Source organism: Pelophylax lessonae (genome assembly GCF_965119305.1).
Source record: "Pelophylax lessonae genome assembly, chromosome: 9".
Lineage (NCBI taxonomy): Eukaryota > Metazoa > Chordata > Amphibia > Anura > Ranidae > Pelophylax > Pelophylax lessonae.
The window spans coordinates 135,618,057-135,755,727 of NC_138776.1; the positions used below are offsets into that span (position 1 = coordinate 135,618,057).

The window sequence follows — 137,671 nt, forward strand, 5'->3', positions numbered from 1 at the left end:
ACAGTAATAATTCCTAGTATTAGTGCCAGTTTACACAGTAATAAAGCCTAGTATTGGTGCCAGTTTACGCAGTAATAGCCCCTAGTATTGGTGCCACTTTACACAGTAAAAACTCCTAGTTTTGGTGCCAGTTTACGCAGTAATAACCCCTAGTATTGGTGCCAATTTACGTAGTCATAAAGCCTAGTATTGGTGGCAGTTTACGCAGTAATAACCCCTAGTAGTGGTGCCAGTTTAAACAGTAATAGCCCGTAGTATTGTGCCAGTTTAGGCAGTAATAGCCCCTAGTATTGGAGCTACTCTATGCAGAAATAGCCCCTAGTATTGGTGCCAGTTTACGCAGAAATAGCCCCTAGTATTGGTGCCAGTTTACGCAGTAATAGCCCCTAGTATTGGTGCCAGTTTACACAGTAATAGACCCTAGTATTGGTGCCAGATTACGAAGTAAAAACACATAGTATTGGTGCCAGTTTACACAGTAATAGCCCCTAGTATTGGTGCCAGTTTACACATTAATAGCCTTAGTATTGGTGCCAGTTTATGAAGTAAAAACCCCTAGTATTGGTGCCAGTTTATGCAGTTATAGCCTCTAGTATTGGTGCCAGTTTACACAGTAATAGCCCCTAGTATTGGTGCCAGTTTACACAGTAATAATGCCTAGTAGTGGTGCCATTTTATGCAGTAATAGCCCCTAGTATTGGTGCCAGTTCACACAGTAATAACCCCTAGTATTGGTGCCAGTTTACGCAGTAATAGCCCCTAGTATTAGTGCAAGTCTATGCGGTAATAGCCCCTAGTATTGGTGCCAGTTTACGCAGTAATAAAGCCTAGTCCTGGTTCCAGTTTAGGTATTAAAGAGGTTGTAAACCTCCCCAAAAAAATTAAAAATAAAAACCTGAAACGCAAAGGCATAATGAGCTAGCATGCATCGCTAGCTTGCATGCATAGCTTATCATTAAATACAGTGCCTTGCGAAAGTATTCAGCCCCTTGAACTTTTCAACCTTTTGCCACATTTCAGGCTTCAAACATAAAGATATAAAACTGTAATGTTTTGTGAAGAATCAACAAGTGGGACACAATCATGAAGTGGAACGAAATTTATTGGATATTTCAAACTTTTTTAACAAATAAAAAACTGAAAAATTGGTTGTGCAAAATTATTCAGCCCCCTTAAGTTAATACTTTGTAGCGCCACCTTTTGCTGCGATTACAGCTGTAAGTCGCTTGGGGTATGTCTCTATCAGTTTTGCACATTGAGAGACTGAAATTTTTGCCCATTCCTCCTTGCAAAACAGCTCGAGCTCAGTGAGGTTGGATAAAGAGCGTTTATGAACAGCAGTTTTCAGTTCTTTCCACAGATTCTCGATTGGATTCAGGTCTGGACTTTGACTTGGCCATTCTAACACCTGGATATGTTTATTTGTGAACCATTCCATTGTAGATTTTGCTTTATGTTTTGGATCATTCAAATAAAGTGAATATCACCTCAACAGTTGTCAAGAACCATATACACAAGCAGCGCTAAAACACATGACATATTCATTATCATGGCATGCAAGTCCAGATAAAGTTCATAGGAAAAGTGGTAGAAAAGTCTCTATGGAATCCACAAGGGGATCAGTCACAAGTGCTGGTGCCGGAAAATAATGCTCAATCCCTTCACCTCACCGTGTGCATCACTCCCTAAAGAAACACACTTACCAGATACTGGCAAGACAATAGCCCAAAATCCAGTCATGTATCCAGACCGGAATCTCTCAAGGATCCACTTGTAGAAAGATATACCACTGATCACTTGGATGCGCAGCGCTCCAGCATAGTGCATAGGAGAAAATACAAGGGGCACATAGAGCAGTATTGCCAGTAAAGGTTTATTAATGCCCAAAAACCCCCCTCCACAAATGCACTTACAAACACACTAGGTAAAAAACAGCATAAAATGTCATAAAAGCAAAGCAGCATAGGACACCGTTGGGAGCCTACCGGTCTTCCGTGTTGCTCGTCAGCGTTCATGAAGTCCGCAAGTACTATTGAGTCCCCGCCTGGTGTCCTGCTGCTATGGTAACCGCGTTGCTCACGCCCTGACCGGTTTCGTCATTCCAAGACTTCTGCTGAGGGCGTGACCACACGGCTGCGTTACCCCTACTTAACTCAGACCTCAGCCGATTAGTGATTAACCCCTTGCTGCAATCTCTGCAACTAGAGGAGAGCGGCCTCATAGGTAATCATTGATGTCAGATCTATTAACCTAGATCCATAGTCGATCACCCCTCCAGGCAATCAGCATCATCAAACCTTTACTGGCAATACTGCTCTATGTGCCCCTTGTATTTTCTCCTATGCACTATGCTGGATCCTTGAGAGATTCCGGTCTGGATACATGAGTGGATTTTGGGCTATTGTCTTGCCAGTATCTGGTAAGTGTGTTTCCTTAGGGAGTGATGCACACGGTGAGGTGAAGAGATTGAGCATTCTTTTCCAGCTCGAGCACTGGTGACTGATCCCCTGGTGGATTCCATAGAGACTTTTCTACCACTTTTCCTATGAACTTTATCTGGACTTGCATGCCATGATAATGAATATGTCATGTGTTTTAGCGCTGCTTGTGTATATGGTTCTTGACAACTGTTGAGGTGATATGCACTTTATTTGAATTTATGTTTTATGTTTAGGTAGCAGCTCTTCTATATCAACAATATAATTTGTCTTTATATATGTATATTGCACAATAAGACCACTTAAGCGCTGGGTGATTGAGATAGGTGATTTGTCACTTGTAATTCAGTCCATTTTCTATGTTTTGGATCATTGTCTTGTTGGAAGACAAATCTCTGTCCCAGTCTCAGGTCTTTTGCAGACTCCATCAGGTTTTCTTCCAGAATGGTCCTGTATTTGGCTCCATCCATCTTCCCATCAATTGTAACCATCTTCCCTGTCCCTGCTGAAGAAAAGCAAGCCCAAACCATGATGCTGCCACCACCATGTTTGACAGTGGGGATGGTGTGTTCAGGGTGAGGAGCTGTGTTGCTTTTACGCCAAACATAACGTTTTGCATTGTTGCCAAAAAGTTTGATTTTGGTTTCATCTGACCAGAGCACCTTCTTCCACATGTTTGGTGTGTCTCCCAGGTGGCTTGTGGCAAACTTTAAACGACACTTTTTATGGATATCTTTAAGAAATGGCTTTCTTCTTGCCACTATGGACAGAGTCTCCCACCTCAGCTGTAGCTCTCTGCAGTTCATCCAGAGTGATCATGGGCCTCTTGGCTGCATCTCTGATCAGTCTTCTCCTTGTATCAGCTGAAAGTTTAGAGGGACGGCCAGGTCTTCGTAGATTTGCAGTGGTCTGATACTCCTTCCATTTCAATATTATCGCTTGCACAGTGCTCCTTGGGATGTTTAAAGCTTGGGAAATCTCTTTGTATCCAAATCCGACTTTAAACTTCTCCACAACAGTATCTCGAACCTGCTCTGTGTTTTCCTTGTTCTTCATGATGCTCTCTGCGCTTTAAACGGACCTCTGAGACTATCACAGTGCAGGTGCATTTATACGTAGACTTGATTACACACAGGTGGATTCTATTTATCATCATTAGTCATTTAGGTCAACATTGGATCATTCAGAGATCCTCACTGAACTTCTGGAGAGAGTTTGCTGCACTGAAAGTAAAGGGGCTGAATAATTTTGCACGCCCAATTTTTCAGTTTTTATTTGTTAACAAAGTTTGAAATATCCAATAAATTTCGTTCCACTTCATGATTGTGTCCCACTTGTTGTTGATTCTTCACAAAAAATTACAGTTTTATATCTTTATGTTTGAAGCCTGAAATGTGGCAAAAGGTCGAAAAGTTCAAGGGGGCCGAATACTTTCGCAAGGCACTGTACTTACCTTAAAACGAAGCCCCCGCAGTGCTGCCCGCACAATACTTACTTAGCCGGCATGTTAACCCGTCTTCCTTCCGGGTTCGCTTCCCCTGGCCATCTGATTGACCAGAGCTGCGATGATGTCACTCCCACGCATGCGTATGGGAGCTGCCTTTCACGGCACAGGGCTCTAAAGGAATGGCACGGGCAGCCGTTCCTTCAGAGCGCATACGCCCAGTGATGTCACCGGCTGCATGCAAAGTAAATATATCCTAAACAATGCATGTTTAGAAGATATTTACAGTACCTATAGGTAAGCCTTATCATAGGCCTACCTATAGGTACAAATTACAGAGGAAACTTTACTTTCTCTTTAATACCCCTAGTAATGGTGCCAGTTTATGCAGTAATAGCCCCTAGTATTGGTTCCAGTTTGCGCAGTAACAACCCATAGTATTGGTGCCAGTTTACGCTGTAAAAACCTGTAGTATTGGTGCCAGTTTACGCAGTAAAACCCTGTAGTATTGGTGCAAGTTTACACATTAATAACCCCTAGTATTGGTGCCAGTTTACACAGTAATAATTCCTAGTATAAGTGCCAGTTTACACAGTAATAAAGCCTAGCATTAGTGCCAGTTTACACAGTAATAGCCCCTAGTATTGGTGCCAGTTTACGCAGTAAAATCCCCAAGTATTGGTGCCAGTTTAGGCAGTAAAAACCCCTAGTATTGGTGCCAGTTTATGCAGTAATAACCCCTAGGATTGGTGCCAGTTTACACAGTAATAAAGCCTAGTATTGGTGCCAGTTTACGCACCAACAACCCATAGTATTGGTGCCAGTTTCTGCAGTAATAACCCCTAGTATTTGTGCCAGTTTACGCAGTATTAAAGCCCAGTATTGGTGGCAGTTTACGCAGTAATACCACCTAGTATTTGTGCCAGTTTATGCAGTAATAGCCCCTAGTATTGGTGCCAGTTTATGCCGTAGTAGCCCCTAGTATTGGTGCCAGTTTACACAGTAATAGTCTCTAGTATTGGTGTCAGTTTACGTAGTAATAGCCCCTAGTATTGGTGCCAGTTTATGCAGTAGTAGCCAATAGTATTGGTGCCAGTTTACACAGTAAAAATCCCTTGTATTGGTGCCAGTTTATGCAGTAAGACCCCTAGTATTGGTGCCAGTTTATGCAGTTATAAAGCCTAGTTTTGGTGCCAGTTTACACAGTAATAACCCCTAGTATTGGTGCTAGTTTATGCAGTAATAACCTCTAGTATTTGTGCCTGTTTACGCAGTAATAAAGCCTAGTATTGGTGCCAGTTGACACAGTAATAACCCCTGGTACTGATGTCAGTTTACGCAGGAATAACCCCTAGTATTAGTGGCAGTTTAAGCCATAGTAGCCCATAGTATTGGTGCCAGTTTTTGCAGTAATAGCCCCTAGAATTGGTACCAATTTACACAGTAATAGCCCCTAGTATTGGTGCCAGTTTACGCAGTAAAAACCCTTAGTATTGGTGCAAGTTACGCAGTAAGACCTCTAGTATTGGTGCCGGTTTACGCAGTAAAAAACCCTAGTATTGGTGCCAGCTTATGCAGTAATAAAGCCTAGTATTAGTATCAGTTTACGCAGTAATAACCTCTAGTATTGGTGCCAATTTACGCAGAAATAACCTCTAGTATATGTGCCAGTTTACGTAGTAATAAAGCCTAGTATTGATGTCAGTTTATGCAGTAATAAATTCCAGTATTGGGGCCAGTTCACGCAGTAATAACCCCCAGTATTGGTGCCAGTTTACGTAGTAATAACCCTAGTAATGGTGCCAGTTTACACAGTAACAAAGCATAGTATTGGTGCCAGTTTACGCAGTCATAAAGCCTAGTTTTTATGCCAGTTTGTGCAGTAATAAAGCCTAGTAATTGTGCCAGTTTACGTAGTGATAACCCCTAGTATTGGTGCCAGTTTATGCAGTAATAACCCTTAAAATTGGTGCCAGTTTATGCCGTAATAACCCCTATTATTAGTGCCAGTTTACGCAGTAATAACCCCTAGTATTGGTGACAGTTTACGCATTAATAAAGCCTAGTGTTGGTGCCAGCTTACGCATTAATAAAGGCTAGTAATGGTGCAGTTAACGCAGTAATAAAGCCTAGTATTGATGCCATGCTCTCAGTGCAGAGGTGGTAGGGAAGAATAGTGAGACCTGTCATCCAGAGTGAGGAAAGTGTTAAGGCCAGCTGCCACTTCATGGGAGATCTTATTGATTTTCTTGCGGGTCTCCTGATGCGCTCCAGTACAGCGCACCTCTCCATCCGGGACTCCTTCCCTCTGCCACACACCGTGGCGAAACTAAGGGGGAAGGCTGCTACAGCGCACCTCTCCATCCGGGATTCATGCCCCTTCATCAGGGGTGCCCAGCCTTTTGAGGAGTGAGGGCCACTTTAGAGACATGGTAACCCGTCACGGGCCACAATGAGCAGAGCGGGCACATAACAGGTCCGTGTCCACTCAGCATATGCAGAGCAGACACAGCCCGCTCCACTCTATGGGCTCTCTGATCCATCCAGACAGGAGACCGATCCCCTTCTGTTTTTTTTAAGTGGATCAGATTGGAGATAGGCGTCTGTAAACGGACACAAGTCCGTTTACATCTGCCGCTCTAGAGGTAAATAGAGGGTCCGATGGGATTCACCTGAAAAACAAACAGGCGGACCCGATCGTTTGAAAGGGGCCTAAGGCTGCTTTCACAACTGCGGTTTACCTGCACATCAACTGACATCAATTTTCACTGCTTCCTCAGGATTCCTGCAGGTATCTCGGACTGCTGCTGTCCCCCAGGTGGGTATGGCTGGTGGCTGCTGCTGGCTGTACTCCAGGGCTGGTACTGCTGGCTGAGACTGCTGGCTGGTACAGTTGGCGGGTACTGCTGGCTGTTACTGCTGGCTGTTACTATTGGTTGGTACTGCTGGGGGGTACTGCTGGTGGGTTTCTCTGCTGGGTACTACTGGCGGGTACTGCTGGCTGGTTCCTGACCCATCACTCCCGAGCATCAGTGTGACAGGAGCCGGCACTAGAGGAAGCATGCGGCTGCAGTAGAGAGCAGAGCAGATGCTTCCTGTATCGCACCTGTCACATGTGGAGAGCATTTGATATCACTCCGCCTGTGACGAGAGCTGGAGCTATACAGGCAGCATTGGCTCTGCTTCCTCTAGTTCCGGCTTCGTTCTTCACACTGATCCTGGGGTATGGCAGGTCAGGAACCCGCAATCTGGGCTTACCATCCCACCCACCATCCCAGAGCAGGAGGTCGGGCTGTGATCCTGTTGGGGGGGGGCACAGTATAATGTTGGGGTGCCATGGCCCCCTCTGTCCCCCCTTGACGCCATTGGTCCCCGGGTTGATTTACTAAAACTGGAGAGTGCAATATCTGCTGCAGCTGTGCATTGAATCCAATTACCTTCCAAGGTTTTTGGCAAAGCTTAAGGCCCCTTTCACACTGTCTGTCCGTCAGACGGACTCCGTTTATGTCAGCGGGGGATCGATCCGCCGATCCCCCGCTGAGCAGGAGAATGACAGCTGTGTCTCTGCGCTGTGTGCAGAGACACAGCTGTCAATTTCCCATGCATCTCTATGGGGGAATCGGATGGGAATGGACCGTCGGTCCGCTCCCATCCGATCCGATCCGCTGGACGGATGGAAAATAGAGTTTCCATCCGTCCAGATTTGACGGATCGGATGTCCCATAGGGATGCATGGGGGGACCATTCAGATCCGCTAAAAAAACATACAAGCGGATCTGAACGGTCCGCCTGTGTGAAAGAGCCCTAATTGAACAAAGTGAAGTTAGAAGCTGATTGGCTATCATGCACAGCTGCACCAGATTTTTCACCCTCCACTTTTAGTAAATCAACCCCAGTGGGGTATTAGCCTCAACTCTCAAAAATATAACAGAACATATATTTTCATTCCTGTTTGTTATATGTTAATCTTAATTTTTTTTTATTCAATTCACTGTTTAATACATGGATCTGCTGAATTTAATGTGTGAAGTATTAAAATGTATGTACATGTATAATGTATTGCACAGACTGTGCTAACAAAAATAGCACTACCTTCTGAATGGTGTTCACAGTGACTTTCTATAATGCGTATTGTGGAGAGAAGAAATAGGGGCCATTCAAGGCAAAGATAAAATAATGGTCATTTAAAGTGTATCTATTAACTCACCTTTTTTATTGAAGATAGTATAGGGAAGATTGAATTGAAAACTCCTATTAGTTTTTTTTTGTGCAGCCTATGTCCTGCTTTGTAGAATTCAATGCAATTCTTATCCTGGAGACACAGGAAATCTTTCCAAAAAGAATACAATTTCCATGTTCTTAGGAACTTGCCATAGAAACAGGTGTCTCTAATGGAGGATTTACTCTCACTTTTTGCTTAAATTAAAAAGGTCTGTCCTGATTGCTACTGACCCTAAGCTAGAAAGTGAGGGGAATCTAAACAGAGAGGGTGAATCCCCCTAGCAGGAGCACAGAGAGCAATAAATAAAATGACAAAGAGTCTAACTCTTCTATACGCTATTCAAGTAAAAAAAAAAAAAGATTGCCTTCACATACATCTTACCCTTTCTAATGACAAGGAATGAAAACACCAGTGTATAGATGCATCATTCCAGGTAAGTGCTCAACACCCAATGTACAGACCCAAAACCAGGTGCAGCCCCAGCTCGCAACCAAGGGAACTCTACAGAACAAATGGGATGGATGCACACAGGGGATTCAAGTAGAAGTCTTTATTGCAATAAAATCCTCCTTACACAGTCACAGGAGATGGGAACAAATGTTAACGCGTTTCACGCTGAGCTGCACTTAATCATATGATTAACATTTGTTCCCAGCTCCTGTGACTGTGTATGGTGGATTTTTTTGCAATAAAGACTTCTACTTGGATTTCCAATCCCAGTGAGTGGCCATCCCATTTGTTCTAAAGCACGAAAGCACAATACCTTCATAATCTGCTCCATCAGCTGTTTCAAACACATTTTTTGTATATATGTACTTGAATCCTGGTGTCCTTTGACTATTTCTAGATCTTTGCAGTAATCCACCATAAAACAACTACCGTATATTCCGGCGTATAAGACGACCCCCCTAATTTTCAAGTTAAAATATAGATTTTGGGCTATACTCGCCGTATAAGACTACCCCCCATCCGAAGTACTGTAAATATAATCTCTCATATATCTCCAAGGTACCGTAAGTACTGTAAATGTAATCTCTCACATATCTCCGAGGTACCGTAAGTATTACCGGTAGATGTAATCTCTCAAGTCGCTGGCCGTGAGGGAATCCTGTACCGGTATACTGTATGTACCGTAGCTTCGGCTACATACAGTATACCGCGCTGAGCCAATCACAGTGAGCGATGTATTCTATTATTGAATGCAAAGCCTGCTCGGATTGGCGGAATCAGAGAGGCGGGCTGATGATACTCTCTCTGACTCTGCCAATCCGAGCAGGCTTTGCATTCAATAATAGAATACATCGCTCACCGTGATTGGCTTGGCGCGGGATACTGTATGTAGCCGAAGCTATGGTACATACAGTACACAGGTACAGGATTCCCGCACAACCAGCACCTTGAGAGATTACATCTACCGGTAGTACTTACTTACGGTACCTTGGAGATATATGAGAGATTGCATTTACGGTACTTACGGTTCCTTGGAGATTAATAGGGCACAGACAGCCAGCACTTTGAGAGATTACACTTACTTACCTTGGAGATTTTTATACTCGGCGTATAAGATGACCCCCCCCTATTTTTGGGGGATTTTTTTTAGGTTAAAAAGGCATCTTATACGCTGGAAAATACGGTACTGTGTCTGGGCAGGAATAGACTGGCCACTGCTGCCCTCCCTTCTTGTGCAGGGTGACTAGTCTTCTATCTGCCCCTTCCTTTAGATTTCTATGGGCAGTCTGTAGTAGGAGGCCCTGCTAAGAACCATCAACAGCTCTTCTCTCTGCATAAGGGAAGCATGGTACACTGCTGATATCGCCACTACTATTACAAGGTAATATCTACACTTTATTAAGGCATCTGGTGAACAAAAAGTGAGTTTATGGCTATTGAGGGATCTATCTAAATAAGTGTTTTAGTTCCAAAAGTAATGCTTTCCTTTATTTTACAAAAGGTCAGAAATTAACGTGTTTTCTCTTATATATGCCCAGAAGACAATTAGCACACTGGCATCCTCCTCTATTGTTACAGTCATTCCAAAGGCTCATCCCATTCATTCAGCTATAAACTTCTGGAATTTGCCTTTTTTTTTTTTTTTTTTTAGAAATTTCTCATCATACATAAACATGATCAACACACTAAACCAAGGGACACACATTGGAAAAGTTTAATAAGTTGATAAATAACATTAGTGACTCTAGTGTGGCATAATATGGTTCTCTGGGCTAAACTGATTCTGCAAGTATTTTTTTTTTGTTTCATACAGAGACATTTAAAACAGAAATTCACACTTTTCTCAACACATCCAATCACAGTGCAACAAAATATTCATATAAAAGTGTACAACCTCTTTGATTTTGGGGTCATGGGGGGCCATTAAGCATAGCAGCTACAAAAAAAAAATAATAATTGAACCCTCCCATGAACAGATGTAGGTTGATTCTTGTCTGACATTAAAAACAAAACACACATGTGGAATTGATGCATACTAGTAACACAACACTATTCATACAAGCAATGAGAAATGCCACTGACACCAGAATTACCAGATGTCTACTGTGCCCTATGCAGATTTTTTTCTATAAGCTCTGTGTTGTCTAAATCAGTACTGTGCCCCAAGCCCCAGTACTACATCAAACCGTAAGATGCTTTTTACAATGGTTTGCAGTACTTAAAGTCAACCTGTTATTAAAAAAAAAAAAAAAAAAAACCCCTTCCCAACCTAATGCTAGATACCCTCCATATCCTATAACTACCTTTACTGCTTCTCCCCAGCATCCTCAATCTGTTGCACTGTAAAAATCGCAGTGCTTTTAGATATGGAGTGTGAGACAAGCCACCTGCCACCCACAGAACAGCACTTGGCAACTAAATGGTCAATCGCCGACATGGGTAGGGAGCCTGTGCATTTACTTTTAACACTAGGTATTGTTGACAACTGCTGGTGACCTTGCAGGGATGGTGAAGGGGGTGTGTATAGGTAAGTAAAGCAAAATCAGGGTGTCTGCAGGGTATGGAGTTTTATTTTCCCAACAGGTTTAGTTTTATTAAGAAATAAAGCATAATACATGTAGATACTGAGGTTGATTTGCTAATAGAGGAGAAGGTTCACTCGGCAAATATTAACTATGTGTGCTGTGAAATTTACCAAAATGCACACAATTGGAGGACTAAATACAGATTCACTTTATTACTAAGCTAAGTGAAAATTGACTTTGCAAGTGAACATTCTGTTTTGTAAATCAACCCCTATGTACTGTGTAGACTTGCTTTTTACTACATGGTTGGTAAAATCCAGTCTCAGAGTTAGTAAAGCTAGTGGAATAAAAAAATTCTAAGGATGTCTCTACAAACTGATAAATAATGTATAAAACAACAGAATAAATTATAAACATATTCCAATGGCATACAGTATGTGTTATTAGATGGAGATTGATGCAGAGAGAAGTCCAGAAGCAGCCAAGGCTGCAGGTAACACTCTTTCCTATCGTGGTCTCCTATCTCCCCATGGTTAGAATCCAATGGACAGTGCGGCTGGAAGGACCCAGCTTCGTTACAGTTACTGCTTGAAATGAAAGTGCTGAAAGGCAGGAAAACACAAGCAAGGTGATTTGATCTTTAATTCTGCTCAGTTTCACGAAGTCTGCATCCTACAGCAGTGATAAGAGCTGCTCCTTTCCCGCTGCCGTCCTCTGAGAGAAGGAAGGAGACGTTGCACTTGGGAGCGAGTTCTGTCACTGTCTGATGCATGATTCTGGAGAAACTGTAAAAGAGAAATATATAGGTAAGAAATGGGAGTGTACAGGAAGCCTCAGCTATGGAAGTCCACAAAATTTTGTCCTGACAGGTTCTTTTTAATGTTCCCTTAAAGTGGATCCTGACTGCATCTGAGCACCACAAACCAAAAACAATATTTAATTTGTTTTTAATATTAAAAGCGAACTCCCCCAACCATCCACGTCTCCAGGCTTTATTTTGCTGAGACATCACTTTGAAAAACAACCCCCTAGCCTAGCATTTCTAGCCGTGGCCATTTTGAGTAAGGGCAAATGATTCAAGTAGCATTTACTTCCTGAAATCCATCTGCCCTTAGCTTAAGCATGCATGCAGGAGAGTGTGCTTAGCTGAGAAAAACCCTCCTCTTTCCCTCCCCTCCTAAAAACTTGGATGTATTACACCATTACCCTAGGCAAGAAACAAGGAACTAACCTTCGAAATGTAAAAAAAAAAAGCTTAAAACAAGTAAAAGATATACTTTCATATCTATTTACTAATGCTAGCAGCATGATGATTAAAAATAATCATTGTTGATTTGGAGAGTTGGGTTCCAGTTTATCAACAAGAAAACGAGCAAGGGAAAAGATTTACTCGTGTAACAACTTACAGTAAAAGTCAGGTACTGGAACTCTAGAGAACAAAACTGAACACTCATTCCTTTATCTAGATTTCAGACAGTGAGATTTTAGTGTTTAAACCCAGCTTCAGGAAATTTTCTAATTATCCCTTGCAGTGGGACTGTGCCTGCTCATTTAGTCTAAGAGAGAGGAGAAGAATTTACCTGACCCCCCTGCTACCCCAGTAGATGGTGCTTCTCCATGTGTTGGCGGTGGACTGTCCATCGCATCCATCGCACAGAGCTATGAACAGTCTTGATTAGTCTTGATGACATCAGGATCTTAGACCACTGGAGCGTAGGGGAGAAGTCACTGAGGGGACAGGTCTAGCAGCACAGGGGATTGGGTAAATAAATCTACTTGACAAGTTCCCTAGACCTAAATGAGCAATTCATTCTTGTAGTGCGATGCAGCCCTTCTGCAAGGGATAATTTGTACATTTCCCGGAGTTGGGCTTTAGCTTGAACACTACTTCTATTACTGAAAAACATAAGGTCATATTTAGACTGAGCTGATGCATTGAGGTGAAATACTGCAAGCATTTTAACATGCATTGCAGTAAGCTAGGCCAATAATTTTGAATGGGCAGCCCAAGCACCACAACACATATTTTAACGGATAGGCAATTTTTTTTTTTTTTTACACAGTGGTTCACATCTGTGTGTTGCAGTGTGCTGTGATTGTGCATTGGGGTAGCACAGACAGTCATGCATTAATGCGGTAAAGCATGGGTTTTACAATGCTTCAGTCCGGGTTCACATATGTGCGATGACAGACATCACATGTGATTCAGAACGCACTGCTCTACAAATCACATGTGATATCTGTGCGATGCGAATTCAGCCATACAGAATTTGCATCACATTCAGACACAGCTTGCACAGGACCCTTTTTTGGGTCCGCACCAGAATCGGATAGCATGGGTGTTCACACCTATGCAATCTGATTCATGTCCGAACTCACAGTTCGCACTGCTATATGCGAACTGATCTAGGGGTGTCGTTAACTTTCTATTGACACCCCCAGCGATTTGCATATGGCAGTGTGAACTGCCTGCGAGTTGAATGCGATGCGGGAACCTGCAGTGGATTCGCAGGGTTCCCGCATCGCGTATATGTGAACCCGTACTCACTGATTAGGGACTAGATCCATGTCACTATGCACCAATATTGTATCAATACTAGTGTATACACAAGTAAAATGTTTGAAATTATTAGCACTTACTGTGGATGAAGTTTATAGAGTGTTCCATCAACGCCAACTGTAACCTCAAGATGCTCCAGGCCTCTGTTTTCCCTTATCTTATCCACTACAGCTGCCATCCCAGCACCACATAGCTGTGCTGCCCTTTTCGACACCACGCCACACACCTCTTTAACAATTATACTGTCATCACAGGTGCTGTTCAGACCCAGCCCCTGAAGGATAGCTCGCACTTGCAGCAGGGCTAGTCTGTCACTGAAAGAAGGAAGACATGTTAGGTCAACATCTCTTAAATCGGATCTTTACTGCATCTGAGCATCACAAACCAAAAACAATATTTAATTAATTTGTAATATTCAAAGCAAACTCCCCCATCCATCCATGTCTTCCAAATTTATTTTGTTGGGAAAAGATCCCCCCTAGCATTTCTGGCCGTGGCCATCTTGAGTTCACTTGTAGTGAACAAGGACGTAAATTTGTGTGAAATGCATCTACCATATCTATTCTGCTGTACCTTGTACCTGTATATGCACAAATAAAATAACTTCTTCATCGAATTCCTGGTGGTGTGCGACCAATGCCTTCCCACCATGGATCGTGGACACAGAACCACCTGAGCAGTGTTGTTCTCCATTGCCTTCTTTCATTCATTGTCACAATACTGTATATTTTATGTATTTTTTGTCTCCTCTTCCCTGCCCTCAGCACATTTGTATATGTCTCTAAGACACTTCATCAGAAGAATATTAAATGCGGAATAAGTAAGCCTACTGGCACTGAACCTTTTTAGGTAAAAATTTCATATCTTATCAAATCCCAGGTAAAGTGGTAGCAAAGTCATTCTGTTTATCTTTTACCTACATGTAATGCTTACATGTAGGTGATGCGAATATCTCCTAAATGAGCACCGTTTAGGAGAGATTCACTTCTGTAGGAGTCGGTGATGTTACTGGCGCATGCATCCTGAAGAAACAGCATACCCGTGCTGTTCCTTCAGAGCTCCCTGCCTGGACGGAGTCCACGAGCCTAGAAGGAAGACCGGGTGAAGATGGAAGCCTTGTCTGCAGTAACAGCATGCCGCTGGAGAGCTTCGTTTTAAAGTATTTCATATCGTGCTGGTATGCCATGCATACTAGCACATTAGAGCATTGCCTTGCAGGGGAAAAGGTTTTCTTTTTTTTTTTTTACCACTTTTTTTACCCACTTCAGCTCCAAAAGATTAGCCCCCCCCCCCCCCATGACCAGGCCATCTTTTGCTATATGGCACTGCGTTATTTTAACTGACAACTGCGTGGTCGTGCGACGCTGTACCCAAATACAATTTATGTCCTTTTTTCCCCCACAAATAGAGCTTTCTTTTGGTGGTATTTAATCACCTTTGTAGTTTTATTTTTTGTGCTATAAACAAAAAAAGACCAACAATTTTGAATAAAAAAAAAACAATATTTTTCTACTTTCTGCTATAAAATATATCCAGTAAAAAAAGGAAAAAATGTCTTCATCAATTTAGGCCAATATGTATTCTGCTACATATTTTTGGTGAAAAAAAAAATCCCAATAAGCGATACGCTGGGGGTGTCAATGAAATGTTAGCGACACCCCCAGTTTGATCGCATATCGCAGTGCGATCTGACAGTTCGCACAGGATCGGATCGCACAAGTGTGAACCACTGTGCGATCCGATCCTGATGCGGCTGAAAAATGCCTCATGTGCGACTTTTGTGTGGGTGCAGTGCGAATTTAGCCATACAAAGTGTATGGCTGAATTCGCACTACACATCCAATCGCATGTAATGAAGGAGCAATGCGCTCTGATATTACATGCGATCGCCGCACCCGCTATAGTGTGAACCGGCACTAAAGGAACTTCAGAATTCTATCTCAGCTGTGGAGTGCGACCGTATCCTTTTCTGGTATCTTTTATTTTTTATTAGTTATGATGGCAATCAGTGGCTTATAGCAGGACTGCAATATTGTGGTGGACAAATCGGACACTTACACTTTTGACATTTTTTGGAGACCACTGACACGAATACAGTGATCAGTGCTAAAAAATAAGCACTGTTACTGTACTAATACCACTGGCTGGGAAGGCGTTAACATCAGGGGCAATCAAAGGGTTAACTGTGTGCCTAGCCAGTGCTTGGTTACTGTGTGGGAGGTGCTTTTACTATGGGAAGGCATTGATCCATGTTCTTGCTTTAAAGGAACACAGGATCAATGCCTTCCCTACTGACAGAATGGCTACCTGCCTTGTTTACGTAGGCAGATCGCTGTTCTACCTCTGTGGTGAACAATCAGCTGGTGCTGGTGGACATCGAGTTTGCGGTACCCGCCCCTGGGCTCTTGCTGTGTGTGATCACAGCAGGAGCAGGTCGCTGGTGGTGTGCCCCAGACCGGCAAGTGTCAGCTCATGTACTAGGTACGTGATCTGGTGCAGAGCGGCCACCCTGTCTCAGCCTATCAACAGCGGGCGGTCATAAAGTGGTTAAGATGGGTAATATCACAGGAAGTATGGAGTCTGCCACTGCTGACCTCTACTTCTGAATATACTAGTTCCCTTGCTGCCATGCTGATATTCAGTCAGAGACAGCCAAGCAACTAATATTTTTAGAAGCTCAGCAATCACAGCTTCTCTTCAGTGGAGTTTTCCTTAAACTCTCACCAACCACCACTAAAACATGTGAAAAATGCCTCTACATGAAAACGTTAACCTTGAAAATGTATACAATAGTTTATGTATGTCAAAAAGGATCAACAAAAGTAATTTACAAAATAACAGGTGATTTGAATATAATGTATGGTTATATTTGTTACTTACCTCTCAATCTGTGAAAGAAATTTGGTTTCAAAGATGCTCCTTGTTTTCAGTGCCTCCGAAACCTGACCTCTAAATAGGAATCCTCTTTTTGTAAAGTCCATTAAAATATTACGTACAATTTCTCCTAAATACATTCCACTGATCATCTTCTCATACCTAAAATCATAACAGAAGAAATAAAAGGTATTTAAGTACTGTATATAACAGCTGTCTTGATAAAGGGATCCTTAGATGGCTCCAAAACATTGAGGCTGGGTTCACACTGTGTGCGGAGCGGCTCATAGCAGGGGTCCGGTGTGTCCTTCCCTATTCACCATTTCAGGTCCGAATTCGGTCCAAGTTTTTGGCTGAATTTGGGCCTGAAACGGACCAGAAGACGCGCAGGACCCTTCTGCAAACCGCTCCGCAGTTGTTCTGGGGCTGTGTAAGCCGGCTCCAATGAAAGCCGGTCACAGTCTACTGACATGTGAATTGGATGCGTGGAAACCCACATCCAGTTTTCACCAGTATGAACCTGGCCTGAATGTGTTTATTGTGACTGAAATGTTTAATTTGTCATTCTGCTGCCACATGTCGTAAATTACCTAGCATTATTCAAGGACCACAGCTGATTACAGTTGAAAGTCAAATGGCTTTGTTTGCCATTGAGAAGGTGATTAGCTACACCTGATTGAGTTTACAGAACATTTTTAGGAGGGGGGTGACCCTTTTTTTTTGACATGTTGGTGTTATATCTTCCACTTGGATTTTATAAGTTGCAGTGAGTAAATACGGCTGGATAAAACAAAAACTGTGTCTGTCTTCATTTCAGGCTGCAAAGCAACACAATGTGATTATTTTAAAGGCGGGGGGGGGGGGGGGGGGGTGTGATACTTTTCTATACTCACTGTCAGGGCTTTTTTTTCTCAGAAAATAGGTAGAGGAACTCAACCACGACCCCCCAAAACCACTCCCCCCCCACACACACTCCAAACCGCATCAAATATTGGGCGTGGACTAACAGTGGCAAGGTTTTAAAGAGGCATTAAATGCCAGGAGTGCATTACATACAGAGTGCAGAGTTGGGGGGGAGGGTTTACAAATAGTGTGCAGAGTTCAGGGGTGCGCTGACACCCGCTGCTTTCCGATCCTGTCCGTGAAATCCAGGCGGTTGGAAACCCTATATTCCATCCATCTGGAGGATCGGATAAGATCTCCCATAGAGGAGAGTGGGGATCTGACAGCTCTGTCTCTGCAAAGTAAGCGGAGACAGGGCTGTCATCCGCCTGCTCAGTCGGGATCGGTGGATCGATCCCCGCTGAGAAAACGGAGTCCATTGGGCGCATCGCCCGTGTAAAAGGGGCCTAAGTCTGTCCTTCTAATAACTGTATGACGCACCTTTGTTTTCCTGAGTTTAGTGAAAGTTCATCAACAGCTTTGTCATATTTTGTTCTAATGTCATCCAGGCACCCATTATCACCGAAAGCTCCCCATTCCATATTGACACACATTCTGCCTACTTCTCCATCCACCATTTCTACGTTTTTCGTCTCTTCCATGTAGCATGCATTGCTGCCGGTACCTGGAATGTATTAAGACATGCACATTTTAGGTAAACCTACATTAGGGTGATTCGTAGTATACAGCTATCAATAACTGCCTTGTGATCAAAAGCATATGCCAAAGAGCTCCTCATATGATCAGAGGGCACAATTTTTTTTTTTAAATCTGAACCAGAAAAAGTAAAAGTCCTTCCTTGCAGTGGGGCTGTACCTTCACTGCAAGGCTTTACTCCTCTTTATGTGTAGGAGACTAGGTACTTCAAATTAAGCATATGCTTATTATAAAAGTGTTACTCCAGTCAAAACTTTTTGCAAGCTTCGCATAGCATTAAAAGGAGTTAGAAGCTCAGCTTTTTTTTTTTTTTTTTGCTATGCTACCATTGGAGAGATTTACTTTAAAAAAATCACAATGTATATACAGTAAGCCACTTAGCAAACCACAATGGAAGCATATCTAAAACCAAAATCAAATATTTAATAGATTGCAACTTACTAATCCTTAGATGTAGTGACTAGGGATGATCGAACTTTTCAAAAGCTCGGTTCGGCCAGAACATCCGAACTTCCCGAAATTCGGCCCGGATTTCAGAACCCCATGGGACCCAAACTTCGGTAATCAAAAAACACAATTTTGAAGCCCTAAAACCCAAAAAATGCCCCTAAAAAGTGCCAAGGGTTCTGGGTCATGCCACAGGGACTATTAATCACACAAAAAAAAGTTCTTGAAAATTGTCATTTTTGATAGAGAGCCAATTATTGAAAAAATGAAAAAAAAAAAAAAAAATTCTTTGGATTTAGTGTCTGGGGGGTCTAAAAAGTGTACCTGTGAAGTTTCAGCTCTGTAGCATGTCCAGAACCAGAAAAAAAAAAGATTGTTTGTATTAGGTCACTTATAGAACAGGGATATGGCTCCGCTATTTTCACACCTTGCCGGTTTAGTAGCAAGTGTTTTTTTGGGCATTTTTTGGGGGACTTTGGAGGCAGGCAAAACATCTGAACTTCTGTGTAGGGGTATATATACATTCACCCATGTCTGTATATATATACACATACACATATATAGGTGTGAAAATAGCAGAAATCTATGCTTGCGCTAATTACACCAATATAGCTTCTCTCCTATAACACCTATATATGTGTATGTGTATAAATACATATAAGTGTGTGTATATATAACCCTATACAGAAGTTCAGATGTTTTGCCTGCCTCCTAAGACCCCAAAAAATGCCCAAAAAAACACCTGCAAGAACACACCTGGGCATTTTTTTTTTGGCGCAGGCATTTTTTTGGGCATTTTTTGGGTGTCTTTGGAGGCAGGCAAAACATCTGAACTTCTGTGTAGGGGTATATATACATACACCCATGTCTGTATATATACACATACACATATATAGGTGTGCAAATAGCAGAAATCTATGCTTGCGCTAATTACACCAATATAGCTTCTCTCCTATAACACCTATATATGTGTATGTGTATAAATACATATAAGTGTGTGTATATATAACCCTATACAGAAGTTCAGATGTTTTGCCTGCCTCCAAAGACCCCAAAAAAATGCCCAAAAAAAACGCCTGCAAGAACACACCTGGGCATTTTTTTTTGGCATTTTTTTGGGGTTTTTGGAGGCAGGCCAAACATCTTAACTTCTGTATAGGGTTATATATACACACACACTTATATGTATTTATACACATACACATATATATGTGTTATAGGAGAGAAGCTATATTGGTGTTAATTAGCGCAAGCATAGATTTCTGCTATTTTTATATATGTGTATGTGTATATATACAGACATGGGTGTATGTATATATACCCCTACACAGAAGTTCAGATGTTATGCCTGCCTCCAAAGACGCCCAAAAAATGCCCAAAAAAATGCCAGCTACAAAAACGCCCAGGTGTGTTTTTGCAGCTGGCGTTTTTTTTGGGCATTTTTTTGGGGTCTTTGGAGGCAGGCAAAACATCTGAACTTCTGTATAGGGGTATATATACACACACACTTGTATGTATTTATACACATACATACATATATTGGTGTTATAGGAGCGGAGACATATGCCTGTTAATTATTTAATTAGCGCAAGCATATGTTTCAGCTACTTTCACACCTATATATGTGTATGTGCATATATACAGACATGGGTGTATGTATATATACTCCTACACAAATGGTCAGATGTCATGCCTGACTCCAAACATCTCCTCAAAAAAGCCCTATAAACGCCTGCAGCAAAAAGCATGCTCACAGGCGAGAAGCCATATCAGTGCACTGAATGTGACCTAAGAGAAACAATCTTTTCTCTATAGCGGTCACCCTGATATGGAAGGGTTTTGTCACCCTGCCATAGTAGTCAGAGTCAGTTAACCCAACACTTTACTACGGTCCCCTTACACTTAACACTTTCCCTACAGAAACTAAATTATTAAAGCTAACTATAGTGGAAAATAGCACCCTAACTACACTAGATATCCCTTTCCTCACTAAAAATTGCTAAATGACACTTTGTAGCAGAAGTAACAGAACTGCTTCCACTCTCTTCCATGTCTCTGTATAACAATGCTAGGAATTTGGCGGGGGCTATCTTATATACTGGGGGGCGTATTCAGTAATGATTGGCCTATGGACCCCCTAGTCACTCCAATCACATTCCTAGCATTCTCCTGCCCCCTCAATTGGCTTTTACTGATGGTTCTGGTCCAATCACGGGCTTTTAAAGCCCATTTCCTGTCCCATTGCATTTTGGTCGGTTCTGGTTGCCGAATTCCGAACTTTTTCAGCAAAAAGTTCGGAATTCGGCCGAACCTCGAACAGCCAATGTTCGGGTCGAACCGATGGTCGACCCGAACAGTTCAATCATCCCTAGTAGTGACTGCATTTATTTTCTTTTTCCGTTTTTTTTTTTAAATTTTTTTTTAAGGTTTTTCATTTTTTTTCTTCTGCAACAAACACGCTTTCTGTTCCTATGTGTCTACACTGATTTCTCCATGGTAGATGGTTAGGGCAGTGATGTCGAACCTTGGCACCCCAGATGTTTTGGAACTACATTTCCCATGATGCTCAAGTACACTGCAGGTTTGCTATCACTGGGTTAGGGTTTTGATTTTTGTGTACAGATAATTTCCATATGGTAATACACCTTTTGATATACAGTGTATATATATATATATATATATATATATATATGTATATGTGTACTGTATGTGTATATATATATATATATATATATATATATATATATATATATATATATATATATATATGTGTGTATATATGTGTGTGCATATATATATATATATATATATATATATACATACACACACACACACACATATATATACATATACTGTATATATATACATACACTGTATACTGTGGCCACCAGCCAGTGGTGCAGTTCTGGTGAAGAATTTGTATTTTTCTTTTCTTGAAAGGAAGTAAAGGGAAATCAGACAGCAGTGAAAACATGTCAGATATTTTAACCTTTCTATACCTATATCCAAAAGCAAAATTTGGAGTTACACTTTAAACTATAACTGATTTCCCCTTATGATTACTAAAAAATGATAGCAATGATGAGAGTCATTTTATGCTATGTAAAATACATACTTTTATTCTTTTGCAAACTTACCCACAATAAGACCGATTTCACAGTTAGGATCTTCATAAGCACAAGTCATCATTGTTCCAACTGTATCATTTACTATGGCAACTACATCTAAGTCAAATTCCTTAAAGAGAGGAGTAATTTCATTAATCATTTTTCAATGAAGACAGCATGCATCTGCAGTTTACATTGTACATTGAATATGACACATTATTATGAAATGACTGCTTTGCAGTTAATTGATGTACAATGCCCATCTAACCTGTTTACATAGAGCACTAAATGGTGGACCAAATCTTGGTCACTCTTATACCCTCATTGCAGCAATTGCCTCTGAAGATCACTGTTTCTTCTGACTAAACAGCCCAGTCTGTACAGGTATATACTGTACACTGCTGGGTTTTTTAAAGAACCAAACTGCTGCCCACGTGCCATTGTGCAAGTACTGACAGCCTGTCATCACATTGATGTATGCTGACCCAAGTAATGCTGTGTTGGCAGTATGATCCTATAATGAAGGTGATGCACTGGTATTATATTCAGTGTTTCCATTTGATCAGGCTGGTGCTGTGATCTGGAAGAGAAATCTAAGGGGTATGAGATCCCTTTCCTTTGTTTATTGACTCCACTGTAAGTAAGCTGCCTCAGAACACTGAAATCTTGCTTACCGGTGAGACGGCTTAGCAATGATCTTGATCAAAACTTACTGCCTTCCCAAAAAGTGTAGCATGCTCCCAAAATACAATACTTCAGTATACACTACTGTATATTATCAAAAGTATTGGGTTGCCTGCCTTTACACGCACATGAACTTTAATGGCATCCCAGTCTTAGTTCGTAGGGTTCAATATTAAGTCGGCCCACCCTTTGCAGCTATAACAGCTTCAACTCTTCTGGGAAGGCTGTCCACAAGGTTTAGGACTGAGTCTATGGGAATGTTTGGTCAATCTTCCAGAAGCGCATTTGTGAGGTCAGGCACTGATGTGGATGAGAAGGCCTGGCTTGCAGTCTCCGTTCTAATTAAGCCAAAAGGTGTTCTATTGTGTTGAGGTCAGGACTCTGTGCAGGTCAGTCAAGTTCCTCCACCCCAAACTCGCTTATCCATGTCCTTATGGACCTTGCTTTGTGCACTGGTGCGCAGTCATGTTGGATCTGGAAGGGGCCATTCTCAAAGTGTTTCCACAAAGTTGGGAGCCTGAAAGTACCCAAAATGTTTTGGTATGCTGATGCCTTTAAGAGTTCCTTTCACTGGAACTAAGGGGCCAAGCCCAACCCCTGAAAAACAACCCCACACCATAATCCCCCCTCTATCAAATGATTTGGACCAGTGCATGAAGGAAGGTCCATAAAGATATGGATAAGCATCTTTATGATGAATTGGAGCGCAGACTGCGAGCCAGGCCTTCTTGTCCACATCAGTGCCTGACCTCACAAATGCGCTTCTGGTAGAATTGTCAAACATTCCCATAGGCACACTCATAAATGTTATAGGACAGCCTTCCCAGAAGAGTTGAAGCTAGTACAGCTGCAAAGGGTGGGCCAACTCAATATTGAACCCTATGGATTAAGACTGGGATGCAATTAAAGTTCAGGTGCGTGTAAAGGCAGGCGTTACAATACTTTTGGTAATACAGTGTATATTGCATTATATATATTTATTTACAGCACTTCAGTATTATATTGCATTATATATATTTATTATACACCATGTTTGTAAGAATTGACCACAGTGGAAAATAAAGCTTAGTTGGCAACTGAACCATAATGATAACTGAGGCTATTAAAGGCACTATGATAGATGCACCATTACAAGGTAAGTACGGCTAGTGTGTAGTAATGTGGAAACACTGAAAAGACTGAAAAGCCTTTTTCAGGTACTCAGACCTGGGTATAAACATACACGCTTACACATACATCTCATAGATGATTAATAGTAGTATGATTTTAAAGTCTAACTCCAGACAAATTTTTTTTTTTAGTAGAGTCAGAACTGTCAGGTTTTTATTGTTGTCTGCAATAAAGGGTGAACTGGTGTCACCAGGTTAGGAAGACGCAAAAGAAAAAAAACAACAAATCTGACAGATGTTGTAACCCTTCACACTCATCTGGGTGATATCTCGTCACTCCCTGCCCAGGTGACACCTTGTCACCTGGAAAGGAAGTGAGAGTAAATCTCCCCTATGGAAACAGAGAGCAAACACAAAAAAAAACCACAAAGGTTCTAACCCTTACCTACTTTGTTTTTACTTAAAAAAGATTTTGGCTATGCAAAAAGTCTCTTGACAGGACTTTTTCTCTTCTCTACGGATCTGCCTGCTGGGTTTGGTTGAGGAGTTGGCCCCTACGGTGGCAGAACGGACGTTGCTGGGACTTCTATAATACGCCAGGAAAGCAATAACTCATGCATGGAAAAAGCCCACTCCTCCAATGGTCTTAGCCTGGATGAAGCTGGTCAACTTTGCCTTACCCTTCTATAAGGACACTTACTATAAAAGAGGAGGTCCAAAGAAATTTAACAAAGTCTGGGATAAATAGCTTAATGATGACTCTAAGGCACTTTCACACTATCCGTCCGTTGGACGGATTCCGTTTTTCTCAGCGGGGGATCGATCCGCCGATCCCCCGCTGAGCAGCAGGAAGACAGCTGTGTCTCCACGCTGTGTGTGTGCATCTCTATGGGGGAAATCGGATGGGAACGGACCGTCGGTCCGTTCTCATCCGATGCCATCCGATCCGCTGGACGGATGGAAAATAGGGTTTCCATCCGTCCAGATTTGACGGATCGGGTCGGATGTCAGTGGACATGTCTCCGCTGCCATCCGATGCCCCATAGGAATGCATGGGGGGACCGTTCAGATCTGCCAAAAAAACGGACAGGCGGATCTGAACGGTCCACCTGTGTGAAAGGGGCCTAAGGCACACATGTCGGATGTTTCTCATTAAGGGATAATTTTTCATGTCTTTGATCAGCCTTTCTCAACCTTTTCAACACAGAGGAACCCTTGAAATAAATGTCTGGTCTCGGGGAACCCCTGCTAACAATTAAAAATCTACAACTCATGACACATTCGTGTGACAGTCAGTGGGAAGAATGGTCCTTACTCTTGTCATCATTGGGAAGAATTACCCCCTTTAAGATAGCTAAAAGGAACAATGGTGTCATTGGAAACTTATCTGAGAGGCAGAAATTGCCCATTGCTCAAGGAACCCCTAGCAACCTCAGGAGGAACCCTAGGGTTCCATGGAACCCTGGTTGAGAGATCCTGCCTGTGATATCTTGGTCTATTGGGGAGGTGGACAAGGTCGTGTCGGCCTACTGGGGATGTTTTTTCTGTTTGTTCTACAATTTAGTATGAGGGTGAGCCACCCAAACTTGAGTTGTAATTTTTTACTGTACTTCAGTTTTTGGTGGCTGTAAGGCGGTGGCGGCGGTCTGCAAAGGTTTGCCCCCTGCGTGGGTTGCTTTTGTTTCTCAAAAAAAAAAGATCTTTTTAAAAAAGGTTTGGGCTCCAGTTGGGCTTTACAATTAGTGCAATCCTTTGTCTCATTTTATACATAACTTTGCTAATTTTTCTGAGTAAAAACGAGAAGTCACATAACTTCACATTATAATGGTTAGTATTTACTCATCATTAAGTCCACTTATGCTGTAATTACAGTAAACTGTAGAAAACACTGCAAAGAATCAGGCTGTTATTACTTGGGCTCTGGCTGTATTGATGTGACAGATGAGATATAGTCCCACATACCTCTCTCCTCTTGATCCCTTCTCTTAGTAAGCCCACCACATCCTCACCCTCACAGTCAGTTGCCTTGAAGCCTTTGGTCCAGGTTAGCAGGATACCCTGTGGAGTTATGAATCAAATCCCAAGACATTATTAAATTCAGGTTAAGGACATATTACGTGTATTTTATAAAATATATAGATAAGGAGAGGTATCAAACAGAACAGTCAGTTGGTTTATTGCCATTGAAAATAAGCCCTTTTGCTCTGGAAATATGGACACTATACATTTGCTCCAATAAATTCAATTACAGACTAGTGCAAATGTAAACTGATTTAGAGCTTTTAATGACTATATAATCAGACAAAATGGAGGGCTTTATTACCTGTCTGTGCTCCACATGTATGCATTGTGTGTTACCACAATACATGCGTTAGTGCAGGGGTGCTCAAGCTTTTGAAGAGCAAGGACCATTTAACTGATTTGGTAACCAATCGTGGGCCACAATGAAAGGAAATGGTTCAGAATTAAATTTTTTTTTTATTTTGAATAGCATAATGAACATTTTTCTCCTGCAGCCGCTAAATGCCAGTGGGATGGAGAGGGGGGGCAGCCGGCTTTCAGCAGTTGCAAGAGGAAAATGGAGAGGATTGGTTCCTGTATATGTCACCTCCCCATCCAAGTGTAAAACAGAATGTGACTACAATAGAAGAAAAAAGGGTCACACCGACCTAGTGCATTACCACTAAAAATGTATTAAAAATGTTAAAAAGCATACATTATACTCACAAAGCAGGTGTGTATGGACACACTTCAACATAATACACATACGCGTTTCAGGGGCGAACCCCCTTCCTCAGAGCCAAAAAGAGTTGCTGTCTGCAGCAACTCTTTTTGGCTCTGAGGAAGGCGGTTTGCCCCTGAAATGCGTCGGCCTAGACACAGCAGCCTCATGCGGCACACTGCATACCATTCAACACAGTGCGGTTCCTTGGCTACCTTGGAGACTTTATGTGTATTATGTTGAAGTGTGTCCATACACACCTGCTTTGTGAGTATAATGTATACTTTTAACATTTTAAATACATTTTTAGTGGTAATGCACTAGGTCGGTGCGCCCCTTTTTTCTTCTTTTGTTGTTCCAGAGTTGGTTTCGGATACCCTTGATCCTGAAGAGGCAGCAAGACCGCAAGCTTTGTCCACTCAAGTCTGACGTATTCCTCTCCCTCCGGCCTATTTTTCACTTGAGCGCAGAGAATTGTTCTACTACCTAAAACAGATTGTGACAGGAAGGCTGCACGGGCCCCCTGGAGAATGGGGTGGAGTTGCCACTGTGACCCCTGATGCTACACCAGTGGCTGGGATGTGTGATAAAAAACACATCTCAACTATGGGGTTTTACCGCCCCCCCCCCCCCCCCCAAACCACAAATGTAAACAAGCTACTAGCTAATGAGTCATTGAGTAGCAAAAAAAGAGTACAAATAACAGCCCTGGAGATTTTTTCTTGTAAACTAAGTAAGCAATAGCAGCTCCACTATTGGTATGGTGTATTTTAATTCATAATAGTAAAGTGAACAAGTAAAAGCAAAACACATGATTTCAGAGGTAGAAACTTCCACATCATCCTAGGGGACTTACAGCATCTAAGCTGGTCTGCTTGCAGGGGAAGGAGAAGGTGAATCCCAAGGGAAGCCGGGCTCCTTTAATCCCCATGTAGTCAAGGAAATCTGAGATGCAGTGAACAATGTGATCGAAGAGCTGGAAAACAAGTGAAACATTATTTAGGATTTGTAAGCTCACTGAAACAGTTTCAATGACATATTTTTCCATATCGAGACACTATCAAAACAGCAGGCTGTGCAGCTTTGTATGAGCAGAAAAAATATTTCACATATGTTTTTGAAACCAGTGAACTGCCAGCTCCAAGATAGCTGCCTCTGGTACGTATATTGCTTTCCCTTGATTGTCATTTATTTCACATGTGTAAAAAAAATCATAATCCAACCAAACCAACTGTCAGGGAGACACAGTTCCCTGTGTCTCCCTGACTATGATAATCATGGCTGCTGAGCCCTGATTACCGCAATTAGTTTACGTGCCTCTGTCATCCGCAGCTCTCCTCTCTCCCCCCTCCCTGCCTATCAGCTCCTGTGTGTCTGTGCACCCCCCCCCCCCACCCCCGCCGCTCTTAGTAGAAAAGAAAATTTTGCAAATTGTCACTGGCAGCCCCTCTATTTTATCAGGCATAACACACTCCGCCAGTGTTTTTTTTTAAAAAGAAGCCTTTGACCTCTTCTGGACCCGAAGGTTTTCCCCCTTAATATCCAGGCCATTTTTTGCAATACAGCACTGTGTTATTTTAACTGACCAATCACTGGATGTGCAACGATATACCCAAAAACAATTGATGTATTTTTTTCCCCCACAAATAGAGCTTTCCTTTGGTGGTATTTGATAACCTCTGCGGTTTTTATTTTTTGTGCTATTAACAAAAAAATAGGGACAATTCTGGAAAAAAAGAAAAAACACAATATTTTTTACTTTCTGGTATAAAACGCAGGCAATAAAAAAAAATTAAAAAATCAAATTTTTTCATCATTTTTCGGCCAATATATATTCTGCTACATATTTTTTGTAAAAAAAAATCCCAATAAATGTATATTGATTGGTTTGCGCAAAATTATCTAAAAAAATAGGGGATAGATTTACGGCATTTTTTATTTATTTTTACAAGTAGTGCCAGCGATCAGCGATTTTTAGTGGGACTGCGACATTGTGGCAGACAGATCGGACACCCAACTGACACTTTTGAGGGGACCAGTGACAATACTACAGCAATCAGTGCTAAAAATATACACTGTTACTGTACTAATGACACTAGCGGGGAAGGGGTTAACACCAGGGGCGATCAAAGGGTTAAATGAGTGCCTAGGGGATGCTTTCTAACTGTCAGAGGGATGGAATCACTAGAGAGAGATCCTTGTTCCTAAATAGCAGGGACACAAGATCCTTGTGTTCATCTGTGACAGAACGGCGGTCTGCCTTGTTTGCATAGGCAGACTGCCATTCTGTCCCTCTGGGGAGTGATCGCGGGTGGCTGGCGGACATCGCATTCGCTGGACCCGCTGATTGGCTCCCCCTCTGGCTATTGCACAGGTACATGATTTTGCACAATACAGCCGACCTGCCGCAGTATATGTGGTTAAATACCCTTTTTTTCAGATATATTCAGGCCGATCATGTGATTCCCGGCTGGTCTCCTACTCTGATCCAGGGCTACAGCGGAAGGGGCTGAGCGACCACGTGATGTCAGAGGGAGATCTCGGCTTCTCCCGCCTTAGAGTAGGAGATTGGCTGGGATTCGAAGGGGCCGAGCGGCCACCTGATGTCAGAGGGAGATCTCGGCCTCTTCCGCCTTAGCCCTAGATCAGAGTAGGAGATTGGCTGGGATTCACAGGACCGCCCTGAATATATCTGAAGAAAGGGTATTTACAGGCTTCGTTTAAAACACTTACAGAGTGTGTTAGGTAAAATAAAGGGGCTGCTAGTGAAATTATTTTGAAAGGTAACAACCACTTTAAAATGGATAAGCTTAAGGCAGAAGGAAAATGATTTATAAATAATGTATGTGACATACCTCTTCTCCAGTGCCTTGCATGACATCTATAGGAATGGCATAAATTTTATTATGCATTTCCACAGTTCTTCTTTTACCACTTCTTATCTTTACAAGTAATACTCTAAAGTTTGTTCCTCCAAGGTCCAGGGCCAGAAAATCACCATTTTCTAAAACAAAAAATAAACAAAATGATGAAAATTGCGATTAGCAACTCTTTAAAGTGTTTCTAACGTCAGAAGGTTTTTTATCTTAACGCATTCTATGTATTAAGATAAAACACCTTCTGTATGCAGCAACCCCCCCTCAGTCCCCCTAATACTTACCTGAGCCCATCTTGATCCAGCAATGTTGCACAAGAGTCTCAGCTGGTCGGGACTCTCTCTCCTCATTAGCTGGGACAGCAGCCGGGCGGAAACGGCTCCTGCTGCAGTCAATCAAAGTCAGTGAGCCAATGAGGAAAGAGGGGGTGGGGCAAAGCCACAGCTCCTTGTCTGAATGGACACACAGAGCAGCGGCTCGGCTTTGGTGCCCCCATGGCAAGCTGCTTGGGATGGGGGCACTCAGAAGGAGGAAGGGGCCAGGAGTGCTGGCGAGGGCCCCAAGAAGAGGAGGATCGGGGGTGGCTGTGTGCTAAACCACTGCACAGTGCAGGTATAGTGCCACATACCCCTTGAAATTTTTCACATTTTGTCATGTTACAACCAAAAACGTAAATGGATTTTATTTAGATTTTGTGTGATAGACCAAGGGCTCTTTCACACGGGCGGTCCGATCAGATCCGCCTGTCAGTTTTTTAGGCGGATCTGATCGGATCCTCCATGCAGCTCTATGGGGCAGCGGGTGTCAGCGGAGGTCAACTCCGCTGACACCCGCTGCCATCCGCATCCGATCCTGTGCTGAAATCTGGACGGATGGAAACCCTATTTTTCCATCAGTTCAGTAATCGGAGCGGAGAGGATCTGATGAGAGCGGACAAGCGGTCCGCTCTCCTCCGATCCCCCATAGAGGGCAGCGGGTGCTGAGACACCTCCCTCTCCGCTCTGCAAGCGGAGACGGAGCTGTCATCCGCCCGGCTCAGCGGGGATCGCGGATCGATCTCCGCTGAGCAACACGGATCCGCCTGCGGAGGCGGACCGTGTGAAAGAAGCCCAACACAAAGTGGCACACAATTGTGAAGTGGAAAGAAAATAATAAATGGTTTTCAAATTTTTTTACAGATAAATATGTGAAAAGTGTGATGTGCATTTGTGTTTAGCCCCCCTGAGCCAATACTTTGTAGAACCATCTTTCACTGCAATTACAGCTGCAAGTCTTTTTGGGGATGTCTCTACCAGCTTTGCACATCTAGAGAGTGAACTTTTTGCCCATTCTTCTATGTAAAATAGCGCAAGCTCTGTCAGATTTGATGGAGAGCATCTATGAACAGCAATATTCAAATCTTGCCACAGATTCTCTATTGGATATAGGTCTGGACTTTGCCTGGGCTATTCTAACACATGAATATGCTTTGATCTAAACCATTCCATTGTAGCTCTGGCTGTATGTTTAGGGTTGTTGTCCTGCTGGAAGGTGAACCTTAGCCCCAGTCTCAAGTCTTTTGCAGACTCTAACAGGTTTTCTTCTAAGATTGCCCTGTATTTGGCTCCATCCATCTTCCCATCAACTCTGACCAGCTTCCCTGTCCCTGTTGAAGAAAAGCATCCCCGCAACATGATGCTGTCACCACCATGTTTCACGGTGGGGATGGTGTGTTCAGGGTGATGTGTGGTGTTCGCTTTCTGCCACACATAGCATTTTGATTTTAGACCAAAAAGTTCAATTTTGGTCTCATCTGACCAGAGCACCTTCTTCCACATTTGCTGTGTCCCCCACATGGTTGTCGCAAACTGCAAATGGGACTTCCTATGGCTTTCTTTCAACATTGGCTTTCTTCTTGCCACTCTTCCATAAAGGACAGATTTGTGGAGTGCACGACCAATAGTTGCCCTGTGGACAGATTCTCCTGCCTGGGCTGTGGATCTCTGCAGCTCCTCCAGAGTTGCCATGGGCCTCTTGGCTGCTTCTCTGATTAATGCTCTCCTTGCCCGGCCTGTCAGTTTAGGTGGACGGCCATGTCTTGGTTATATTTGCAGTTGTGCCATACTCTTTCCATTTTCGGATGATGGATTGAACAGTGTTCTGTGAGATTTTCAAAGCTTAGGATATTTTTTTATAACCTAACCCTGCATTAAACTTCTTCACAACTTTATCCCTGATCTGTCTGGTGTGTTCCTTGGCCTTCGTGATACTGTTCGTTCACTAAGGTTCTCTAACAAACCTCTAAGGGCTTCACAGAACAGCTGTGTTTACACTGAGATTAAATTACACACAGGTGGACTCTAGTTACTAATTAGGTGACTTCTGAAGGCAATTGGTTCCACTAGATTTTAGTTAGGGGTATCAGAGTAAAGGGGGTTGAATACAAATGCACACCACACTTTTCAGATATTTGTAAAAAATTTTGAAAACCATTTATCATTTTCCTTCCACGTCACAATTCTGTGCCACTTCTGTGTGTTGGTCTTTCACATAAAATCCCACTAAAATACATTTACATTTTTGATTTTAACACAACAAAATGTGGACAATTTTTTACGTATAACATGTTTGTTATTTTTAAAACAAAAAACCCAAGACTTTAATATCACTTTAACCACTTGCCGACCGCCCACAGTATATTTACTGCGGCAGTCAGCCCCGTACAGGCAAAGTGACGTAGTACTACGTCGCTAGCCTGAGAGCCTCTAGGGGGAGAGCGCGCGCCACCGGAGGTGTGCTCCCGCCCCCGCTCGTTCCCGAACATGTCCGCCGGTCACTCGCGATCTCCCAGTGGAGAGGGAGAAAGGCAGGCGCTAATGTAAACAAAGCCGCCTGTCATTCTCCCTGATTTAACTGCAGAGATCATACGATCCTGCTATGTAGGATCGTATGTCTCTGTGGTTACATCACTAGCCACACCCCTTTACAGTTAGAAGCACGCCCCTAGGGACACACCAATCACCAATAAAGTTAACCCCTTCCCTGCCAGTGTCATTTTCACAGTAACAGTGCATATGTATAGCACTGATTACTGTAGTAATGTCACTGGTACCCCCAAAAGTGTCAAAAATGTCAGTCAAGGGTCCGATCTGTCCGCCGCAATGTCGCAGTCCCGCAAAAAAAAATCGCAGATAACCGCCATTACTCGTTATTGCGATTTTTTTTACCAAACATATGAAGCAGAAAACAAATTGGCCTAAAATGTTAAAAAATTTTGATTTTCACTTTTTTTGGGAATTTCATATAAAAAATGTGAAAAATATTGTTATTTTTTTTAAATTGTTGCTCTTTTTTTGTTTATAGCGCAAAAAGTAAAAATCACACAGGTGATCAAATACCACCAAAAGAAAGCTCTGTTTATGGGAAAAAAAGGACGTCAATTTCATTTGGGTACATCGTTGCACGACCGCGCAATTGTCCATTAAAGTCACACAGTGCCGAATCGCAAAATAGGGCCTGGTCAGGAAGGTAAAATCTTCCGGGGCTTAAGTGGTTAAATATCAGATATACGGTACTCACTTATAGAAAGAGGTTAAGAGTTCCTATTTTTGCTAAATTGAGCTTCCCATTGAATAAGTTCCACTAAAATGTAACATTACAAGTATAAACTTGTTGTTTCTGTATGCTGAACCAAATCATTGGCTCAGACACTCTACAAATGGTTGTGGAATGACACCACAAGAGGGCGCCAGAGAAAGCAATGGTTAACTGTAATGTACTACACTGGAATCCTCTGCCTGTTTCAAACATCACAACTGCAGACACAGCTACCTGTTTATGAAAAAAACTTCCATTAGTGGTGGATGTTTCTCTTCAGGTTTGATAGAGCTTTGAGAACTTTCTCTGCATTTCTCTTCCTCTATGTTTCCTAGGCATTTAATTATTAACAAGTACCTGAGCCATCTGGTGTACTGCGAACAAATGTTGGCAGCATTTTCACTTTTGCAGTTTCGTGAGTTTTTTTCTTCAATCCACATTCCATCTCGATTCGCATCCTCCTCTTCACCTCCTGCAACTGCTCTTTAGTAAGGCTGAATTCCTCAAGTGTCTCATCAATCTGTCGCCTCTGCTCTGAAAGCCGATAAGCCACTGCAGTCACCATAGCAGCACCCTTACCACTGCCACTTTCTGACAGCAAAAACCTCACGTCGCAGTCAGGGACCAAGCGTCTCACTGTTTTATGCAGACGTCGGGAATACCTTGAGAGAACATATGAAACATTAAAGAATATTAAACAAAAATAAGAGGATAAATCCAGTTGGCTGCTATGGGTAATGCAGTCACCTTTTTAGGCATGCTTGGTACAAAAAAAAGCATATGGGACCAAGAGAAATTTGGCTAATTTATATAGAAACTGAAGGTAAAAAAATGAAAACTGTATCAAATTCTTACTATAATTTTTAATCTCTGGTGCCTATCAATGGCAGCTCTGTTTGTAACCCCTCCCTCATGATCAGTGAATAGGTATGCCATTCTACTGTAAAGATTCAGACCAAGGCCAGTTACATATGCTGCCATGGATAGGCACCAGGAAACAAAAATTAGGGTAAGTATTTTATACAATTTTCCTGGTGCCTACATGGCAAATAACTATCTGACAGTGTGGGATAAATGCAAAATACTTGATGTTAGTTGCCTTGCTTCTGAACTCCACTGCCGTCAATACGCAAGGATCAGTTCTATAATGTCTGAGTGATTCAATGAGCAACCTGTCACTCTACATATCTTATCCATGGAAACTCAAGATGTCACAATAGCCCTCATAGAATGTTCCTTGTCATAGAGGGGGAATCCTGCCTGACTGCCCTGTATATACTATAGATCAGTTTTACTATCCAAGACGCCAAGGTTCTTGAAATGGCCTCCTTTTCCCTATATTTTCCTGCCAGCAAAACAAAATGTCTGTTTATTTTATTTATTTATTTTATTTCAGGTACTTATATAGCGCTGTCAATTTACGCAGCGCTTTACATATACATTACACATCAGTCCCTGCCCTCAAGGAGCGTACAATCTAAGGTCCCTAACTCACATTCATACATACATAGTAGGGACAATTTTATACAGGATCCAATTAACCTACCAGCATGCCTTTGGAGTGTGGGAGGAAACCCACGCAGGCACAGGGAGAACATGCAAACTCCAGGCAGGTAGTGTCGTGGTTGGGATTCGAACCAGCGACCCTCTTGCTGCTAGGTGAAAGTGCTAACCACTACACCACTGTGCCGTTTAAAAGTCTTAAAGGGGCTACAGCAGAGAGGTATGTTTGCAGAATTCTAGAAACAATAAAGCTCATGCAGGGCCTTGGCCCGTGAGTCCTAGATTGTAGGCAGAAGCCAACTCTATGCTAGATGAAATGATGATGCTACTTTGGGGATAAAATTCCTGGGGCTCTTAGGCTGGCTATACACTATTGTTTTTTTTTTTTCATTCAACCTAAAAATGTAGTTGATTTCCCCATCCACAAATCAAGGTGGATGGGGGAATCCTTTCCGCTGTGGTATTGTATTCTGATAGCGAGGAACCTTCCCCACCTGTCAGAATACAATGATCAGTATTGCCGTCTATAGCTAAGGGCACTGATCATTTGAGAAAAACCCTACAGGCTGGTTGTACTCAAGTGGATTGACAGCTAGCCTATACATTCCAAAATCGGAATGGCCCCCCAATGAAACTGACAAGTTTTGATCCATGTATGGCTGTATTTACTCTTTCACTATGATAGATATATATATATTGTGACAGGAAGTCAGGTAAATCTGTGGATGTAGTCACAGACAGGAGATACATTTCCACCTGGTTTAGAAAATTCACCAATTACTATAGGGTGTCGGCTGCAAAGGCAGCAGGAAGGTGTAAAGAAGTTGAAAACCATTCAGCTGTTCGGAATGAGGAAGTTAAGGCCTCTATAATTTGTCCAAAGGAAGTCTAAGGATTGCTGCCTCCTGATGCTGTGTGGGCATGGGGAGAGGAGGACAGTCAGATGTGTGCCTCCCGTCGCTGTGTGGGCATGGGAGAAGGACTGCTGCCTCCTGACGCCGTGTGGGTAGAGGAGGACAGTCAGATGTGTGCCCCCTGAAAGCTGTGTGAGCATGGGGAAGACCTCCTGAAGCGATGTGCGCTGAGGAGGGTAACAAGTGTGAAGACTACTCAAGGTGAGGTCTTGGATCGTTTCTATGTGAAAAGAAACCAATGGACATTTCCTGTGTGAAGGGGAAATTAATTAAGACTGAAGACTACTCAAGGTGAGGTCTTGGACTATTTCTATGTGGAAAGAAATAAATGCACTGTTTGCTATGTGAAGAGACAAGCAAAGGGACATGTTCAATGTGAAGAGGAAAAGGGACATGTTCAATGGACATTTGTTGTGTGAAGAAAAAACATGGACTATTGAGTGTCTGCTGTAGGATCAGCAAAGTTTTCCCAACAGTAGGTTGGAGACAGACTCCGTAGGTAGGTTCCTGTATGTGAGAAGGTAGCCGCCCACAGTGGCAAGGATTTATTTTATTTATGTTTATTTTGAATTATGCTGTTTTTGAAGCTTGCACTTGTGTGAAGAAAATTGCAAGAATAAAACCTTACACTGTTGTTTTCAACCACTTCTCGGCTATCTCCCTGTGTAACGAACCCCCCCCCCCCCAAGGGGTCATCCACGCCCGCCACCGAGCTAATCTCCCACAATATATATATATATATATATATACACACACACACACTGTATACTGGTCCTGAGAAAGGAGTTAGAGGCAGAGCTCTATCACTAATATGTTGCCATGTAGGAACTGGGAAAGTACTGTATCTTTACAATTACGTAAAAAAAAAAACAGATGTCTGTTTTAATGCCATTTATAAATACAATGGATATATTGAATATGTGGTTTCTATAGGAAATACAACATAATACAACATTTAAATTCTATATTGAAGAACTCAGATACTCTAAATCAACATTCCTCTCTCTATATCTCCTCCACAGCAGAGAAGGCATGCAAAGAGGCAATCTAATAGTGCATTAACATTTTATCACATACACAGTTCTACAGCATGCAACCAAGAAAAAAGCAAAAAAGGGGCACTGGGACTTTTATCTCATATACGTAGTAAGAAAAAAAAACATTCAGAGAGCTCAGTATCTAAGGTTAGGTAACAGACAGTGGGTACATAGCAGCTTACAAGAAAAAAACATATACCAATAAAAGGTGCAACAGATCAAATGAAAGATAAGTCCAAACTGATCCACTGGTTAGTACTAAAAGCCGTCCAACATGTTTGAAAGGCCAGCTCCCCCCCTCCCCCCTTCATTTCATCAGGGCTTCAGTTAAAGTCAGAAACTTAGAGAAACTCAAAATAAGGTCTTCTTGTGTAAGTATATGTAAGGGAGCTGATTGCTAGACCAGGAGAGTTACTAGCCAGAAGCACCTAAGCACCCGTGTGAACAGCAGTAAAGATAGGACACAGCACTATGGTAAACAGCGCTGCGTGTGTATTTACTAGGATAAAAAACACATCTCTCTTTGTTTACCAGAAAGCAACTCCAGAACAGTTGCGGCGTGCATGGGATGTCACATTGCTACATGCTGACATCACCTGCCTAGTCCCACCAGCAATGGAGTGTGCCTCCAGCACAAACACAGAAGAGCATATATGCAGTGCCATGGAAGAAGGCCTACCTCTGTGACTCTGCATATATGTGTGTTGCTGGCAGAAACCAGTTAAGGAATCACTTTGCTAGAAAACAAACTGGGTACATCAGTAGGTGACAATAATACTTCAATAATAACCATAGCACTTACTGTGGATGCATCTTGTAAAGTGACCCATCAATGCCTACTGTAGTTCGCAACCTGGGGACTCCTTTATTGTCCCGGAGACGAGCTAAGATACCACCCAGTGTAGATGCTATCAGGTTGGCAGAACGGAAGGTGACGATTGTGCACACATGTTGTACGGCAATACAGTCTTCATGGGAAGGTTCCACACCTAACCTTGTCAGTATATCTTTGGCTTTGCTTAATCCTTCTTTACTCCTGAGAACAATAAGACACAATTATTTTTATGCAGCACTGTTAGAGAACACAACCATAAATCCTGAATTTGATATCATCATAATTCTCTTCTGCAGGGGGCCAGGACAAGGGGGTGGGCAAAAGTAGCAGCTGCCCTGGGCACTGTGATAACATGTGAGATTGGGGGGGGGGGTGCCACAAGGAGATGGGGGGGGGATTTGTGCTGGAAGGAGGAATTTGGTGGGTGGCAGGGGATAAGAATTGTTCTAGGAGGGGGAATGTGGGGGTGGGATACTAAAAGTGATAATTTAGGGGTGTTTGTGTTGGGAGGGGGGATGTGGGAAGAAAATTTGTGCTGGGAGTAGGGATTTGGGGAGAATTAGTGCAGGGAGGGGGGATTTGAAGTTGGAGGGGGATGTGGAGGGGAAATTTTAGGGGTAGAGGATTTGTGCTAGGAGGAGTGTTTTTTTTTTTTTAGGGGGGGGGGCAAAGATTCGTGCTAAGAGGGGGGATTTTAGCATGGGGGTGGATTTGTACTGAAAGAAGGAGGAATTTATGCTTGGGGGTAAGCATACAGATTAGTGCTCAGTGTTTTTGTGGGGGGATTTTTGCTGACACATACTGCTCATACATCTTGGAAGGAGGGCAGTGGTGGTGTGTAGTTTGGTATGTTGGCCCTGGGTGCTAGATGACCTTGTCCTGGGACTGCTCTTTTGCAGTTTGGCTTAAAATTGTGAAACAACGTATTCTTTGTATTTCTGTTTTGCTTGATGTGTGTGATTTACTGAATGTACAACAAATAGCATCTTTGAACAAAGAAAGCAATGTAAAATTTAAATAATTATTTTACATACAAAGAAAAAAAAAAGCAATAAAGTACTTTGCTAAAAGATGACTTCACCTTTTGTAACATGTTTCTAATGAGCAACTGCCGGCACCCCCGATCCCCCCACCCTTTGACAGTGGGCAGGGGATCTTCTCCCTAAACCCGCTGTCAAAATTTAAAAACAGCAGAGCCCTCACAGGTATATATTTCATTCACAGGGATCTATGAATGAATAAACTACAAGTTCCATCTGCCACTGTGACTTGTAGTTCCAAATTAACTGTGGGGGCGCTGGTGAGCACTCTCATTGTTCATGCAGGGTGCAATGCACTGCAGGCTCCTGAAAAAAAATAATAAATGCACATTTTTTTACCTGCAAAAATATGTGCATTTATTTATTTATTTATTTTAAAGGTGAACTTTGCCCTTAAATCATTATATTCTTCCTGTGTGATTTTTATTATGCTATGAGGAAGCTTCTCCTGAACCTGCAGCATTTCTATACCATGTAAAAGAACTTCAGTTGCTGATAGAGAGCAGTTCTAAAATCATGTAAGAAAAATGGTGGCAGGAAAACTACATGTTGGTATTTGCAGTTTAAAGGGCTGATTTATTAATGGAGTAGAGAACGTTCACTTTAATGTTCAGTTTAATAAATGGATGAGCATAATACAATTACCAATCCATTTAACAATAAAAACTTTACAAAGATTCTAATCCTTCCCAGAGGAAAAACATTTCAAATAAAAAAGGGATAGATAGATAGATAGATAGATAGATAGATAGATAGATAGATAGATAGATAGATAGATAGATAGATAGATAGATAGATAGATAGATAGATAGATAGATAGATAGATAGATAGATAGATTTATATAAAACAGTGCACTTACTTCTCAATGGCAGACACATGCTTAGTCTCAAGCTTCCCTCTAGTTAAGAGTTCTGGAGTGATTCTTCCTTCAAACAGAAGACCTTCTTTGGCCATCTTTACCAATATAAGTCTGACCAATTCTCCCATATACATGCCACTCACCATCTTTTCAAATCTGAAAAGAAAAAGTACATCATCAACTACAATCCCAAGTTGATTACAAAATGCTCTATCATCCCTGGTTATCCTTACCATCAAATGTCATAATTGTGATAACAGCAGCCACATTATATATATAGGCAATCATGGAAGCTAAAAAAGTAATTTGATGGCTGCTAGAATTATCAAGAGTATTAATTAGCGTAGTGGCAGTAATCTGCTGCCATAGCAGCATATCCACAAAGTCTAAAATTACAGAAATCAGTCAGCTTTTCGAGGTACTACTTCTAGACACAAAGTTTTTATTTATTGTAAAAGCAATATAATTGTATTGTACATAGATTCATAAAAATCCTACAACAGGACTATTTAAAAAAGTGAATGGACAATCATAAATGCATATTATATTCGTATAAAATTATATTTATAAGTTTAAAAAATATACCCTCCACCGTCTTCTATCTTGCTCTACATACCCATATATTGTATCAAGTTCACCCACTACAATGTTTTTGTTATATCCTTTGGCATACCTAGCATATCATGTCAAAAGCTGGGTGTGCTAACCAGAGCCATCCCAATCACAGTGATTGAACCAAGCATTCTGTGTTCATCAGCAGCACTGGAAGCACTGAGTTCAAGTAGTATCTTCTAATATAACATCAACCAAAGCTTGATGAACCTTTTCCACATACATAAAAGGTAATAATGTATTAGTTAAAAAAAAAAAGTGGAATGGAAGCCTTTCCAAATGCCTGTAAATGCTTAGTTTTCCTCTATCCAAATAATATGCAGAGTCATCATTATATGCCTGCTGGGCACCTAACACAGACACCTAGTGGGCTCACTTATAAAAAGAAAGAACAATTCAGTTGTTCGTAATACCCAAGTAGTTTTACATTTTTATTTAGAAACTGAAGTAGAACAATACCAATTAAACAGTCACTCTAATGGCTAACTTGGCTATGAATGTGGCAAAACATATTCAGCATCCTAAAATGATGCCCTAGATTCCTAGAATATAACGAAAGTGAATGAAAACAGGACAAAGGTTGATTAACCTGAATCATAGACCAAGAAAATAATTAGGCTGTCATTCCAGAGCTCTCCATTTAAAGATGCTAGCTGCGTGGCTTCAATACTTTCGGAATCCCAAACCCAAGCTCAGGAGTTCTGACTCCTCTGACTTTTCAGTTGTATGCTTGTTCCAGGTAAATGAATCAGAAAATAATGAGGCCAGAGACAAGCAGGTATCTTTGCAGAAGGTACACATGGAAGGAGCACTGTAAAGGTCCCTCACTCTGGACCTTCCTCCTTCACAGTGCTCCATGTCTCTCCTTCCATCTCCATACGCTGCTGAAAGGCTTCTAAGGAAAGGGAGCCAACAGGGAGCCTATGGAACTTACCTCTGTGATGTCCCCATATGCCTGGTCTTCACAAATTTTCATGTAAGTATTTTCGTATTGTGTGTCATTAAATGGTTTTACACTGCACTTAGGGGCGCCTTCCTTTTCTCCTTCCATGTTTACCTTTGGAGCCTGCTTCTGCTCCCTGGAAGAGCGGCCCTAGGGACAGCTAAGAAACCGCTCACCCACCCACCCAGGAGGCCTACATCGAGTGTGGTAAGACAGATCGCTCCCACAGAAGCGCCCTACGGTCCTTGTATCTTTGCAGAAGGTTGTCAGCAATGACAACCTCAGTATTGGCTTCATCTCACCTCTGCTTACTGTCTGTGTTGAAAAGCCTCAATGTCATAGTAATTATAACTGGTCAAATGCATTTTTACCCTAAACAATAGGGTGTAAAATGATCTATATAGGGGTAAATACTTACAATTGTTTTCCTGGATTCATAGAGCCTCTGTCAATCTCTCGATCAAACTCTGTCCTAATGTCCTCCAAAGAGCCATCATCTCCAAATGCTCCCCATTCAGTGTTAATACACATCCTGCCCTCGTCTCCTTCCACTAAATCAATGTGCCTCAGCTCCTCCATGTAACAGGCGTTTGTTCCGGTACCTGAGAAGACAAATCATGAGTGCTTTTTGCGTGACACACACAGCACTGTTTATACAAATGGTTTTGTCTCCTTACCAATGATTATACCAACTTCACATCTCTGGTCATCAAACCCACAGGTCATCATGGTGCCAACGGTGTCATTTACTACAGCCATTATATCTGCATCATAGTCCTGGAGAATAAGAACACAAGATTTTTGGCATGTACATAGTTGGGATATACGTAAATAAGGCCCAATTACACACATTGCAGGGGACGTTTTTGTGCGCTGAGACGCACTGTGTTCAGCAGCTCATTCATCTTAAATGGAGTGTGAACGTACCCCAAGGCACAGAAAAATAGGCCCAGTACTATTTTTATAAATGAGAGCATTTGCATCGGAGCACTGTGGTGCGTTAAAGTGCAGAAGCACTGCAATGTACTGTATATGTGTGCACTAATGTGCAATTAGTCAAGGAATATAATAGCATTGCTACACACACAGTGTGTTATGTCAATGTGAATATCATAACATATAATATACGTATGTTGTGATAAGAACAAGCCCTAAAGCACTTGATGTATAAACAGGAATGACAGGAGTCAAGCCAATAAAATGGATGGCCAGTTTGCTACTCCACGCTTTTACAAAGCACTGACCGTTTATGAGTTCTACACACACTGACAGCAGTAAGCACTGACACAGACTGGTTCTGTAGTTCTGTCTTTGCTTAAGCTGGCCATACATACCGCAATCGTCAGTAAATTTCTATTTTTTTTTGACAGACCACCAGAATGTAATCGGTTATGAAGTGGAAACTGTGCATTATATTGATAGCTTCAGTACAAAATATTGAAAGATCATACTGAAGTGGAATTGAAATGGGGAAGAACTATGAACATTTTTTTAGGGTAGTTTTCTGTGCTGCATTTAATCACAGCACTTTTGAACCTATCACCCCGATTTTCTGTCTTCAGTTGCTTTGCAATTTTAGCAAAAAATGAATTTAAAGTTTGGTCATGTGATCAAATTGCCATGTGTATATCTAGCTTCAGGGATGTTCTTTGTGAGCAAGAAATACTGCACTTCAACCATCTAATAACTACAAGAATATCTAAAGATATCAAGGCAAATTTCCATCAAAACTTAAGATCATTTCAGAATGTTGGTGGAAGTTGTTGGTGATAAATTCCAATAACTGATATGGTGTCTTTTAAGATCAAATAAAATGAATGCAATGGCCTGAACATTGCCTAATGTTGCCAAATAAAAGAGACCGTTTTCATTTTTATCAACTTTCATACATTAATATGTAGAGGTTTAAAGTTTCCAGATGATAAAAACTGTAATGAAGATTAATTTAAAGTATTACTAAACCCAGGACCGTGCATTCACTATATCTGGTCTCCCACAGTACACAGAACATGGAAATGCAATAGTTTTAGTAAATATAAACTGCTAAAAACCTTTTCTCGTCAGCAGTAATTAGCAGTCTTGTGACTTCTATCAGTGTCTTGTTAAAGCTTGTAGGAGGAGTTTTCATACTGCTCTCACTGTCCTATAAGACTGCAGGACCCGGATATTGCATATCTGTCTACATACTTTCTTTAAGAGAAAACCTATTTTACTTACTCCTCGCTTCTTGATTGCCTTGTTTAACAATTTGACGACGTCCATCCCTTCCACCCCACTAGCCTTGAATCTTTTAGTCCAGGTCAGCAATATGCCCTGTAAAGGAAAAAAAACGTAGAAAGTCAGCATGAGATCATAGAGCTTCATTCAATAAAGCAGAAAATAGAAAATTAATGGAAAATACAATTTTTACACTCTGAACATAATTTAAAAAAATCTGCCTTGATAAAGTTGACAGTTTATAAAGACTTTCCATTTTTTATTGAACCTGATGCTTAAAGTTTGAGTTTTAGCTTTAAAATATTGTAAACAGAAAGGTTTTTTTTTTTTTATTGTGCAAAAAATATACTTTGTCTTGTATCTTTTTTTTGTGTACCAACCCAGCATCTGCCAGGATAAATGAACTTTGTGCAAATGCATGTAGGTTATGTCAGACTGGGTGGTCAATTCTGAAAAACGCCAGCTAGACAATGTTGACACCAGCCAGGGAGCTTATGGACGTTGCATTCTTTACTGGGGACACAGGCCACAATAAAAAAATTGACAGAGATTTTAATTTTTCGTAAAACAAACAAAAAATATCTTTTGCCTTGCGTTCATGTCAGTGACTTCCTAAATAAATTACCAACTTGTGATTGCTTAAAGCAGCGTTCCAGTCATTTTCATGTTTATTAAAAGTCAGCAGCTACAAACAGTGTAGCTGCTGATTTTTAATAAACAGCCAACCACCTGTCCTACAATCCAGCGGTGTGCTCACCCCAGCCGTTTTTACCCTGTGTCCTCTCTCGGCGGCGCCAGCATGTTTTCTGTGGGCACCCAGCTGTGCCAGATTGTGGCTTTACAGCCGGGTGCTCACTGCGCATGCGATGCTGCGCTCTGTGACTAGTCCTGAAGTCTTCTAGGACTTGTCATGTGTCTCAGAAGACTTCGGGATGGAGGGGGGAATGGAAGTGGGAGCGGGTACCTGTCAAAATTGGATACCTACCCCCCCCCCCCAAAAGCTCAGTTTCAGAAACAGGAGCCAGGGAGGAGGTCTTAAAGCGGAACTTCTCCTTTTGGGTGGAGCTCAAATTTAAAGCCTTTTACACACTAGTACAGGGGTGTCAAACTCTTATTTAATTGCCAGCCACATCGGCATTATTGTTGCCCTCAAAGGGCCGGTTGTATCTATAAGACTAGTTGTCCATAGCACCCCCCCTTATTACAATGGATTTCAAGAATCCTTCACCCTGCCTTACATCACAGTGCCCTCCTCCATCCTTACCATGTGCTGCTTCAGGGAAGAAGATGGGAGGGGGGACTGGGTAGCAGAGAGTGCAGGGTCTGGAGAAGGACCTGAGGAGAGCTCTCCACTCTGATGCCAACTGCTGAGACAAGGTAAAGGACAGAGACAAGGGGGGTGCCGCAACTCCAGAAGAGGTGTGAGGGCACACAAAATGGCCTGGCGGGCTAGATTCGGCTCACGGGCCTTGTGTTTGACACTTGTGCACTAGTAGTTTTTTTTAGTTAAACCCAGCAGGACTGAATGAAAAAAAATGGATAGCTCAGAAGGAGCCACTGTACTAACCATCCAACCTTAGTACAGCGATCCCCCCTGCTTAGCTATTGTGCTCTGACAGGGGGACGGCCCCCCACAAGAACACTCCAGTCAGCGCTCTCAGCCATTGGCAGACCGATCGGCAGACCTTTTTCGGTCATGTCCCTTCTGGCTGGCTTCTGCCGGTCCGACTCCAGTACACACGTGCCTAATGTCGGCCGGTTTTTATTGAACTGGCTAATGCCATCCGGCATTTGGCCCGTGTGTACTAGGCTCAACACATATAACAATGTAAACAGATCAGCCCATTTTTTTTTTTTTAATGATACCATAGGGTAGCTGGATTTTTAGATGTATAGCCTTTCAATTAGGCTTCAGTTTCTATGAATAATATTCAAGGCAAATCTTACCTCATCTAATTTAGATTGTGCACATGGGAAGGAAAAGGTGAATCCGACAGGCAGTTTCTTGTCTTTGATCTGTTTCTTCTCCATGAAATCCCCCAGGCATTCAGCAACATGGTCAAAGAGCTTTTGAAAGACAACAATGTTCTTCTATGAGTCACACAAATCATGGTGCTACATAAAAGGCAGTTTACATAGTTCGAAAACTTCTATTATACTCCACCTTCCAGTGCTGGTATGAATGGGCACCCTGTGCCACTATGGGCCTTGTGTATAAATTTTGTGGGAAAGGAATAAAGAAGACATACAATTCTCTAAAGAAAGGAAACACTTATCAGATATTTCTTAAGACACTCCACACTAGAAACGTGCCACAGGTTGCTGTTCTTTATCTCAATAGTCCAAGTTCAAGTAAAACAAGCTAAATGGAACAGCCAATGTTTCACTTTTCAGAACCTCTGTAATATAAAGCAGTATTTCTCAACCAGGGTGTGTCTGGGTTCACTCGGGGGGACCATGAGCACAGGACCCAGTTTGCCCTGGATCAATGTCATGAATTGGTCTGGTGTGAGCAGGCCGCACCCCCAATAGTGTAACAATCAATAACACTCTAGATTTAGGACACAAGGTGGCTTTTAGTGCTATGGTGATGGTGGCCATCTCACCTGCACCATGGCAAAGCATGACTCTGATTCAGGGCAGGTGACGTGTAAGGCTTCCGCCAACATTCAGGAGAAGGGTGAAGTCCTCCAGACTTCCTCTACCCCCTGCTCTCTGCTGCACTGCTGGAGCCAAAGTGTAGGCCTCTGATCTGAAGAGAGGACTATGTAATTGGGAGATTTAGTGATAGAGGGACTCTGAGGTCATGGGAGAAATAATGTATAGGGCGTCTCAGATATATAGGGGCGACTCATGTAAAAGGGGGACCTTAGACAGAAAAGTGAATCTCTGATGAGGCGTTTGTGTACAGTGTCATATGTAAATGCTGATTTACAGTGCTTTATCTGCCATACAAAGCCTAGGCCAATGTTTTTCACCCAGAGAACACTTTTGACAGGCTCAGATAGTAATGCAGTTAATAGACTAACGCTTTAGCACACCACAAAAAAAAAAAAATATATATATATATATATATTTATGTATATATATATATATATATATATATATATTAGTATATATAGTATCTCACAAAACACAAAAGTGAGTACACCCCTCACATTCTTGTAAATATTTTATTATATCTTTTCATGTGACAACACTGAAGAAATGACACTTTGCTACAATGTAAAGTAGTGAGTGTACAGCTTGTATAACAGTGTAAATTTGCTGTCCCCTCAAAAAAACTCAACACACAGCAATTAATGTATAAACTGCTGGCAACAAAAGTGAGTACACTCCTAAGTGAACATGTCCAAATTGGGCTCAAAGTGTCAATCTTTTATGTAGACTACCCTTATTTTCCAGCACTGCCTTAATCCTCTTGGTTATGGAGTTCACCAGAGCTTCTCAGGTTGCCACTGAAGTCCTCTTCCACTCCTCCATGCCGACATCACGGAGCTGGTGGATGTTAGAGACCTTTTGCTCCTCCACTTTGTGTTTGAGGATGCCCCACAGATGCTCAATAGGGTTTAGGTCTGGAGACATGCTTGCCCAGTCTATTACCTTTACCCCCAGCTTCTTTAGCAAGGCAGTGGTCACCTTGGAGGTGTGTTTGGGGTCGTTATCATATTTGAATACTGCCCTGCGGCCCAGTCTCTGAAGGGAGGGGATCATGCTCTGCTTCAGTATGTCACAGTACATGTTGGCATTCATGGTTCCCTCCATGAACTGTAGCTCCCCAGTGCCGGCAGCACTCATGCAGCCCCAGAGCATGGCACTCCCACCACCATGCTTGACTGTAGGCAAGACACACTTGTCTTTGTACTCCTCACCTGGTTGCCGCTACCCATGCTTGACACCATCTGAACCAAATACGTTTATCTTGGTCTCATCAGACCACAGGACATGGTTCCAGTAATCCATGTCCTTAGTCTGCTTGTCTTCAGCAAACTGTTTGCGGGCTTTCTTGTGCATCATCTTTAGAAGAGGCTTCCTTTTGGGATGACTGTGGCTAGAGCACCTATGTTAGAGACCAATGTGTCCAGAAGGTATATACAACCGGACACCAACCATCCAAAAGACCCATTAGGAAATTCCTAATGGTCTTATACTTAAGCAGGGAGCCACCGCAACCCAGGCAGTGTAATGGAAAAATATGTAAGGAAGGAACTAGAAATTACCTCCTAAGAATGGTTGCAATAAGAGATGCTCACACCTGCTGATTTCAAAATTGCAAAAAACTTTATTGAAAAACACGGAGTATAAAATACCCCCTATGTGAGGGGAAATTCAAAAATGATTGAACATACACAAAATGGATACAATTGTGGTGTCAATGAACATGCACAACATAAAAACAATTACAAAAACAATGACTCACACACACATGGCCAGCCACACACACACACCAGAAGAGAGGATACACTGATACAGTTACCAGCAGCATACAGCTCAAATGGAGCTTTGTTAATGCTACCTAGGTGTCTGACCGTGTTTCAGCATGCCACATATTCAAAGATGACGAGAGATATGCTGACCTTATTTTTCACCCACATGGGATAATGACAGGCTTAACAAATTAGTAATTGAAATTCAACAATCCTAACCCTCATATAACAAATCAAGTGTATATGGACCAAGAGAAATGTCTGCGCCTAGCTTAGTACCAGTCTGGTATATACCCTGGTCTGTAATTGGTCAGACCAATGCAGTGATTTATCAATATTTAGGCTTTAGACAAATCATGGCATCCTCTCATGTTAATGAACTGCAAATTCATAGAGTCAACTGTGATTGTATTGACTCAAAGCATAGATGGAATGTCTACAAGGAAGAGGAATGTGGAATAAATGAACGCTGTTAGTCCTTAATTAAGGAATAGTAATTTGATCCTCAATGCAGTGAAATCAAATGGCAATGTGATGGCCACCTTAAGAATTAGTGGACAATTTTGGACCAATTTGGTCATCCAGGGACAGATTGGTGCAGACCCTCCAGATGAACCCGATTTGGGATGGGAGCTTGGGAGAGACGCAGGTAAACTCAACCTCTGCGCAGGCTCACACCGGTGTCAGGTACTAATGGAAGTTGATATTAATTTGTTATGCAGGGTATTACTGATAAGGATATATCATCCGTGTGACCCTCTGCTATATGGAACAGTTCATCCTGATGTACTGACCACCAAGTGCTCACAGCCCTTTCTCAATCCCCATATGTAGCTAAAGGCTCACCATACATCCAGGTGTAAATGGCTGGCTTCGGGTAATGTGCACTCTGGTCGGCTCCTGGAATAATGGTCACTGGTCACAAGCAGCTTCTCCAGCACGCCAAGTATAGGCAGCGTCTACCGCGCATGGCGGTTTGATGGACACAAACGGCTGGATCAAGTTGTGAGTGACTCCTCCGGTGGGTGTGCAGCCGGCGTGTGACGTCAACGCGTTTCGCATGCGTGACGCACGCTTCGTCAGGACGTGACAGCCATGCAGACCAATTTGATTCAGTGTGCGGCATATGGTCTTAGCACTGACAGGCTGAACCCCCACCCTTTAACCTCTGCAGCAATGCTGGCAGCACTCGTACGTCTACTTCCCAAAGACAAGCTCTGGATATGATGCTGAGCACGTACACTCAACCTCTTTGATCGACGATGGCGAGGCCTGTTCTGAGTGGAACCTGTCCTGTTAAACCGCTGCATGGTCTTGGTCACCGTACTGCCGCTCAGTTTCAGAGTCTTGGCACTCTTCTTATAGCCTAGGCCATCTTTATGTAGAGCAACAATTCTTTTTTTCAGATTCTCAGAGAGTTCTTTGCCATGAGGTGCCATGTTGAACTTCCAGTGACCAATATTAGAGAGTAAGAGCGATAACACCAAATTTAAAACACCTGCTCCCCAGTCACACCTGAGGCCTTGTAACATTACCGAGTCACATGACACCGGGGAGGGAAAATGGCTAATTGGGCCCAATTTGGACATTTACACTTAGGGGTGTACTCACTTTTGTTGCCAGCGGTTTGAAGGGACAGCAAATTTACACTGTTATACAAGCTGTGCACTCACTACTTTACATTGTAGCAAAGTGTAATTTCTTCAGTGTTGTTGCATGAAAAGATATAATAAAAAATGTACAAAAATGTGAGGGGTGTGCTCACTTTTATGAGATACTGTATATATATATATATATATATATATATATATATATATATATAACAGATCCAAAATAAATATAAGGTACCGCTTTCTAAAACATTTGTATATCATTAAGGGCACAAGCATTGTACGTATGTCAAGGATTACTTATGATGACCAAATCTGTAAATTTAGAGGTATTTGGTGTTAACTAGCTAGCTATTACCACAGAGAGCCTTAAGAGGTCAGAGAGTGAAGAGAAATCTTTCCTTGTAGGGGCACCAATACAGTCTAAAACCAGACAGAGGTTCTAATTTCTTCCTTAAACTATAGACAAAACTTTTTTTTTTCACTTTGGATAGCGTAAGGAATAACCCCTGTCAAATTTTCTTTCTCTATCTGAGTCACGTTGGGGAGATTTACCTTTACTTCCTATCCCATAGCCAAACAGGAAGTGAGAAGAAATCCCTGATAATTAAGGGAATTCATTGGGGACCCCCAGGTCACCACAATTAGTGTCCCCATTGGAAGAGTTCCCCTCTATTACTTTTCTGGGGACAAGAAACTAAAAAAGAGTATTGGTAGTTGGACTTCGTTGGCACAACAGCAGGACACAATGTCATAAAATTTATATATTTATTAGAGTATATTAAAAAGTATTTCGGAATATAAGCATATACAAAAAACAAAACATTTTAAAAGTTATGACCTGACAGTCTGGGGACAACCCAAAATTTGTGGGTTATTTTTACATTCACTTTTAAAGATATTGGTAAAGAGGCGAAATAGAGAGGGAGAATCTCCCTAGCGGGGGCACAGAAAGCAATAAAATCTGACAAGTATTCTAATCCCTCTCCACTATATCCAAAACTAAATAAAAAGTTGTGCCTTTAGTTATACCATAAACAAAGTTAAAATAAAGGATTTAGTCAGTGGATTGGACAGAATTAAAGCCAAAGACAACCAAGCAACTACAATTCTTAAAAGGAAACCAACAATGACAGCTCCATATTTCATATGACATAAAGGATATAAGGAAAAAATCTGTATTTATGTCTATTTTTTTGTTTTTAAAAGGGTATGTATTCATGTCTAACTTAGTGTCAACCAAATGCTTCAATATAAATCTCTAATTAAATTGAAGAAAATGAATGGTTATACATTTTGGGATTAGTGCTAATGCTGTTAACAGTTTTAGAATATTACAGGTAATGAAGGAAAATAACAAACATCAGAGGTGGACCATTCCATTTAAACAAAGCCACATGCATTTCCCAGCAGAGCAGATGCTGCATTCATTCAATGGGATGCTGAAGGATTTACAAGGGTAAAGAGAGAACACAAAGGTTAATTGTATTCATCAGCTTATTACTGGGTTTTTGTTTCGTTAACAATCCTATATAGCTTTCCTGGAAGTGGTGATTAATAGCCAGCTGACTACCTACAATTCACTATTATTCTTTTAGATGGGATATATATGAGAAACACTGAAGGCCATCCCTTTGCATCTGTTAGCTCAGACCACACAACCATTGGGATAGACTATTTCTACTCGAGACTACCGGGGCATTCTAAAAGGCAGCTAAAGCTACTGGTGGGCCTGCTATGCATGACATCAGTGGTCTACCAAAAAAATGATTACTATAGGTTTGCTTGTCATCAATGTATAAAACTGCGGTCAGAACATGGAGCATAAAATACAAGTAGACATCTACAGAAAACCTCTAGACTATAAATTAACCTTTGACTAAATCATATATCTCCAGAATTAAAGGATGTCCTATGTACTTTGTCCGCTTGGGCCATTTTTTACCTATTGACATGTGCTTTATTTTCAAAAATGTAATGGAAAACTCAGGATCTGTTTTTGGGTAAGAAGCTACTAAGCTGCCAGATAAATGAGGCTACCCCAGGGAATCAGTTTGATCAACGTGGATAAAATCAGCATTTTGGATCATAAAATTACAGCATATCTGCAACATACAGTGCCATGGAATGTGATGACATCTTTGTACTTGCACATGCGTAAGCTGGCCATACACTAAAAGGACATAGTTCGACAAGTTTAGTTTTAGAAACATTCTTTCGATTATAGAGAGTTAGTGAGTTCAAATTGACGGTACTTTTTAACCCGCAGTTTTGAGAAAATTTGAAGTAGAATGGAAAACTTTCTTGAACAAATTAATTTCTAACAATAAATGTGATTTTCATTCAGGCAATTACATTCATTGCTAAATTGAATGCTAAAATCAGAAAAAAATTTGAAGTACTTTTGATAGACATTCGTTGAATGTACTGATGAGAATTTTCATACAAATGTTCATTTGAACCTTTGTTCATTAATCTACTTGTAAGGCCAGCTTCGGACATTATTTGCCATTTACTTAGAAGAATCTGATGACCCCATTATCATCAAGAGTCACATGAAACCTCTTCAAGTAGTACAACCAGTGCAAAAACACCTGGCGTCCAAATAGTAGTGGCAGTTTGGTCCAAGAGGTTTACTCATCTTCTCAACCATCTTGATAAAAACAAATAACCATATATGGACAGCCTTAGGTGTTCTAAGGTTGTCTATACATGGTTATTCATTTTTTCATTCAGCCAGTGAGCAGGTTACACTGATCGTCCTAAACTTTTCCAACATACTTCTTCAACAGATAGCGATTAAAAAATTGAGTTCTGTCGAGCAGGGCGGGCCACACACTGATCCCAGAAGAGACTGGCCAAATTTTGATTGGTGTTTGACCATCTTTAATGGACTTTACTGTATCTGGTTTTCCTTCAAGTGCTTTAGAGCCGGTTCACACTAAGGTGACACGACTTCGGGGGGCGACCTGTGAAGTCGCGTGCACCGCCACTTCGGCGTGACTTGCAGGGACTTCACATAATGGAAGTCTATGCAAGGCGCTCCGAGGTCGCCCAAAAGTAGTACAGGACCCTTTTTCTAAGTCAGAGCGACTTGTATTGCTCCTATTAGAACGGGTCCTGTACTACTCAATGGACCGCGACTTGTCAGGCTGACAAGTCGTCTGACATGTCGCGGCAGTGTGAATGGGCTCTTAGGCATTTATATTTCTGCAAATGTGTAAATAGCAAAACTGAGCTAATAAACATGTCTCTGATCACACACATCTACAGAACCACCAAGGAGTCTGGGCATGAAAGCGACAACCAAAAAAAGAACAAGGACTCCACATACAGAGGGAAAGGAGTGTGGAGGCCCATCAATGACTTCTAGGAGGGTCTGCAGATCTGGCCTTACATCACTGCAAATACCCATCAATGGTAAAAAACATTAATGGCAGCTTGGTCTCCATTCAGTGCCAGGTTCAAAAACGAGAAGCACTTACCCTAGTGCCTGTGCCATGGATAATGTCCTCTGGTGTATCATAGATCTCACTCTCCATTTGCACTGTTTGCTTCTTTTCATGTGAAACCTTTACCCGCAGGATGCGAAAATGCGACCCCCCGAGATCCAGAGCGATGAAATCTCCCTTTTCTATTAAACAAGATAAGAATTAAGTATATCTGTTGACAGCCACAAATGCTTCCATATCCCTATATAGTTAAAAGACATCAGGATAGCTTGTTAAAATTAGAGTCATTTCACTTCACCAATAACACAAAGTAAACACTGCAACAGATGTCCATTCATCCTGCCGGAGTGATCTCAGAGATAAGGTTTAGCTAAACACTTTATAATTCCAACAGCAAACATTAAATTGTCACTCTGCAAGTAATTTGGTGACAGCATCATTAAATGTTGAACAGTAAGCTAAACATCTGTGAATTTGTGAGATTAGGACCTGGTTCACACTCTAACTTGCATGTGAATCACACAGGAACCGCACTTCTCTGCAATGTGCATGCGATTCAGTGCGGTGTGATTTGAGCCCATTTATTTTGAATGGGCTCAAATTGCACCAAAAAAATTGCAGGCTCTTTTTCGGAACCGCGCTGCAACCGCATCGCATGGTCATTTTGTACCATGCAATCTGGTGCGGGCAAACCACACTGTGCTTGCTAACCAATTGGGGGTGTCGTTAAATTTATTTTGACACCCGCAGGGGATCCCAAACACAGTGTGACTGTAATGCGGTGCGGGAAACACGCAGGGATCGCTGTAATGTGGCCTACGACCTCAAACCAGGGAAGCACATGCCCATGCTCTGGGATGGCGGGTCGCCAAGCCCAGATCAGGGTTACATTGTCAGTCAGGTTGAAAAACGACACAAGTCCATCTGGCTCAACCAATAAAAAAAAAAAAAAAAAAAACAGTAATGAAAACCCAACCATACAATCCCATATACACAATGCTATACCTGCAGTTGATCCAGATGAAGGCGAAAAAACCCCAGCAAAGCATGATCCAATTTGCTACAGCAGGGGAATAAAATTCCTTCCTGATCCCCTGAGAGTCAATCGGATATTCCCTGGATCAACTTTACCTATAAATATTAGTACCCACTTATATTAAGTACACCTAGGAAAGAATCCAGGCCTTTTTTAAAGCAATCTAGAGAGCTAGCCAGAACCACCTCTGGAGGGAGTCTATTCCACATTTTCACAGCACTTAGGTGAAGAAACCCTTCCGCATATGGAGACGAAATCTGTTTTCCTCTAGGTGTAAAGAGTGCCCCCTTGTCCTCTGTGTTGACCTTAAAGTGAATAACTCAACACCAAGTTCACTATATGGACCCCTTATGTATTTATACATGTTGATCTTATCCCCCCTTAATCTCCTCTTCTCAAGAGAGAATAAATTCAGTTCCTCCAATCTTTTCTCATAGCTGAGCTCCTCCATGCCTCTTATCAGTTTGGTTGCCCTTCTCTGCACTTTCTCCAGTGGCCCGATATCCTATATTCCTAATACAAGAAAGGACTTTGCTTGCTTTGGAAACTGCAGCTTGGCATTGCATGCTATTATTAAGCTTGTGATCTACCAGAACACCCAGATTCTTCTCCGCTATGGATTCCCCCAGTTCTACTCCACCTAGAATGTACGATGCATGCATATTCTTAGCCCCCAAGTGCATAACTTTACATTTATCAACATTAAACTTCATTTGCCACATAGTTGCCCAATGAAACAGTGCATTAAGGTCAGCTTATAAGTTGAAGACATTCTGTTAAGAAGTTATTCCACTGCAAAGCTTGGAGATAGTGAGCAACAGGTTGCTGACCTGCCATCCCAGAGCATCAGGGTGCATGGAGCTGGCGCAGGTAGCGAAGGAAGCAAGCGGTCGTGGAGGGAGCAGGAGCCGCAAAAGCCAATGCTTCCTCTGTAGCGCCGGCTCCTGTCCTAGACGGAGTGATGCCAAATGCACTTTTTCTGGGATCATTCTAGCAGCCTGGAGAGCGATGCCAGCGTAAGCTGGAAGAGGAAAAGGTCGGTGTATTAAATACCACATACACTGCACTTTTGCAATGGGTGGCTGTTCTGCCACTGGTAAAAGTATGTTTTATTATTTTGAAATTCCAACACTTCTGGCACAGAGATCACTCAAGTTTTGTACATTGCATTTATCTGCGATTACATGCGGCTGCATTTAGCTGCGGTAGTAAATTCTTCCCTTTTCTGAAGCTACAGATTTTTTATTTTTCCTTTGTACTGCGATTAACTGCGTTTTTGTACAGATAGCTCCTGGACGCTGTCAATTTTATTTTTCCTAAAAGTACAAGACTGTATGTTGTTAAAACGTTGCTAAATGCAGTGTGTGAATGGAGTTATAGGTATAGTTATATATGCATTGTCTGCATTTAGCTGTGGTAAATAAGTTCCTCTATCTGCAGCTAAAAACTGAAATCCAACCACCCGTGTGAAAGGGGCCTAACTCTTATCTACACCTTGCAGATCCATCCTTGTGGTTTCTGCAATGAAACTTTAACATTCTGTAGTGTACACAGTAAGTTATAATGTATCTCCTATTGTATTTCTATTTTACCCCAATTAGAAAATTATTTAAAATACATTTTTAAAACTAGTACTAAAGATGGAGCCAGAGGGGCATCATATTCTGTACTTTACTATTGTTGTTTAAGGCTCGGTTCACACTATTGCGATGCGGGAAGGCTGCGAATTCGCAGCCTGTTCCCGCATCGCACACGCACCCCCGGCAGTTCACACTGCCATATGCGATCCGCTGGGGGTGTCAATGTAATCTTAACGACACCCCCAGTTTGATCGCATATCGCAGTGCGATCGTGCAGTTCGCACAGGATCGGATCGCACAAGTGTGAACCGCTGTGCGATCCGATCCTGATGCGGCAGCAAAAATGCCTCCTGTGCGTCTTTGCTGCGGGTGCGGTGCGAATTTAGCCATACAAACTGTATGGCTAAACTCGCACCGCACAGCTGATCGCATGTCATGTCGGAGCAGTGCGCTCCGACATGACATGCGAACCCGGCACACGCAGAAGTGTGAACCGGGTCTAAATCTACTTTGTATCTTTGTGACTTTTTAGATTATCTTTTACGTGAGATGGATACAGAATAGATGTTATTCGTTTCTATACAACATAGATATAGGAAAAAATTGTTAAATTTAACCACTGAGGCTTCTCAGGTGAACACACACAGAATGAATAAAAAACACAAAAAGGAGAAGCATGCTCACTGCTCACAGATAAGTCATTGTGTATGTGCTTATTGGTTGCAACAAGAGGTGGCAAGGTCATTGGGCATTGGAACCATGTCAATAGCAGGTTCCTACAAAAAGACAGATGGCTGAGTCCTAGAGGTCAGTCAGCATCCACAGAAGCACACAATCGAGGTCATCTCTAAGGGTACGTTCACACTGAACGCGGGTTTGAAATTGTGCGAGTTCAGCTGAAACCGTGCGAGTGATTTCAAACCCGGAGTTTGGGGGCGATTTGAATGACACCAGTTCTGTCTACTGAAATCACCCCCGAAAATGGCAAAAGTAGTGCAGGAACTACTTTATCAAAATTAGTGTGGCGCCGCAAAGTCAGCATCGCACCGTTCAGGCAGTGCCGTTGCCGGCAATAAGCTGCGATTTGGCATGTCATTCGACATGTTAAATTGCATGTCAAATCACATCGATGTAAACGGGGGCTAAAAGTGAAAAACTTTTTTTTTTTGTGTACTACGCTTAGATGTATTCCACTACATGTGTTGTTGCTCTGCAACTTACTTATACGTTCATGTTACAACATGCCAAGTGAAATAATCCCTGTCAATCAAATCGGAATTCCTTTATGTGGTTAATATATCTAATAATCTGGGTATTAATTCCTTGTTTTTTTCATTTTACATGACTTTATTTGAAGTTTTATCTGCATTTATAGTACATGCCCACCAACTTATCCAGCAGAAGTGACAGGGACAGGAACAGGAACAAACTGCTAGGGGTGCTTACATTATTCATTGTGTTAGGTGAGCCAGTATATTATTTTACACTTTAGGGTCCCAGTACATGAGGCTCTGGTGTTAAAGTGGGGGCGAGAGGCACAGGGGCACCGTCCAGCTCTGCTGCCAGCAGCTTGTTAAATTCTATGAGAGGCTGGCAGCTGCTGCGGCTCACCGTGTGCTACTAATGTTTAGGGCAGTATGCACCTAGGGACAAATGCCCGAGACACTAGAAGTGTGCCCGGAGTGTACAGGGCCTTAAACGCTGGCACCACTCAGTGTTCAGCACTATCCAGCTGCAGCCTGCCACAGACTTTGACAGGCTTCCTGCAGCGGGGTGGATGCAAAACGCGGCTTAACGCTGTTAACAAGCTTATAGCCGCGTTTGATGTTTTTACTGTAAAAACGCTTAAAAACACAAACGCTCAAAGGCGGAAAAATGCGGCTTAATGCTTTTTAACCACTCGCCGACCGCCTGCCGCAGTTTTACGTAGCCCTACGTCGGTTGCGTTTGTGGTGCTGGGGGGCTCCACTAGGCAGCGGGGATACCGATCCACGAGGCCGGCGGCCGCGTTTGCCGCCAGGCACCCGCGATCGCTCCCCACTGACAGTTGTAAACAAAGCTGACCGTTCTTCTCTCTGAAATGATCACAGAGCGCCTGTGATCCTTCTATATAGGAACACAGGTCTCTGTGGTCATTTCATAAGCCCATCCCCAATACAGTTAGAAAACACTCCCCTGGGCTCACACTTAACCCTTTGATCACCCCTAGGTTAACCTCTTCCCTGCCAGTGTCATTATTACAGTAACAGTGTATATTTTTAGCACTGATTACTGTAGTAATGTCACTGGTCCCCCCAAAAGTCAAAAACGTCAGTTAGGGGTCCGATCTGTCCGCCGCAATGTCGCAGTCCCGCTAAAAATCGCTGATCGTTGCCATTACTTGAAAAAATAACTCTTTCCTCTAGTTTGTAGATGCGATAACTTTTGCGCAAACCAATCAAATTACGCTTATTGCAATTTTTTTACCAAAAATATGTAGCAGAATACAAATTGGCCTAAAAGGATGACAAATTTTAATTTTTACATTTTTTTTTTTGGGAATGTTATATAGCAGAATGTGAAAAATATTGTTTTTTTTTTTTCAGAATTGTCGCTGTTTTTTTGTTTATAGCGCAAAAAATAAAAATCGCAGCGGTGATCAAATACCACCAAAAGAAAGCTCTATTTGTGGAAAAGAAAGGACATCAATTTTATTTTGATTCAGTTTTGCACGACCGCGCAATTTTCCGTTAAAATAATGCAGTGCCAAATCGCGATAAATGGCCTGATCATTAAAGTGGCAAATCCTTTCGCTCCAGAACTGGTTAAAAACGCGGCTAAAAGCACATTTTTAATGCTGCTTTTTCCTGACAGCAGCGCTGGCATTTTTTAAAAGTCCTGTGTGCATGAGCCCTAAAAGTTCTGCCTAAGGCCTCTCTGCCACTCAAAAGGCCTCAAACCTGCTCATTTTGTTTAGTGGGTGGCCCTGTATCTCTTGACTGAAAAAATATATACAGTACTTTTATGGCCAGCTTTAGGCCTGGTCATTAAGGTGGCAAATCCTTCCGGTCCAGAGCTGGTTAAAAACACGGCTAAATTGGCATCTTTAGCGCTGCTTTTTCCTGACAGCAGCGCTGGCGTTTTTTAAACGTCCTGTGTGCATGAGCCCTTAAAGTTCTGCCTAAGGCCTTACTGCCACTCAAAGGGCCTCAAGGCCTCAAACCTGCTCATTTTGTTTAGTGGGTGGCCCTGTATCTCTTGACTAAAAAAATATATATTTTTATGGCCAGCTTTAGGCAGAAATTTTAATTTCAACATTTTAAATATATATATCTTTATATCCAAAAAAAAAAAAAAAAAAAACGGTTTCTGCAACTGCTCAAGCACCTCTGACAGTGCTACAATGTGTCCCCAATGTCACTGACACTTTTCTGGACAGATCGGTAGGCACGTTAATGTGTTGAAAAAATATAAACAAAGGCATGTTAAATAGAAATAAACTAATACTAAATACTGTCATTATATGTAATAATCATTATTATTTGTTGTGTTTGTGGTCTTTTATAAAACCCTGCTATACTGTTAATCCAACGTGTAACCATATAAAAAAGCTTTATATACGAGGTACACTATCTACAAAATAGGTTTTTACTGAGTTCAAGGAATGAACAGGTGCTGGGGATGCTATCAGAAACAGACTGAATCAATCTTACACACTCCGTCCTTCTCATTTCTTTAGCGCCCTGTATTTTTAACCAGTGTGTATCTCAGCTGTCATTAGTCTCTAGCTAAATATAGGAACAGAAGTAACCAGAGACGCAGGCAGCACAAATTGCTGTCTGTGAAATGTCACAGAGCAGGTTTTATCAAACTAATGAGCTCACCGCTCTAAAGGTACCCATAAACAAAAGACGGTGATTTTATGTCTGGACTGACACAAGATTGTCCTTTAGAATAACTGTGACCTAACTATGTAGGACAGTACAGGGAATGTGTGCATTTTCATGCCCAGTGCCAGCCTTTTCCCTGTAGAAGAATAGTGATCATCATGGGCAATTTATCAATTCTTTCCCCAAGATTAGTCAGTCCAATAGGTATGTGCAGCCTATGGCATTAGGGTGGGCATCCCAAAACTCAAACACAAATGCTTTCCTCTGCAGCACTGGACGGTGAAGGAATGGGAAGTGCTCTGTGCTGAGCAGCTTCCTATTCATTCACAAACTGAAGCATAGAAAACAGTTTACTATGCTTCAGTTATGAATGAACGCAGTGAGTGTGTTAACTTAGAAAAGGAAGGGTCCGGTGAATGACAGATTGACTAGCCCTTTCCCCCACTCTCCATCCTGAAGCAGTAGCTGAGAGGAGAGGAGAAAAGAGAAGAGGATTCTCTGGCCCTGTTGGTCCTGGTCGCTCCCCTGCCCTCTCCCTTGCTGAGACACGAGACACCTCTGACTGATGGAGCAGCCCGGTGTCGATCTGGGGCGCCCTGGTTCCCCGATGTCTCCCCTGGCGTTCTGAACCCTGCTTATTGGAGATGGTCCCCCCCCGGGGGGGTTGCCCTCGATCCCCCTTCTCTGGAGCCGTGACTAATTGGGAGCAGGACCGCGCATGGCGGCTGCTGGAGTGTCCCCTGCACCCTGACTTTTTCGCATGCCAGTTTTCCGGATTTGACTTGGATCCCCACCTGCTCCCCCCCCCCGGTTCCCCCAGATGTTGCCAATGCCCCCCACTGCTGTTGTTTGTATGTGCTGGTTTCGCTTCTTTGACCGCGAGACGCCCCAGGGGAATCCCTGCGCTCTGGCGGTTACAGTGGCTACCAGGAATGTATCTACCATTCACTGTGCTCATGTGGACTCGCATTTGACTTTTCTCTGAATGTCTCGCTGATAGGTTATCCCCCCTTGGGATGATTGCTGCCGTTAGCGGGGGGGAGGGGGGGCCGGGGGGAGGGGTTGGCTGGCCCATGTTGGGGACTTGCTATTTTAGGGCTGAGGCTGGTGTGGCTGGAGGGGATCTGTTCCCTGCTCTCTGCACTCATCCGCCTCGGCCCATGTGTCTGTGTCACCGGCGGGATGTGTGTGGAGGCCTGGGAGGGGGACGGCGGGTGGTGGCTCCCCTGGGATGAGAAGTGCCGGGAGATATGGGTGTGGGAGGGGTGTGGGAGAGGGGCGGGACCGTAGGAGACTTCGTTGGCTCTCACCTCTGAATGTTACCTCATTATGACTGTATGTTTGTATATTTTGGATGTGTCGGACGGTCATCAGAACTGCGCCCCTGGACGCTCTGTACTGACGTCCGCGCCCCGCCTTTAGGGTGCGCAAGCACCAGAGCCGACCCTGGGGGGTCGTGTTCTTACGGGCGATGGAGCCCAGAGGGTGCCGTTACTCGTGATTGGTACCCGAAGATACGGTGGCGGCCCCCATCGCCCCCCTCTTCCTGGAGTCTCAGGGGGGTTGGCGGCCAAAGATGTATGTGCTCATTCCTATCAGGTTATGTGACATATATTCTGTTATCAGGCAGTTCTGTTTGACGTGTTGAAGCGGGGATTGCGGGGGTGGGGGCTCATCCCTCTACCCTAGGCGGTCCCTTCTACCTCCATTTTGTTTTTTCATAATTGGACGGGGGAAGCTCAGGTCCGTGAGCTCTGCTATCCCTGTTCCGTTTTTTTTTTCAGGTTCTTGTCCCCACTAGGCCTACGCCCCAGATAGTGGTCCCTTCCCCATTCGGGGGGACTTGCGGGGCGTCTTGACCCTCGGTTTTTTGGTACTGTAACTACCCCCCCCCCCCACCTCCTCTTGTTGTCTGTTTGCCTTACCCCCTTCCCCCTTTTTTTTGTGTCCCTCCACCTTCCTCCTGATCTATCCCCCCTACCCCTGCTCTCCACCTCCCCATGCTCCCTGCCCCCTTCCTTTCTCTTCTTGTCCTACCCCCTTTCCTACCGGTCAGACTTTTCTAACATAGTTCCCCCCCATGGATCCAGTGCGGGTGACCTCGATTAACGCCAGAGGGCTCAATGTGCCCGAGAAGCGCCGAGTCCTGCTGGGTGAACTGAGACGGCTCCATGTGGACGTCACCTTCATCCAGGAGACTCATTTCAGGGAGGGTGCTTTTCCCCTCCTCCAGAACAGGTTTTTTCCATGCGTGTATCACGCCCCTAACGCAGAATCCAAGTCCAGGGGGGTATCTATTCTGATATCCAACCGGCTTCCCTGGACCCTGCAGGACCGTAGAGTCGACCCGTGGGGCAGGTTTCTGTTCTTGAAGGGCCTTCTGGGTGAAGTTAAGATCACACTGGCCACAATTTATGCCCCGAATGCTCATCAGGAGGTCTTCCTCCGTAAGACACTGACTGCTTTGGTAGACTTTGCGGAGGGCAGACTCATCGTGGGCGGGGACTGTAATATCCTGCTGGATCCGTCTTTGGATACCTCCGCGGGCGTCTCTTCGGTGCCCCGTGGCATCCGGCGGCAGGTCCAAACGCTGTTGCATGACCTCCAACTGGTGGATGTGTGCCGTATCCTGCATGCGGGTGAACGAGATTACACATTCTTCTCGGCACCCCACCAGGGGTATTCCCGTATCGACCTCTTCCTGCTGCCCCACAGGCTCCTTCAGTCTGTCGTGGGGGTAAAAGTGGGATCTATTACTTGGTCGGATCATGCCCCGGTGACCCTGACGGTCAACCTTAGTGGCACTGCCAGGGCCTCCGATTGGCACTGGAGGCTGAACAAGAGTCTCCTCCAGGTGCCGGAGGTACTGGCAGACGTCACACAACAACTGCGATTATACTTCCAGACAAACTCGGATCAGGATAGTGACCCGGGGGTGATCTGGGAAGCTCACAAGGCGGTGATCCGGGGGGTCCTCATCCGCCACGGATCGCGCCTTAAAAGGGAGAGAGAGGCCAAACTCAACTCGCTACTCGCGGAGGTGGTACTCCTTGAGGACCGTCACAAACGGAGCCTCGACCCGACCGAAGGGGCGGCACTGACGCGCCTCCGGGATCAGATAGCGGATCTCCTACGCTACCGAGCCAAAGCGGCACTCCAACGCTGTGGGAAGATCTTCTACGAAGCCGGAGACAAGTGCGGGAAGGTCCTGGCCCGATCCCTTCGGGAACGACAGGCAGCCTCATATGTTCCGTACCTGGTTGATGCTGATGGCAACAAGGTACATTTGCCTAAGGATATTGCACAGTCCTTTGGGGCTTTCTACGCCCGTCTCTATGGCATCCCACAACCGCCTTCGCATCTTCTCCCCCTCTCCTCCTATCTGGATGAGATCGCGTTGCCACGACTATCCTCGCCGGATCGGGAGGCCCTTGACTCCCCCTTCACCCAGGAGGAATTGGCGGCGGTGATCTCCTCGGCAAAAAAGGGTAAGGCCCCGGGACCGGACGGCTTTACGGTCTCCTACTACCTGACCCTGCAAGCCCTGCTGGCCCCCCCTTTACTGCGCCTCTTCAACGTGGTGGGTCGTACCTGCGGGTTCCGTGATGAAACGCTGAGCGCCCACATCTCGGTCATCCCCAAGGAGGGAAAGGATCCCTCGGCGTGCGGCAGTTACCGCCCGATTTCGCTCCTCAATGCTGACCTAAAGTTTTTCACGAAACTTTTGGCCCTCCGCCTTCAATCCCATCTTACTGATCTGGTGCATTGGGACCAGGTGGGCTTTGTTTCCTCCCGAGAGGCGAGGGACAATACGACTAAGGTCATTGACTTAATCCACCAAGCGCGGGCCGGTAAGGTCCCTTCTATCTTTCTGAGCACCGACGCCGAAAAGGCCTTTGATAGGGTCAGTTGGCCCTACATGTTCGAAGTGCTTCGGCGATTCGGTTTCGGTCGTCAGATGTTGGCCTGGATGTATTTTTAACGGTACCCGTCAGGGTTGCCCCCTCTCGCCTTTGCTCTTTGCTCTATCCCTGGAGCCCTTTCTGGCGAGGGTTCGTTTGAACCCGAATATCTCCGGAATCCGGGCAGGAGGCAACGCCTTCAAGGTGTCTGCCTACGCAGATGACCTTCTCTTTACACTCTCTCAACCTTTGATCTCCCTACCCTGCCTCATGAAGGAGTTTGAAGCGTTTGGGTTGCTGTCTAACTTGAAGATAAACTTCTCCAAGTCGGAGATCATGGGGGTGGCCCTCCCTGCTGCACTGCGGGATTTGCTCGCACTTGACTTCCCGTTCCGATGGGCCACGGCTGGTCTTCGGTATCTGGGCACATGGCTATCTCCAGACCCGGCGGACTTATACAAACTGAACTTTCCGCCACTTCTCTCGACGATCCGCTCTCTGCTTGATAAATGGACGAGGGGCTTGCACTCGTGGTTTGGACGGTGCAATATCTTGAAAATGTCGGTTCTACCGAAGCTTCTCTATCTGTTCCAAGCTCTCCCGGTGAGCATCCCGACCTCCTTCTTCAGACAGGTCGATTCTGCCTTCACACGATTTGTCTGGGCTGGGGGGAGACCGCGGTTGGCCCGTCGCCTGCTAGTTTTGCCCAAACATCATGGTTGCGTAGCTCTTCCTGACGTCCGTCGTTACCACCAGGCCGCCCTTATGACGAGATGGATTGACTGGGCGCGCCACGCCGAATTGAAACAGTGGGTAAGTTTAGAGGGATCCCTCTTTTCAATCTGCCTTCCTAGGGCCCCCTTGATTTTGCGGGACCTACCGGCGGAGGTCAGGCGTCACCCTACCATTGGCCCGACGTTGCGGACGTGTGCCTCGGTGGTGACTAGTAAGAACCTCTCGGATGGACATTCTCCGCTATTCCCGGTTTTGGGGAACCCGAAGTTCCCTTCGGGGTGTGCGGGGGACAGGTTTGCGGATCTTGTCACGGAGGGCCGCTTCCAGGCATCGCACTTTCGGGAGGGAAATGGTTGGGTATCTCTCTCGCAGCTGACCTCGCAGACGGGAGGTTTCCGCCTGTCCCGGTGGCAGGCGCTGCAGCTCATCCACTTTCTCAGGAGCCTGGGTCCTCCGTTGGAGTTCGGGAGGGACCAGACCTCGCTGGAACAACTGCTGGATACGCATGGTGCTATGCCCCACACCCTTTCCCAGCTGTATGCTCTCCTTTCCGCCCCGCCCGAGGACTTCGTCCTTCCGGGAATTTGTAAGTGGTAGAGGGAGCTGCAGAGAATGTTTTCAGCTCCAGAGAGAAGCAATATCACCCGTTTTGCTCTAAAATCATCTGCACCCGTATTCAAGAATGTAACTACAAGATACTCGTGCACTGGTATTACTCTCCGGAGAAGCTGCACCGCGTTTTCCCGGACTCATCGGACAGATGCTGGCGGTGCCTGCGAGAGAAAGGTACCCTGTCTCACATCTTCTGGTACTGTCCACTGATTCGGGGGTTCTGGATGGAGGTGCGAAGGATCGCCCAAATGATGACTGACCGGGTCATCCCGGATGACCCGGCCTTCTTCCTACTACACTGCACGGGCATTGCCCCTAAGCGATATAAAAAATCTGTGCTCAGGCACCTTGCGGATGCAGCTAAATCATGTGTCGCCCTCTGTTGGAAGAGCACTTCCCCACCTACGATCTCACTGTGGCTCCGTAGAGTCAAATGGCTCAATGACCTGGAAGATTTGGTGCTCACGGCGGAGGGAGAGATACACCCAAACCTGGGCATGCTGGAATGCCTTCATCCTTTCCCCTGAGGGATTGGCTCTGAGTGGAGTCCCTGGTTCCCCTGCGGTATGACTGGCGTCGGGACCGCCCGCACGGGATGGGCTCTCCTTGCTTCCCCCCCTTTTGGATCAGCGTTTTATACTTGTCCTTGGTCTCATGACCGACTTGCTGTCATCCGTCACTGCTCCCCTTCTTTTCACCCCCCTCTGACATCCCTCTTCCCCCCTACCCAGCTGTTGTTTACCCTCCCCTTGACTACCCCCCCCCCCCACATGTTTTTTCCTCAACTTTGCCCGTCGTGGTCCAGGTTTTTTCGTTTTCTTTTACACCCCCTTCTTTTTGATGGTTATTTTTCTGAACATCCTCATTTTTCGGGTCCCATGAGGTTTGTTGATCCGGATACCACTGTATTCATCATTCACATTTTCCTGTAGCTATTGACATGAACCAGGCCCCAGGCTCCCTGTGGCTAGAGATTGCTATAACACTTATGGCTACAGTGCCTTTGCTGTGAATTTTGACTTGAACTTCTCTGTAGTGTGTTTATGCTGTACGGATCATTGACTCGAATGTATTCTATGTTATAGTCTGGACTTCTATGTTTATCATTTATACGTTGTATGCTTATTACGTGTTTAATAAAGAAATTTGAAAAAAAAAAAAAAAAAAAAAGAAAAGAGAAGAGGAGGGGGGGGGGGCAACACGGGGGGGGGGCCCCGGGCAGTAGGGGGAGTCGGCCCTACACAGAGTAATTAGGATGTGCCGACACGCCTATGGTCAGCCCAGAAGTTTCTGCATGTGTCACTGTGGTTCTCAGACATAAAATAATTTCCTAACAGCCCTAAGGCCTCGGATACTCTATCCAAAATGGAGAAAAAAAAGAAGTTTGGCTTTACTTTTTGGTTCTTCTTATTCCAATACAAACTTTTAATCTGTTGAGATAGATGTTCATCATTCACCCTGGCAAAAACAGGCGGCTGGCCGCATGGACCTGCAAAGACCTCCTTATGTGCACATCAGTAAAGATTCGATGTGGGCGACACCAACCCTAGTGGCGTCACTAGGGTTGGTGTCACCTGGTGCGGTAAAACATGGTGTCACCCACCAGGCCTTATTTGCAAGGTTGGATGATGAACATCTATCTCAATGGGTTCAAAGGTTTGCTTGGGTTCAAGGAGATTTAAAGCCAAACTTTTTGTTTTTTAATTTTGGGGGGAGAAATAACTTCTGTTAGTTTTTTATTTTTTCCATCTGTGTCCCATTAGGGAGATTTTCCTTCACTTCCTGTTCCATAGCCACAACAGTAACTAGTCCAAACTAGTAGCCCTGTTTCAGTGTACTGCTACTCTCTCTGAAACAGAAGGTCTTGAAAAACAGGCTGAGTAGCAATAACGTGAGGATAGTTGGTGCCCCTAAGTAAATAAGGGCTCTAATGCTACCTCATTTGAAAAATGGTTACTCGGCAGGCATGAAAATCCAACCCCCCACAACTGATTGTATACAAAGGGGGTTGGGATGCCTGTGACATACACTGCTCCAAAAAATTAAAGGAACACTTTGAAAACACATCAGATCTCAATGGCGAAAAATTTCATGCTGGATATCTATACTAATATGGACTGGGTAATGTGTTAGGAATGAAAGGATTATACATTGTTTGATGGAAATGAAAAATATTAACCTACAGAGGGCTGAATTCAAAGACACCCCAAAAATCTAAGTGAAAAAATGATGCAGCCGGCTAGTTCATTTTGATGAAATTTCATTGCAGGAACTCAAAATGGTACTCAGTAGTTTATATGGCCCCCACATGCTTGTATGCATGCCTGACAACACCCTGGCATGCCCTAATGAGACGACGGATGGTGTCCTGGGGTATTTCCTCCCTGATCTGGACCAGGGCATCGCTGAGCTCCTGAACAGAATGAGGTGCAACCTGGCAGCATCGGATGGACTGAAACATAATGTCCCAGAGGTGTTCTATTGGATTTAGGTCAGGCGAGCGTGGGGGCCTTTCACTGGTATCAATTCCTTCATTCTCCAGGAGCTTGTTGCATACTCTCGCCACATGAGGCCGGGCATAGTCATGCATCAGGAGGAACCCAGGACCCTCTGCACCAGCGTAGGATCTGATAATGGGTCCAAGGATTTCATCCTGATACCAAATGGCAGTCAGGGTGCCATTTTCTAGCCTGTAGAGGTCTGTGCATCCCTCCATGGATATGCCTCCCCAGATCATCACTGACCCACCACCAAACTGGTCATGCTGAATGATGTTATATGCAGCATAACATTCTCCACGGCTTCTCTGGACCCTTTCTTGTCTGTCACATGTGCTCAGGGTGAACCTGCTCTCATCTGTGAAAAGCACAGTGAGCCAGTGGCGGACCTCCCAATTCTGGTGTTCAATGGCAAATGCCAATCAAGCTCCATGGTGCCGGGCAGTGAGCACATTGCCCCTTTAGAGGACTTTTTTCTGATTGTTTGATCAGAGACATTCACATCAGTGGCCTGCTGGAGGTGATTTTTTAGGGCTATGGCAGTGCTCATCCTGTTCCTTCTTGCACAAAGAAGCAGATTCCAGTCCTGCTGATGGCTTAAGGACCTTTTACGGTCCTGTCCAGCTCTCCTAGAATAACTGCCTGTCTCCTGGAATCTCCTCCGTGCTCTTGAGACTGTGCTGAGACACAGCTAACTTTTTGGCAATGGTATGTATTGATGTGCTATCCTGGAGGAGTTGGACTGCCTGAGCAACCCTTTAGGGTCCAGATATCGCCTCATGCTTCCAGTAGTGACACTGATCCTATCCAAATGCAAAAGTAGTGAAAAAACAGTCAGAAAACATGAGCAAGGAAGAAAATGTCATTTGCCTCCCCCTGTTCCTGTTTTTGAGGTTGTCTCATTGTTGCCCAATTATTGCACCCGTTTTAAATTTCAATAACACCGAAGCAGCTGAAACTGACTACCAACCCCCTCTGCTACTTAACTGACCAGATCAATATCCCAGGAGTTTAATTGACTTGATGCTATACTCTTAATTAAAAAGTGTTCCTTTGAGAAGTGTATTTGACTTTGACAATGTCCTAATACTAAGTCAATGATGTCACAAGCATTCCTGCCCCATTGTTACATGCAGCTGCAGTGCAGGGAATCTCCCCAAACACAGATTATTGGGCCAGTGTTGATGTGATCATATGGCAGTATCCCACAAGTTTGGGCGAACTTAACTCAGATTGAGTTTGGATTCAAACCCAAGCCATTCCTATATGATACCATGGGTAATAATGCCATGTCACCTATCATTGCTTTTGAACAGGCACACTGCGTCCCTGCCCACCCTCTCCCTCCTGGAAAACCCCTTTGACCAATTCTAGCCTTTTAACTGCCAGGAAAAAATTGATTGTAAAGGCTTATTTTTAAAACAAAAAAACAACATGTTATACTTCCTGCTGATTGTTTTGCACAGAGTGGTCCCCCACCAGTGCTCTTGGCTCTTCCTCTTCTCCAATTATCTCTATAAAAAGCTACTTGCTATGAGGGCACTCGTGCGGGTTCGATCCTGAGCCAGGCTGTGTGCTCCTCCTTCCCTCCTCATAGGCTTTGACTAACAGCAGCAGAAGCCAATGATTACCGCTGCTGCCGAGTCTCCTGTTAGAAGAGAGAGAAGGGAGAAGAGCTGCTGGAGATGGGCACAGGGCTGGATCGAGATTGAGTTTAGGTAAGTGTGTAGGGGAAGGACCAAATTTTAAAACGTTTTTTACCGGGGGCATAACTACAGGGGTTGCAGAGGTTGCAATTCCAACTGGGCCCTATGCTCCAGGGGGCCTGTGTGGCTCCCCTGTACAACTGGATAGGAGGGACGGTGGGGGCAGCATGTAGAGAAATCACTGTCCTGTCTTTTCCTCCTGTAGCTGCAGGAGGAAAATGGAGGAGATTGGTTCCTCTGTATGCTGCCCCTGCTGCTCCTCCTATCCAGTTCACTTGTGTTCTGCTGTCTCTGGGCCCCTGTGCGCTCCCCTGTCCCCCCCCCTTCCCCTACTGTGCTGCCGGCTTCCTCCCTCCCCTCTCCTGCTGGCTGCTGCAGGGGATGTGTCACAATAGAGAACCAGTAAGGGGTCGGTAAATATGTAATTTACCAGCTCCTTCCTTTTCTGAAAGGACAGAGTCATAGTCAGTGACATTTAAAAAAAAAAAAAATTATAAAAAATAATACAACTAAAATATTAAAAAATAAAAACTACTGACACCAGTGGGTAAACTTCCAGGATCGCAAAGGTCACACCGGGCCCTGGCATTCTACCACCGTGGGGAGGCCGCAAGATGGCAGGAAGGGGGCCCACTGCAGAACTTGTGAAAGGGTCCCAATGCGGGACTGTAATAAAGGGCCCCGCAACAAGAGTATACTGCCCAGGATCAGAGGGAAGAGCCCCAGGTTTGAAGGGAAGGGCCCCGGCCAGGGGTCCGGGGAGCCCTTCATGGTTTCTTGCACTGGGACCCTGAAGGTTCTAAATACGCCTCTGTTTTTTACCTTAATGTAGATAATGCCTTTTACAACCACTTTAATATATAAGTTTGAATACCTTTAAAATAATGGTATTCTCTGATTGTTCCACGGAGGTTTAGAAACAGCAGGTTGGGTTTCAAGATGTAAAAAAGAGGCTTCAAAAGCTGATGAGTTAAGAGCATTTTTATCAACAATTGTACCTCTTTTCTCTGAAAAGTGAATGGAATACACTTTGAATGGCTGCGTTATGTAGCGGAAGGGCGGAGAAGTGAGAATTGTGCCCATGATTTTGTGAGATCATAGCCAAGAAATTTCTCAATGAGATGTATCAATGAGATGTAAAAAATAGAGGCAGGAAAATGACATTTAAAAAAATTAAATTTAGGTTAATAAAAGACTTAACAGAGAGGGATAATTAATTGTATTTTTATTTATATCAGGACATTCCTGTGAAACTCAACTAAATGTATTTAAAGGCTATGCCAATACACTTGGGATACAAAAAATGTCTTGATATGAAAAAAAAAAAAACAACACAATTATTTATGAATGATTCCTTACCTATAGATCTTTTATTTCTGTTAAATTTACTGTTTTTAAAGTGGAATTCCAGTCTAGACCTATCTAAAAACATCTCCCACCCCCTATTCTAACTACCATGTAGAAGGAAGATGCTTATATTCTCATGGCGCTCCAGTTCGGTCGAGTCATCAACCCCCAGCAGCAGCTTCAGGAGAAAAGATGGACAGCTGACAATGGATGCCCCATAGTAAGGCTATGGGTGATGTCACCGCCTGAGCACTCCAGCCATTGTTGGCACTCTCTCCTTTTCCCTGAAGCTGGGCACTGGGGACATCAGTCAGTGATAAAACCTGGTTTGGGACCTGGAATCCAGAGACTTTGCAGAGACTAAGGAGGGATGGATTCTCCAAACCTGGGACCAGATTCTTAATGAACCTTGCTTTGTGCACTGTGTGCAGTCATGTTGGAACAGGAGGGGGCCATCCCCAAACTGTTCCCAAAATGTTGCGTTTTGGTATGCTGACGCCTTAAGAGTTCCCTTCACTGGAACTAAGGGGCCAAGCCCAACCCCTGAAAAACAACCCAACACGATAACCCCCTTTCACCCAATGATTTGAACCAGTGCATACTAGCATATTATGCCTTTAACTTGCAGGTTAAAAAAAATAAAAAACAACCAACGGTTTACAACTGCTTTAATGTTTTATGGTCATACTACTTAACGTGACAATGACAAAATATATGACAACTTGGAACACAATACAATCCCCTTCTCTTCCCATCTTTAAACTTTTCCTGAGAAGACCAGAAGTCCGGGGCAGCAGGACTCAGGCCAGGTTCACACTACAATGGACAGCTGATGGAATGCTTTACTGCTCCAGCAGCTGTCTGTTGCCGGTGTAACGTTAAAAAACCATACCCCGTGAAGAAACCATACCGTCGTCACTTCCTGTGAGAAACAGCTGAGCAGCGACGGACTGCGCATGCTCAGAGAGCCGGAAACATCATGGAAGAGCAGAGAAGATGACAAGTGCGCATGCTCAGAAGGTATGAAATAATTACGGTAGTGAAAGTAATGTTAAACTTGCGGCGGTTACATAAAACAGCGCGGCTGCACTATGAGACATCTCCGCTCCTATCCTTGTAACTTTCCTGATGTGGGCTAATAAATATGAAAGCGGCGGCGGGTGTATGAGATGTAAATGTCGGCTCCGTGATCCGTTTTTATATTTATTACCCCAGATCAGTGAAGTGACAGGGTGAGGAGCGGAGATCACTCATAGTGCAGAGGAGCTGTTTTAATGTAACGGCGGCAAGTATAACATTAAACACACTGCCGTGAGAAATCCATACCCTCCGGAAGTGACGAGGGTATGGTTTTCTCACGGGTATGGTTTTTTCACGGAACACCGGCTGTGTTAGGGATCAATGTATCACATGGCTCCCCCTTTTTTTTTATGTTTTGCTCAAACTTTATGTGAAGTGTACAAAACTAACACTTCATTCATGGCAATGTACAGCAGTGCGATGTGCTGCATTTCTGTACAGTGCCATGCGATAAAACGCAGCATGTCTGCATTGCAGTGTGAACGGGACACAGGAAACATTTTATCTTGTGTATCCTTGCGGTGACAGATGTTTTACAATGCAGTAAAACGCCTGTCACCACACATAGCTGGACAGTACAAAATCAGGCTAATTTCTGCACTGAAACCAATCAGCTTCTAACCTCAGCTTGTTCAATTAAGCTTTGGCAATAAAACCTGAAAGCTGATTGTTTTTTTATGCAGAAGTGATTTTGCACTCTCCAGCTTTAGTAAATAAACCCCATAGTGTGAGCAGGAGCCAGCAGCACTGAATGCTAAAAAGTTCAAGTGCTGGGCCTGGGCTAAGAACTTTAACAAATAGTTTACTGGGGTATGTTAATTTTATTGTGCTCAAAGTGTTATGGTAAAAAAAAAAACACTGAGGGTTTAGGGAATAGTACTTTAACCATTTTCCTCTTGCCTCGGCATCCCTTTAAATGCTGAGGTGGGAAAGATCGGCCGATCAAATGATTGGATGTTACAGTGGAGTGGTCACATGATTGGGAGCTAGCTACCGACCAGTAACGGGATCAAGAGCTGTCTTTTCAAAGCTCGGTCTCTGTGCTGGGAGCGTACAGTGAGTGTACTACCAGCTCAGAACCATCAGCCACCCAGCGGCGCAAAATGTGCCGCATGTGGTCGTTAGAGCCAACGTGGGTTATGCAGGCAGCAAGAGGTTGAGTTATAGATGTATATTCCCCCTAAATGCATAATGATAAGAGTTCCTCTGAGCTCTGATTGTGACCTGAGCGGTAGTTTAGTAATTCGTTTTTATGTAGAAGTGATTTTGCACTCTCCAGCTTTAGTAAATAAACCCCATAGTGAGAATTCCGCCTAAGGGAGCAGGAGCCAGCAGCACTGAAAGCTATAAAGTTCAAGTGCTGGGCTAAGAACTTTAACAAATAGTTAGACCCAGTTTGTATGGGAAGTGCTTGGATTTCCTCAATGGGGCAAAAAATCTGGGGAAACAACAGTATTAGGAATATTATAAATATAAGGCCTCATTCAGATGGGCCCTGCAGCTCCGAGTAAGTGGCCCCAAACTCAGACAGTCTGCGTTTGTGGCTGCTCACCCACACCTGCATGGCTGCCATGTTGGGATTAGCAGCCCGTGCGGCCGTTACATCCCAATAGACAAGAGTGGGTTGCCTGCATGCAGCACCTGGCAGCTGAAGCCACATAGACATGGGCTAGGGGTGTCCGCGTCCATCTGAATGAGGCCTAAGAAGACCCAAAAGGAAGGTCGGACTATACTGATATTACAACACTGGGAATTTGAGATGTGTGTTTTTCTAATCAATATAAATCACTTTGACCTGCCTCTGACTAGGTGACCTCTGACAACCATACTGCAGACTTCAGCTGAGACTATTGCACAATTACCACAGAAGAGATGAGTCTAAATATGTGACGCCCTTTTTAGAAGTACATATAGGCATGACCTTTAGGATATTGTATTTGTCAAAGCACAGGCTTATCATTTTTCAGAGGCTGTGCCCTTTGCTGTCAGGGTAACAGCTTGTTCCCAACAGAAAAGCATCCTGTTTCTCCTTCAAAGATCAGTAACCTAGGGAACCTTTCAAGGTTTTAAACACACTGTTCCCCTCGGCAGTGTAAAGGCATGTAACCCCCCTCAGAGATACACAAGCCACTCAGAGAACTGAGCAGTGATATCTCATACCACATGCTATAGACTTCGGCATCTCAACTGCCGTCTGGTAAAGCCTGTCATGACAGACATATATATAGGCTGCCATTCCTGACCCCGTCTTCTGGGAATGCTAATTGTCTGGCAGTCCTGTCATGTTTTGGCTTCAATGCTTTTCTAAGCATTCACACGCTCTACTTTTTTCACTACGCCTGACTAGGCCTGACTACGCAGAATCTTTCTAATTGTCTCTGTTCAGACTTGAATGCTCAGTCACTCTATGCCAGGGGTGTCCAAACTTTTTTCAAAGAGGGCCAGATTTGATGAAGTGAACATGCGTGAGCGCCGACCATTTTACCTGACATTCTTTGGACCATTCAAATTAAATACAAACAAACTATTTTATGCAAAGTTTATTGCATACTTTTCCTTTCATTACATGGATGACAAATCTAAACGGATGTTAAATCGCTCTGCCTTTCATATCTGAAGGCCAGATGGAAAAAAAAATCCAGGAAGCTGAAATATATGTCAGGAACATTGTAAAGTACATTACATATTATTGGTAATAAAGGTTGTCTGTCAACTTTTAAGTAAAAAAAAAATATGAACAGGAACATAACACCAAGTATACATGTTGTGTTCAAATATATTGATAACTGATTTAGACCAACTGACGTTAACTGAGATTTTACAATGTATTCATCTCAATCCGGAGCATGCGTGCTCCCTAATCAGTCACACAAGGGTTAACCATATATAAGCGCTATATGATTCCACCGATGATGATTAATGATGGCAGCAAAAAAAGTCATGAATGATGCCAATGTATTTTTCCAAATTACCTGTGGGGCCCTTTTAAAGCAGCCCAGGGGCCGCATTTGGCCCGCGGGCCGGACTTAAGACATGCCTGCTCTATGCTCAAAAAAGTGCATATGATTTTTAATTTAGTGAATTCAGGCGTTTTTGGTCCCACTGAATTCAATGGGAGCACATGTGCGTACAGTAAATGCGTGTTATGCATGTTTTATGCTCTTTTTTACACCGGAAGAGCTCCTCTCCTCCTCTAGAACTGCTCTACTCCTTTTGGCCAGCCCAGGAAACAAACTCTTAAAGCTTGATATATGTGTGCAAAAATGGCAGTAATAAGCCTATAGACTGTAGTATGCCTGAAAATTGCCTCAAAATCTCTTCTTAGGTGTGAATGCAGGCTTAGATTTTAATCAATAGTTTCTTGCTTCATTGCTAAGGCTCCGTTCACATTACTGGCATATCAGATCATGGGCAAAATTGCCAGGATCCGATACGCATGTATGTGAACGGAGCCTCAACAGTGTGGATGGAGGAATCTCCCCTGGTGGCTATTGTATGGGACAGTAGACAGGATTTTCTTAAACTCTAAACTTATCTAAAAAGATGACACTCCACACATAGCTGATGGATTTAAAAAGGCAACGGCCGTTTATTATTTGCTGTAACTGGTTGCCGACCGCCGCACGACTATATACGGCGGCGGTCAGCCCCGGCCAGGCAAAGTGACGTGTATATACGTCACTAGCCTGTCACTTGCTTGGGAGCCAATAGCAGGCGAGCGCGCTCCCGCAGAGGCGCGCTCTCGCCCCGGCTCGTTCCCTAGCAATTCCGTGCGTGTGACCGACGGACCCGATGTCCGCCGGTCACTCGGCGATCGTCTGAGCAGAGGGAGAAAGGCAGGCGGCTGATGTAAACAAGCCGCCTGTCATTCTCCCCTGTGTAGGAATGGTGATCATACGGTTCTACTAGGTAGGACCGTTGATCACTGTTCCTACACCAGTAGCCATGTCCAATCACAGTTAGAAGCACACCCCTAGGGACACACTTAACCCCACCTTCCCCAATAAAGTTAACCCCTTCCCTGCCAGTGTCATTTTGCAGTAACAGTGCATATGTATAGCACTGATTACTGCAGTAATGTCACTGGTAACCCCAAAAGTGTCAAAAATGTCAGTCAAGGGTCCGATCTGTCCGCCGAAATGTCGCAGTACCGCAAAAGAAATTGCAGATGGCCGCCATTATGCGTTAAAAAAAAAACAACAACAAAAATCTTTCCCTTAGTTAGTAAATGCAATAACTTTTGCGCAAACCAAGCAAAATACGCTTTTTGCGATTTTTTTTTACCAAACATATGTAGCATAAAACAAATTGGCCAAAAATGTTAAAAAAATTTGATTTTTACATTTTTTTTTCTGGGAATTTCATATAAAAAAAAATGTGAAAAATATTGTTATTTTTGCAAAATTGACGCTCTTTTTTTGTTTATAGCGCAAAAAAGTAAAAATCGCACAGGTGATCAAATACCACCAAAAGAAAGTTCTGTTTGTGGGAAAAAAAGGACGTCAAATTCGTTTAGGTACAGCGTCGCACGACCGCACAATTGTCCGTTAAAGTCACGCAGTGCCGAATCGCAAAAAAAGCCCTGGTCAGGAAGGGGGTAAAATCTTCCGGGGCTTAAGTGGTTAATAAAACACTTAAACCTTTTTTCAAAACATTTCAAACAATGAAAATAAACCCGGCCACTACGGCCCAGGTTTAAACAATAAATTATAATCAATAAAATTATCCATATTATCATCAAATGTCATACCATTCACAAGAAAAAATATAGTCCCCCTTTGCAAGAACAAAGGTGACCCAACAAATAATATACTGGCCGCGACAAAACCAAAGGGAGGGGGGGGGAACCGCGCAATCCGTGTTGATAAGGGCTCAGTCACTTGAGAGCCCCCTTAAATAGGGCTGGAACAGGCTCTGAAGGCGGGAAGATTACCAGGTACCTCACCTAATCTCCCCAGCTACACGTCAGGCTTACTGATAGGGGCTCATTCAGCCAACCACAAGCTAGGGACCCTGTCTCCCCCTAGCAACATCTAATCTTCCTCACTAAGCCCGCCAAAGTTGTTTCCCTGTCACGAAACTCCTTACCTGTCACTATCCCATATAGAAAAGGGGGTTATTTCGAACCCCCTTTTCTTTCTATTCATGTGAAAATAACAGAGTACCAATCGATTGTCTCAAGTGTCCAAATCAGTGACACCTCATGAAGGAGTACGGCAGCAAAGCGGCTCTCCTGCACTGGATCACACTGGATCACACACTAGATACATGATCCAGCACTTCCGGGAAGGGGCCGCGAAAAACCTTCAAGCCAATCAGCCGATGTGGGCAGTCAATCATTGGCTAGTAAGGAGGAAGACAGAACAGGGCTCTGTCAATGTAAACAATACATAGCTCTGTCCTGTTAGTGGGGACATGCTGGTTTTTGTTTCCCTGCAATGCAGGGTATTTTAAACCGCCGCATCCCTTAGTAAATGTGCCACACAGTACACACATAAACACTGGTTAGGCACGCATTTAACCTTTTGATAGCCCTAGATGTTAACCCTTACCAGCCAGTGTCATTAGTACAGCACATTTTTTAGCATTGATCACTGTATTAGTGTCACTGGTTCCTACAAAATGTCAAAAGTGTCAGTAAGCGTCAGATGGCCCGCCATACTATTGCAGTCCTGCTATAAGTCGCTGATCACCATCATTACTAGTATAAAAATAAATAACTACAAATTCCAGCATATACCCATAGTTTGTAGACACAATAATATTTGCGCAAACCAATTAATATACACTTATCGGGATTTTTTTACCAAAAACATGTAGCAGAATATATTTTGGCCTAAATTAATGAAGAAATTAGATTTTTTTATTTTTTTATCGGATATGTTTTATTGTAGAATGTAAAAATATATATATATATTTATTTTTTCCAAATTTTTTTTTCATTTATAGTGCAAAAAAAAAACCAAACTCAGTGTGGATCAAATACCACCATAATAAGCTCTATTTTTGTGAAAACAAATTATACAAATTTAGTTTGGGCACAGTGTTGCATGACCGTGCAATTGTCAGTTAAAGAAACGCAGTGCCAAAAAGCAAAAAATTGCCTGGTCATGAAGCGAGGTATATCTTCCGGTGGGCAAGTAGTTAAAATGAAATGCTTTTTTTCTCGGGTCCCCCGCCAGCGCTCCTGGCTCCTCCTATTTGGCGAGTGCCCACCTGAGCAAGCGGCTTTCTATGGGGGCACTCGTGTGGGCTTGCTTCTGCGCCTCTCTGTCTGCGTCTATAGATACAAACAGTGGGACTCGGCCCCGCTCCCTTGTCATTGGCTTTGTTTGACATTGGCTACGCAAAGCCAGTGAGACCAGAAAGTGATGGCAGAGAAGAGCTGCAGACGGGCACATCGCTGGATCGATTGAGGGCTCAGGTAAGTGTAGGGGGAGGTGAGGGGGGATACTGCTGCCTAAACATTTTTTACCTTAATGCAAGGAATGCCTAAAGGTAAAAAATGTTTAGGCTATAGAACCACTTTAATTAAAAAAAGTAATTTCCAGTCGTTGGTTTCCATCCCAGCACTTATTACCGTCCATTGAGACATCACAGAGAGCCACTACATTGCAGGACACCACGGGGACACAGTAAGTATATGATTCATCACTGGGCTGTATAGATTCACTTCCCCCAGCACTATTCATAGAGGTTTTGTTGCTGTCTTTTTCTGTGCAGTGGAACCAAATTGGTATTGTTTTTCACCATAGATTCTGGCTTTAGCTTCTCTACCACACCATGGAGTCTCATTACCTCCGCTGCATCCATCCTCCGCAATGCTTTTATAATAACCACAATATCTGGTTAGACCTGGCAAATCAGGGATAGAGGGTATAATGCCAGAAGGTTCCCTGGATGTATAAAAAAAAAAAAAAAAGTTATTAAACCTGGCAGCATCTAGAATTGAAATAGAATTGTGACATGACCCTTTACATATCTTATCTTGTCATACTTAGACTTAGAGAACATATATGTTAATAGCACAGGTCCTGATAGAGCATTCTGCAAAGGAGATTAGCTCCCGGGTAACAGGCCCTTTCTCTAGCCTACTTATGGGTGAAGGAGAAAGTGGGTCATTGAAACTCACAATCAGGGCCATGCAGAGACCTTTGGAGGGGCAGGTGATCAAAGTATAAATTGGGCACATGGAACAGGGCTTTAAATAGGGCTGTTCTCAAAATATCAATACAGCAATATATCGTGACGCATTCCTTCCTGATATACGTATCCATACGGATAAATCTGTAATGATAGGGCAGAAAAATGCTGTGATGCAACTTTGAAAAAGAAACAGAACATAAAAGACTATTTTATGTTTAAAAGTTAAAAAATATTTTGTGTCTTAAGATGTGCCAACCTGAAGACTTTTTCTTCTCTGTTATACAGAATAATAAAGAACAGCTGTTATAGTAAACTCTGTATAGGACAAAATCAACTTGGCTCATGTTTCATACAGAAGAGTATAGTTTTACTTAATGCCGTGTCATAATTAGATTTGGCACTTGGGCAGTCATTCACAAAAGGGCTTTTAATTACAAAAAAAAAAAAAGGAGAGGAAATTTTGCCTTGACAGACATCCCAACCTGCAAAAACGAATTTCAGGGAGGTGGCAATCCCCCCCTCCCACCAATTTAACCACTTAAGCCCCGGAAGATTTTACCCCCTTCCTGACCAGGGCCTATTTTGCGATTCAGCACTGCGTGACTTTAAGGGACAATTGCGCGGTCGTGCGACGCTGTACCTAAACAAATTTGATGTCCTTTTTTTCCCACAAACAGAGCTTTCTTTTGGTGTTATTTGATCACCTGTGCGATTTTTTGATCATGCCCTATAAACAAAAAAGTGCGTCAATTTTGCACATTTTTTTATATGAAATTCCCAAAAAAAAGAAAATGTAAAAATCAAACTTTTTTAACATTTTAGGCCAATTTGTTTTATGCTACATATTTTTGGTAAACAAAAAAAAATCGCAAAAAGCGTATTTTGATTGGTTTGCACAAAAGTTATTGCGTTTACTAACTAAGGGAAAGATTTTTATCATTTTTGTTGTTTTTTTTTTAACGCGTAATGGCGCGATCTGCAATTTTTTTTGCGGGACTGCGACATTGCGGCGGACAGATCGGACCCTTGACTGACGTTTTTGACACTTTTGGGGTTGCCAGTGACATTACTACAGTAATCAGTGCTATACATATGCACTGTTACTGTAAAATGACACTGGCAGTGAAGGGGTTAACTTTTTTTGAGAGGGAGGGGTTGTGTGTGTCCCTAGGGGCGTGATTCTAACTGTGATTGGCTGTGGCTTGAGGTGTAGGAACAGTGATCAACGGTCCTACATAGTAGAACCGTATCATCACTATTCTTACACAGGGGAGAATGACAGGCGGCTTGTTTACATCAGCCGCCTGCCTTTCTCCCGCTCTAACGGACGATCCCGAGTGCCCGGCGGGCATCGGGTCCGCAGGGGACACGCGCGGGGGGTTCCGTGACCTAGCGGGAGCGCGCCTCCGGCAGGGTGCGCTCGCTCCCCAGAGCCTCACAGGCTAGTGACGTACCCATACGTCACTTTGCCTGTGAGGGGCTGACCACCGCAGTATATGTACTTGCGGCGGTCGGCAAGTGGTTAAACAAAATGGAATCAGTATACAGAGGTTTACTTCTTCTGAGCGGTATTAAAGGAACACTCTAACCACCATGACCACTTTAGTGATTTGAAACACTGCACATGCTGGGATATTTACAATTATGTGCTGGGGGCTAGTTTCACCCCTAGCACATATGTCATGTCTTTGTTTATACATGTATGAACAAGGACATGACATTTTATTATGACATAACACAACTAGGTATTGAAAAACATATTGCAACAATTTACACGTGCTAATGCACAGACCGATCATGTGAAGGGTGACTAAGGCTGCTTTCACTCTGATGCACTGCGGTTTACCTGCTGGTGGGTACTGCTGGCTGGTACTGCTGGCGGCTACTGCTAGCTGGTACTGCTGGCAGGAAATGCTGGCTCTTCTGATACACTTCCAACGCTGGAGTATGAGGAATGGCGCTGGAGGAAGCATGCAGAGCCAATGCTTCCTTTATCTCTCGGTCTCCTCACAGGCAGAGTGCATTTGATTTCACTCCGCCTGTGACAGAATGGAGCCAGAACTATACAGGAATCATCGGCTCCTTTCTGACTCGGAGATACGCTGACAGCCGGGACAGTGCGCGGCACTTGTAGTTGTGTGCACATTCCAGTATATTCAAACCAAAATTAATATGAGCAAAGCTGTATTTACTGTATACTGTATATTATGCTAAATTAAAATATTATTAAAGTGAATGTTCAGAAAACACATATCTTATATTAGATATTTTGAATTAACCCCATTTGTGTAAATCCTTATGCTGTTTTATTAAATAAGCTGCAAGTATAGATACAAATAATTTAAAAAAAAGCTATAAAATATTGCATCTGCTAAGTTTTTATTTATTTATTTATTTCAGGTACTTATGCGCTGTCAATTTACGTTCAAACAATTTAGTGCAAAATGAAGTTTCCTAGATAAAAGGATACAGTATAAAAGTATTTAAAAACTGTTGTCATTTAGAAACATCACAGTGTGCAGTGAAATTTAAAGTAAGACATTTCCATACAGGAGAGGAGGATGTACAACTGTTCAAGAGTCCCAGTTTACACTGTGAACCTATCTGGGGGTGTCATTAACTTTACATTGACACCCCCAGCGGTTGGAAGATGTCAGTGTGAACCAGTGTGTGATTCAGGTGCGCTGCAGGAACCGGCATTGAATCCCAGCGTTTTCCGCATCGCACCTGAATCACACACTGGTTCACACTGACATCTTCCAACCGCTGGGGGTGTCAATGTAAAGTTAATGACACCCCCAGATAGGTTCACAGATCGCAGTTTGAACTGTCAAATGGTGCAGGAATCAGATTGCATAGGTGTGAATACCCATGTGATCAGCTTCCAATGCAGACCAAAGGGTCCTGCACCATGTTGGTGCGAATGCGATGCGACTTCAGCCATACATTTTGTATGGCTGAATTCGCATTGCACAGACATCCCATGTGATCTGCACAGCTATACGGTGTGAATCACATGCGATGTCTGTGATTGCCCAAGTTTTAACCTAGCCTAAAAGTGTTATTAAACAACAGTAAAAATCAGTCTGTATATGCAGTACAGAATGCATGTTATACTCACTGTGGAACCTAAGTGGTAATCCTGAGCATTGTGTAAAAGGGCTGTTTGATCCTGTCTTTGCTGATCCTCCCCTTCTTCCACAGTCCCCAATCCATCTCCTGATAGTACAGAGCCCTGGGGGAACTCTGCCCATGCTCAGTTTGGTGTGTATTGCTAGAGTTTTTTCTTTTTTCTAGGGTGGGTGCGTGTGATCAGCACAGGGCCAATCAGCACTGTCCAGACAGAGGGTCAAGGATCCTCCAGCCTCATAGGACAATCAGGGGAGAATGAAAACTCCTCCTACAAGCTTTAACCAGTGCTAGGCCAGGCACTGATAGAAGTCATAAGACTGCTATATACTGCTGATGAGAAAAGGTATTTAGCAGTTTATATTTACTAAAATGATTGCATTTCTATGTTCTGCGAACTGTCGGAGACCAGATATAGTGAACGCAGGCTCCTGCGTTTTGTAAGATTTGAAGGGAAGGCTGAAGTTCAGCTTTAATACAGGGTGACATTTAACTTGTAGTGGATACTGCATGCTTACTGGAAGCCTGAGTACAACTGACTAATTAAGATGTTCCGTGTCTCCCAATAGAAAGGTGGTATAACCCTCTTGGAGTCATTTTGAGCTCACTGGCTGCCAGCTACAAGTGGTGAATATGAAATATCCATTTGCAATATTTAAATATTTATCTGATTTAAAGGAAAGAAATGTATGTTATTACTAAGGCTACGTTCACATGTGGGCGTAGCGGATCGCGGGCAGAATCACTGCGATTCTGCCCGCGATCCGGAAATCATTGCAAATCGCGGGACGCCTGTGCGATACCCGTGATTTGCAATTGCAGCCCAAACGCTGTGCGATGTTGCCACGATTTCCACCTGCCGAATCGCGGTAACATCGCCCAAACAGAATCGCGGGACGCATGACGCACAAAAGAAGCTCTTGGGCGTCATGCGTCCCGTAATTCTGTTAGCGTGATGTTACCGCGATTCGGCAGGTGGAAATCGCGGCAACATCGCACAGCGCTTGGGGTGCCATTGCAGATCACGGGCATCGCACAGGCGTTCCGCGATTTGCAATGATTTCCGGATCGCGGGCAGAATCTCGGTGATTCTGCCTGCGATCGCTAGGCCCACATGTCAACGTAGCCTAAAAAAATAAATAAAAAAAATTGCACATTTGATTTAAATTTGGTATGCTGCTGCTTTTCTAGTCTACATATACACATCATAATAATACAAATAATATATTCTGATTGCACAGCAATACCAAGAATCAACAAATGCTGCTTTCACCTTGTGTGGGATCACACAGAGCAAACGGAGGTAAGTATACCAGCTTTGCAGCTCTATGGCACACTGCCATAAATTACTGCAAAATGTCCTATATTAGGGACAGACTGGGAACAAGCCATCATGACACAGGCGCACATAAACAGAATCTATTTTAGTTGTCACCCAAAGTTTTCTTGTCACCTGATCATTATAAGAAGGGAAAAGATTTTCCTTCTACGAATAGTCTGATCCTGACAATGGCTAACTCAGAGCCCAAACAAAAAGATTAATCTCCCACAAATCTGCTTAGTCATAATCTGAACAAAACCTGAACTGAAAGTGTGGTCAATCTGTCCTCAATGCCACTCGGCCTGATCACGACAAGCCGCTCCCTGAACATACCTGACCCATCGGGAATGGATCTCACAAAGGTGGGAAGCATCTTGATAATTGCTGTTGGGTTTGTGTCCCTTGACAGACCATCTTCCATTTCCTTCTTGAACCGAGACATAATATGCAGTAAGGTTTCATCTGAGAGCCGCATTGCGTACAAATACTTGTCGATCTGTAAAACAGACATAAAAAATTGATATGTGGTTGTTACCAAAAATGCTTTTTTTTTTTTTTTTTAATTCTTTATTTAATGGTATGCATCAAAATAACACAACATGATTAGATAATATGAATAAGTACACATAGGCCATGAAGAACAATCATCAACAGTACAGAAAATTGCGTTGCAAAAGAAATTGGTCACTAGCACCATTGAATCCTACATCTTGAGGTAGCGACTAGTGAAAAAAAAAAAACAAATCAAATTCCAGAGTACAAGAATCAGAACCTGTGCACATGGCCTACGAACCGTTATGATGTCAACGCACACCAAAAATGCTTTTAAATAAGCAAAAGCAAATTCAGATTCTATATTGCGCTGTATATGAATAAAGCTGAATGCCAAGCACAAAAACATTCATTTATATAAATTCCTCAATAGACAAAAAGGAAATAAATCCTCTTTGCATTCAGTAAAAATATTTACAAACACAGATATTATTTTGCAAAAGTAGTAGTGATGTCATCAATGTGCTGTGCATAGCCTGTGCAAAGAACAGATCTGTGGGAAGGGCCCAGCAGTCTGCGTACAGAAAACTACAGGAGGGGTGGAAACACTAATCACCCTGCACAGGGATGAAAAGCACCAGTGACTGTTCTGTATTACTGGAAGCTCAAAGGCAAAGCATCACACTGGATTACTGCACAGATCTGGTAGAAATACACAAAGCACACCAACATTCCAATAAGGCCCCTTTCACATGGGTCAAATCCATTTTTTCCAATGGTCAAATCCATTTTTTCTCCTGGTGAGCTGAGCTGTGCTGCCGGATGTCAGGTCTGTGTCCACTCTGCTTATGCATTGCTCTGCTCTATGGGCAGCCAGATATAAACAGACCACCTGTCCGTTTACACCTAACTGGCCAACTGGCCTTTGATCTGATCTGGCCAGATGGAGGGTAAGGGTCCCCCCAGTATATATTTTTTTATTTGCCGGATTGGACCCCGAGGTAGCCAAGTGTACATGGATACAAGTCAGTTTACATCTGACTGCCCATAGAGGAGAATGGAGGGTCCAGTTAAAAAACAGACAGCTGGACCCAATCTGACATCTCATGTGAAAGAGGCCTTAGCATACAAGACTCAGATTTTGACAATATTTGCGTGTAGCGATAACCCCACAGGGGCTGCTGGTATGTTGCCTAAGTGCTCTGCAGCCAGGCACAAGGTAGATTTACACAGCCAGGTGCACACTGACTTCAGCTTGTTCCTCCAATGACCAATCTAGGTGTTTTGTGTTTGTTGTTTTATTGGAGAATTTAGGGATATAGTGGGATACTTCCAAATTGAACTATTCACACTGAGGACTCTAAGGTAGGCCATATATGGCTTGTATCTCAGCCGGTTCAGCATGTATGGGTGGCTAAATGTACCAAACTGATAACTGATCGATCAACTTCGGGTACAACCAGCATGCTGGGTTTTACCTGTGACTATTGCTAGCGGCTGCTAAAGCCACTAGCAAGAATTACTGGCTTCCCCTGCCACCCCAACCACCCCTCCCCTCACCACTGGGAGAAAACAATGACCCGGCAGGAGGGATTCCCGTATCAACACTGTCTGTGTTGATGGGGGAATCTATCAGATTTCTTTGGTTGCAGGAAAGAAATTCGCTCCATGTATCCTTTCCTAGTGAAACTTCACTGAAGGCAGAACTGCAGAAGGCAGATTTAAGCCCCGTACACACGAACAGATTATCGAACGATCGTTTTTTGTTGCATGCTAGTCTGGAAAATGTGAAGAGGTTTCTGTCGTAGGGGAAAATTTCATACGAATTTTCCCGTACGACAGAATTCTACTTCAGAAGTGATGTCATGTGTTGGATTGTTTTGTATTTGTTCTTTCGTCTCTGAGCATGCCTAGTCTTGCTCTTAAGATTTTTTTTCCGTCGAAATCTGTACTAATGAGACAAAAATCGGATGTTGTTTTGACGGACGACAAAAATTATATAGCCTGCACATCAGGATTTTGTCAGCCGAAAAGTCGGAGTTGGCTGTCGAAAGCACCATACTAACAATCCGAAAATTGACAGATCGGTCGTCGGACAAATTTTCCCTACAAATTTTCCTATCGTGTGTACGGGGCTTAAGACTTCTTCACAGCAGCAGCAAACTGATTGCAGAACTGAGCGATGTATCTTAGTAGAAGAGACAGTCCTGAAGAAAGCTCTAAGGACAGTAGCCAGTGTTCTCTTTGTGTGGACCCTCAGCTGACTTAGTGCACAGCAGGGGGATTAACTGTGTAAGGCTCCTTAAGGTGTCTGCATTTACAAGGCTCCTGAAGCACCACTGGCAGCCTTCTCTGTCTGTGATATCAGACCAGATGCACTGTAGACTCCCCCTCTGTCAGCTATGGTAGGACCAGGGTCGGCCACACAGACTTTAGGCTCTCAGGTCACACACCTGAGGCTACATGGCAGCAAGTGCTATACAAATTAGGTTGAAAAGTACATCTAAAGCCCAAATCTTATATTTTCTATTATATATAGACTATGGAATAAGAAATGGTAAAAAGCCCAATCTTTTTTTTTTTCTTTCATGGTTTGTGTCCTGTAGGGAAAGATTTCGTTAATTACCTGTCCTAGAGACACAACAGGAAATGTGTCCAAAGTGAGGGAAAATGACAGTTGTCACTGAAGCAGGTTTTCCTTTTAGAAGATTTCCCTTGTATTCCTGTTACAGGCAGAACTGTAACATTTTGGATTGCCCATCACTTTCTGTGCCAGAATCAAAGGTCACCAGGACAAACAGAGGGGATGAATCATCCCAGCAGGGTCACACAGTGCAGTCACCCCCTAGCGTTTGACTTGCGGTTACAGCATGGCCCTATTTACTTGAATAGGTCACCTTCAGCAAAGGTACTGCCCACCAAACCCAACAGATGGGATCACTGCCACCCTGCAAAGTAAAGCTTTTATTATGGGGAGATGAAAAGTCTGTAACACTTACCGTACCCCTGCTCCAGCCACCTACGGCATTCTCCACCTCCTCCTTTGACACTCCAGACTGTGGTCCTTGGACTAATCACATATAATGTGGGGATATCATTGTATGTGGAGGGGGTAGGAATGGGACCAAGGCCGGGAGCACCTTGGAGGCGATCACAGGACCAGTTGTACCACTGGGAGGACTAAGCAATTTACAATAGGACTAATGTGCTGAAACTGCAAGCCAAGCGTTCGGCTGATGGTTGCAGCATGGCCCCACTGACTTGAATTATCAAGTTTGACAGACTGTGCGGCCTAAATCGACTTGTCATGTTAAATTTGCTCGATGTAAAACATTGCAGCCATGTTATATGAACAGCCCCCTCTGGCTGTATTGTAGACTTTAGGTTAGGAGTATGTTTTTTTTTTTGGGGGGGGGGGGGTGTCGGGGGTGGTAAAACTATCTGTTATTGCTGCCACCCCACTGGCCGTCCTTGTGATAGAGGCCTTTTTCCCTTTACTTCCTGTCTGGTAAGATAATAAAGTAAGGGGCCTGTACAACAGCAACACAGACAGAAATAAAAATAGATTTTAGTAGAGTAGGGGAAGGTTAGAACCCCTTTAGATATTTTTTTTTCGTAAAATTGTTGTCAGCAGCTGGATAGTAAGGCTGGATGTGCACTTGCGAATCTGCTTTCGAATGCATTTTATTTATGCGTCTTTTTAATTCACTCCCATTGAAGTCTATTGGGCCAAAAACACACAATATGTCGCACCAATAGAAGAGCCATCACTATTTTCCAAGTCACACTGAAGTGCGTCACATAGGCCCTATAGAAAATAATAGGATTTCTCTTGTGCGTTGTTGCACGACGGCTGAAATGTGAAAAATTACACAGGTATGAATGGGGACAAAGAGGAATACATTTTGAGTCTCAGATAGAAGAAAAAACAGGCGTGTTCTAATCCTTCCGCACTCTATCCAAAACAGCAAAAAGGTTTTTGATTTGACTTTTCTGGCTAAGCAATACGATGAAACCACTTAAAGTTCACAGACAATATTTTAGGAACAAGCAGTGAAGTATTCAAAGTATTTTTAAGCAGGATAGGACATGCCCTATGGGTTTATCATCACTGAACAGAACAGAAGTAAATTAATTGTTAACTTTAATTGCCAATCCAGGGGGTTAATATTTTGGCCACTGAGTTATTATTACTGCTGCTGGCACCAATGCTGGGGGGTAATTATTACTGCCACTGACACCAATCCTGGGGATTATTATCATTGCCATTGACACTAATGCTGGGGGTTATTATTCTGGTCATTGATACTCTTCCTGGGCGTTATTACTGCCACTGACACCAACACTAGGGGTTAATATTACTGCCACTGACACCAATGCTGGGGTTATTATTGCTGCCTCCAACACCAATGCTGGGGGTTATTATTACTGCCACTGACACCAGTGCTAAGGGTTGGTATTCTGGTCACTGACACCATTTCTGTGCATTAATATTACTGCCACTGACACCAACACTAGGGGTTAATGTTATTGCCACTGACACCAATGCTGGGGTTATTATTGCTGCCTTTGACACCAATACTGGGGGTTATTATTACTGCCTCTGACACCAATGCTAAGGGTTATTATTCTGGTCACACCAATGCTGGGGGTTATTATTGCTGCCACTGACGCCAATGCTAAGGGCTGGTATTCTGGTCACTGACACCATTTCTGTGCATTAATATTACTGCAACTGCCACCAACACTAGGGGTTAATGTTATTGCCACTGACACCAATGCTGGGGTTATTATTGCTGCCTTTGACACCAATACTAGGGGTTATTATTACTGCCTCTGACACCAATGCTAAGGGTTATTATTCTGGTCACTGACACCATTCCTGGGAGTTATTATTACTGCCACTGACACCAACACTAGGGGTTAATGTTACTGCCACTGACACCAATGCTGGGGTTATTATTGCTGCCACTGACACCAATACTGGGGGTTATTACTGCCTCTGAAACCAATGCTGGGGGTTATTATTGCTGCCACAGACACCGATACTGGGGGTTATTACTGCCTCTGACACCAATGCTGGGGGTTATTATTGCTGCCACAGACATCAAATCTGGAGGTTAATATTACAGTCACTGACACAGATGATGGGAGTTAATATTACTGTCACTGACACCAATGCTGGGGGTTATTATACTCCAACTAGTTAGGCACTGAGGTATGTTACAGCTCACTCATTTTAAACGGGCTGCCTAACGTGACTCAATGTACCTCAATGAATGAAAATACTCTGCTATTGTGCAATCATCTGAAAGCATGGGGGGGACACACTTGAGGTTCGCCATCATTTTCCCGTTCAATCATTTTTTATTAAACAACAAAACCTCACTGGAGATACAGGGATGTTTTAAAGCCACAGCTGAGATACAATTTGTAAAAAAAGAGTATGCAGTATATGTGCAGAATACTCATGCATTAGAGATAGCACTTAAGTCATCAGAAACGGTAGCGTAAACAATCACACAATTTGGACGAATAAAGAAATATACATCTAGTTTGTGTTAGGGATCTGTGGCACAATAAGGAAGAGGAAAGGAACCGATGAAAATGGAAGAGAAATAAGAGAGGAGATCTGTAGTAGTAAGAGGATCAAAGAGAGAGGAAGGGGTGGGCTAGGAATCAGGAGGTCGGGCAACCAGGTTATTGGTCATATGATAGCGCAGGTTGGGTTATCACAAATCCAAAAGGAAAAATAGAAAAAAATAGCCGCGCTAAAGGTGAAAGTAATAAATTAAGCAGCAACTTCAAGTGTGACCACACCCTAGAAAACTGTGTAAATAATAAGTCGCGCTCAGTGAATGAAGAACAAATAAATGTCCAAAAATGAATAATAAGTCAGTTTTTCAAGTCCTGATAACAAAAAAGTGAAGTGATCAAATAGTCTCTTAGGAAATCCAAAATTATTGTGAAATTATTGGATCAGCACAATGAGGAATCCAAGCCCCTTTAGGTAATGCGCTTACCAGACTTGTAGTTAATGAAAGCAGGGGATTTATCCAAACAACTTAATTGTAGATATCCCTGGTGAGCTCCCGGGGATTGGATGGAGTCACATATGGAAAGAAAGGGACGCCATAGCATAAAACCCCACAATAAAATATATTAAACACCCTAAAGTGCACCAACTTAAATCAGAAAGAAGGTGTATCCATCACCAATCGTGAAGCTGCTTACCAGAGCTAAAAAAACACAGGTTTAGCTGTGAGCCAACACACAAAGAGACTCTCCTAGGTGCTTGGTGACAGAGAGAAGATAGCATAGGTAATAGGTAATCCACCACCGATTTAGGGGCCCTTTACCGAACCCGATAATAGCAGGGTATAAATGAATTCCCTCAGAGAAATCAAAGCAGCCACCACCGACAACTTGAGCCCCTTACCAGACCAGGATTTGGAAACGCTCTCAGGATGTCAAGGAGTATGACTGGGTAAGCTCTCAAAGACCACTCAGCATATATGTAGACAGATCTCTCAGGGTAGATCACAATCCCACCGGATGGACAGCATAACAGGTCCCAGATAAATAGAAAGGCGCCAATAGTGTAAAAACGTAACAACTTTATTTCAAAAGAGGGTAAATCACTCATATCTCATTAGAAGCAAAATCGCATGTAAAAGCCGCCGGCCGGACGGCTGGGCACATCCGCACAGTTGGGACGCTTCAGGAGATGACGTCAACACGCTGTGACCTAACGACGTTTCGTCCTAGAAGACGTTTTCAAAGGTGCGGACGGCATGCTTATCACAAATTCAGCCTGCTGCAATCAACATTTCTCAGAAGGAATGTTGTAATATTGGGGTCCCAGACTTTCTGAAATTTGAGCAAAGTGTTCTGTAGTGGGGCCGTCAATTTTTCGTTTATTACTCTCATTTTTACCTCTGGAAAGGGAATACTTGGAGATAGCCAGACTTTGGCTAGGGCTTGCTTGACAGCAGTCATATGAATAAACTGGGATTTGGAGAGTCCTTCCAGTTTGCCATTAAAAAGGGATTTAGCTTGGTCCAAAACTGGGGTTGGGTGAAAAAAAGAGCAGCATGGAGTTAATGCACTTGGTGCCAAAATCATTGAGCCACTGGTAATGATTAACAAGTATGGAAAAATGTTCCAGGTTCTAGGCAACTCCAGAAACAGTAGGCAGAAGAATCAGCAGAAGCGTGTGCTACTTGGGACTTCGTACCATCTGAGCAATTCTTTATAATTAGCATCTACAGCTGATGCATTTCTAGAGCATGATTTTGTGGTGGCCCAGATTTGGTCCCAGTGTGATTATTCCAAGGGTTGTTGCATGTCCCAGTCCCATTTAGAGACAGAAGTCAAGGGGTGGGGTGTGCGTTTAGCATTTTGTTAGGAGATTATATATGAGGGAGATCATCCCCACCAAGTAAAGGTCATTTTTGCATTTACATTTAAACAGTGTCAGAGTTAGGGGCCCACCATTCGCAATGTAATGTAGACAGTACGTATTGTTTGACTTGGAGAAACCCAAATAGTTTAGACAAAGGCAGGTGTGAGAATTGAAAGTCTGCACAGGTCCTAAAGCCTCTTGGGGTTAGTAGAGTGTGGAAATGGCTCACCTTCAAGGTGGTCCAGTGAAGGAAAGTTGCGGGGAGTTCCTATCTAGGGGGAAAGAAGTGTTGTGTATTATAGATAATAGCAGGAGGTGGGGGTAAAGGAGACCACCAGGGTCCTTGTGTCTGTCCCAGAAGGACAATTAATGCCGTGTAACTGGGTTTGACATGTTCTTCCTATCTCAAGGGGGGAACCATATTAAGTTATGGATTGAAAGGGGGGCACAGTCCTCGGCATCTATATCGGCCCACAGAGGTGCTTCCTGGCTAGCGTGATATTTAGTCAGTTGTGCCAGCTGGGCCGCATAATAGTACTTAGAAAAGCAAGGAACTCCTATTCCACCCTGATGTGTAGTTTGGTACATGATCTGATTAGAGATACAGGACTTTCTTTTATTCCAGATGAAGGGCATCACAAGTGCTTGAATTTTTTACTGAAGATCTCTTCTTTTCTTTGCAGGGACAAGAAACAGAGAGATTGTTCCCTCTGTACAGAGCCCTGTGTTGACTGTCAACCCAGGGTGCTGGGCTGAGAGTGGACACAGGCGATCAGCAGATCCCAGCCATGAATCATTAGCCAAGACCTGCTGACAAACTCCCTCTGTGTACAATCACAGTGGGTGTTGGCGGAGGGGGGGTCCCTAAACCCGGAAATAGGCAGCGATGTACCAGTACATTGCTTTGCCTTTATGGGTCGCCTGTCTGCTGTATATTGCAGGCGGGCAGGCGGTCTGCAAGTGGTTAGTCCCATAGTCCATCTAGGGCAGGGGTCTTCAAACTATGGCCCTCCAGTTGTTCTGGAACTACAATTCCCATCATGCCTAGTCATGTCTGTGAATGTCAGAGTTTTACAATGACTCATGGGATGTGTAGTTCCTCAACAGATGGAGGGCCATAGTTTGAGGATCCCTGATCTAGGGAGTGAGCAGGAGCAAGTGACAATATTCCTACCTCTAGTGGGAGCATGGAGAATGAATGTAGCCACCTCTAACAAGAAGTCGGATCACAGCAGAAAAAAAATATAAAAAATTTGTAGGGGGCTGAGAGCTATAGAAGGTACTTTTTTGAGTTACATACCTGAGTAGATTTTTTTTTAACATAGTCACAATGGCTAGTAAAAAAAAGAATGTATTGGTTCCCGCTGGCTAGGCACAGCATCTATCACTGTCACCTAAAGTAAAGGAACAGATGCCCTATGGACTCAAATCCATAGGCTGCATAAATGTACCCTACATAGACTATATTGTCAAAAGTATTGGGTTGCCTGCCTTTACATGCACATGAACTTTAATGGCATCCCAGTCTTAGTCCGTAGGGTTTAATATTGAGTTGGCACACCCTTTGCAGCTATAACAGCCTCAACTCTTCTGTGAAGGCTGTCTACAAGGTTTAGAAGTGTGTCTATGGGAATGTTTGACCATTCTTCCAGAAGTGCATTTGTGAGGTCAGGCACTGATGTTGGACGAGAAGGCCTGGCTCGCAGTCTCTGCTCTAATTCATCTCAAAGGTGTTCTATTGGGTTGAGGTCAAGATCCTCCACCCCAAAATCACTCATCCATGTCTTTATAGACCAGCCGTCATTTAACACGGACCAAGCACGGACCAAGCGACGCTCCTGTCCGGGCCATCAGGCCGCCAGTGTACAGTGCCACATCCCCACTCCGCAATCATTGGTTGCTGGGACCGCGAACAATCCTGCAGCCAATGACATTGCACATGCGCCCCACCCCCTGCCATTTACTCTTTCACAGCTCCCGGCCGGTCCTGAGGTGAGACGTGACATGTCCCCTCCCCCTACTGCTTGCCATCTCATGTCTCTCACTCAGCCGGGCACGAGGTTTGATGTGATATGTGTGCCCCGCCTCCTTCAGCAGGACTCCCAGCACAGCTCTCGAACACTGTAACTCACAGTGTAGCTTGTTACCTCTGCTGGCTCCCGCTCCCTGCCTGTCTCAAGGTTTGTGGGGTGTTTACAGAGGCACAATGATGGACACATTTTCTCTTAAGGGGCACACTAATGGGCACATTTAATGTAAAATTCACTCTAATGGGCACAGCAAAATGTGCCCATCAGTGTGTCTCTTACCAACAAATATGCCCATTAGTGTGAAAATTAACATACAACAAGGGGCACTCTAATGGGCATATTTTATGTTAAGGGGCACTTTGATGGGCAAATTTTATGTTAAGGGGCCCTCTGATTTGCACATTGTGTTGTGCCCATCAGAGTGAACCTTACTTTAAATGTGCCTATCAGTGTGCCTCTTAAGAGAAAATGTGCCCATCAGAGTGCCCCTTATTTTATGTTAATGTTTACTCTGATGGGCACATTTAATGTAAGGTTCACTCTGATGGGCACAACAAAATGTGCCCATCAGAGTGCCCCTTAACATACAGTAAATGTACCCATCAAAGTGCCCCTTAATATAAATGTACCCATCAGAGTTTCCCTTATCATAAAATAAGGGGCATGCCGATGGGCACATTTTATGTTAAAGGAGCATTGTGATGGGCACATATGTTAAGGGGGCCCACTGATGGGCACATATTATATTAAGGGGGCACTCTGATGGGGACACCTGATGTAAAGGAACACTGTGATGAGCACACTTGATGTGATGGGGACACCTGATGTTAAGGGGCACTCTGATGATGGCACCTAATGTAAGGGGGCACTCTGATGGGGACAAATGATGTAAGGGGGCACACTGATGGGAGACACCAGATGTAAGGGGGCCTTCTGATGAAGAAACCTGATGTACGTGGGCACTTTGATGGGAATACCTGATGTAGGGGAGCACTCTGATGGGGACAACTTATATAAAAGGGTACTCTGTCAGTGGCAACTGATTCATGGGGGTAATCTGATGGGGGCACCCAATGTAATGAATTATTCTGGCAGGGGCACCTGATGTAAGGAGGAACACAATTGGGGACATTTACAGAGTATTACCAGAGTGTTTGGAGGAAACAGAAAGAAAAGCGTGGCTTGCGCTGAGAAAAGGGAAAGAAGACGCGTATAATCTTTCATTGTACAGACTTGTGATTCGAGCGTCGACCGGAAAATCTTTTGGTGACCGGACGTCCTTGAATTTTAATTCACTACCCCTGTTAGAGACCTTGCTTTGTGCACTGGTGCACAGTCATGTTTGAACAGGAAAGGGCCATCCCCAAACTGTTCCCACAAAGTTGGAAGCACAAAAATTGCCTAAATGTTTTGGTATGCTGACGCCTTAAGAGTTCCCTTCAGTGGAACTAAGGGGCCAAGCCCAACCCCTGAAAAACAACCCCACAACATAATCCCCCCTCCACCAAATGATTTGGACTAGTGTACAAAGCAAGGTCCATAAAGACATGGATGAGTGAGTTAGGGGTGCAGGAACTTGTCTGGTCTGCACAGAGTCCTGACCCCAACCTGACAGAACACCTGTGGGATGATTTAGAGTGGAGACTGTGAGCCAGGCTTGCTCGTCCACATCAGTGCCTGACCTTACAATTGCGCTTCTGGAAGACTGGTCAAACATTCCCATAGACACTCCTAAACCTTGTGGACAGTCTTCCCAGAAGAGTTGAAGCTGTTATAGCTGCAAAGGGTGGGCCAACTCAATATTGAACCCTACGAAAGACTGCAATGCCATTAAAGTTCATGTGCGTGTAAAGGCAGGCGTCCCAATACTTTTGACAATATAGTGTAACCATTTTTATTGAATACCTTTTTTTTTTTTTTGACTGTTGTCTTTAAAATCTTGTTTGACATGGGTTGTGTTTTTGTATTTATACTAAAAACATTGATAAATAAGATTAAAAAATAAATAAATAAATAGTATGTTTAAATAACAAAAAAAAGTATGCTATGTGCATCAGAAGGGGATTTCGTGGGTAAGCAGTTAGGGATTGTAGTACAACTGGATATTATACTGTATATTACAAAATGTTTATAATTGTCCTTTTATGTCATTTTTACTTAGTCAGTGTAATGGTCAGGTGAAATGAATGACGTATGCAGTGTGATGCTGCTGTAATATGAACCAGTGCTGATATTTAAGCCTCTAGGCTCTAGTCATTTCCGCTCTCTACAGAAAAGAATGCAGCAGAACCGGCAATAAATGTTTGCATATATATATAGTGGGGGAGGGAGGTTTCTGTACTGAAGAACTATAAAATCTATAAAAGGAAAATCTCCACACTTGAATAATCTACAACCTACACAGTCATCGCATCTCAGCAGTTTTGTACAGATATTTAAATGTATACATTTTATAATTTAGTACATTATGAAACTTTAATATGGAAAAATGTCCTTAAGGCCTCGCTTGCACAATATTTTACTGATGTTATTACACGTGTTTTCCAGGAGAAAAGTTCCTACATAATAATTAATAAAATAATTGCTCCTAGATGCATTTAAACACGTAAAGACGTGCAAACCGTATTTATCAGCATATAACATGCACAGGCGTAAAACACGCACCTTCATTTTAGGAGGGAAGTTTCAGGGAAAAAAACTTAAATTTTAAATAAGGAACTTTGAAGCAAAATAAGGGCCAGTGCCCATCTGCAGCCTCACTATTGCCCATCAATGCAGCCTGATCATTGGCCATCTGCAGCCTCACCATTTCCCATCAATGCAGCCTTATCAGTGCCCATCTGCACCCTCACCATTGCCCATCAATGCAGCCTGATCAGTGCCCATCTGCACCCTCACCATTGCCCATCAATGCAGCCTGATCAGTGCCCATCTGCACCCTCACCATTGCCCATCAATGCAGCCTAATCAGTGCCCATCTGCACCCTCACCATTGCAGCCTGGTCAGTGCCCATCTGCACCCTCACCATTGCCCATCAATGCAGCCTGATCAGTGCCCATCTGCACCCTCACCATTGCCCATCAATGCAGCCTGATCAGTGCCTATCTGCACCCTCACCATTGCAGTCTGGTAATTGCCAATCTGCACCCTCACCATTGCCCATTAATGCAGCCTGATCAGTGCCCATCTGCAGCCTCACCATTGCAGTCTGGTAATTGCCAATCTGCACCCTCACCATTGCCCATCAATGCAGCCTGATCAGTGCCCATCTGCACCCTCACCATTGCAGTCTGGTAATTGCCAATCTGCACCCTTACCATTGACCATCAATGCAGCCTGGTGGGTGCCCATCTGCACCCTCGCCATTGCCCATCAATGCAGCCTGATCATTGGCCATCTGCAGCCTCACCATTGCCCATCAATGCAGCCTAATCAGTGCCCATCTGCACCCTCACCATTGCAGCCTGGTCAGTGCCCATCTGCACCCTCACCATTGCCCATCAATGCAGCCTGATCAGTGCCCATCTGCACCCTCACCATTGCCCATCAATGCAGCCTAATCAGTGCCCATCTGCACCCTCACCATTGCAGCCTGGTCAGTGCCCATCTGCACCCTCACCATTGCCCATCAATGCAGCCTGATCAGTGCCCATCTGCACCCTCACCATTGCCCATCAATGCAGCCTGATCAGTGCCCATCTGCACCCTCACCAATGCAGTCTGGTAATTGCCAATCTGCACCCTCACCATTGCCATTGCCCATTAATGCAGCCTGATCAGTGCCCATCTGCAGCCTCACCATTGCAGTCTGGTAATTGCCAATCTGCACCCTCACCATTGCCCATCAATGCAGCCTGATCAGTGCTCATCTGCACCCTCACCATTGCAGTCTGGTAATTGCCAATCTGCACCCTTACCATTGACCATCAATGCAGCCTGGTGGGTGCCCATCTGCACCCTCGCCATTGCCCATCAATGCAGCCTGATCAGTGCCCATCTGCAGCCCCACCATTGCCCATCAATGCAGAGATGCCGGATTACAGAGCGTGGATCTCCTGTTTACTCGGCGGCCACTGTAATACGAAGTGCTGCCTCTTGGACTGGCTCCTATGACAGACAGAACACTGGTCCAATGCCCGGATGCGTGACATCTATCATAGGAGCCAGGACTTTGTATTACAGTGGCTGCCGAGTAAACAGGAGATCCCCGCTCTATGTAATCTGGCGGCGCTTACATCCCCCCCCCCCCTCCCAATTTTGTACATTTAAGAAATGTGCAACCAATTGCATGTCTCGCTTACGGTGCTGTTCATTGTTCATGAAAAACACAGAAAAAACATGGCTAACTGCACAGTTAAAAAAAAAAAAACCTGAGAAGCTTGTCCTATTTATTGCTCTTAGGACAGTTTTTCTTTTTAATTGAGTAGACGGTCCTATGTATGTAGCACAGCAATGCATATGTACAGTATATGACGCCCGATTTCTAAATTGCTGCATTTGCAAATTCCAAAAAACAGTATAAAAAGATTTGTAGTGGTAAAAAAAAAAAAAAAAACCACTTGTGGGTTTAAATAATCATTTTTTTGTACAATTCTCCTTTAAGGGGGCGTGGCAGGAGGCGTGTCCTATGCCAACATATTTTTGCTAATAGGTGTCCCTCGTTCCCATCTCAGAAAGTTGGGAGGTATGCTGTACGTTCGGTGTCCATGCTGTTAAATGTTGGTTTTCATGAATTACTCCAGAAATATAATGACATTTTGTGGCTTTAAGCATCCCAACAACTTAAAAAGGGTAACCCATATCTTTTATTTGTTAAAAAAGTTACCCTATATCTAGTGCATTTTTTGTTGACTTATGCAGTGTAACTACTACTAAATAGCACGAATATTCAGATACTATAAAATGCAGGGCACCAAAGGGAAGACTGTGGTTGCTTCCTCTGGTCTCCCCCCACCTGCCTTTTGCCTCCACAATTGTCCCTATAATTGTGATTCCTGGCCATATTAACCACCTCCCACCCGGCCACTGTACATATACGGCCGAGTGGAAGTCTCGTCCTTCAGATCGGACGTTCCAGAACGTCCTTCAGAAGGAGGAGAAGAGATCGAAGCCGTTACAACGCCTGTGTTTACATTACATGACGGCTGTGATTGGACACAGCCGTCATGTGATCAGGAGGGCCAATCACAGGGCCCTCCTGCCGCATCTGGCGCCGCCGCGGGAACGCGCAGCAGCGCCATCTCGATGTGCCTGTGTCCCTCGGACACAGAGCAACAAGATGCGGCAGGAGGGCCCTGTGATTGGCCCTCCTGATCACATGACGGCTGTGTCCAATCACAGCCGTCATGTAATGTAAACACAGCCGTTGTAATGGCTTCGATCTCTTCTCCTCCTGACAGATCCTGTCAGTGAGGAGAAGAGAGGATCTGTACTGCAGCCAGGGGGATCAGTGAGTATTTCTAATTACTCACTGATCACAGGGGGGGTCTGTGCTGGTAATCAGAACATTGATTACCAGTGCAGCCCTGGGGGGGGGGGTGCCACTAGAGCCACCAGGGATGCCCACACATGACCACCAGAGATGCCCACCATGGCCACCGGGGATGGCAAACAGAGAGAGCCTGCCAATGGTGCCCTCCCTATCACTGCTGCCCACCAATGCCATCTATCAGTGCTGCCCACCAGTGCCCATTATTGCCATCTATCAGTGCCGCCCACCAGTGCCCATTATTGCCCACCAGTGCTGCCTATCGGTGCCCATCAGTGCCGCCCATCAGTGCTGCCTATCAGTGCCCATCAGCGCTGCCTATCAGTGCCCACCAATGCTGCATATCAGTGCTATCTATCAGTGCCACATATCAGTGCCCATCAGTGCTGCATATCAGTGCCCTTCAGTGCTGCATATCAGTGCCACCCCATCAGTGTCTCCTCATCAGTGCCTGTCAGTGCGGCGTCATCAGTGCAGGAAAAAACGTATCTATTTACAAAATTTTATAACATAAACAAAAAACTTTTTTTTTTTTTTTTTTTTCAAACTTTTCGGTCTTTTTTTATTTGTGCACCAAAAAAGAAAAAACCTGGCAGTGATAAAATACCACCAAAAGAAAGCTCTATTTGTTGGGGAAAAATGACACACATTTGGTTTAGGTACAGTGTTGCATGACCGCGCAATTGTCATTCAAAATGCAACAGCGCTAAAAGCTGAAAATTGGCCTGGGAAGGAAGGGGGTTTAAGTGCCCAGTATTGAGGTAGTTAAACAATAGCTGGAGGGGTAGGTAAGAGCTTATCTGGGGCGCAGGCAACTGGAGATACCACTTATTCAATAGCAGCAGTTTCACTGCCTAAAGTAAACCATACAGGATAAAAATATTTTACATGTGTATATTTATGATAGCATTAGAGTTGTTGGTATGAATCCAAACCACGACATTAAGGTTGCAAGCGTGGGTTTCCTCCATTTACTCTGGTTTCCTCCCACACGCCAATGACATGCTGGTAGGTTAACTGGCTCCTGTTTAAATTGGCTCTAGTATGTATGAATATGAGTTAGGGACCCCGGATTGCAAGCTCCTTGACGGCAGGTGTGAATGTACTATATATATATATATATATATATATATATATATATATATAATGTATATGTAACAGTTCTATATAAATACATGTAAAAAAAATAATATTAAATATGCATTTTTACACTGGTATTCTTTAGAACCAAAAAAACTCAAAACACCAACTGCCCAATATGAGTATTATGGAAGTATGTGCCAAAATAATAAATTTTTGAGGGCTTATCAAACCAAGTACTGTATATCTAAAATGAAGTTGTGTCACTCAGGAGAATACTCCTGTATATTACTACAGAAAGCTGACTTCCTGTTTAACAATCAAGTTGAAACCCCAACCTATTTCCTGTGTGTGACACCGTTGATTATACAACTGGCTATACTAAGCTCCACATTAAATAATAACGCCACAAATTCAATAAAGCTGCTGCACCACTTTTCCGGCATTATTCCCTCTTATAAGCCCGGGTTCACACTGCTACAGAACACTGCATGTAATTTGCACAGGAATCGCAGCACATTCCTGTGCGAGTTACATGCGGTGTCTCTGGAAAATTATTTGAGCCATGGATTCGTATGGCTCAAATCGCACCAAACTGGTGCAGGACCCTTTTTTTTTTGTCTGCGCCGGAATAGGATCGCATGGGTGTTCACACCCGTGTGATCCAATTCCACAAATTGTGCTGCGTTTTGCCAAGTGATTGTGGGTGTTGTTAACATAACATACACCCTGCAATAAGTGCGCATGGACGGGTTGCAATTTAGATGCGGTGCCGAATCTGCAGCGAATTGGCTGTGAATTCGCACTGCACCTAGTGTGAACCCAGGCTTAATGTGTTGCAGCAAGCTCATGAAGCATCTGCACCACTTGTGCCCCAAATCCAGGTAGTTCTAAAAGGCGCCACTTTTATTGCTATTACAAACTGCTTTATCATAATAATCTCAACAAGGACAAATTATATTTTTTTTTTTTTATTAACCAGTGTGATTGGTACAAATAAATCATCTAACTAAATGTAATGCATCTATGCCCTATAAATATAGCACACTATTTTTAACTCCAAATTAAGATAACATGCAAAAGGATTGATTTATTAAAAGCAGCCAACATTATAGCCAAAGTACAGTTCCCAAGGACATTAATCATGGCTCGCATAAATGATTCATGCTCTTCAGGCTCTAACCTTTCATTGTTAAAAGTACTGCATAATGTGAAGGGGAGGAATGAGGGCCACAGGCCCCAGAGGTGGCAGCAAGCTATGTATGGTGCAAGCCTAGCAGAGAGGCATAGTGTATCAAAAACCTAGAGGTCAGATACAAAGGAGGGACCCTGAACCCCATAAGCCAGGGGTATCAAACTCAATTTCATTGCAGGCCACATCAGCAGTATGGTTGCCCTCAAAGGGCAGATTGACACTGGGGTGCCCCACACACAGATTGCAGGGTTCAGGGGTGTGCTATTTACAGAGTGCAGTGTTCAGGAGTGCGCTATGTACAGAGTGCAGGGTTCAGGGGGGCGCTATGCACAGAGTGCAGGCTTCAGGGGTGCACTATGCACAGAGTGCAGGCTTTAGGGTTGCGCTATGTACAGAGAGTGCAGGGGTGCATCACACACAGAGTGCAGGGTTCAGGAGTGCTTCACGTACAGAGTGCAGGGTTCAGGAGTGCGTCATGTACAGAGTGCAGGGTTTAGGAGTGCAGGGTTCAGGAGTGCGTCACGTACAGAGAGCAGAGATCAGGAGTACACTACCTACAGAATACAGAGTTTGGCATGCACTTTGCACAGAGTGCATGGTTTAGGGGTGCACTATGCGCAGTGTGCAACCCCAACAACTCTGCCATGTTCTGGCTGAAAAACTGGGTGCGAGGGCCATATGACAAGGCCTGGCAGGCCAGATTTGGCCCCTGTTTGACATACGTGCCATCAGCAATATCACTGCAATTCTGCAGCCTATACACAGCATATGAGCTCCAAATAACATAGAAAATGTTATGTAAATGTCTAGTGAAAATATCATGTGGCGCATTTATCATAAATATCACAAGGGCCTTACAATATTCTTTTAAAAAATGCTGCATCTAGCTCTCATGGCCACCAGACACCTACCTAATGCCTAGGCATTTGCGCACCTGATTTCAGATAAAGGGCAGCACAGTGGTGTGATGGTTAGCACTTTGGCCTAGCAGCAAACAGGTCGCTGTTTCAAATCCCAACCACAACACTACCTGCCTGGAGTTTGCATGTTCCCCCTGTGTGGGTTTCCTCCAGGTACTCTGGTTTCCTCCCACACTCCAAAGACTGCTGATACAGTGCCTTGCGAAAGCATTCGGCCCCCTTGAACTTTGCGAACTTTTGCCACATTTCAGGCTTCAAACATAAAGATATAAAACTGTAATTTTTTGTGAAGAATCAACAACAAGTGGGACCCAATCATGAAGTGGAATGAAATTTATTGGATATTTCAAACTTTGTCAACAAATAAAGAACTGAAAAATTGGGCGTGCAAAATTATTCAGCCCCTTTACTTTCAGTGCAGCAAACTCTCTCCAGAAGTTCAGTGAGGATCTCTGAATGATCCAATGTTGATCTAAATGACTAATGATGATAAATAGAATCCACCTGTGTGTAATCAAGTCTCCGTATAAATGCACCTGCACTGTGATAGTCTCAGAGGTCCGTTTAAAGCGCAGAGAGCATCATGAAGAACAAGGAACACACCAGGCAGGTCCGAGATACTGTTGTGGAGAAGTTTAAAGCCGGATTTGGATACAAAAAGATTTCCCAAGCTTTAAACATCCCAAGGAGCACTGTGCAAGCGATAATATTGAAATGGAAGGAGTATCAGACCACTGCAAATCTACGAAGACCTGGCCGTCCCTCTAAACTTTCATCTCATAAAAGGAGAAGACTGATCAGAGATGCAGCCAAGAGGCCCATGATCACTCTGGATGAACTGCAGGGATCTACAGCTGAGGTGGGAGACTCTGTCCATAGGACAACAATCAGTCATATACTGCACAAATCTGGCCTTTATGGAAGAGTGGCAAGAAGAAAGCCATTTCTTATAGATATTCATAAAAAGTGTTGTTTAAAGTTTGCCACAAGCCACCTGGGAGACACACCAAACATGTGGAAGAAGGTGCTCTGGTCAGATGAAACCAAAATCAAACTTTTTGGCAACAATGCAAAACGTTATGTTTGGCGTAAAAGCAACACAGCTCATCACCCCCAACACACCATCCCCACTGTCAAACATGGTGGTGGCAGCATCATGGTTTGGGCCTGCTTTTCTTCAGCAGAGACAGGGAAGATGGTTAAAATTGATGGGAAGATGGATGGAGCCAAATACAGGACCATTCTGGAAGAAAACCTGATGGAGTCTGCAAAAGACCTGAGACTGGGACAGAGATTTGTCTTCCAACAAGACAATGATCCAAAACATAAAGCAAAAGATACAATTGAATGGTTCATAAATAAACATATCCAGGTGTTAGAATGGCCAAGTCAAAGTCCAGACCTGAATCCAATCGAGAATCTGTGGAAAGAACTGAAAACTGCTGTTCACAAACGCTCTCCATCCAACCCCACTGAGCTCGAGCTGTTTTGCAAGGAGGAATGGGAAAAAATTCCAGTCTCTCGATGTGCAAAACTAATAGAGACATACCCCAAGCGACTTACAGCTGTAATCGCAGCAAAAGGTGGCGCTACAAAGTATTAACTTAAGGGGGCTGAGACAGAAAGCCACAGCCATGATCCCAGGTGCAGAGGCGTAATTGCATTTGTTGTTTCGCCACAGTTGGAGTTCCAATGTTGTCTATCCCTGCTGCAAAGTAAGTAGATAATAGGGTCCTGCTAAATTTCAGTTGTAAATGTAAATTATCTTTGAGACAGCTGATCAATGCCTTCTGCTTAGAAAAGGAAATTAAGCTTTTGTTTGCTAGGCAACAATAGGTGTATCTGTTCCTGTTTGAAGAAATGAAGCCGAAACTACAAATTGAAACACCTTTGGCAGTTGTGCTGTTATTGAATGTGATATATCAGATCCCTAACTGTAACCTGCAGCATACACAGAGAACAGATATGGTGCATGGTAGAAATAACACATTTTACGTTAAAGCGGAGTTCCGGGCACAGATGTCATTTTTCAAAAAGCATACCCCCGGGACAGTTAGGGCTAGCACATTCCACAATGGCTAGCCTCTGATCTGTCCCGGTTCGCACTTACCTTTTAGAAGAAATACTTACTTATAAAATTTCTTCCACAGCGTTTCCATCTCTCTTGTGGGCAGCTGAAGCCGGCGCGGTCCTCTTCTGCGTCTTCTTCCGCGTCTTCTTCTCCCAGAATGCGCCGCACCGGCCCCTCTCGTCACTTCCGGTGCGGCGCCGCATTCCTAAACAGCTTCTGGGCATGCCCAGAAGCTGTTTAGCAGGGGAATGCGGCGTCGCCCGGAAATGACGTGCGGGGCCGGTGCCGTCGCATTGATTCCTGGGAGCTATGACGTTCAGCTCCCAGGAATCATTGCGAGGCAGGAAGTGACGGGGTGAGCCGCGGCTCGGAGGGAGGAAGTACCCTGAGGTGAGTATTTACGATCTACAATTACAAGGTGAGTTTAAAAAAAAAAAAAACCTAACTATCCAATTCCTTTTCAGGTTATCCAGAACTAGCGGACGGGCACAAAATCGATGTTTTTTTTTTGTGCTCGTCCGCTAGTTCTGGAACTCCGCTTTAACAACCATGATTTTATGTTCCAGCCAATGATTTATCTGTATTCAAGCTAATTATGAATCAATATACGGATTTAGACTATTTCTTCATAATCTGGTCATGTGTCCATCTCTGCTGCGTTGGCTGCCTTTATAAGCTTTAGACCAGGCATGTTCAACCTGCGACCCGGAACCGCAGGCAATGCGGCCCACTTCCCCCTGACAATTTTATTTTTGCTGGGGAGGAAGGAAGCCGCATCGGGGGCACAGCCACAGCAGCTTCCAACTAATGGTAGGCAGAGGCTGCCTCGGAGGGGAGGGGAGGGGAGCATGTGCAGTGTTTCTGACTCCTACCACCATGACCACTTCAAATCACTGAAGTGGTCATGGTGGTTAGAGTGTTCCTTTATTATCTCTCAGAAGAAGTAAACCTCTGTATACTGATTCCATTTCTTTTGATCATCCTCTAGGTGTGTTAAATTAGTGCGGGGGGCGTGGCGGAAATGTATTACTTATTGTATATACCTTAACTTTAGTATATATTTTATATGCGGCCCGAGAAAGTTTCTCTACACTCAATGTGTAGAGAAACTCATTGTAACTACAATCAGTGGATTGTGAAGACAATTCACAGGCTACTGCAAACTAGGCCACCAGCTGCAGGTCCATACCAAGGTACAAACCTTCAGTTAAGGCGCTGAAGGAAGTATCAATGAACTACGACTGTGGCAATGTCACCACCTTTGTGCTCCACTAAGATCATCGAGTCGGTCTGCTGTGATCACAGATGGGACTTGTAGTCTCTCCATTCAAGGATCTCTGGGAATGGAAGATTCAGCTGTACCTGCAGTAAGGAGAACCCTGGATTAGGTAGGTGAGGAGGCACGGTTTGGAGGTACAGGACTGGGGACTATGGCCATATTTCATGTTGCGTTGTCAATAAGGTGGACTTAGCCTTTAATACTTTTTTGGTCAATACATTACCTTCATGTTTTAAAGAGAAGCTGTCACTTTGCTTATTTGGGGCAAATTGATTCTCTTAATGGGGAACACCCCCCACCCCACTGGTACTTACCTTACTGCGATTCACCAGTGGATGTGCTAAGCCAGTGTAAGCTCTGTATTAATCAGTGTTGGAGGTTACAGATGATTATTGATCTTTCTCCCTCCCCCATGTGGCAGTGTTTGGGCTGTTGGTAGGCCATTCAGACCCAAGCAGTACATCTTGGGAATAAGAGGAGAAGGTCACATGTTTTCCATTCTTGGAAATTCCAGGTATTTCTCAGCCCTCTGGCAGATAAAAAGATAGGCAGGTGAAGGCAGTGAAGGTGGGTATCAATGGGTTGGGGGTGCCCTAGCAAATGGACAATTCTCTTTAAGTTGTCCCTGTGAAGATGTATCAAAACTGTGGTATAGCAAAGCACAAAACAGGATGTGAGATTATAGGGCAGATGTATTGCAAGGTAATATCTTGATTCTTGCAATCTTTCTCTGCTGCTGCAAAATTAGCTTTATCCCAATATACAATATGGCCCTAACCAGTGTTGGGGTAGTTACTCAAAAAATGTAACTAGTTACTTCTGTAAATTGTAACGAGATTACTTTACTAGTTACTGCATTTGAAAAGTAACTTCACTACTTATTACTTTACTTTCCTCTTTCTTAACCGGTTGCCGACCGCCGCAAGTACATATACTGCGGCGTTCAGCCCCGGCCAGGCAAAGTGACGTACCGGTACGTCACTAGCCTGTCACTTGCTTGTGATCCAATAGCGGGCGAGCGTGCGCCCGCGGAGGCGCGCTCCCGCTCCGGCTTGTTGCCTGGGAAGTCCGTGCGTGTGACCGGCGGACCCGACGTCCGCCGGTCACTCGCGATCGTCCGCCGTGAAGGGAGAAAGGCAGGCGGCTAATCTAAACAAGCCGCCTGTCATTCTCCCCTGTGTATGAATAGTGATCATACGGTTCTACTATGTAGGACCGTTGATCACTGTTCCTACACCAGTAGCCATGTCCAATCACAGTTAGAATCACGCCCCTAGGGACACACTTAACCCCTCCTTCCCCAATAAAGTTAACCCCTTCCCTGCCAGTGTTATTTTGCAGTAACAGTGCATATGTATAGCACTGATTACTGTAGTAATGTCACTGGTAACCCCAAAAGTGTCAAAAATGTCAGTCAAGGGTCCGATCTGTCCGCCGCAATGTCGCAGTACCGCAAAATAAATCGCAGATCGCCGCCATTACGCGTTAAAAAAAAAAACACCAAAAATGACAAAAATCTTTCCCTTAGTTAGTAAACGCGATAACTTTTGCGCAAACCAATCAAAATACGCTTATTGTGATTTTTTTTTTTACCAAACATAGGTAGCATAAAACAAATTGGCCTAAAATGTTAAAAAAATTTGATTTTTACATTTTTTTGGGGGGGAATTTCATATAAAAAAAATGTGAAAAATATTGTTATTTTTGCAAAATTGACGCTCTTTTTTTGTTTATAGCGCAAAAAGTAAAAATCGCACAGGTGATCAAATACCAGCAAAAGAAAGCTCTGTTTGTGGGGGAAAAAAGGACGTCAAATTTGTTAAGGTACAGCGTCGCACGACCGTGCAATTGTCCGTTAAATTCACATAGTGCCGAATCACAAAATAGGCCCTGGTCAGGAAGGGGGTAAAATCTTCCGGGGCTTAAGTGGTTAATTGACCGTGTAGAAGAAGATACATGACACTCTTTCTGCATAGAGTTTATTGTATATACACAGGCTTTGGGAAACATGAGAACAAAACCTGAAAAAACAGAATAAAACATAAAGTGCAACAAAAAGTCATAAACTTCATCCCTCTCTATTCTTCGAAATAAAGATTGTATCGCACGGCTTGGGTAACGCAGGAAAGCGCGTTCCTATAGCCTAGTAAAGTAGTGTAGTTACCCCCTATAGCCTAGTAAAGTAGTGTAGTTACCCCCTATAGCCTAGTAAAGTAGTGTAGTTACCAATATCAGTATTGTAACTAGTTATGTTACTTCGTTACCAAAAAAAGTAATGTAGTTACTGTAATCCGTTACTTTGTAACTCGTTACCCCCAACACTGGCCCTAACCATATTAGGCCCCCTGCACACAGGGCCGTCCAGCTACGTGTTGCTCACTGCATTTTAGTGCACCCGAGAGGGAAAGGTGCCCGATTTCCACTATTCATGCACCTGGTTCTGACAAAAATTTTTTGTCTGACTTTCTTCCATATTGTTTACATGTCAAGGGTATATGGATACAGTGAATCTAACAGCTGCCTTGGTCCTGATGACATCCCCATGCAGAATGTGCTGACATTACACACAGAGAAGTAACATCTCAGTGACATTGTTGCAAGCTCCAATGGTTACAACAATCAAAGGCCCCAAGATGTGTATGGCTGCAGTTGCAGGGAGAGACATTACCTGTAAAGACAACATTTGCACTGCTAAATTCTTATAGTGAAAATGTCAATTGCCTTGATGTCAAGTTGATCTGCAGAGCCTGAGAAGTCCCAATTCACAAAAGGTTTCTAGAACAAAAGGACCAAATGCTGCTCCCAAGGCTGTATCTGCCTCTATTGTTCCCTAAATGGTGGCCACACACATTACAGTTTTATTTTTCAATCGCTGTGCAATTCAATCGAAGTGATCAAATCTGTAATCAATCGAATAGCCACAACTTCAATTCCAACTGATTTAGATCAGATTCGACCAAACTATGTTGATCATCCAGGATTAAAAATATTTATAATTTTGCATTGATCAATTGATCCAGCAGTACCAAGATACTTTGGAACAAAACCATCCTATCCTTTGCAGCCAAGGAAGCTGCCATTTCAGCCTCTGTTTGATCTGTAGTTGTCATGGTGCTGCACCTGTGACCGGTTATCACACCAGCCATTTGATGGCTTGACAGAACACAGGTAACGGGGACAGTTAGCATTTACAGTATGCCTTGAATGTAATTGTTAATTTATTGGGTTTAGTTCCCCTTTAGGCTCGGTTCACACTATTGCGATGCGGGAAGGCTGTGAATTCGCAGCCTGTTCCCGCATCGCACACGCACCCCCGGCAGTTCACACTGCCATATGCGATCCGCTGGGGGTGTCAATGTAATCTTAACGACACCCCCAGTTTGATCGCATATCGCAGTGCGATCGTGCAGTTCGCACAGGATCGGATCGCACAAGTGTGAACCGCTGTGCGATCCGATCCTGATGCGGCAGCAAAAATGCCTCCTGTGCGTCTTTGCTGCGGGTGCGGTGCGAATTTAGCCATACAAACTGTATGGCTAAACTCGCACCGCACAGCTGATCGCATGTCATGTCGGAGCAGTGCGCTCCGACATGACATGCGAACCCGGCACACGCAGAAGTGTGAACCGGGTCTTAAACAGTCGTTTTCAGTTTGTACGAATGCTTATATCATTACCTGTTTGAGGTTTAGGAACCCCCTAGCTTTGTTCTAAAAATAGACCGTATAATTACAACACAATTGATTATAGTGACAGTCATTTATTAAGGCTAGTCACATGAAGCATCAATGCATTGTACACATATTTCCCATGAGGCCTGGCATATGTGCTTGTTTCTGTCACTTCCATCTGTTTCTACGGTTACAGTACAGTAGTGGAAACACTTGAATGTAATAATATCTATTAATAATGTAACAAAACAAAAAAAATACATATACAGTTTATATATATATATATATATATATATATATATATATATATATATATATATATATACACACACACACAAGATAGATAGATAGATAGATAGATAGATAGATAGATAGATAGATAGATAGATAGATAGATAGATAGATAGATAGATAGATAGATAGATAGATAGATAGATAGATAGATAGATAGATAGATAGATACTGCTCAAAAAAATTAAAGAAACACTTTTTAATCAGAGTATAGCATCAAGTCAATTAAACTCCCGGGATATTGATCTGGTCAGTTTAATAGCAGAGGGGGTTGTTAGCCAGTTGCAGCTGCTTTGGTGTTAATGAATTCAACAACAGGTGCTCTAGATGGGCAACAATGAGACGACCCCCAAACAGGAATGGTTTTACAGGTGGAGGCCACTGACATTTTTTTTCCCCACTTATCTTTTCTGACTGTTTTTCACTAGTTTTGCATTTGACTAGAGTCAGTGTCACTACTGGTAGCATGAGGTGATACCTGGACCCTATAGAGGTAGCACAGGCAGTACAGCTGCTCCAGGATGGCACATCAATGGGTGTCATTGCCAGAAGGTTTCCTGTGTCTCTCAGCACAGTCTCAAGAACATGGAGGAGATTCCAGGAGACAGGCAGTTACTCTAGGAGAGCTGGACAGGGCCGTAGAAGGTCCTATACCCATTAGCAGGACCGGTATCTGCTCCTTTGTGCAAGGAGTAACAGGATGAGCACTGCTAGAGTCCTACAAAATGACCTTCAGCAGGCCACTGGTGTGAATGTCTCTGACCAAACAATCAGAAAGAGTCTTCATGAGGGTGGCCTGAGGGCCCAATGCCCTCTAGTGGGCCCTCTGCTCACTGCCTGGCACCATGGAGCTCGATTGGCATTTGCCATTGAACCTCAGAATTGGGAGGTCCGCCACTGGCGACGTGTGCTTTTCAGAGATGAGAGCAGGTTCACCCTGAGCACATGTGACAGATGTGAAAGGGTCTGGAGAAGCCGTGGAGAATGTTGTGCAGCCTGTAACATCGTTCAGCACGTCCGGATTGGTGGTGGGTCAGTGATGGTCTGGAGAGGTATATACATGGAGGGATGCACAGACCTCTACAGGCTAGACAATGGCACCCTGAATGCCATTAGGTATTGGGATGAAATCCTTCGACCCATTGTCAGACCCTATGCAAGTGCAGTGGGTCCTGGGTTCTTCATGGTGCACGACAATGCCCAGCCTCAAGTGGGGAGAGTATGCAGCCAGTTCCTGGAGGATAAAGGAATTGATACCATTGAATGGCCCCCACACTCGCCTGAGCCAAATCCAATAAAATACCTCTGGGATATTATGTTCCGGTCCATCTGACGCTGCCAGGTTGCACCTCAGTATGCTTAGGAGCTCAGCAAAGTCCTGGTCCAGATTTGGGAGGAAATACCCCAGGACACCATCTGTGGTCTCATTAGGAGCATGCCCAGGACGTTGTCAGGCATGCATACAAGCACATGGGGGCCATACAAACTACTGAGTACCATTTTGAGTTGCTGCAATGAAATTTTAGCAAAATGGACTAGCCTGCTGCATCATTTTTTCACTTTGATTTTCGGGGTGTCTTTGAATTCAGCCCTCTGTAGGTTGATCATTTTTTATTTCCATCAAACGATGTGGCATCCTTTCATTCCTAACACATTACCCAGTCCATAGCAGTATAGATATCCAGCATGATATTTTTACCCATTGAAATCTGATGTGTTTTCAAACTGTTCCTTTAATTTTTTGATCAGTGTATTTATTGTAGGGAGGACAGGCTCAAGCCAGAAAGTTTTTAGTATCAGTCAGCTTGCATATATAAAGGAACCTAGGAATGGGGCCTGGAAGCTATATTCTGCCCAAAGCTCTACAAAACCTCCGGGGGCAAGGACCCAAACATAACCTATTAAAGTGTTACAAAACCCAGGAGCTTGCATTCACTATATCTGCTTTCCCACAGTACACAGAACATGGAAATGCAATTATTTTAGTAAATATAAAACTGCTAAATACCTTTTCTCATCAGCAGTATATAGCAGTCGTATGACTTCTATCAGCATCTAGCCAAGCACTGGTTAAAGCTAGGAGGAGTTGTTTTAATTTAATAACCATTATAAACTGTACATGGTAGAAATAAAAATGTGGAGGGATTATTGCATTAAGAAATGATGGGACTTTGAAGTGCAGTTTCCAACGATGCAATACAGGAGCACCACCTCCAGCAATATACACACATTACAATTTTATTGTTCTCTCCCTTCAGCCTTGTCACGTTTAGTGTTCCGGCCCAATGCTGGCCACACACATTGGTAGTTCTAAAGGAGATTGTACAATCCTATCACCAGGCAGCATGTGGGCCAATGTGATATAAATTGAATAGATTGTTTAAATCTCATAACCTCATACTACACAGTTTTAGGCCTCATGCACGTAGATGTTTAAGAGCTCCTAAATTCTTGAGTTTAGAATCCCCAGCGATTTCCTGCATGCAGGTGGCGCATACAGCCGCCAATACAAGTGATCGGCTGTATGCATCCACATTCGAGTAAATGCTGATCACTTCTGCATTGGTGTTCACCCATGCACGTCTAGCATATTTCCCCAACTATATGCTGTATGCACATCCACAGGTATATGCTGATACAGTAGCAATCTGTATTTAAAGTGGTTGGAAACCCCTAAGCACATAGATCTGTAGTGTTTACTTATCTCTCTCCAAAGCTCTAAGTGTGGTGTCTTTCTGCTGCTCTGTCCCTCTGTTATCAGCATGATAACTTCTGACAAGCTCTCTGACACAGGAGATAAAAGCAGTTGAAAATTTGTGTCGGGAAGGGAGCTTTGAGGTAGATTAGCAGAGAGCTGGTCTATTCAGACTGTGGCTCTGCATGTTCTTTCAATTCCTCAGCCTATGTGGAGTGGGGGTGTGTGCCTTTCCTCCAATCAGCTCTCACACAGTGTAAGCCCAGACTCCCCACCCACTGCTGAATGAGGAAGAAAGATTTATAACACGTTCTGCACTTTATAAAGAGTTTAGAAAGGGAAAGACAGCAGATATACATGTAAATCTTATGTAGGGGGATTTATTTAATCTCTGTGTATCATCTGAGGCTGTTCACTTCACTATGTATAAGAGAGGGTTTACTACGTTAAGCAAGTGCAGTCACAGACAGCCATAAGTTGATACATTGAATGACAGATGTCACAGTTGCTGATGCTGTTAACCTAACTGTCAAGCCATCAAGTAGCTGATGGTATAAAATGATCACATGCATGGTACTATGGCAACTGCAGATCAAACTGAGACTAAGATGGTAGTTTTTTGCCTGTAAAAGATAGGAGGGTTTGCTTCCGCTTTAAAAGTTAAACTATATTAAAAATACATATATAAAGCTTTATATGCAAACCTGCCAGTTTTAAACAAGCATTATCTTGTAAGATATGAGAATGAGAATTGTGCTTTTTTTCACTTCTGAAATTCCATATGGACTGAATCAGTGAATTATCTTTAAAAGATAAGTATTATCAGCATCTCAGTAGAAAAATAGGAGTCTGTTTAGTAATCCTCAATAAACATTATTACACAATAATTAAAAAAATAACTTTTTACTGAACAGGGCTGCCACTGTTCAAACTAGATTTACGAGAGCAGAAGGAAATCATTGAACCCCTTTAAATGTCACACCTATCCCTGAGCTGCACATCCATCCCTAAAGCCATTCCAGGATTTCCAAGCAGATGTAAGTGCAGTTCTTCGCCATTGCAATGATGCTGTGATAGAATTGGCCCAGTAATGAATTGTGTTATGTAATAGCCGACACATGAATATTCCACTGTATAGGTCCAGATCTATGCAGGGAACAAGGTGAAACGGACACCAGCTGTATCCAAATGCGTCTCGGTACATAAAACATCTAATTATAATTGAATGACCTTTCTTGAAGAAATGGTTTGGATAAAAAGGGGATTTAATCATTAACACGTCCATTAATATCAACAAGTGTGCACACAACCCAGAGAGCAGTTCAGTAATGGCGGATCCATATGAAATGATTCGAGTGGTTTGACCTCCCCTTAGGACAAGCCCAGTACATAGACACAGCAGTGGAGGTCAAACACATAATCTGTTCCATTTCCTGGGCACTGGTAACTAACTTCAGGCTGGTTATGTGGGCTGGGTCAGTAAAGTGTAATTAGCATCACTAGGTAACTAGGGAGCTCATTCAAGGTCCAGACATCCACACTAAGGTGTGTCCTTGGACATAAATTCACATCTCTCTATGGAGTCAGGATGAGGATTAACAAAAGCAATTGCTGAATATCTTCAACCACATAATCATAGTATTACTCACTAACATAGAAAATCTATTTATTTTTTAATAACCATCCTGTATATTAAAGTCTGATCATAACCCATCCTATCAGCAACTCTAATCATAACCTATTCTGTGAATAAAACTCTGATCATAACCATTCTATTAATAAGTCTGATCATAACCCATCCTATCAGCAACTCTAATCATAACCTATTCTGTGAATAAAACTCTGATCATAACCATTCTATTAATAAGTCTGATCATAACCCATCCTATCAGTAACTCTAATCATAACCTATTCTGTAATTACAATTCTAAACATAACCATTCTATAAATAAAAGTCTGATCATAACCCATCCTATCAATAAGTCTAATCACAACCCATCCTATCAATAAAAAATTCTGATCATAACCCATTCTGTGAATAAAACTCTGATCACAACCATTCTATAAACAAAAGTCTGATCATAACCCATCCTTATCAATAAGTCTAATCATTACTCATCCTATAAATAAAAAATTCTGATCATAACCCATTCTGTGAATAAAACTCTGATCATAACCCATCCTTATCAATAAGTCTAATCATTACTCATCCTATAAATAAAAAATTCTGATCATAACCCATTCTGTGAATAAAACTCTGATCATAACCCATCCTTATCAATAAGTCTAATCATTACTCATCCTATAAATAAAAAATTCTGATCATAACCCATTCTGTGAATAAAACTCTGATCATAACCCATCCTATCAATAAAAAATTCTGATCATAACCCATTCTGTGAATAAAACTCTGATCACAACCATTCTATAAACAAAAGCCTGATCATAACCCATCCTTATCAATAAGTCTAATCATTACTCATCCTATAAATTAAAAATTCTGATCATAACCCATTCTGTGAATAAAACTCTGATCATAACCCATCCTGTCAATAAGTCTAACCACAACCCATCCTATCAATAAAACAATTCTGATCATAACCCATTCTGTGAATAAAACTCTGATCATAACCCATTCTGTGAATAAAGTTCTAATTATAACCATTCTATAAATAAAAGTCTGATCATAACCATTTTATTGATAACAGTCTGATCATAACCATCCTATAAATAACAGTCTGATCATAACCATTCTTTCAACAAATTTCTGATCATAATCATCATAAGTCTAATTTGAACCATCCTATAAATAAACTCTGACCATAGCCATCCTATCAATAAAAGTCTGATCATGACCATGCTATCAATAAAATATTGATCATAATCATCCTATAAATACAATTCTGATCATAACCATCCTTTATTTAAGTATGATCATACCCATTCTATAAATAAAAGTTTGATTATAACCATCTTATCAATGTAAATCTGATCATAAATATCCTATAAATAATATTCTGATCATAGCCATATCAATGTAAATCTGATCATAACTATCCTCCAAATACCATTCTGATCATAACATCTTATCAATAAAAGTCTGATGATAACCATTATACAATAATTTAGCACCTTCTGGATTGACAGTAAGGTATCTGTGAACTATCAGAAAAGAAAAGATAAAGAGGAAAGTGAGAGCCATGGGAAGTCATAAAGCCAGTTTTTCTATTGAATCATTCCAGTGAAGGGTAAAGAATGCTGACATCTGATTGGCTGCTCTTAGCAGCATCTCTCCTTCCTTTTCTCCAGACTTCATCATTTTCCTATTTCACAAGGAAACAAAGTCCTGTAATAAAGGTGTATTATAGACACACAATGATCTGATCCTGAGTAATATGAACAGTAACCATATAAAAGGAGTGTCAGCTGGAAGGATGATGGGTGTATTATTAGTACATAATGATTATAAAGTTGTGATTATGGATCTGAGGATGAGAGGTGCTGATTGTGATGTATGTAGGTATGTTCTATGACATGTAAGGCTAGCTCTGTACACATGTAGTATGTATCTGAGGAAAGGCCTCAGCCCAGACACATGAAATGTCACCACATCCTGCTTTCAAGGACATTGCAGGCTGCTCGATGAATTCTATGTTTTCCTCCCATCCTCCTCCCCACTAATGGATCCCATTGATCTGTCCTGATGATGATTGTTCTGCTCTTATAGATCTGCTCAGTCCTTGGGATAGATCCAGCAGCACTCTATGCTGGGCTCACATGGCCCTAGAAATGAAGGGGCTCCCTCCCTGCTTCCTTCCCTCTCCTCTCACCTTTTTGACCTGATCATCTTTGAGCTCAGTGAAGAAATAGGCCAGGAGCTGGGCTGCTATCATTGTGCAGGCTGCTGGCTTCAATCCGAGGTGCCTGTGGAAGGTGAGATGTGGCGATGTGGAGGGTCAGTGTGCGATCCAGCGATGACATACAAGGCTGGCTGCTCTCCTCTCCCTTACAAGCTCAAAGATGTCATCGATTTTTTTTCCTTTCCTCTCTGGCTGTGACATGTCAGACCAGCCCACTTCCTGGCCTCTGATTGGCTGAGGAGGGAGGGCTCGCTTGCTGCATCGAGGAGAACAGCTTACCGGGAGGGGGCTGAGCGAGATCTGCCTGTACTGAGGATGGGAGGAGGGGGCAGGGACTATGGGGATGGAAGGAGGGGGGCAGGTACTGGAAGGATGGGAGGGGGATCAGGTACTGGAGGAATAGGGGGGTCAGGTACTATGGGGATGGGGGGGGGGGGGGGGGCAGGTACTGGAGGGATGAGAGGGGGATCAGCTACTGGAGGTATGGGGGGGGTCGGGCTATGAGGATGGGGGGGGTCAGGTACTGGAGGGATGAGAGGGGGATCAGGTACTGGAGGGATGAGAGAGGGATCAGGTACTGGAGGTATGGGGGGGGTCGGGCTATGAGGATGGGGGGGGTCAGGTACTGGAGGGATGAGAGGGGGATCAGGTACTGGAGGGATGAGAGGGGGATCAGGTACTGGAGGGATGAGAGAGGGATCAGGTACTGGAGGGAAGAGAGGGGGATCAGGTACTGGAGGGAAGAGAGGGGGATCAGGTACTGGAGGGATGGGGGGGGGGTCGGGTACTATGAGGATGGGGGGGTGTCAGGTATTGGAGGGATGAGAGGGGGATCAGGTACTGGAGGGGGATCAGGTACTTGAGGGATGAGAGGGGGGATCAGGTACTTGAGGGATGGGAGGGGGATCAGGTACTTGAGGGACAGGAGGGGGACCAGGTACTATGGGGATGGGGGGTTAGGTACTGGAGAGATGGGAGGGGGGTCAGGTACTATGGGGATGAAAGGGGTCAGGTACTAGAGGTATAGGGGGGGGGAGGAACAGAAACTATAGGGATGGGGGGGTCAGGTACTAGAGGTATGGGGGGGGGGAACAGGTACTATAGGGATGGGGGGTCAGGTACTGGAGGTATGGGAGGGGGATCAGGTACTATGGGGATGGTGGGTCAGGTACTTGATGTATGGGAGGGGGGTCAGGTATTGTAGGGATGGGAGGGGGATCGGGGATTGAGGGGATCAGTAAAGGGATGGGGGGGGGAAGGTCAGGTACTGGGAGGAGGGGGGAGTCATGTATTGGAAGAATGGGAGAAGGGAGATCGGGTACTGTAAGGATGGGAGGGGGATCAGGTACTATGGGGATGGGGGGTCAGGTACTGGAGGGATGGGAGAGGGATCAGGTACTATGGGGATGAAGGGAGTCAGGTACTGGAGGGATGGGGGGGGGGTCAGGTGCTATAGGGATGGGGGGGTCAGGTACTGGAGGTGTGGGAGGGGGATCAGGTACTTGAGGTATGGGGGATGAGGTACAATGGGGATGGGGGGGGTCAGGAATTGGAGGGATGAGAGGGGGATCAGGTACTATGGGGGATTAGTACTATCGGGATTAGATGGGGGGGGGGGTGTCAGGTACCGGGAGGAGGGGGGGGGGAGTCATGTACTAGAAGAATGGGAGAATGGGGATAAGGTACTGGAAGGATGGGAGGGGGATCAGGTACTATGAGGATGGGGGGGGGGGGTCAGGTACTGGAGGGATGGGGGGATCAGGTACTATGGGGATGGGGGGGTCAGGTACTAGAAGGATGGGAGGAGAGGGGAGTCATGTACTGGGAGAAGGGGGTTCAGGTACTGGAAGGATGGGAGGGGGATCAGGTACTATGGGGATGGGGGGGGGAAGGGGGTCAGGTACTGGAGGGATGGGGGGATCAGGTACTATGGGGATGGGGGGGGGGAAGGGGGTCAGGTACTGGAGGGATGGGGGGATCAGGTACTATGGGGATGGGGGGGGGGGGAAGGGGGTCAGGTACTGGAGGGATGGGGGGATCAGGTACTATGGGGATGGGGGGGAAGGGGGTCAGGTACTGGAGGGATGGGGGGATCAGGTACTATGGGGATGGGGGGGGGAGGGGGTCAGGTACTGGAGGGATGGGGGGATCAGGTACTATGGGGATGGGGGGGGGAAGGGGGTCAGGTACTGGAGGGATGGGGGGATCAGGTACTATGGGGATGGGGGGGGGGTCAGGTACTGGAGGGATGGGGGGATCAGGTACTATGGGGATGGGGGGGAAGGGGGTCAGGTACTGGAGGGATGGGGGGATCAGGTACTATGGGGATGGGGGGGGGGTCAGGTACTATGGGGATGGGGGTCAGGTACTGGAAGGATGGAGAAGGGGGATCAGATACTGGAGGAATTGAGGGGGGGGTTAGGTACTGGAGGGATGGGGAATGTGGTCAAGTACACGAGGGATGAGAGGGGGGTGTAAGATACTGTGTGTGCTGATCGATCAGGGAAAGGGGGGGAAGGGGGGGTTGTAGGGTTCTGATGGCTGTGAATAGGGAGGGGAGTGGAGGGGGATGTCTCAGGTGCTGGAGGGGGGTGTAAGGTCCTGGTGGATTTGTAGTGGGAGGGGGAGGTGTAAGGTCCTGGTGGATTTGTAGTGGGAGGAGAGTGGAGGGGGTGTGCAGATCTTGTAGATGATGTATGATGTGTAGAGGAAGGGGGAAGTACTGACTATGATGGGATCACGTCTATCACGTAGCACCGATGCCCGGTACAGACAGATCTTCATCACTTCCTGTTGGGTGGAATGCCCTCACCCAGCCTTGTATAGGAATAGTTCCTCCATGGACTGCTGATGACAGGTTCTGCCTGGACTGGGGTGTGCAGTGTGATGAGTGTACACAGGGAGGACAAGGAAGCAAAGTCATGGTGATCTACCCTCCCCCTCCCATGCCCCCACACCAGCAGCAATTCGAAGATGTAGAAGAGCCATTAGAAGCAGGTTGCAGGGAGTGACATTGATTGTATGATAAGACATTGCTGGTAATATCTGATCTATACATGTGGGTGGATTGTACATATAGAATGATATTCTGGGGATCAGGGATTATTAGTGTATGATGATGTTTCAGGAGAGAGGACTTCCCACCTTATAAATCATCACAAAGCACAATTATATTACATATCTGTATAAATAAAAATCAGTGTGTATGGTGTATTAAACGATCTGCTCAAACAAAGTTTTTGGTATGTTATAATGGAATAATGTTTCTGACAATCATATGGAAACTGATACAAGTATGCCCTCCTTTACAGGACACAAGAAGTACTGCCCCAGTGCAGTCCACATGGCACAGGGCGCCTTCTCCTGTCTGCCGAGAAATAATGGAATTATTTCTGGTGACCACAGCCAAGGAGAAATTGTTCCTGCTTCCTCCACACTGGATCGGTCCTCCAATCCATAAGCTCAGTGAGGAATTGTCACTCTGCACTTTTCATTTAATAAAAATGTAAACCCAGGGCCAGCGCACCCGCTAGGTGAACTAGGCAGCCACCTAGGGCGCACTGCTGCTTAGGGGGCGCAGCCATGGCCATTGGTTTCTAGGGTGACCAGACGTCCACAGTGCACTGTGAACTGGAGCAGGGGGGTGCCATAGTTCCCGCTTAGGCTGCCTCCGGAGGGGAAGGGGGGGGAGGGGAGATGGGGATTAGAGCACCGCTTGATTACAAAAAGCCAAGTTCTTCTGCTTACCTGGCGGGGAGGCTGTCATACGAAGTACCGCCTCCTGGACTGGCTCCTACCTATGATAGACAAAACACTGGTGACGTCTATCGTAGGAGCTGGTCCAGGAGGCGGAACTTCGTATGACAGCACCCACGCGGGGTAAGCAGAAGAACTTGGCTTTTTGTAATCATGCGGCGCTCTAATCCCCATGCACTTGTCACTCTGCATTGGATGGGGGCACTGGTCACTCTGCATAGGATGGGGGCACTGGTCACTCTGCATTGGATGGGGGCACTGGTCACTCTGCATTAGATGGGGCAACTGGTCACTCTGCATTGGATGGGGGCACTGGTCACTCTGCATTGGATGGGGGCACTGGTCACTCTGCATTGGATGGGGGCACTGGTCACTCTGCATCGGATGGGGGCACTGGTCACTCTGCATCGGATGGGGCACTGGTCACTCTGCATCGGATGGGGCACTGGTCACTCTGCATCGGATGGGGCACTGGTCACTCTGCATCGGATGGGGGCACTGGTCACTCTGCATTAGATGGGGGCACTGGTCACTCTGCATTGGGTGGGGGCACTGGTCACTCTGCATTGGATGGGGGCACTGGTCACTCTGCATTGATGAGGGCACTTGTCACTCTGCATTGATGAGGGCACTTGTCACTCTGCATTGATGAGGGCACTGGTCACACTGCATTGAATTGGGGCACTGGTCACTCTGCATTAATGGGGGCACTGGTCACTCTGCATTAATGGGGGCACTGGTCACTCTGCATTGTTGGAGGCACTGGTCACTCTTCATTGGATGGGGGCACTGGTCACTCTTCATTGGATGGGGTCACTGGTCACTGTGCATTGGTTGGGGGCACTGGTCACTCTGCATTGTTAGGGGCACTGGTCACTCTGCATTGGATGGAGGCACTGGTCACTCTCAATGGGGGCACTAAACACTCTGCACTGGATGGGGGCACTGGTCACTCTGCACTGGATGGGGGCACTGGTCACTGCATTGGATGGGGGCACTGGTCACTCTGCATTGGATGGGGGCACTGGTCACTCTGCATTGAATGGGGGCACTGGTCACTCTGCATTGAATGGGGGCACTGGTCACTCTTCATTGAATGGGGGCACTGGTCATTCTGCATTGGTTGGGGGCACTGGTCACTCTGCATTGGTTGGGGGCACTGGTCACTCTGCATTGGTTGGGGGCACTGGTCACTCTGCATTGGTTGGGGGCACTGGTCACTCTTCATTGAATGGGGGCACTGGTCACTCTGCATTGAATGGGGGCACTGGTCACTCTGCATTGGTTGGGGGCACTGGTCACTCTGCATTGGTTGGGGGCACTGGTCACTCTGCATTGGTTGGGGGCACTGGTCACTCTTCATTGAATGGGGGCACTGGTCACTCTGCATTGGATGGGGGCACTGGTCACTCTGCATTGGATGGGGGCACTGGTCACTTTGCATTAACGGGGGCACTGGTCACTCTGCATTCATGGGGGCACTGGTCACTCTGCATTATTGGGCACACTGGTCACTCTGTATTCATGGGGACACTGGTCACTCAGCATTAAATGGGGGCACTGGTCACTCTGCATTGAATGGGGACACTGGTCACTCTGCATTGAATGGGGACACTGGTCACTCTGCATTGTTGGGGCACTGGTCACTCTGCATTGTTGGGGGCACTGGTCACTCTGCATTGTTGGGGGCACTGGTCACTCTGCATTGGATGGGGGCACTGGTCACTCTGCATCAATAAGGCACTTGTCACTCTGCATTGGATGGGGGCACTGGTCACTCTGCATTGGATGGGGGCACTGGTCATTCTGCATTGTTGGGGCACTGGTCACTGTGCATTAATGGGGACACTGGTCACTCTGCATTAATGGGGGCACTGGTCACTCTGCATTGTATGGGGGCACTGGTCACTCTGCATTGGATGGGGGCACTTGTCACTCTGCATTGATGGGGGCACTGGTCACTCTGCATTGGATGGGGGCACTGGTCACTCTGCATTGGATAGGGGCACTGGTCACTCTGCATTGTTGGGGGCACTGGTCACTCTGCATTAAGGGGGGCACTGGTCACTCTGCATTAAGGGGGGCACTGGTCACTCTACACTAATGGGGGCACTGGTCACTCTGCATTAATGGGGGCACTGGTCACTCTGCATTGTATGGGGGCACTGGTCACTCTGCATTGTATGGGGGACACTGCATTGGATGGGGGCACTGGTCACTCTGCATTGGATGGGGGCACTGGTCACTCTGCATTGGATGGGGGCACTGGTCACTCTGCATTGGATGGGGACACTGGAATGGTCCATGTCACCTATGCAGTAAAGTGGGCACCCAATGAAGAGCCTTCCCACTCTGCAGGAGTGAAGACACTGGACCTGATCCATGACACGACCACAGCTTTAGGCACAGAAAAGGGGCTTTTACCTGTTTTTTTAATTGCTGTAGAGGAGATTAATTGGGAGGGAATCTCTGTCCTGCTAACCCCGTCTCTTCAATACTACATTTCTAACCATTTTCAAGAAAGCAAATAACACTTGACACTTTTTCAACTTTCCTGATCTGTGTACTTGTTCCAGGTCAAGTAATTAAAGTGGTAGTCAAGTCCACTGTAATGCAGTGGCGGCTGGTGCTCCCCCCCCCCCCCCCACCAGGTCTACACTTACCCCATCCATTTCCTGGCTTCCCCGGCTTCTCCTCCTGGCTAATCTGGTCTTAAGATCCACCTCCTATACTGATTGGCTGGGAGGAGAAGCAGGGAGACAAAAGCAAATAATGATTTGCTAATATCACAAGTGGGTTCTTTTTTTAAGCCAATAAAAGCCTCAGGCTCTAATCATGTGCTTCAAAAAACAACTCAGAGACCTATGAGTTTGGCGCCCCGCATGGAGACTGGGGGGGCACCCCTGAGCCCCTTATGGACCGGCTGCCGCTGCTCTGTCTTTTTTTTAGGGGCCCCCAGGTGGGCAGTGCCATAATGTACTAATATGCAGGGCATATTATAGAACACTTACCTGTCAATCCGAGTCCTCCAGAGCTGCACTGTGATCGACATACCCTGTCTGTGAGCAACTTATCACAACACTAAGTTTACTACCACGCCAGTGGGTCAGCAGAATGGGCAGGCAAATAACACTTTCAGAAGGCGGTCAGCAATAGTCCCCCCATACTTCTGTCATGGTTTAGTCTAATTCCAAATATTTTAGGACAACAGACACGCACTTAACCAAATAAGGACCAGGCCTATTTCAGTATTTTTTGCTAGAAAATTACTTTTAAAAAAAAAAAATATATATATATATAATTTTTGGGGGTTTTAACAGAGACCCTAGAGAATAAAATGGAGATCGTTGCAAAAAATACACAATTTTGAACAAAACAAAAGGAAACAGTAAAGTTAGCCCACTTTTTTTTTCTCTATTGTGAAAGATGATGTTACCCTGAGTAAATTGATACCCAACATGTTATATTTCAAAATTGCGCATGCTTGTGGAATGACAAAAAAACTTTGGTACTTAAAAATCTCCATAGGGGATGCTTTAACATTTTTTACAGGTTATCAGTTTAGAGTTACAAAGGAGGACTAGTGATATCATTTTTGCTTTTGCTCTAACGATCGTAGCGATACCTCACGTGTGGTTTGAACACAGTTTACATATGTGGGCGCGACTTAGGTATACGTTCGCAGATGGACATGCATCTTTTTTAAGCTAACTATGTAACTAATGCTACCTCTGAGTGTTGGGTAAGGGCAGCCTCAAGGATGGGCAATAAAGGTTTCCCTGTAATAAGATTTATATATAGAAATCCTGAAAATCAAGACTAAAAATGGGTTCATGGCATGAATTGTAACTATCACTGACTCACTAAGCCCTCTAGTGGCACAAATCATAATACTCACACATGAGCATTAAAACACAATACAAATGATGGAGTCAATTCACGAATGTTTACCGCATGCGATAACACACGTAACTCATTCGCATAAATTATCGCATGTGGAAAAAAAAAAAAAAAACCAATTCACAAAAAAATTGCAATTTTGTGATATTTACCGCAAATTGAAAGATGTGCTGGTAAATATAGTCAAAAAACCATGGGATAAGCTCTTAGGTCCAATTCACAAACGCGACAGAGAGTAAAGAAGATGCGGTATTTATCACCAGAGTTTTTCTGGCAGTATCACACACGGTATTTGTCAGAAACCGTGTGGGGGTCCCCCCCAATAGCTGGTTGCTAAGAAACGGGCTAGAGAGCCAGCTGCTGCGTCCTTAAGCTCTTACTGCCCGCACTGTAGCCAAAAGTCGGCTACAGCGCAGGCTAAAATTGCCAGGAGGGCTTCCATGTATGTCTGCCATGCATTAGCTGCCTGGGCGCCTGATTACATGGTAAGGGGCAGCTGTGATTGGCCCTTTACCCCGATCTGTGATCAGCTGAGTCCAAGGGACTCGGCAAACACAGAGCATGCCGCGCGTGCGCCGCAGGGGGCACATGGGCAGCGCAACCACGGGATGACGTCCATGGATGGACTCCCATCATTGGAAGCCCGCTGTAGCCATCTTTCAGCTATAGTGCAGATGGCATGCGGTTAAAGTAGGCTTCCAGATTCCAGTAAATCCCACGCCCGCAGACCACCACAACTACCACCCAAGGTTGTGGGGAAAGGGCCTAGTGTGCTTGGGGGGGGGGGGGGGGGCAGACACCACGCTGGTTTTTTTTTTTTTCTTCATAAATTTTAATACAGCTACTAGGACATTTTTTTATTCTAATGCAGGGAATGCATTAGGGTAGAAAATGTTTTTGACTTTAGTACCACTTTAGTACCTTTATATATTTTGTACCTTCTGTAATTGTTCCTAGCATTAAATAAGAAAACAAATGCAGTCACTTCACCTAAGGACTGTTAGGCTGCAAAATAATACATTTTTGTTTTTGGGTGTAGTAATCCTTTAATGGCTTGCAATATACAGCCACATTTCTGCTGCTTTTTACCTAGGAATGTTCTTCCTATGAGCAGACATCACAGGATACTTGCTTCTATCGGCCACAAAGCTTCTTCTTTGTCCCTCTCTGGTTTTGCATTAAAGGTGGTCTTGGGCCTGACCTTTCTTGCCTTCATGGTTATGCCCATTGCTATTCCACTGTCCAATGACAATGGCTTAGAAGCCAGTGGCTGCACTCTCATTAGACATCTGAATAATAGTTTGTGGATTTTAGTTTTACAAGCTTTGTGCTTCTTTTTATGGACCGCAGAATATAGCAACAAGTGTTAAATTATTATGAGTGAGCCCATACCTGGAATTACCATCAGGACTAGTCTATTATGTATTATGCCTCGTACACACGTACCGATTGTCGGCCGTAAATATTCGGCTGACAACCGATCGGCCGATTGTAGGCTTGTTAGTATGATGCTTCCGACAGCCGACAGCGCATTTTCGGCCGAACAGAATCTGTTGTGCAGGCATTAAAATTTTTGTATGCCAACACCAGAACGGCCGATTGTTCGCCAGTCAGTACAGAATTCGGCCGACAAACAGCCGATTAGCAAGACTGGGCATGCTCAGAAAAGAAAAAACACACGGAAAGTTAACCATCACATGACATCACTTCTGCAGTCGGCTGTTGTTGGCCAACAAAATTCATGTGCAGTCTTTTGCAGTTTTCAACCGACAGGACAGCACTGGACAAAAGACGGCCGATCGTTCGGCCGACGATCAGTACGTGTGTACGGGTCATTAGTCTCTGTGATAGCACTATTATAGCCAAATAATAGTTTATTTTTCATTGATTCTGACAAGTGTAGCAAAATCGATATTGTTATCATACATAATTTAGTGACACAATCAGCATGAAGACTAATTGTGTCATCTGATAAGTGACATTGAACAACAGTGTCATTGTAACACCACTAGTGCTGCCTTATGCTATGGGAATTTTTTTCACATCAGTTTAAGTCACCTACACTGTTTACTCATTGTAGTTAATACTGCGATTTATTTTCTTTAAGACAATTATATTACAATCAATGTTAAAAATGTCTTTTAGAGAGATATGGGCTTGCTGTTTTAGGAAAATAAGTAATCTTCTTAAAATGGATCTCCAGGCCCTTCAGCTTTTGAAATCTGGTATTTTGTATAATAAATCCTTTTACTTTGTACATAAATTGTTTTTTTTTTTCCTATACTTCAGTTTATCAAGCACTGCAAACGTCAGCAAAACAGGAGTTCCTCTATGATACTGTATGAAGCTGTACCACTTCCATATTACTGCAGGTGGGAGTCACATGCATATAGGGGATTTACATTTTTTGGAAACCCCTTATATGCATTTTGATAATTGATAAATAATATGTATTTTATATGGATGGTGGTATTGTGGTCCTAAACCAATTCCTTCATATACATAATCAAGCAACTGGGAGAAACGAATTCAGTAATCTAAAATGTAAAGCAGGTCATAAAATCTCTTCTAATGGTGGAGCTGCTCAGATCTCTAAATATAACTTGGGATCACTTTATTTTTCAATCTGGGATGGCTGCCAATACGCAGATAAGCTGATCCCCTAAACCAGACGCATCAGATAATTCACTGACTGTGGATCTTTGGGAGTCAGTTGGAGGATGTATTGGGTTTGAGCCCATCCTCATCATTCGTAACTGTGATAAGATTCTAATTTTGCAAACTCTGTCATAAGTTTATGACTGTTAGAGTCACAGGAATCCCAGACTTTTTTTTGCCATTATTGGGGTTTTGTCTTTACAGGCAAAATGCACTTTGCAGATTTGTGAAGGGGCCACCCTTGGATTGTTGGTTCTGCTCCTTACTGTGTCTTTTATCTGACCTTGGCTTCAAACCAAGCTGTGATGTCAGTGATGAAGATTCTTATATAGCATAAGCCCACTCATAGACATGGCGAATAAACGGAGATTAGCATGGGGTTATTTCCCTACCAGGTAACCAGTAAGTAATCAACTTGTGTGAACATACCCTTTAATTAATGACCAAGTATTTAAGCTTTGGGTTCTCAGCCTCATTCCTGGCATGTAATATACAGAATCTAGAAGAGTTTACACTTATTTCAGACATTCTCTAGAGACATGTGTCTGTGGTGAGCATTTTTCTATTCCCGTTAGATAGGACATTGATTGCATAGCATTGAAACTGGTCTCCGATTTATAAATAATACATGATAATGCAGTGCAAACTAACAATTAACGTAAAATAGAGCAATTTCAAAAAATACTTGGAAAGTAACGCAACCACAATATGTGGTGCTAATGACTTATAATAATAGTGCTGAGAGCTCTTTTTATCTAGAAATTGGAATTTTAATTTCTAATTAGTCAGTAATGGTCTGTAATAATAACTAGTGATAATGGGCATACTCATCTGTATTTTTCACTTACATATGCATGACAATATATTAGAATTATATTTTTTTCTGAATTGACATGGAAACTTTCTCAAATCACAATGTGAGACAAAGCAAGTCACACATTGTCAAGGCAAATTCCAGATCTGACAATATTGCTCGTCTATTTTCAGATGATCTGTCCAATCCTGGTAGTCCAGGAAAACTGGTGATGTTTTATAAAGCAAACCTGTTACATAGAGGCTGATTTACTAAAGGGTTTGTGAATGTTCACTCTAAAGCTGGATACACACTATACAACTTTTGTTGTTTGATTTCCTTTAGATTTATCTTCAACTATGTAGTGCAAGGGCCTGCCTAATTGCATACAAATTGAAAGTGTTTAGATTTGACCTCATATTATATGGTTTTGGTAAATCTGAAGGAAAAAATCTTAAGACAATTGTATAGTGTGTATGGCCCATTAATAAATCAGACCAATAGAGTTAAATATCACTTTTATGACCCCCTCCCACTACTGCATAGCATGCAATACCCAGCCTCGGTGTTCCTGTCTATATCTCTAGTACAGTGCTGAAGCCCCCCCATGATCCCATGTAAATGCATGTGAGATTTTCCCTTCTTAATGCACAATGCATGGCAGCGGAGCATCCAGTCTCTGGGTCTGAGTACTGTCCTGTGAAGGTGAGGGGGACCCTTAGCCTTATGTAAACATAAACACAGAATGACATTGAGCTTATACAGGGATTTCTACTCCGGAGGGCTACACTCGAGCAGACAAACAGGGCAGCACAAGGCTGCAGGGAAGGTATTATTAGCAGAGCTATAAAAATAACTTGTTGCTTTCCCCTGGATGACCGTTCATTTTAAAGCAAAACTGTCAGGAAACCTTTGCTGGCTTGCTTAGGTGCAAACTCTCGGGCTGTCATCCACATCCTTGCACTTGGTTCATTGCTTTTTGATTTACTGACACAGAACAAGTATGCAACCCAATGAAGTTTCAACCCCAAACCTTAGTGACCTTTACGAAGGCAACTAGCAGTTGCACTGATGGCCACTGACTTGCTTTGTGGATCTAATAACAGCCCCATTTATTATATTACTCCTGAAAAAATTCCCTATAAATTCTGGTGGCCAGCATCTTCTATACCATTTATATTAAAAGCCTAAAGCAGGGGTCTTCAAACCATGGCCCTCCAGTTGTTCAGGAACTACAATTCCCATCATGTCTGTGAATGTCAGAGTTTTACAATTCTTCATGGGATGTGTAGTTCTGCAACAGCTGGAGGGCCGTAGTTTGAGGATCCCTGGCCTAAAGCATTGGTAGCCTCTCTCTTGCCAATTCTAAAAGACAGTGACATCATGCACATGCCTCAGAGGGAAAAGGGGTGACCCCGGTTGCCGCACATCTGAAAGATTCAGTGAAGAGGCAACCTCAGCCTGGACTCTGACCAGGCCACGCCCCTATGTGTTTCTCTCCACCCCTGGAGCTTAGTCATTGGGTAGAGCGAAACGCGTTTTGGCGGGGCTTGGTCGGAGTCTAGGCTGAGGTTGCTACTTCACTCACCTCCCTGTGATCTTTCAGATGTGCAGCAACAGGGGTCTCCCCTTTTCCCTCTGAGCCACTACAAGAGCCAGGACAGGCTTAATCCCCTGCAGGCACTCTTAGCAGCAGATGTGGAGGTACCCACTTTTACATCCCCCACTTGTCGAGTCTGAGCAGCACACACGAAGAGTAAACCGATCATGCACATGCCTGCCTGGCATATCTACTTGAATGAACCCAAAATCTACGCAGGCTCAGCTTTCTTGTCGGCATAGTTCCTATTGCTGCCTGTGTCCTGCACCAATACTCCTCACTCCTTCATAGTAGCTAGCTAGAAATAGGCTGGCTTGAGTGGGTGGATTGGTATGCAGAATGTCTTAGCTTTTCAAAGTCAGCTTTGATTTATTTATTTTTTTTACATTGAGACAGTCCAAATTTTTCATAATCCAATTGTCACGGGGACAGAAAGCTAGGTGTAATCTTCTGAACATAGGCACAGACAGCAAAACAAACGTTCCCTATGCTATCTAAAAAAAACGTAAAAAAAATTTTGTCTGGAGTTCCAAAAATGTACCTATTCCCACTTGCATGCAAATGCAACTTAAGAACAAACCTACAGAACATATCTTGTTTGTAACTCGGGGAATGCCTGCACTAGCTTCAAGAAAGGAGAAAGAGAAAAATGCCTTAAAGTGTAACATTTTATTTTACGTGTATTCACACAGACAAGGGGTCACTTACATGGAGAGAAAAGGAACAGGCACATCTGGTAATGATGAACTGCTTCTCAGTGGAACGGCAACAACGACAGCTAAGTGTTCGCACATGAAGGGGCCACGGTGTAATGGTAGAATGATCTCCATGTGGGTGACCCCTTGTCTGTGTGATTACACGTGCAATAAAATATTACACTTCGAAGTGCTTTTCTCTTTCTCCTTTTCCTTTCTTTTTGACATATAGAGTTGGCTTCACTCTTAGAAGAGCTTTTTTGCCCTAAGTGTTCTCCATTAAGTATCTACCTACCTGTCAATTGGCCAGGACACAGACTTTCATCAACTTGCATATTGCTGACTTTTTATGTACTATTTACAGACACTTATCTTATATCCTAATCCTAAGCGCTTGCACTTTCTCCCCATGCATTGTACTAGCTGCAAGGCCTATGTTTACTCATAACATGTTCATCACAAACCACCTTCTCCCCCCTTGCTCTTCCAGCCCTACTGCCTGAACCACACACAAGGTGTCTGGTCACATAGAGCTGTGTACTATAGTTTCTGGTACTAACTGCAGTGATTACATCAGTTTATTGACACATCTGGGGAGGGGGATATGTTCGCCAACTGCTATACCAGTCCCTGGTGAATTTGTAATTAAGGACAGGTGTGCTTTTATAATTTTACAATTCAAACGGTTCCTTTATTGAAAAAACTTGGAAAGACACATTCAAAAAGTTGGACAGCAATTACACAGTATAAAACAGCCAGCAGAGTACATGAACAGTGATGACAGCAAGGACAGCATTAGCACCATAAAACAGGTCATATTAAGCAAACCTTCCCATGCCCCCAGGCCCAGAAGCACCAATAACAAAAGCGGTTGGCCATCCCCGGTTAGCCCGAGGGGGTCAACCACGGCTGCCACACCCGATCGAATTTCTTAGGGCAATTGCGCAGCATGTAAGTCATCTTATATAACGGCAAAACCTCATCAATAGAGTGCTCCCAGGAAACCACCGAGGGGGGGAAGGAGCAATCCACTTGATAACGATTTCCCGCTTGGCATAGTACAGCAAATATGTGATCAACAGTTTAGTGGGCCTGGGCCTCTGGTCGTCATCCATAATGCCCAGCAGGGCCAGAATCGGCGAGACCTGGAGAGTCAAGCCCAACCTATGGTTGATGGTATCAAACACTTGTAACCAGAACTCAGCCACCTTGGGGCAGTCCCAAAACATATGCAGAAAGGTACCCACACCGGTAAGACAACGCGGACAGTGCGGAGATCTCTGAGGGAAAATCCTGTGCAGCTTCTGGGGAGTATAGTAGACTCTATGCAGAAATTTGGTCTGGATCAAACGGTCTCTGGCAGAGATCATCATCTTAGTGCCTGCCTCAAAACAGTCCTCCCAATCGTCCCTCTCAAGGCCAGGCGTGCTTTTATAATTTTAGTTAAATGTCTTACAAGCACATTTCTAGCAGTTATCACTTTTGAGTTGCTAAGATTTTCTTTGCAATATTGCAAGTCAACTTGATTGTTCAAAATACTAAATCTATGGTAAGCATACCTCTCACCTTTTTCAGATTGTACAAGGGACACCTTTTAGCAAAAGTATGCAGGTATAAGACACGCCCCCGTAAAGGAGAATTATAAAAAAAAAAAAAATAGAAATAAAAAAGACTACTTCAACCCAAAAGTGATTTTTTTTATCTCTAATATTCCTCTATATTGGATTTTGAAATTTACAAATGCAGCAATTTAGAAAACTGGATGAAAGGTTTAGCACTGGGAAACACTTTTTGAAAGATAAAAAGTGCATTTTATATACAACTATATAGATCAAATGCTAAGATAATTGTTGTGCTTGGCAAAAAATAAAAATGATAAAAGAAAATACAGCAGCAAGCACAATGTTGTCAATCCACAACAAATTACAAAATATACACAAATGATGCAGCGCTAAAATAAATGTATAAATAAACTACGCCGACGCTTGCTGGGACTTGGCGGCTTTCCTCTGACATTCAAATGCTGCATCGATTATTACATCTCGGGAACAGCTATATCTAAAGTGAGTGGCTATTATTTTATGTCAATAACATTTTTTTTATACGATTACACTATCATATGTGTCCACTGACTGCTGACTTGGGTGCTCACGGTCCGTGAGAGGATTCACCATATAGCTGAACGCTGAGCGCCTAACTCTGGATCTCCACCGAGAAACTGCTCATCTGTGGTTGAGTGCTATATCGATTATGCCCATGTAGATCTCTGTAGTGGGGGTCTACATCTTCTGGTAAGCAGCTGTGTGATCAGATGCTGGTGAAGGCAATCTCACTGAACTTTTGATTAACTTTTACATCTTTTCACATGGTTCATCATTATGGACTTTTAATGGTTTATTTATACATTTATTTTAGCGCTGCATCATTTGTGTATAAACTATATAGATCAGACTAAAATGAGGGGCACATGAGGAGGAATGAGGGACAGAGGGACTTTGTTCCAAATCAGGGACGGTCCCCCGAAATCAGGGAAAGTTGGGAGCTAAGGGTTAAGTTATGAAAAAATACGAACATTTCATGAAGTTGTCACTTTAAAAGTACAGAATAAAAGATTGCAATCTTACCTGGGAATATGGAAAACATAACCCATTATGAGTGCTTCGGGATGAATTTTAAAATATTAAATTTTTTTAATTTTGTGCTCGAAGACATGACCCACATGAGCAGCTTAGAAACAATTAACGAAAAAGGGCCACTTACCTTCTGTGACATGTGACAATCTGTAGAATTCCCCAGTCTTTCACAGCTCAAAGACAACCCAGTCAGTTACAGTATCAGCCTGGAAATAACATTTTGTTTGGTTCAAAGTGACCTTATTGAATAGGCAGAGTTCATTCCTTAACAATTCAGCTGTTCAGCCCTTTTCATGGAATGGCATTTTCCTTTTTGTATAAAATAAATGACCTTGCAAATTATCCAGATTTTATCCTCGCTGTGAATACATTTTATAACAACAAGACTCATGCCCAGTGCTGAGGAACTTTACTGGGCCTGGAGGTTGTGCAATTATTATCTTATGATCAGTTCTGTTTGGGAAACACAGACTCGGTGTTCTGACTACAAATCTATCTAATCAGAAACCTAGTCATTCACAATGGATATTTGTAGAGTGTTAGACCATCTGTCCCAGTATTGTAGTGTACACACCGCTAAAAGACCACCAAGTGTAATAACTGCGATCTTGCCTGCCACATGCCATTTTATTAGGCCTGTATATTTCCCAAATTGCTGATGAGAAAGGGGACATTTTTAAATGCTAATGTTTAAAAAGAAAATACACGCCCTGTTACAAAAAGCAAAATATTAAATACGCTTCAGGAGACCAGGCTTTATAAGGCAGGTAAGTATTTAGGGATGTTAGTTAGTATTTATGGAAATCAGCAGAACTAAAGTCGATTTTAGACTGCAGGATCTGCTCTGGGTCCTGTTCACACTACTCGTAGCAGGAACTTGCATCCTCGCTTGTAATTTTGTTTACACTATTCTCACGTGTAAACTGCATGTGGCGCATAGAACAGCCCATTAATTTTAATGGATTTACCCATGAGCGAATTTCACTCCAAAGAAGCTCAGGAACTACATTTTGGCCTTGAGCCAGGAGCAATTTTACACTCACGTTTTGCCTCGATTCTCATGCGTTTTGTCACAAGACAATGGCAGCAAAATCACGCTTCATTTGGGGTGCTATTCAGGATCAACAGCACCCAAACGTACAGAACGTCTTGCGTGTTGCTGCAATTTTGAATCAGAGGCAGAGCTGCAGCAATTCTGCCTGTATTTCCAAATCATCCTTATGTGAACAGGGCCTTAAATGCATTGCGCACTTTCCAATGCTTTTGTTGTTTGTTTGCCTTACCTTGTAATAATAGGTACATGTTGTGGATGCAGTTTGTAGTCTCATGCCTAATCAATTCCTCTATGTCAAGATGTTCATTCACCTAGCTTGTCCTTATTCACCAAAGAGACAAGGCAACTTCCTGTTCTGGGTCAAATGGCATCCAATGCATACACTGCCAACTACTCTATGTTGCATCACAAATGTGGGAGTGAAAATTTAATTTAAAAAAATGTAAAATACATTCAGCTTCAACCGTAAGCTTTCAGTGTCTGAATGCTCTGCTTGTTTGTCTCTGTTAGATAAACACTATATTACCAAAAGTATTTGGACGCCTGCCTTTACAAGCATATTAACTTTAATGGCATCCCAGTCTTAGTTCGGAGGGGGTTCGATATTGAGTTGGCCCATCCTCTGCAGCTATAAAAGCTTCAACTCTTCTGGGAAGGCTGTCTACAAGGTTTAGGAGTGTGTCTATGGGAATGTTTGACTATTATTCCAGAAGAGCATTTGTGAGGTCAGGCACTGATGTTGGACAAGAAAATCTGGGTCAAAGTCACCACACTATTTCATCCGAAAGGTGTTCTATCGGGTTGAGGTCAGCACTCTGTGCAGGCCAGTCAATTTCCTCCACCCCAAACTCGTTCAGCCATGTCATTATGGACCCTGCTTTGTACGAAGTCATGTTGGAACAGGAAGGAGAACAGTAGGACAATCAGGGTAGTCAGTATAGACTTCCTGGCAATGTCAACAGCAGACCATATCTGTGCAATATGTGCATAGGCGGCTGAATTTATTCTCACAAAAGGTGCAAAACAAGTTCACAGCATATGAGCACAAACGGAAAACTGTTGTCACCCCCATAACAGGAGGTGCCTGAACAAGGATCCTCATGGCAAAATCTCCACTTTGAAGCCAGGTGCTGGACTACATAAACATGGAGGAGGAGAGATTTCCCTGTTTACAATCAGTTCACTTTCACTTTATACTGTTATGCTAAATGCTGTGCTGTATTATCACCTCCAGTCAGCATACAGCTATCCTATGCAGAATGCTGTGGATCATGGGATTTGAAGTCCAGGAAGTAAGCCAAATTGTGGAGTTTATGGACTCTCTGCATTATATTTTCCAAGACACTGGGGCAAGGAGGAACAGTGGAGCTGCTTTTCTGAGTCTATTGAGCTAGGCTCTCTCTCTTGGTGCTGAGGGAAGCAATGAGAGCACATCTGCTGTATACTGGGCAGACCAGTGAGCACTAATATATCTTATAAAATTAAACCCTTCATTTCCTGCACTAGCACTGGTGTGGTTTATCTTCTCCAGTGCTCTTGCGGGTTTCAATATATTGGAAGGACCAAGCATCCGTTGCAAGTGCGACTCAATGAGCACCTAGCTAATATTAAGAAGGGCTATAAACATCATTCAGGGTCTAAACATTTTCTATTCTTTCACAACAAAGATCCCAGAAATATTTTATTTTTGGGTATAGATACATTTTTCCCCCAAAATTTTAGTGTTCCATTGCTTGATGCTGTTCAATAAGCAAACCTGGCACCTATTACACTTATAAAAACCAGTGAGGTGTTGAAGGAAGCTAGGTTTAGCTTGAGGTGGGTCTAAGACATTTGGGGCCAAACTATCCCGCAAAGTAGGGGTTCCCCTACTAATGTCCCGGGGTCTTTCAGGTAAGGCCTTCTTAAGAACTGGATCATTACAAAGAATGTGCCAGTAACGTTGTATTAGATGTTTAATACCCAAATATTGGTTTGAAAATGTGGTAATAAACGCCAAACTTGGAGAGGAGTCACTGGTGGTACATCACAGTGTGGTGTTACCTAATTTAGCATCCTTTTTCTTCACGGATTGGGATCCATTGGACTTTTTTTATATTTTATATATATAGATATATATATATTTTATATTTTATATATGCACTCAATTATTTGATTTAAGTTCACTTCTATATGATTTAAATGTTATTTGTATTTTTTCACTCAGCGCAGCTTGTTTTTTGTTTATTTGGTTTTGGTGCTATCACACTGGAAGCTTCAGCTATTTATTAATTTATTTTTTTTACATGAGCGCGGTTATATATATATATATATATATATATATATATATATATATTTGTTTGATACACACACACATATTGTTTTTTTCCTTTGTATCTCTCCTCCATTGCGCATGCACGCACACACACTGGTCTTTCCCTTGTATCTCTCCTCCAACACCCACACACATTGGTCTTTCCACTGTATCCCTCCCTCCTCCAGCACACACACACACACATTGGCCTTTCCCCTGTAGCCCTCCTCCAGCAAATGCACACACACACACACACACACACACACACACACACACACACACAGGTATTTCCCCTGTATCCCTCCTCCAACACACACACACACACACACACACACACACACACACACACACACTGGTCTTTCCCCTGTATCCCTCCTCCAACACACACACACACACACACTGGTCTTTCCCCTGTATCCCTCCTCCAACACACACACACACACACACACACACACACTGGTCTTTCCACTGTATCCCTCCTCCAACACACACACACACACACACGCACACACTGGTCTTTCCCCTGTATCCCTCCTCCAACACACACACACACACACACAGACTGGTCTTTCCCTTGTATCTCTCCTCCAACACACACACACACACACACACACACACACACTGGTCTTTCCCCTGTATCCCTTCTCCAGCACGCACGCGCACACACACACACACATTGGTCTTTCCGCTGTTTCCCTCCTCCAGCCCACACACACATTGGTCATTCTCCTATATCCCTCCTCAATCACGCACACGCACACATTGGTCTTTCCCTTGTATCCCTCCTCCAGCACATACACTGGTCATTCCCCTGTATCCCACTTCCATTGTGCGCACACACACACGCACACACTGGTCATTCCACTTTATCCCTCCTCCATCGCGCACACATATACACTGGTCTTTCCCCTGTATCCTTCCTCCAGCACACACACATTGGTCTTTCCCCTGTATCCTCCCCCTCCAGTACACACACACACACATTGGTCTTTCCCCTGCATTCTCCCTCCAGTACGCACACACACACACACATTGGTCTTTTCCCTGGTCTTTTCCCTGTATCCTTTCTCGATCGCGCACAAACATTGGTCGTTTCCATTTCTTATCTGAGATATGGAAATGGAAACAACCTGACAAATGAGAATATCTTTGGCAGTCTGATTCATATAAGACACTATCCAGATAAGATATGTCCTTAAAAAGCAGTCTTTATTACCTATCTGCCAAGGGCCATCTCGAACCATGCCCCCCTGGAACTTACTATTAACCTACAGACCCCACCAGGTCATAGACCTTGAAGAATGGTTCTTTTCGTTTACCCTAACAACACTTATGGTTGCACCTCAGATATGGAACATTTCTGATGGGAGAATAGGAGGGGGAGTGACTTCTGAAGAGACTCACTGGGAAGCCTTCAAGGCTACGCCTGTTCATGTTAACTGTATGTGTGCCAGAAAAAACAATGGGGGAAAAATAGATTGGGACAGGAGAGACTGAAGACAGAGGGAGCCTACACACAAAACCTTATACCAGATACCATTCAGGAAGGAAATTACAGTCAATTGATCTGCAAACTTGCAGAGTTGACGTCAAAACACCTAATTTACCAGATACAGCACATTTTTTAATTCAACAACAAAAATTGCTACCATCTTGATATTCTGGCGAAACCAGAACAGATCACTATAACCATACCCAGGATCTATGTTGCTAGTCATACGCTACAAACATCTTACATAACCAACATTGAGCCATTCCTACATTTAAAAAAAAAAAAAACAAAACGAAAAAACCAAAAAAAAACCACAGGTCCACTATGATCATTCTGTTGATCTTGTGATCTACCCTAGCTCACTTGAGTTATGTCTTCTCTCTCCCCTCCCCCCCCCCCTCCCCGCATAGAAGGAATTCTCCCTTAGACTCCCCTATAACAGAAGAAGAAATTGGATGTGTTTGTTGTCCTTCCCTCCTTCCTTAAAAATAAAACTCCAGGTCTGAATGGCTATCCTTTAAAGTGCTATATTCAATATAAAGACAGACTGATTCCACCTTTATGTTTGTATAATGTGTTATTGGAAAAGGGGCTCCTTCCACCCTCTATGAGGAATCCAAGGTACGGTAGGTCCATGAACATTTGAAGACTCCTTATTAACCTTCACATTTTTGACCCCTCTTCCTCATCAAAGCCATTTTAGCACTAAACAATCATACAGCTTTTGACTTCATACATTTATTGCCTGGATAATGATTTTATATACTCAACCACCCGCCCTCCTTAAATTGAATAATATTATTTCAGACTTTACCCTATACAACAGGGTCTTCCGTGGACTTGAGTACTAACTGTCCATTGAAGTCTACTGACAAATTTATTTACATAGGGGTGGAGGTAAAATTGCCCTCAACATTAATAATAACCCAACCCCTGTTATTTCAGCTTTAAACACAAAATACCCATTTGGCCTAAACTCCCTCTAACCTTACTTGGAATTATTTAATTAAAATGGTGTTTCTTCAAAATGTTAAAATATTCTTTCTCAGGAGATCTCTCCTGTCTACATTCCTAAATGCATTCTCCAAAAACTAAACATCTGGATTACCTAATTTATTTAGTCCCCCTATGCTACAACTCTCAATATCCCAGGGTGTCTTGGTAATTCCAGATTTGCACAGATATTACTTTGCCTCTCAACTGGTGTTTATGCTATGGTGGCTGTTCCCACAATTGGATAATGCAGACACTGCCACAGTGGCTTCTGTAGACCCCCCTCCCCCCTTTGAAACTCTCTTAAACCTTATTAAAAAAAAAACTATGCATACCAATTCCGTCTGGACTATGCCTCTTAAAGTTTAGAAACAATATTAGCAGTTATATACACAAAAATCAAAGCTGTATCTCCCAACAACCCCATCTGGTATAAATCAAGGCTTCAACACTTTGACGGTTACAGACCTCAGTGGGTTAAAGTACGGCTCAAACATATCCATCAGTTATACCTGCAAGGTACTTTTAAACCCTTTTACTGTATCTATTGAAATGGAAGTCAAAAATTTCTGATGCCTGGCAATTTAAATGCCTTCAACTTTGGCATGCCACTTTAACCCATTTTCGTTTACAAGATGTAGCCTTTCACTCATCCACATAAAATGCTGTTCTTCAACTCATCCATACAAAGATAAATTCCAGGATTTACACACAGGGGAAGTACTCCAAGCTTTTTCTGGTACAGATTTAATAGAATATACACATTCCAGACCTGACTGAGCAAGACTGCAAGGAATTTTCTGGTTGGTGTTTTGACACAGTCATATCTGTGAGAGATGAATTATCTTAATTAGATGAGTTTAACACTGACCAGCACAGATCTTAGTGCCCCACATCAGTGACCAGTACGGATATCAGTGTCCTATGTAGTGACTCACTGTAAATGTGCGTCCAAACTTCGGACCAGCCAGGGCTCCACTTTGTATTGCCTCTGCCACTCATCTCCAGCAGGATGATAAGTCTGAAATGCGCACAGCAGCCAATAGGGGAAAACAGACTGCCCACTAACAGAGAGTGGAGCCTCCAAGGCATTCACACACTGTTGGTGGACAGGGTAATGGCTAACAGTCTGTCCTGCCTTGGAGCTGCTGAACAAGGTGCTGGGAGTGGCTGCTGTGCTTCAAGCTGGGCTGGGCTTCAGTGCTCCATTATAGAGATGGCCCTGCCAACACCACTGGTACTGGGGGGATGAGACTAAAATCTGGGGTGAGCAGCCTACCCCA

The 137,671-nt window shown here is 43.7% G+C and overlaps 1 protein-coding gene across 1 annotated transcript; it reads right to left on the reverse strand.

Annotated features, from left to right (window-relative positions):
• Positions 1 to 10,889: 10,889 nt before the first annotated feature.
• LOC309563136 (hexokinase-1) lies at positions 10,890 to 114,617 on the reverse strand. The gene is made up of 18 exons (XM_082267454.1): positions 114,492 to 114,617; positions 82,378 to 82,540; positions 52,117 to 52,265; positions 44,542 to 44,661; positions 42,595 to 42,690; positions 41,055 to 41,154; positions 40,796 to 40,979; positions 38,823 to 38,978; positions 36,890 to 37,123; positions 32,991 to 33,295; positions 29,037 to 29,185; positions 27,038 to 27,157; positions 25,422 to 25,517; positions 21,697 to 21,796; positions 17,897 to 18,080; positions 16,520 to 16,675; positions 13,720 to 13,953; positions 10,890 to 11,864 (listed from the first exon to the last, which is right to left on the reverse strand). Exons 1-18 carry the CDS (start codon positions 114,552 to 114,554, stop codon positions 11,720 to 11,722), a joined length of 2,754 nt encoding a protein of 917 aa, XP_082123580.1. The 5' UTR covers positions 114,555 to 114,617; the 3' UTR covers positions 10,890 to 11,719.
• Positions 114,618 to 137,671: the final 23,054 nt, after the last annotated feature.

What these genes read in the sequence shown, in the direction of transcription:
- LOC309563136 (XM_082267454.1), bottom strand. Translation starts at nt 114,554, where the DNA reads ATGATAGCAGCCCAGCTCCTGGCCTATTTCTTCACTGAGCTCAAAGAT. An exon ending in AGGCAATCAAGAAGCGAGGA is followed by an intron (nt 41,155 to 42,594) that starts GTAAGTAAAATA and finishes CTTATTCTCCAG; the next exon opens with GACTATGATGCAGATATAAT. An exon ending in AGCAGACCAGCTTAGATGCT is followed by an intron (nt 25,518 to 27,037) that starts GTAAGTCCCCTA and finishes ATAACTCCACAG; the next exon opens with GGTATCCTGCTAACCTGGAC.